This window comes from Phyllobates terribilis, unplaced genomic scaffold (genome assembly GCF_046119375.1).
Source record: "Phyllobates terribilis strain yellow unplaced genomic scaffold, ASM4611937v1 Scaffold_1__5_contigs__length_1240528914, whole genome shotgun sequence".
Classification (NCBI taxonomy): Eukaryota; Metazoa; Chordata; class Amphibia; order Anura; family Dendrobatidae; genus Phyllobates; species Phyllobates terribilis.
Genome location: NW_027362761.1, coordinates 216,123,565 through 216,267,743, shown reverse-complemented (window position 1 = coordinate 216,267,743; position 144,179 = coordinate 216,123,565). Strand labels below are relative to the sequence as shown.

General features: G+C 44.0%; 1 protein-coding gene across 2 annotated transcripts; it reads left to right on the top strand.

Moving 5' to 3' along the window:
* The first annotated feature begins 45,031 nt into the window (after window positions 1–45,031).
* LOC141166366 (protein FAM240B-like) lies at window positions 45,032–111,574 on the top strand. Of its 2 annotated transcripts, XM_073652997.1 has the most exons (4): window positions 45,065–45,185; window positions 78,836–78,935; window positions 100,069–100,217; window positions 108,702–111,574. In XM_073652997.1, the coding sequence occupies exons 3-4, from the start codon at window positions 100,072–100,074 to the stop codon at window positions 108,823–108,825; spliced, it is 270 nt and encodes an 89-aa protein (XP_073509098.1). In that variant the 5' UTR covers window positions 45,065–45,185; window positions 78,836–78,935; window positions 100,069–100,071; the 3' UTR covers window positions 108,826–111,574. The 2 variants fall into 2 exon arrangements, with proteins under 2 accessions (XP_073509088.1, XP_073509098.1); XM_073652987.1 differs by lacking the exon at window positions 78,836–78,935 and having other exon boundaries at window positions 45,032–45,185; window positions 108,702–111,566.
* The last annotated feature ends 32,605 nt before the right edge of the window (window positions 111,575–144,179 follow it).

Below are 144,179 nucleotides of genomic sequence, written 5' to 3'. Positions count from 1 at the left end.
ATACTGTGTATGGAGGGCTGTTGGGGCATCATACAGTGTGAGAGTGGTGGGGATATCATTCTATATATGGGGAGCTGTGGTTGCCATCGTACTGTGTATAGGAATCTGTAGTGGCCTTTATACTGCATATATGGACTGTTTGGTATCATAATGGGGTATCAATATAGGGAAGCACACGGGTATTACTATTATAAGAAATTATGGAGATTATAGTTCTTATAGGGTGGATGATGTGGAGGTTATAGTTCATAAGGGGTGACCGTGTCTTATAATTCATAAAGACGGACAGTATGGAAGCAATATCTTATAGGATAGGACAGTGTGGAGTCCATGTACTATAAGAGGGTCAGTGTGGGAGTCATATTTTGTGCAAGGAGCACAGTGAGGGGCAATTATTAAGGAGCAGATATTTTAATTGAGGAACATTATATTGACACAGTTATTTTTAATAGCACCATGTCAGTATGTGCAGCAGAAAAACAGAGAAGAAGGAATTCTGCAAAGATGAGTTTTGGATGTGAAAATTCATCATGGCAACTGGACCAGATGGAGACAAAAGGGATGATGGCAAAATGTCACCTGTAAGGTGCCTGAATGTAAATGCTTATTCGTGATCTAATGCATCTAATCAATACTGTGGTTCTTGTATGGTCCAAGTCTGATGATGAACAAATACCAGTATCTCCTTACTATAGTAAGATGCGGGTGGATAGGAGAAAATGACTTTTGGATTTACTGGGAGCTGAGATCGGGGACAATTGTAATATTCCTATGCAGTATGGAAAATAGCAAGTGTAAGATCAAAGTCTCTTTAACTGGATGTGCTCTAAACAGGAAAAATGGACCACAATGGCAATAATGCAATAATTCTTTGAATACTTGCAGTCACAGATGGTGGACATCGCGACTTTCATGTACTGATATATTTACTGCTGCTGTTTTCATGTACTGGTGATGGCTCTGATACTGTATTCATGTACTGATGATGGTTCTGATGGTGTATTCATGCACTGATGTTGGTTTTAGTGATGCATTTATGTACTGATGGTAGTTCTGGTGATGTTTTCATGTACTAATGGTGGTTCTGTTAAAGAAACCTGTCACATCCATATCTGAACAGATTGCTGACAATAGTTGTTCCTTTCCTGTCCAGCTGTGTTTTGCTACAGTGATCTGGTATGTAATTAGCTCTTTGAGGGAAGCCATGGGCAGGCCTCCCTTCGCTTTTACTTAGTTGGGCTACACCTGGTCACACTGATCCTTTGCTCCTGTGAGCTTTTTTTTTGTATATCCTGTTGTCTGACCTTGGCTTGTATTTTCACCACTCACTTGCCTTCTGATTTTGTCCCTGATGTGACTTCTTGGTTTTGACCTCACATGATGACTCTTTTTTCCTCTGGTTTGATCCTCCACCAACAGCTCTCCTTGGAAGCAATCCAGTGGACCCGGTTGTAAGACCAGATCCCTGTTCCCCTGTTTAGGGGTTACTTAGGGAAGGCCGGTGTTCCCTAGGAATCTGACAGATGGAGTGTCTTGTGTCAAGTCTATCTGATGTAGCCTTTTTGAGCCTGTTGCCTTTGACAGATGTAACAAATTCATATATTGATGGTGATTCTAGTGATGTTTTCCTGTACTGATGGAGGTTATGGTGATGTATTCCTGTACTTATGGTGGTTCTATTGATGCATTTATATACTGATAGTGGTTCTAGTAATGTTTTCATGTACTCCTGGTGGGTCTGGTGATTTATTCCTTTACTGATAGAGGTTCTGGTGGTATATTAATGTACTGACGGTGGTTCTGGTGCGGTATTCCTGTACTGATGGTTCTGGTGCTATATTCCTTCATAGTATAGGAGACAGTGATTTGTTCCATATACTGCAGTACTCTAGTAGTGCAGGATATAGTATGAGCGATCAGATGAATAATAATGAATGAATACTGTTAACGCAAAACAAAAAAAAAATTACAGAATTGCGTTTTTTAATTGCAGTTTAAATTGCACTGTGAGGAGAGGCACCATTTAAATTTTTGCCTCAGGCAGCAGAAAAACTTGAATTGGCCCTGATTAGTGTGATCAGTGTGACATTTAAGTGGACATCTTGGAGACTTATTGCTTACTATTTCCTAGTTTCGATCTATTGACACTTACTGGCTTTAATATCCATAAAGTATAGATATTGAATGGATAATTAGAATATTTTCCAAAGTCAGTGCAATCTTGATGTTTAAAGGGTTATTTTCATTTGCTTAAATGGGTATTGTCTAATAGTGCTTGTAAATACAGGCAATTTTATAATTTAATGTTTAATAACATTTTCAGCTGTTTTTAAAAATTAATACTTTTTTTTACAGCTCATTGCCTTGGAGACTGACTGCCATTGCTAGATTGTAGAACAGGAACAGTGCTTACAAGCTTTTTTTTATTGAGTTTATATGCACTATTTTGAAGCTGGCCAAAATTTCTGGAATTCACTATTACATTCTAATCTCATACAAACATACAGCTTCTCATAAAGAAAAAAACTTTAGCTCATCCTCAGCAGCGATTCTTATCAAGGACTTCTTATTATAAGTGGTGCATGGACTAAAGGTCCATGTTGGCATATAACAGGAAATATCCAATTTCAATATGGTCACCCAGGATCATGTCCAAAAATTATATTTTGTTTAAAAACAACATATTTTTTTTTATATAATATTAAAAGCATAGTAAAAAAACTATGACTATGAGAAAGAACTTTTCAGTTCAAATTTTTTTACTATTTTTCAACATTTCTTTACTATGTTTTTAATACTATTTAATAAAATATGATGTTTCTAAGCTAAATATTATTTTTGGATGTGATGCTGGATGACCATATTGAAATTGGAAACAGTTAGCTTCTACTGACATATTAGGGCATACTGAAATAAGGATAAGGATAAAGAGTCTCGTGTACTGCATTAAAAAATCTATGAATAGATCATCTAGCTGATTGAATAGGACATAAATTGTGGTTTTGTTATAACAGTACTTATATAAATAAAAGGGGTTTTCCAAGCTTGATCTAAATGAGCAAATACTCTATGGGACTGCAGATTGGCAAATCCTAACTGTGCATTATGCACACTGTCAGGATTCCTCAGGATTCCCCTCCATTTCCAGATCGAGCAGATGGGCACATTATTGCCAGATGGGACTTGTAAACTAGTTGTCACGTATCAATGAGATTCTCATCTGATTCTTTCAATAAAACATTTAGAGAAGCAGGTGAGAATAATCTAGTTAGCATGCAATTGCAATGCATACTGTCAGGATTTGCCAATCTGTAGTCGCATAGAATGACTGCAGATATTTAGCCCAAGACTGGAAAACTCCTTTAATAATATAGTGCAACTCTGAGCAAACGCTATTAATTATCATTCAGAATTTATTAGAAGTATACAAATTGTTACTGTTTACTAAAAAAATATGTAGTGAATGACTATAATTCATTACTAAAGAATTAAACATTTAGCTACTGCAGTCCTGGATTTTTGATGTGGAATTGCATTTGTCAGAACATGAGAACTCTGTAACTCTATGCTCAGTGGGTAAGGCATAATTTGTTCAGTGGAAGCAAGGTTCACCTCTGACAACTCAATTTCTCACCAGATCGGTGCACTGCACAATTTATTAAGGTCCCGAGCCACCAATATTAAAAACAGAAACACTTGCACACAGTCAATCAACTAGCCAGCAGGGGTCGGTGTATCACATAAAACATAGTATTCTGTAGGGAAACTCTTCTTAGCACAATAATTTTATTGTCCCGTTTATATCTGATATTGAAGCATCTAATGCTGTTTTATTGTTTCATTAATGTTGCATTATTGTTACTATTATCAGTATTACACAACTACATTTTAGAACAAGTTATGTGATTAAACTGATCATGTCAGGGAAACTAATTCTTATGGCCCTTCAAAGACAAGGAATAGATAAAATCCACCTTTGAAATAGTAGAAAAAAAATTACAAGATTTTAATTTGTCTATAAGTAGTACACATGAACGGCTTGATTTTAGTATGACTCCTACTTCCTGAAGCTATAAATGCTTTCTAATTATCTGATTTCTTTCAGATGATCATTTCTGAGTGTAGTATTCAAGAGCGTTGCTGATGGATTATTCTCATTAGGATATATTCATTGCGATCACAGTACATTATTCAGTGGTATCCTTCATATATGATGTTCCAGCAATATTTAGCTGTATAACTATGGGTGATAACTAGTGATGAGCAAGCATACTCGCAAGTACTCGGTACTCGCCCGAGCATCTCAGTACTCGAGATGCTCGGAGCTCGCCGAGTACTTGCAAGATGCTCTGGCGGATGCTCGGGTCCTCTCCTTGCATGTTTGGCGCTCTTTAGAGCTTCATCAGGTCTATATCAGACCTGGCGCTGCCGTGCTCGTCAGTCTACTCCACAATCACGCAGTGTAGGGAGAGGTGCTGCTGAGCTAGGGAGAGATTTGCTTGTGTATTAGGTAGTGTAGGGAGATAACAAGTACATTACACATATCCATCTCAACAAACAGTCCTTCTGAGGACTAATCTATCTGCAGAGATATCAGGCAGGCAGTGTATATAGGCAGGCAGGCAGTGTATATAGCAGACTGCAGTGCATATAGCACAAGAGGCTCCATTCCAGTTCTGCCTTCTGTTGCTGTTAGATATTTTTAGACAAAGACCCACATCTTCTCGCCCAACCTTCCTGTCCCAATTCCTAGGGGAATGCAGCACACCACTATTGAACCCAGAGCAGTGTCAAAAGGTTGTTGGTTGGATAGCGGATAATGCTTCCAGTCACTTAGCGACCACCGTGCCGTGCCATGCCGTGAGTCTGGACCGCATATTCCTCACCCTGATACTCCTTCCTCCCACCATGCCGAGTGCCCAGAGACAACTGATCCCACACTTGGACACTCCGAAGAGCTGTTCACTTTTCCATTTATAGATTTGGGCCTCTCGCCCGGTCCACTTGAAGCGGGGTAAGAGGAGATCGCATGTAGCGATGCCCAAATATTTGAGCAGCCACGGTCACATGAAGGCAACGGTGGGAAAGTGTCACAAGAGATGGACGATGATGAGACACAATTGCCAGAAAGTCAGGAGGATGACCAGGGTGCGGATGTTGAAGACGAGGTGGTGGATGATATAGTAACTGACCTGACTAGGCAGGAGGACATGCAGAGCGAGGACAGCAGCACACAGGGAGAGGGAGGCAGAGCACCCCAACAGGCAGGAAGAAGAAGTGTGGTGGCCGCAGATAGAAGGCAGGCAACCGTTTCCCGTAACATCAACATGTAGGAAGTTGCCAGTACAACTGTTAGGTCTTCCTGAGTCTGGTTGTTTTTTAAAGACTCTGTCGATAACCCCAAAAAGGCCATTTGCACCACTTGCCAGGCCAGCATCAGCAGGGGTGGCAAAACGACCAGCCTGACCACCACCAGCATGACAAGGCACATGACAGCAAAGCACCTGACTTTGTGGGCTGAACCCCAGGGTCCAGGAACAATTTCTGCAGGTGGCACGATTGCTTCTTCCTCTGTTGTGCATGCAAGTCAATCCTCTGTCCATGGTGCATGCGAAGATGCCTCCTGCCCTGCAATTGTTGCACACTCTCATGTAGCAGCATCAGAAGTACATCCACGTCCTTGTCCCAGCGCAGCGTTCAGTTGTCCATACCCCATTCCTTGGAACGCAAGCGCAAATACGCAGCCAATGCCCCACGGGCCTCACTACTAAATTCCCACATTTCACGACTGCTTCCGCTAGAAATGTTGCCTTTTAGGCTCGTGGAGACAGAACCATTCCGCAACCTGATGGCGGCCCGTCCCTCGGTACTCTGTCCCCAGTTGCCACTATTTCTCCCAGGGTGCCGTCCCCGCATTACACAAGCACGTGTCCCAAAACATTAGCCATGCCCTCAACAACGCAGTTTCTGGGAAAGTCCACCTAACCACGGACACGTGGACAAGTGCTTGTGGGCAGGGACGGAACATCTCGCTAATGGCACACTGGGATAACATAGTGGAAGCCGGGACCCAGTCGGACCTTGGGACGGAACACGTCCTCCCGACGCGAAGGATTGCGGGCCCTAGGTCATTCAAGGTTGCCCCCACAGTCTACAGCTCCTGCACCTCATCCTCCTCAGCCTCCTCCTCCTCTTCAGCCTCCATCTCCGAAATGACCACATCAGTCACAAGCTGGAAGCACTGCAACACTGCCTCGGCCAAGCGGCAACAGGCTGTGCTGAAGCTAATATGCTTAGGTGACAAACCGCACAATTCTGAAGAGTTGTGGACAGCTCTGAAAGAGCAGGCAGATCTGTGGGTCACACCACTGACCCTACAGCCAGGCATGGTCGTGTGTGACAATGGCCGGAACCTGGTGGCGGCTCTGAGTTGAGGCGAGCTCACACACGTACCATGCCTGGCCCATGTGCTTAACCTCATGGTTTCTCAAATCCTACCCGGAGCTGCCAGATCTGCTTGTTAAAGTGCGCCACCTGGGTGCCCATTTTAGAAAGTCACCTACAGCTTCCGCCGCCCTTGCCGTATTTAAGCAGCGTTTGCAGATTCCGGCTCACAGACTGGTGTATGATGTCCCCACGTGTTGGAACTCTACACTGCAGATGTTGGGAAGGATTTGTGAGCAGAAGAGGGCAGTTGTTGAGTACCAGCATCAACAAGAACGTCAGTTCAGACTCCACACATAAGATCTCAGGAGTGGACATGCATGTCAGACATATGTACCATCCTCCAAAACTTTGAGGACTCCACCAAGAAGGTGAGCGGTGATGACGCCATAATTAGCATCACCATCCCGCTTCTCTGTCTTCTGAAATGCTCTCTGCTCACAATCAAAGAGGATGCATTGCAGGCGGAGCGCGATGAGATGGAGCAAGGAACCATACAGGGTGATTACACACAGCCCAGCCTCATCTTATCCCAACGTGGATTGGATGACAATGAGAAGGAGGAGGAGGAGGAAGAACAGGAGCTAGTTTCATGCGCTATAGATGGTACTACCTGCACAGCTGTCATACCATCTGTTCAGCGTGGATGGTTAGAGGACAGAGAGGGGGAGGAGGAGAGCATGGTCAGTCATCCTCTTGGTGAGGACACAGAAGTCTTGCCTGTTAGCAGTCTGGCACGCATGACTGAGTTTATGTTACGCTGACTTTCCCATGATTATCGCGTTTTCAAAATTTTGGGTGACAGTCATTGCTGGTTGGTGACACTTCTAGACCAACGCTACAAGGAGAACTTTATATCTCTTATTCCTGAGGTGGACAGGTCTACAAAAATCGGGCTGTACCAGAAGGCCCTTGTTGCTGAACTATTAAAAAAATTCCCATCTAAAAACACTGGCGGCATAGGTCACAGTTCGTTGGACAACCAAGGAGTACAGTTGAGAGCGACACAACTTTAATCTAGCAGAGGCAGGGGAACACTGTCAAAGTTCTGGGAGAATTTTCTCAGCCCCTCCCTTCGCACAAGCCCTGAGGCTCGGGGTACTCTCACAAGGAGTGCAAAGTTTGGGAAGATGTTGAGGGAGTACCTTGCCGACCAAACCAACGTCCTCCGTGATTCCTCTGTACCTTATAATTATTGGGTATCCAGGCTGGATACAGGGAATGAACTGGCTCTCTGTGCCTTGGAGGTCCTGACCTGCCCTGCCGCCAGCATTTTATCAGAGCGGGTTTTTAGTGCCGCTGGTGGAATTATAACTGATAAGCGCATCCGCCTGTCAACTGAAAATGCTGACAGGCTGACTCTTATAAAAATGAACAAGGGCTGGATTGGGCCAGATTTCTCAACACCACCAAATAATAGCAGCGTAACATAAACTCAAATCCAGTGTCTTTATTTGGGAGGTGTATTCCCATGCACCTCTTCACAACCACACATGGGTATATGCTTCCTGATTTTGGCTATTTGCTCTTGTCCTCCTCCTTCTCCTCATCCTCATCCTCCACCACCAAATCACCAGGGTGACCGTGGTCCGTGATGTAACACTCACATAATTTTTTAAAGGGTGTTTTATGATGCCTGTAAAAAAAAAAAATTATACAGTATGTTCATGTATACCCTCCAGGGGTAAATGTTTGTCAGCCCATACACTTTGTGCATCGGCATTACTAGTATAGGAGACCCGCTCCTTTCTAATGGGAACATTTTTTTGAGGCCCTCCTCTACGTCTCTTGCAAGGGGCGTTGGAGTGCCTCCCAATTTTTGGCATCCCTTGCATTCACTGCATAGGCAAACACAATGGGAGACCCACTTCCTAATAATGGGAACATTTTTTTTCAGGAGGCCCTCCTCTACGTCTCTTCCAAGAGGCATTGAAGTGCCTCCAAATTTTTGGCAACCCTTGCATTCACTGCATAGGCAAACCCAATGGGAGACCCACTTCCTAATAATGGGAACATTGTTTTCAGGAGGCCCTCTGACCTCCACGTCTCTTCCAAGGGGCATTGGAGTGCCTCCAAATTTTTGAAAACCCTTGCATTCACTGCATAGGCAAACACAATGGGAGACCCACTTCCTAATAATGGGAACATTGTTTTCAGGAGGCCCTCCTCTAAGTCTCTTCAAAGGGGTATCGGTGTGCGTCCAAATTTTCAAATTGGTATTGGGGTGCGTCCAAATTTTGGGCAGCCCTGCCACTCACTGAATATGCAATAACAGTATAGGAGACCCACTCTTTAGTAATGGGAACAATAAAACATAGCCGGCTGATGGTTCTCAAAGAATAGTGAGGGCCGACTGCTGGTCCTTTAAGAATAGTAAAGGCCGCCTGATGGCCCTATAAAAATAGGCTTTGTGACTTTCAGAGACCCTCCTTCATAAATGAAACACAATGTGTCTGATGATATCTTCCACACAGCATGGCCAGATAAGGTTGTAAAATGTTAAAATGACATTTCCTGGTGAATGCATTTGTCATGGTTGTAAGCAATGCAAAAGTGAAAAAACGCATCAAAAACGCTACGTGTGAACATAGCCCAAGGTGTGGAGGAGCATTTTTGTTTTTGGTTATTTATTTTGCTTTATATACAAGTCATTACCCTGGAAAGAATGTTCCTTAACATATTTCCCAGGAAAATCCATTTTGGTTTAGTTTTTATATGTTTTATTGTGAGTCCGTAAAAGTGGCATAATACCTCTGACAACATTGTTGACAGCAGTGACCTGGAAGTCAGAAATGCTTCCAGGTGTCTTCCCCATGCTGTCTGTCCCCATGTCATTTGAGCACTGTTCCCATCAATTTGGGCAATTTTTAGGCCCTCTACAGACTGCTGGGAGGAGCCGCCTGAAAAATGCTCGAGTTTCCCATAGACTTACATTGGGCTCGTTACTCGGGTCAAACACCCGAGTATTCCAATCTGCTGAACCCGAGCATCAAACACCCAAGCATTTTAGTGCTCGCCCATCACTAGTGATAACACAGAATGTTTGTGATGATATTTTTGATATTGAAAATTTGTTTGGGTCTCTTAATCTGAATTTGGGGTTAGTCAGATGTCAGTAATTTTTCTCGTACACAAAAATCAATGAGTTTCATCAGCGCTTTGGATCAGATTTTCATCAGTTTGAACAGTAGGACAGCTTTTACTATCAGAGTTTGATAATTTTTCTCAGATATAGAAAAATGATTTTAACTCAGATCGAAATCTGACTTCTGCGTTATTTTATGTGGACCACTCAGTCTGCAAAAATACACGTACATGTGAGCTGCCATATAGACTATAATAAGCACAAGTTCTATCCTTAAAAAACACAAATAGAACTTGTGTGTTAAAAACTGATATTTGAATGAACCTTCAGACTAAGGGCTGAAAAACTAAAAAGACAAGCTAAAAACTTAATGGGGGTTGTCCACTGCTCAGACAATCCATTCTCAATTGCTATATTTCCCCTAATAAAATAACAGCCTGTACTCACCTCTGGTGATGGCGCCATGTTACTAATGATGGCACTATCTCTCGGGACTTGCGTGATGATGTTATGCCACGTGAGTCCTGCAGCCAACCAGCAGCCACTTCACTCTCAGTTCTTTTGGACTTCTTCCAGGTTTCTGTTTTGTCTGAGGGAAGTGTGAGATAAACATGTTTGTGTTCTGACCTATAGTTCTAGTTTTCTCTAGGGGCAAAGAAAGACAACACATTCATGAAAGACTTGCAAGCATTAATCACAGTGGTCAAGTGGAATTACGCAGCCCACCTTATTAAATGGCCTACTGCATGTTTGCAGTAGTATGAGAATTAATCTTGAAGTCACTAGAAATAAAGGTGTCCAGCTTTTTTCTACTTGATGCTGGCAATTTTATCAACAATTGGTGATATCATATATATCAGGTTCAACGCCATTCTTGCACTGGCATTCAGCTTAAGGGGGTATTCTCAAGTTGTCTCTTGAGCAGCTAAGACTTATGCAGTCTTCTTACTTACTGGTGCTTGGGGTTGGGAAGTGGCATTCCTACTTGAATTACAGATCTGATAGAAGAGCTTTGTCCTGCTACTATAAACACATGGCTCAAGAAAGTGAGATCAGTGATTAGTGGAACTGCTCTAGAAGCTGCTGATGGGGAATGGTGATTTTACTAGACTGATAACAGCTGAGGAACTGAGAGTGAGGGGCAGAAGGTGAGCAGCTAACTGCTGTATAGAAATCAATGGACTGGAGAGAGCTGACATGGATGTTAGGAGTTAATGAATGGCTGCTCTTGCATCGGCCTTGGTGATCCAATCCAATTCTATAGCTCTGATCAAGATAAACAGGCAGAGCACTGATCTCAGCTTATGTTCTTATCTTCAGAGCCACAGACTTACACATTCATGGCCTGCCATTCCATTCAACTTTCCTGGCCTTGGTCTTGTGGCCACAGGAGAACCTGGGAAGAAGAGAAGGCGCACGTTCCCCATACTGGAGATCCTCACAGTGAGACCAACATTGTTTTAAGAATTGTCACTCATCCCGTGGATAGGTGATAATGACGCGCCCCCTGGGCCAAGTGTACACGCGTGTGGGTTACCCGGAGCCGGGTCTCTGGGGGTTGTAATCTCCGTGGCGGCGACCCGGTCCCGTGGCTCAGGGCGGACAAACCAGTGGCAGTCTATTTATGTAGTTTTTATGATTAAATGTCCGACTACGCCAGCCGTGGATTGCGGTCAGGATGAACCGCCGCTGCAGGGCAGACCGCTGAGGCTGGTGTTGTGGGTGCAGCCGAGTGTAGTACAACTCCCCACGGGAGGAGTATAGCCTCAGGGCAGTGTAGAGTGATGATGGTGGTTGTGGTGCGGGGCGTCCCAGTGCTAGTAGTGCTGACGCGGTGAGAAAGCACAGAGACAAGGTGTTGCAGTTCAGGTTCTTTACTCACAGTTCTCATCCAGGTCACTTGTGCACAGATAGGACCGCCTGAGCCGTGCTGCGTCCACCAGGCAGGGGGCTCGATCAACCCCCAGGCAATTCCGGAGTGTGGCACAGGACTCCCTTCTATCCTTTCGTCAGCCGTGCCCCACCAGTGACACTACTTCTGTCCAGCTGCCTCGGGTCTTCTCCTGGGAGGACTGGGTGTCCACTTCCCAGACCCTATGTGGTGTGCCTTCCTAGTAGGTCTAGTGAGGGGTCGCACCAGTAAATGATCACGACCACCGGTTCTTGGTTAAGGATTAGTCACCTCCACCAACTTGGGATCCGGTACCCTGTTCTGCCAACCCGTCACCCGCAATCTCCTGGGTCCTTAGGGTTCCTTCTGCCTTCGTGTCTCTGGGCCTTTCTACACTTTGGGTACTTCTCTTTCTTTGCTCTTCCTTTCTGTTTCTGTTCCCTTCTTTTCCTTTCTGTTCCACTCTTCTGGCTCCGGCCTTCACCCTAGGCCTGCCTCGTGGAGCTGGGCCAAGACTGAGCCACAGCTCCCTGTCAGCCCTCTCTGGCTGAACTCCTTCTCTCACTGCACTGTACTCCACTGAACTGAACTAAGATGGTGCCCACCTCTTATACCTCCCTCTAGTGTGTGAGCTCAGGTGACAAGCAACCAATGGGCTCCTACCTATGCCCAGAAACCGTCCCCTCCTGCTCCAACATCACTGGGTTTTCCTCCCCCCTCCCCACTCCAGCCAGGGACATGTTCTGTCGTGCCTGCATTACTGTACTAATGGGAGCACTGTTGAGCTGTGCCCCAGAAATGGGGTGTGTGTGATGCATGCAGCTAACTGAGTCCCGGTCCACACACCATCCTTACCCAGGAGTGGGATATCACACCTCTGGTTGAGGTGCAATACCTCTGTAGCGACCGAACCCACGGGGCACTACAATAACTCATGTAGATCTAATTATTCTGACATCACTGTTTAGTAGTTAAATGTATCACCCATGGAATAACAATTACATTTTTTTTTTATCATATTTCAGAAGTTCTCTGTAATTCCTCTTGAAAATATGGGAATAAATAGAATTTTACTCTCGTCAATAGAATATGTCCCTACACAGTCTGACACTTTAACATTAGCATGCTGTGTGGAGACGCATTCTTTTAACAATGGGAATAGTAGCATCCGGTTGTCAATGTGTTTGCTTCAAGGAGGAATAACAGAGGAATAGCATAATGATGAGTTACCGGAATTTTTATTTTATATTTCTTAGGCAGCACTGTGTCTTACTGAAAGAGAGATATTTCTGCAAATCTTCCAAATTACAAATCTCTTTAAATGGAACTTGTCAGATCCGATAAGGTTAACCTGCAGATATTGGGTTTTAATTGCAGATTAATAGTGTTATGAAGTTGCCCTGCTGCTGAACTGAATGTGTGGCAACCTGGAGAAAATGAACTTTATTTCTCCCCAGATCTGCTAGCTTTCAGTCATGCAAGCATGCCCGAAGCAATTCCAGTCACTGCTCACATCATTGAGAGTGGCGGCTGTAACCACTCTCCACCACTGATTGACCGCCGGCTCAGCAGTGCATTAATATAAAGCTGTCAGTTAGTGTCAAGGTGTACTTACATCCACCGCTCTCAGTTCTGTGAGCGGTAACTGTAATTGCTCCATTCATGCTTCGATGACTGAAAGCTCCCTGAAGAAATAAAATTCCTTTTCTCCCAGGTGTCGCACTTTCAGTACTGTGGCCGGGCACCTTCATAATGCTATTAATCTGCAGATTAATAGCGTATTTTGACATGACAGGTTCCCTTTAAATTAGATCGTTTGATGTGTGGCACCCTGCTACCCACAGGTACCACAGAACCCAAAAGGGTGCATGGACGGACTTCTCCACCAGAGGCCCTCATTACATAACAGACACCTCCACCCTTCCACCTCATACAACCAGAGGGAGCCCTGTTAGAGATATATATACTGGAGGGTGGAGTTAGGTAGTCAGTGTGTGCTGACACAGAGATCAGTGAAGAAGCAGCATGTGAGCTGCTGTGCTGAGGGCCAGCCAGGGCCTAAAGCACGTGCTGAAGTCTCAGGGCCTAAAGCACGTGCTGAAGCATCAGGGCCTAGAGCATGACCGAGGCAAGGAGAAGAGTGAGAGGAGTTATGGGGGCAGAGGACCATCTTAGGCTCACCCCAGAACACAAGCTGGACACCGGGTCCACGCATACAGGGTCCTCTACGCCCAGTAGGAATAACCGGTATACCAGGAGGATTCTAAACCCCTGGTCAACCTGAAGCTACAATCATTTAAAAAACTAGGAACCATGAAGGCCCCAGTGTCCAGGGATAGTGGTAGCCAGAAGAAAGTTCTTACCACCAAGCATGCAGGTGAGGAGAGGGAAAGAGTACAGAAGCTAGGCCTAGTTTCAGGCTGGTCAGAAGCTTCAGAGAGAGAGGAAAAAACAGATCAGGAGGCCTTATACCCGCTCACTGGGGAGAGTCCAGAAGTGCACCTTTCCTATCAAGTACCCTGGACCGTACCTGCCGTCTAATAATAATAATAATAATAATCTTTATTTATATAGCGCCAACATATTCCGCAGCGCTTAACAATTCACAGGTTCATGTACAACAGTCATAAGTAACATAGCAAAAGATAATACAATAATTACAGCAAAAATAATGACGACCCTGCTCCTAAGAGCTTACAATCTACAATGAGGTGGGGGTGACACAAAGTACAATGGCTTATTTACAAGGATGGTCCAGCCATCTTGAGGGGATGAGGGATAGATAAAGGCTGCATGAGCTTATCACCAGCCAGTATCTGTAGTGCTTTTTGGTTCGGTGGAGACTTATGTTTGAAGAAATAGGGAATGGGCTATAAGAATATAAAAGGACTTTGATTAGGGAACGTGATAGGCCGCCCTAAACAGATGTGTTTTTAGGGAGCGCCTAAAACTGTGTGAGTTGTGGTTCATCCTAATTTCTTGGGGTAGAGCATTCCAAAGAATAGGTGCAGCTCGGGAGAAGTCTTGAAGCCGGGAGTGGGAGGTACGGATTAGTGCGGATGTTAGTCGAAAGTTGCTTGCAGAGCGTAGAAAACGGGTAGGCCGATAAACAGAGATGAGGGAAGAGATGTAGGGGGGTGCCACACTGTGGAGAGCTTTGTGGGTGAGAACAAGCAATTTAAATCGGATCCTATAATTCATGGGCAGCCAGTGCAATGACTGGCACAGAGCAGAAGCATCTGAGTAACGATTAGCCAGATAGATGACCCTGGCTGCAGCATTAAGGATGGACTGGAGGGGGGAATGTCGAGTGAGGGGGAGGCCAATTAACAGAGAGTTACAGTAGTCAAGGCGGGAGTGGATCAGGGCAACAGTGAAGGTTTTTGTTGTTTCCAAGGTGAGAAAGGGGCCGATTCTAGAGATGTTCTTCAGGTGCAAGCGACAAGAGCAGGCAAGAGATTGTATGTGGAAGGTGAAGGAGAGATTGGTGTCAAACACAACGCCCAGGCAACGCGCCTGCTTGCTCGGCATTATTGTGGTGCCACACACGGAGAGAGAGATGTCAGATTTGGAGAGGTGAGTAGACGGCGGGAACAGAAGAAGTTCAGTTTTTGAGAGGTTGAGTTTCAGATAGAGAGAGGACATGATTTTAGAAATTGCGGCCAGACAGTCACTGGTGTTCTGTAGTACAGCGGGGGTAAGGTCAGGGGATGAGGTGTATAGTTGTGTGTCATCAACATAAAGATGATACTGCAAACCAAATTTGCTGATTGTCTGTCCAATTGGGGCTGTGTAGAGAGAGAAGAGAAGAGGGCCAAGGACTGAACCCTGAGGAACCCCAATAGTGAGAGGAAGAGGGGAAGAAGTGGAGCCAGCGAACGATACACTGAAAGAGCGGTCAGATAGGTAGGAGGAGAGCCAGGAGAGAGCAGTGTCCTTTATGCCGATTGAGTGGAGCATAGAGAGTAGGAGTTGGTGGTCAACGGTGTCAAAGCCTGCAGAGAGGTCAAGAAGAATGAGCAAAGAGTGGTCACCATTACGTTTTGCTGTCAGAAGGTCATTGGTTACTTTGATGAGTGCAGTTTTTGTAGAATGTAGAGGGCGGAAGCCGGACTGTGATGGGTCTAGAAGAGAGTGAGTGGAGAGGTAGCTGGTAAGGCGGGAGTAGACCAGGCGCTCCAAGAGTTTAGAGATGAAGGGAAGATTAGAGACTGGTCTGTAGTTGTTTGTGCAGGAAGGGTCAAGAGAGGGCTTTTTTAATAATGGAGTGATGATGGAGTGTTTGAAGGAGGAGGGGAAGATACCAGAAGAGAGGGAGAGGTTGAAGATTTTAGTTAGGTGAGTGGTGACGACTGAAGAAAGAGACTGGAGTAGATGTGAGGGGATGGGGTCAGTGGTGCATGTGGTGGGATGAGAAGAAGAGAGGAGCCTGGAGACTTCGTCTTCTGTGACTGGGTCAAATGTGGAGAGGGATCCAGAGGGGATGTGGGGGGGGATAGGAGTCACGGCACTTTGTGGCTGGGAGCTGATTTCCTGACGGATGGTGTTTATTTTCTCTGTGAAGTAGGAGGCCAGGTCCTCAGCACAAATGTCCGTGGTGGGGGCCTGCGCTTTAGGACTGAGGAGGGAGTGAAAGGTATCGAAGAGTTTTTTTGGGTTGTTGGATAGTGAGCAGATCAGGGTGGTGAAGTAGGTCTGTTTGGCAAGGTGAAGGGCAGAGTTATATGTTTTTAACATAAATTTGTAGTGGATAAAGTTTTCTGGTGTCCGAGTTTTCCTCCATAGGCGTTCGGCATTTCAAGAGCATCGCTGGAGAAATCGGGTTTGCGGTGTGAGCCAGGGCTGTTTTACTCTGTGTTTAGAGGTTCTGAGGGTGAGGGGCGCTAATTGGTCCAGCGTGCTTCTGAGAGTGTCATTGTAGTGGTTTACAGCCAGATCAGGACAGGAAAAGGAGGAGATTGGGGACAGTGATGAGTGAAGGGAGTCTGTAAGTGTATGATGGTTAATGGCTTGTAGATTTCTGAATGTGTGATAGGTAGGAGTGTGCTGGGGCGGGTGAAGATTTGTGAGCGTGAAGGAGAGAAAGTTATGATCAGAGAGGGGAAGAGGGGAGTTATTTAGGTGGGGGATTGAACTAAGCCGGACAAAGACCAGATCAAGGGTGTTTCCATCTTTGTGTGTCTCAGAGGTTGAAAGCTGTGAGAGGCCGAGAGAAGTGGTTAAAGATGGAAGCTGGGATGCGGAAGAGGAGGTGGGGCTGTTTATGGGGATGTTGAAGTCTCCCAGGATAAGGGTTGGTAAATCTGAGGACATGAAGTGTGGCAGCCAGGCAGCAAAGTGGTCAAGGAACTGGGTGGGTGAGCCTGGGGGACGTTATACGACCGCTACTCTGAGGGAGAGGGAATGGAAGAGCCTGATGGTATGTACCTCAAAAGAAGGGAATGAGAGTGATGGTACTGGGGGGATGACCTGGAAGGTGCATTGTGGGGACAGGAGTAAGCCGACTCCACCACCAAGTCTGTTCGCAGGTCTCGGGGAATGGGAAAAATGCAAGCCGCCATGAGAAATAGCGGCAGGGGAGACAGTGTCAGAGTCCTGGATCCAGGCTTCCGAGAGGGCCAGCAGATTGAGAGAGTTGGACAGAAAGTAATTGTGCATGAAAGGAAGCTTGTTGCATACAGACCGTGGATTCCACAGTGCGTAGTTGAAGGAGGGAGATGAAGGAGTACAGCTGATGTTAATTAGGTTAGCAGGGTTTCGATGTGAGGTGGGGGAGAGGTTGAGGTTGGTGGAGGGTGGTCCGGGGTTAGGAGAGATGTCCCCTGAAATGAGTAGTAGCAGTAAAAAGAGAAAGAGCAGATAGTTTTTGGATTTGTGACATGGTTTCTTGTGCAGTACCTTTGGATGGGACAGAGTGAGATTTTTCAGGAAGTTCAAAAGAGCATGGGAGCTGTACATGGGAGAGGGAAGGAGTGAGGGGCAGATATGGATGTGTGGTGCTGGAGGGGGGATGGGGTGGTGAGTGTGTATGAAAAAAGCACATAGAAATAAGGACACAGGAATAAAATACATAGATAGCAAAGAGTACAAAGTGTGAGTTACCTGACTCCTGCCCTGAATGACTGCCATTGAAATGACTGTCAAAGACACTTGTCGAATAGGACACTTTGCTGAATAAGGACACGTGCATGCACCCCACACCACGTGCACCCCTTACAATGCATCTAGATTTATAGGAAGAACTATAGCATCAGGTGAGAGGGATTGTGGGAGCTGCTTGTGACTAAATTGCCAGCTGTTCAGCTCACCAGGGGAGTGGAGGCCTAATCAAAGACCAGTAAAGGTACTGAAGCGAACCCTCTGTGTGCGTGTCTGTTATTCTCCCCTAGCCCGGCTGGGCCACCTCTCACCTGCATCCCTTCCATCAACTCTGCCCCGGGGGTCCGCTCCGCCTGTGGGGAGCAGAAACATCCCAGCTGCCATCCCATCACCCCCGGAGGTCTGCAGCAGCGCCGGTACTCATTACCGGGAACCACAGGTGGCATCACGAGACAAAAACTGTTAACAAACCCCCTTTTAAAGAGTGATTGTTTCAAATTGTAATTACAGGTGAAGCCCCTCAATTAATGGTAAACCTTGTGGTTACCCATGCCTGCTAACACGTCTAATAGTTTGTGCACACCATATGTTTGTGTTGCTTTTTCTCCAGCAAATTTAAGACATAGTTTTTGCAGTAGTTTTCCAAAATCGTGGCAAAAAGGTTGAATTTCTACTAAGATTTCAGAAATTTGTGGCAAAAACGCATGGTGTGAACATACCCTAATAGTAGTAAGTGCAATGACTCTCATAGTGTTGGAGGGGTGTTGGAACGAATGCCATACCTACAGTATATCAAGTCATATAGGGTATTACATGATTAGAAGCTATGATAAAGATCTTGTGATGCAGTTGTTAAGTAGTCATGGACTGTATGGATAAATACACTGGTTTAACTCTGTGGAAAGGCGCCTATATATGATGGCTCCAATGCATTTTGATTAAAGGGGTTGTCCGGTACTTTTAAAAAAATGCCAGTGTGTTTTAATGATAAATTCAACCTTCTTTCTAACACATGTTAAAATATTATTATGCAAATAATATTTTCTCAGATTTTCCCAAATTACCTATATGAATTGCAGTCATTGTAATTTTCCAGTCAAATAACTATTAGAGTACAATTGAAAGATTTTTGTACAAACTGCCTATGATAACAGTATATTTTTTAAAAAATAAAAAACTTAAACTGCACTCAAAATGCATGTTCCAAATTATTATGCACAGCAGAGTTTTCAACCTTTTCATTTTAATAAAGAACAAAAAAATGGTCATTTTTGAAATTATAAGCATTAGCAGGTGATTACAAACTGAAATCAAACAGTTTTCAACTCAAAACTTTATTCTAGGTGATGTTACATTTGCACATAGGACCCCTTGTTCGAAAGGAGCTTCTGAACTCTCTCGTCCATTGAATTTGTCAGGTTTTGGATGGTTTCTGCTTTAATTGTTTTGCATGAGGACAGAATACCCTCCCAGAGCTGTTGCTTAGATGTGAACTGCCTCCCGCCATCATAGACACTCCTTTTGATGATGCTCCAGAGGTTCTCAATGGGGTTGAGGTCAGGGGAGCATGGGGGCCACACCATAAGTTTGTCCCCTTTTATGCCCATAGCAGCCAGAGATGCAGATGTGTTATGTGCAGCATGAGACGGGGCATTATCATGCATGAAATGATCTCGATGGTCCAGATGGAAGGAGTGGAGGATGGCTGGTTGATGGACACCCCATGCAAACACGGCTACGGCGCTAACAAGGAGGAGGTGGAGTAATGTTTTGGGCTGGAATCATGGGGAGAGAGATTGTCGGCCCTTTTAGGATCCCTGAAGGGGTAAAGATGAACTCCATAATGTATGTGGAGTTTCTCAAACAGCACTTCCTTCCATGGTTTAAGAAGAAGAACCATGCATTCCGCAGCAAGATCATTTTCATGCATGATAATGCCCCGTCTCATGCTGCACATAACACATCTGCATCTCTGGCTGCTATGGGCATAAAAGGGGACAAACTTATGGTGTGGCACCCAGGTGCACATACTGTAAAGCTAAGTTCCCACAATGAGTATTTGGGGCCTTTTTAATGCTGCAGCTTCTTACAGTTCCAGTAGAGTGAATGAGATTTACAGAAATGTCATGGCCACTGTGCTTTTTTTTTCTGCTGGGGAAACTGACCTGCGGTGCGTTTTTGAAATCTGCAACATGTCAATTTCTCTTTCCGTAAATATGCGTTTTATTTGTGGATTTTTCCCATATACTTGATTGAGATGAGAAAAATCTGCAAGTAAAAAAAACACATATACGTTTTTATTTTGTTTCCATTGTAGAAATGCACTAAAAACGCATGTCATCCGCACATGAGTTTATCAATAAAGTTATATCAGTGAGAAGTATCCAAAACAAAGTAATTTTATTTAAAACATGACATACTAAAAAGAGAAAAAAACTGCAACTACCAAAATGTGCTGAAAATGCATGTAAAAAAAAACACTTAAAAATTAAATAAAGAAAACTGAACTCAATTAATAAAATTTACCTAATTGGTGCAGAAAATCTATAAAATAAATAAAATCACCAAATGCTGATAGTGAGATTTAGATAAACGATTATACTTTCCTGCGAGATTATGGTTTTTCTTTTCATATTGGAGGTAGGCTGAATCACTCATTACAACATCATGCGGCACAGAGCTCCCTAGTCTCACTGCTCTTACAGTAAAGAATCTCCGTCTGTGATTATGATTAAATCTTCTTTCCTCCAGACGTAGAAGATGCCCCCTTGTCCCCGTCTCAGGCCACAGAGTAAAAAGATCAGTAGAAAGGTCTTTGTACTGTCCCCTCATATACTTGTACATAGTAATAAGATCACCTCTAAGCCTTTGTTTTTCTACAGTAAATAACTCCAAGTGTAATAACCTGTCTTGGTATTGCAGACCCCCCAGTCCTCTAATAACCTTGGTCGCTCTTCTCTGCACCCGCTCTAGTTCAGCCATGTCTTTCTTATACACCGGAGACCAGAACTATGCACAGTATTCTAAGTGTGGTCGCACTAGTGACTTGTATAGAGGTAAAATTATGTTCTCCTCATGAGCATCTATGCCTCTTTTAATGCATCCCATTATTTTATTTGCCTTTGCAGCAGCTGCCTGACACTGGCCACCAAACGTGAGCTTGTCGTCCACCAATACACCCAGGTCTTTTTCAGTGACAGTTTTGCCCAGTGTTTTACAATTAAGCATATAATTATACATTTTATTTACTCTGCCCAAGTGCATTACCTTACATTTATCCCCATTAAAGCTCATTTGCCATTTATCAGCCCAAGCTTCTAGTTTACATAGATCCTCCAGTAATATAAAATTGTCCTCCTCTGTATTGATTACCCTGCCGAGTTTAGTGTCATCTGCAAATATTGAAATATTACTCTGTATGCCCCCTGACTGGTCACTTTCTTTAACTTTGAGTAGACTTGAGTCATGATGGAACAATCGAAAGTGTTTGGTTAGGGTTTTCAGATTTTCAATGTCATCTTCGGTTTTAGATTTATTGACATCTCTTACATGTTCCCTGATACGTATATGGATTTCTCAAGTAGTAAGGCCAATATAGATTTTTTCGCATGGACATTGAGTATGGTAGATCACCCCTTTACACGTACAAGTTAGGTGGTGTCTAATTTCGCATGTTCTAGTAGTGCATTCTGAATTTTTTTGGTTTTAATTATGTTGGGGCAGGCTTTACATCTACCGCATGGAAAAAAAGCCTGTTGTGGTCAGCCAAGTGTTTCTGTTGTTCATTTTGTTGGACTCATAATGACTGTGTACTAAGATCTCCTTAAGATTTTTAGAATGCTGTGCTGAAATTGTTGGATTCAATGGAAAATATTTTTTCAGAATAGGATCAACTTGAAGTATACTCCAATTCTTTTTGACAATGTCAACAAACTCTGACCATTGATTATTATATATATAGTAATTAGTCGTACCTGATTTTTGTTTTGATCAATATCCTTGTTTCTTTGACTTTGGTATAGAAAATCATTTGTGGGAGTATTTTTGTCCCTTAGGTAACCACGATTGATCTGTCTTTGCCTGTATCCCCTGACTTCAAACCTGCTGCGAAGATCCTTGGACTGTTCTTCAAAAGAATTGTTGTCAGCGCAAATTCTTTTGATTCTTAGAAATTGGCCACCCAGAATCCCTTTAATGGTGGAGAATAGGTGGAAAGAATCATAGAATGTTAGAGTTGGAAGGGACCTCCAGGGTCATCATGTCCAATCCCCTGCTCAATGCAGGATTCACAAAATCATCTCAGACAGATGTCTGTCCAGTCTCTGTTTGAAGACGTCTTTTGAAGGGGAACTCACCACCTCTCGTGGCCGCCTGTTCCACTCATTGATCACCCTCACTGTCAAACAGTTTTTTCTAATATCTAAGCTGATATCTTCTCCCTTTCAGTTTTATTCCATTACTTCTCGTATTTCCATGTGCAAATGAGAATGATGATCCCTCTACACTGTGACATCCCTTCAGATATTTGTAGACAGCTATTAAGTCTCCTCTTAGCCTTCCTTTTTGCAAGCTAAACATTCCCAGATCCTTTAACTGTTCCTCGTGGGACATACTTTGCAGTCTGCTCACCATCCTGGTAGCTCTTCTCTGAACTTTCTCCAGTTTTTCAATGTTTTTTTTTTAAATGTGGTGACAAGAACTTGGATACAGTATTCCAGATGAGGCCTGACCAAGGAGGAGTAGAGGGGGATAATTACTTCATGTGATCTAGACTCTATGCTTCTCTTAATACATCCCAGAAATGTGTTTGCCTTTTTTGTTGCTGTATCACACTGTTGACTCACGTGCAGTCTGTGATCTATTAGTATACCCAAGTCTTTTTCACATGTGCTGTTGCTTAGTTCTATTCCTCCCATTCTGTAAATGTAATTTTCATTTTTCTTGCCCAGATGTAGAATCTTTCATTTCTCCCTGTTAAATGCCATTCTATTAGTTGCTGCCCATTGTTCAAGCTTATCTAGATCCTTCTGAATACTTTGTCTGTCTTCTCTAGTGTTCACTATCCCTCCTAGCTTCACATGGAGCAACGATTTGGTAACCATAAGCTTCCTATAGATGTCTGTAGAAAGATCTCCATTTGATAGGGTGTGTAATTTGATATCCAGGAATACCAAATCTCTACCTTTTTTAAAGGTAAGTTTTATATTGAGATTGTTGTCATTTAGTCGTGACATCATTTCATCCAATGCAAAAGACGATCCTTCCCAAGTAAATCACACATCGTCAATATAAGGGCAGCAGGGTGGCTCAGTGGTTAGCACTGCAGCCTTGCAGCGCTGGGGTCCTGGGTTCAAATCCCACCAAGGACAACATTTGCAAGGAGTTTGTATGTTCTCCCCGTGTTTGCATGGGTTTCCTCCGGGTTCTCCGGTTTCCTCCCACACTCCAAAGACATACTGATAGGGAATGTAGATTGTGAGCCCCAATGGGGACAGTGCCCATAATTTCTGTAAATTGTCTGAATTGTAAAGCACTGCGGAATATGTTGGCGCTATATAAATAAAAAGATTATTATTATTATTATTATTATTATAACGCATCCAGTGGTGTATATGTTCCATAACTGGTATCTGATGATTAGAAAACATTTCTCTCTCCCAAGCACCCAGAAATAAGTTCGCATAAGATGGGGCGCATGAGGCCCCCATGGCCGTGCCCTGTAATTGCAAATATACACTGCTCAAAAAAAAAGGGAACACTCAAATAACACATCCTAGATTTGAATGAATGAAATATTCTCATTGCATACTTTGTTCTGTACAAGGTTGAATGTGCTGACAACAAAATCACACAAAAATAATCAATGGAAATCAAATGTATTAACCAATGGAGGCCTGGATTTGGAGTCACCCTCAAAATTAAAGTGGAGAAACACACTACAGGCTGATCCAACTTTGATGTAATGTCCTTAAAACAAGTCAAAATGAGGCTCAGTATTGTGTGTGGCCCCCACGTGACTGTATGACCTCTCTACAATGCCTGGGCATGCTCCAGATGAGGTTGCGGATGATCTCCTGTGGGATCTCCTCCCTGACCTGGACTAAAGCATCTGCCAACTCCTGGACAGTCTGTGGTGCAACGTGACGTTGGTGGATGGAGTGAGACATGATGTCCCAGATGTGCTCAATCGGATTCAGGTCTGGGGAACGGGCGGGCCAATCCATAGCTTTAATGCCTTCATCTTGCAGGAACTGCTGACACACTCCAGCCACATGAGGTCTGGCATTATCCTGCATTAGGAGAAACCCAGGGTCAACTGCACCAGCATATGGTCTCACAATGGGTCTGAGGATCTCATCTCGGTACCTAATGGCAGTCAGGCTACCTCCGGCGAGCACATGGAGGGCTGTGCGGCCCTCCAAAGAAATGCCACTCCACACCATTACTGACCCACTGCCAAACTGGTCATGCTGAAGGATGTTGCAGGCAGCAGATTGCTCTCCAAGGCATCTCCAGACTCTGTCACGTCTGTCACATGTGCTCAGTGTGAACCTGCTTTCATCTGTGAAGAGCACAGGGCGCCAGTGGCAACTTTGCCAATTCTGGTGTTCTGTGGCAAATGCAAAGCGTCCTGCACGGTGTTGGGCTGTGAGTACAACCCTCATCTGTGGACGTCGGGCCCTCATACCACCCTCATGGAGTCAGTTTCTAACCGTTTGTGCAGACACATGGACATTTGTGGCCTGCTGGAGGTCATTTTGCAGGGCTCTGGCAGTGCTCCTCCTGTTCCTCCTTGCTCAAAGGTGGAGGTAGCGGTCCTGCTGCTGGTTGTTGCCCTCCTACGGCCCCCTCCACGTCTCGTGGTGTACTGGCCTGTCTCCTGGTAGCACCTCCAGCCTCTGGACACTACGCTGACAGAGACAGCAAACCTTCTTGCCACAGCTCACATTGATGTGCAATCCTGGATGAGCTTCACTACCTGAGCAACTTCTGTGGGTTGTAGAGTCCGTCTCATGCTACCACGAGTGTGAAAGTACAACCAACATTCAAAACTGACCATAACATCAGCCAGAAAGCATTGGTACTGAGATGTGGTCTGTGGTCCCCATCTGCAGAACCACTCCTTTATTGAGTGGGTCTTGATAATTGCCAATAATTTCCATCTGTCTATTCCATTTGCACAACAGCATGTGAAATTGATTGTCAATCAGTGTTGCTTCCTAAGTGAACAGTTTGATTTCACAGATGTTTGATTTACTTGGAGTTATATTTTGATGTTTAAGTGTTCCCTTTATTTTTTTGAGCAGAGTATTTTATGATTAAAAATGAAACTATTGTGAGTTAGAACAAGCTCAAGAAGATAAAGAGCGAGTTCACCAGTGTCCAATTCGAGGTTACTAGATCTCAAAAACCATGATACAGCAGCCAGACCATCGGTATGTCTGATTGAGGTGTACAGAGATTCAATATCCGCAGTCACCATGACCATGTCCCTTGTAAGAAGCATGTTATCTAATTGTTGCAATGCACAGGTTGAATCTTTGATAAAAAATGGTACAGCTGTTATCAATGGTTTTAAAAAATAATCAATAGTTTCACAAATGAATTCACAAAGGCCTTAATTGCCAGCCACGATAGGTCTTTAGGGTAGATCTAACAAATTCTTATGGATCTTGGGAATTAGGTAGAGCATTGGTAGCCGGACTGTAACTGTAGAGTTCCCTAACTGTATCCATAATTTTTTGGAGTACGATACCTTCTTGATGTGCTTTTTCAAGGATATTTAATAGTTCTATTTGGAATGCAAAGGGTTGGAGGGTAGTTTTTTGTAACAATTAGCATCACTAAGAAGTCTATTTGCTTGTTTTTCATACATGGAAAAATAGAACATCCCGCCAACCCTGCATTTCTCCAAAGCTTTTTTTTCTAATTTATTCAAATTGGATCCATCAGCATTTTTGGATGCAAGTTGTTCTATGTCATCAGACACTAGTTTGATGAAAATGTCGACAGCTGGGCAGATGTTAACAGCAGGAAACTTTTTTGACTTATTGAAAATTTGTGTCGGAAATGCACTTCCCTCCGAAGCGGCAGTACTTTCCTCAGCCAGTGACTCAAGAATGCGCAAGTTTTTTGTTGTTTTTTCAGTGGTGAAAATTTCATCTATATTGGATTTATGGTGCAGTTTCTTTAAAATAAGCTTTCTGGCAAAGACATGATTGTCTTTGGTTGCTAGAAATGGGTCTAGAGAGTGAGATGGGGAGACAGTATCTTTTCTAACATGCTAAGCTGTGTGGTAGTGTAGCGCCGGCGTCCCTGCCCTCTGTTAGGCAGGGACGCTGTTCCCCTCACCTCTCTGCTCCGTGCCCGGCATCCTCCTCCCGCTCTGCTGGCAGCGCGCGCTCCTTCCCGGCCACTGTGCTTAGGGCGCGCGCGCGCTCTCCCTCCCTCTTAAAGGGGCCGCGCGCGCCGTCCTAAGGAGTCCCCGGCCAATGGCCGGAGGACTTCACCATATATAAGGCACCTCCTCCAAAATGGAGGTGCCCGAGCAATGTTGTTGCACTGTTCACTACTCTGCTTCAGCCCTCAGGTCCCGTTGCCAGTTACCTGCCAGTTACCTGCCAGATTCCTGCCTGATTATCTGCTACCTGCCTGCTAGTCTGAGGTCCGACGGTCTGCCTTACTACTCCTGTCAGTCTGTCTAAGGACCAGCCTGCCCGCTCACCTGGGAGCGCACATCAGCCACCTGCCTGCTTGCCCGAGGTCCGACGGTCTGCCTTCCAACTCCTGTCAGTCTGTCTATGGACCAGCTTGCCCGCTCACCTGGGAGCACACACCTGCTACCTGCCTGCTAGTCTACCTGGAGGCTTCGCCGTCACGTGCTGTGACCACCTGCCTGTCCAGTGACTCCTGCTCGCTCACCTGGGAGCGCTCATCTGCTGCCTGTCTGCTAGCCTACCTGGAGGCTCTGCCGTCACGTGCTGTGACCACCCGCCTGTCCAGAGACTTCTGCCCGCTCACCTGGGAGCGCTCATCTGCCGCCTGTCTGTTGGTCTTCCTGGAGGCTCCGCCGTCACATGCTGTGACCACCCGTTCATCCAGAGACTCTCGCCTGCTCACCTGGGAGCTCACGTCTATCATCAGCCGCCACAGGTCGTACCAACCCTTTACCTAGAGACTGCCCCGGTCACTTGCCGTGACCATCTGCCCGTTCATTCAGAGACTGCCCCGGTCACTTGCCGTGACCATCTGCCCGTTCATTCAGAGACTGCCCCGGTCACTTGCCGTGACCATCAGCCCGTTCATCCAGAGACTGCCCCGGTCACTTGCCGTGACCTCCAGCCCGTTCACTCAGAGACTGTCCCGGTCACCTGCTGTGACCTCCTGCCCGTCTTCCCTGGTCGCCACCCGCTCCCTTACAAGGACTGCCCCCTTGTATAGTAGCTCAGAGGTTCCGCCTCCCAGACCCGTTACAGTTTGCTCGGGCCATGGAACCCGGTGGCACCCAAGCTCCCTCGCTCTCGGACCTGTGTCATGAACTGTCCCGTCAAAAGTCCCAACAGGAGTCCATCCTGGGTCACCTGCGGAATGTCAATACTCGCCTGGACACTCTGACTGCTCCACCAGCAACCTCCGCCAGTGCCATGTCTCGCAATCCGGCAGCTCCGCTGCCCACTAATACCATGGTATCCTACCCCGGACCCCGGCTTTCTGCACCTCCTCGCTTCGGAGGCGACTCCGCCCAGGCTCGGGGCTTCATAAATCAGTGCACCCTGCTCTTTGAACTATTGTCCCACCAGTTTAACTCCGACCGGGCCAAAATTGCATTCATCATGTCCCATCTCACCGGGGAGGCCCTGGCCTGGCTAAATCCTCTATGGGAGAGAGGAGACCCCCTGGTGTCCAACTTGCCTGCTTTTCTCACGGCTTTCCGGAAAGTCTTCGACGAACCCGGACGGAAGACCTCATCCGCATCATCACTGCTACGCCTCCGTCAGGGAAGTCTCACCGTGGGCCAATATGCCATACGGTTCCGTACCCTTGCCTCGGAGCTGGCCTGGGATAACGACGCTCTGGTATCCGTCTTCTGGGAGGGTCTGTCCGGCCGTATTAAAGATGAACTTGCCGGTCGGGACATTCCTACCACTCTCGATGACCTAATAACTCTTGCCACCCGGATTGACCTACGGTTCCAGGAGCGTGCCAAAGAGGTCACCCGTGAGAGGAGGTTACCATGTCTAGCTCCTACTTTTCAGAAACCCGTCACTCCCTCCGTCTCTACCCAGGTACACTCTCCTGAGTCTATGCAGGTCGACCAGACCAAGATGGTCAAAACCCATCAGGACTTACGCCGTGCCGAGGGGAGCTGCTTCTACTGTGGCAGTAAGGAGCACCGGATCCGTGCCTGCCCGGAGAGGTCGGGAAACGCCTGTGTCTAGGTTCGCTCAGAGAGGTCAACCTAGACAAGAATAAATCCTCTCCATCTCTGCTGCTGTCAGTCTCAATCGTCTGCGGGGAGAACCGTTATTTCGAACTAGCCCAACTTGACTCTGGAGCAGCCGGGAATCTTATTTCACAGTCCCTGGTAGAGAAATACCGTATCCCCACCAAACCTCTGGCTGTACCCTTGTCTGTTGCTGCCGTGGATGGGGGCCTCTTACCACGCCCCATCCAACTCATCACCGAATCCATTACTCTGCAGGTGGGAATGCTGCATTCTGAGAGTATCTCCTTTCATGTTCTGCCTGAACTCTCTCACGCCCTCTTGCTAGGCCTACCTTGGCTCCAGAGACATGCACCCGTGCTTGACTGGCAGACCGGAGAAGTCCTTCGCTGGGGACAGGACTGCCATAAGACCTGTCTGGTTCACGTCCATCCCGTCCGTCCTTCTCCTACCCCAGCTAATCTACCTGGACTTCCGATTCCTTATTGGTCTTATGCTGATGTCTTTAATAAAAAGGAAGCAGAGACACTACCTCCTCATAGACCATACGACTGCCCTATCGACCTGTTACCTGGTACTACTCCTCCCCGTGGGCGTATTTATCCTTTATCCGCTGCTGAGACCCGGTCGATGTCCGAATATATTGAGGAGAATCTGGCCAGGGGATTCATCCGGAAATCTACCTCCCCGGCGGGAGCAGGCTTCTTTTTCGTCAAAAAGAAGGACGGCTCTCTCCGTCCCTGTATAGACTATAGAGGCCTTAACCAGATCACGGTGAAGAATAAGTACCCCCTTCCGCTCATTCCGGAGTTATTTGATCGTCTGAGGGGGGCTAGAATCTTCACCAAACTGGACCTCCGTGGGGCGTACAACCTGGTTCGTATCCGTCAGGGGGATGAATGGAAGACGGCATTCAACACCCAGGACGGCCACTATGAATATCTGGTAATGCCCTTTGGTCTCTGTAACGCTCCTGCCGTCTTTCAAGAGTTGGTCAATGACATCTTCCGGGACCTTCTCTACTCCTGCGTAGTGGTGTACCTGGACGACATCTTGGTCTTCTCTCCGGATCTCCAGACTCACCGGAGGGACGTTCGTCAGGTCCTGCTCAGGCTCAGGCAGAATCACCTCTTCGCTAAATACGAGAAGTGCCTCTTTGAGCAGACCTCGCTTCCGTTTTTGGGCTACATTATTTCTCAGACCGGCCTACGAATGGATCCAGAGAAACTGTCTGCCATCGAGAAATGGCCTCGACCGGAGGGGTTGAAGGCCATTCAGCGATTCCTGGGCTTCGCCAACTACTACCGCCTCTTCATACCACACTTCTCTTCCCGGACTGCCCCAATTTCCGCGCTCACCCGTAAGAGTACTAATCCCAAAGAGTGGCCGCCCGAAGCAGAGGAGGCCTTTCTTTCCCTAAAACAGGCCTTCTCTTCCGCCCCGGTGCTGCATCGCCCGGACGGCAACAAGCAGTTCTTCCTGGAAGTTGACGCCTCCTCCTCTGGAGCCGGAGCGGTACTTACTCAAAAATCTTCTTCCGGGAGGATGGTAACTTGTGGCTTCTTCTCCAAACTCTTCTCCTCTTCTGAGCGCAACTATTCCATAGGAGACCGAGAGTTATTGGCCATCAAACTGGCATTGGAGGAGTGGCGTTACCTACTCGAGGGGGCTCTTCACCCGGTAATAATTTACACTGACCACAAGAACTTGGCTTACCTCCAGCATGCCCAGAGACTTAACCCGCGCCAAGCCCGGTGGTCCTTGTTTTTTGCTCGCTTTGATTTTGTTCTTCATTTTCGCCCGGCTGACAAAAACGTCAAAGCAGATGCCTTGTCCCGATCCTTTCTGGTGTCCGATCTCGAGGAAGAACCTAAACATATCATCGATCCCGCCAGAGTAATGCAGGTGGCTCCCGTGAGCCTAAATCGTCTCCCTCCCGGTAAGACGTTCGTATCAGTACCTGATCGGGAGAAGATCCTACACTGGGGTCACTCGTCTAAACTAGCTGGCCACGCCGGTCAGAAAAAGACCCTCCAGCTTATTGCCCGGCACTACTGGTGGCCTACCCTGCACAAGGACGTAATAGACTTTGTTTCTGCCTGTGTGTCCTGCGCCCGCAACAAAGTCCCGAGACACCTGCCAGCTGGTCGCCTTCTTCCGCTTCCTGTGCCTGCTGCCCCCTGGCAGCATATTGCTCTGGACTTCATAACTGATCTCCCCGTCTCTGCCGGTTGTACGGTCATTTGGGTGGTCGCTGACCGCTTTTCCAAGATGGCTCACTTTATTCCCCTGCCTGGTCTCCCGTCTGCACCCGAGCTGGCTAAAGACTTTATCCGCCACATCTTCCGTCTTCATGGCCTGCCCCTCCACATCGTGTCGGATCGTGGGGTACAGTTCACCTCACGTTTCTGGAGAGCCACTTGTAAACTGCTAGACGTCACCCTGGACTTCTCTTCCGCTTACCACCCACAGTCCAATGGTCAAGTGGAGCGGATCAATCAGAACCTGACCAGTTACCTCCGGCACTTCGTTAATGCCCATCATTCTGACTGGGTGGATCTCCTACCATGGGCCGAGTTCTCCTATAACAATCACGAGAGCGAATCCTCCTCCAAATCCCCGTTTTTTGTAGTCTTCGGTCAGCATCCTCGGATTCCTTTTCCTGTCTCCACCTCTGTGGACAACCCGGCTGCGGAATCTCTCGTTAGCAAATTTTCCTCCATTTGGGAGAGTACCCGATCCGCACTCCTTCAGTCGTCCGAACGGATGAAAAGACACGCTGACAAAAAACGCCTGGATCCTCCACAATTTCGTCCTGGAGATAACGTCTGGCTCTCATCTAAATATGTCCGACTCAAGATACCTTCTTACAAGTTAGGGCCTCGGTTCATCGGTCCTCTGGAGGTCATCAGTCAGATCAACCCGGTGGCCTATAAATTAAAATTCCCGGCCAACTTACGGATCCCTAACTCCTTCCATGTATCTCTCCTCAAACCTGTGGTACTTAACTCTTTTTCCAAGTCTACAGGTACGCCTCCTGCTCCGGTTTCTGCTGAGGACGAGTTTGAGGTAGAGAACATTCTTGCCACCAAAAGGGTAAGAGGAAAGACCTTTTTTCTAGTAGATTGGAGGGGGTTTGGTCCTGAGGAGAGAACGTGGGAGCCCCGGGAGAACATCCATGCCCCTCTTATCCTAGCTAAATTTCTGTCTGGCCTAAAAAAGGGGGGGCCTAAAGGGGGGGGTACTGTAGCGCCGGCGTCCCTGCCCTCTGCTAGGCAGGGACGCTGTTCCCCTCACCTCTCTGCTCCGTGCCCGGCGTCCTCCTCCCGCTATGCTGGCAGCGCGCGCTCCTTCCCGGCCACTGTGCTTAGGGCGTGCGCGCGCGCTCTCCCTCCCTCTTAAAGGGGCCGCGCGCGCCGTCCTAAGGAGGTGCCCGAGCAATGTTGTTGCACTGTTCACTACTCTGCTTCAGCCCTCAGGTCCCGTTGCCAGTTACCTGCCAGTTACCTGCCAGATTCCTGCCTGATTATCTGCTACCTGCCTGCTAGTCTGAGGTCCGACGGTCTGCCTTACTACTCCTGTCAGTCTGTCTAAGGACCAGCCTGCCCGCTCACCTGGAAGCGCACATCAGCCACCTGCCTGCTTGCCCGAGGTCCGACGGTCTGCCTTCCAACTCCTGTCAGTCTGTCTATGGACCAGCTTGCCCGCTCACCTGGGAGCACACACCTGCTACCTGCCTGTTAGTCTACCTGGAGGCTCCGCCGTCACGTGCTGTGACCACCTGCCTGTCCAGAGACTTCTGCCCGCTCACCTGGGAGCGCTCATCTGCCGCCTGTCTGTTGGTCTTCCTGGAGGCTCCGCCGTCACATGCTGTGACCACCCGTTCATCCAGAGACTCTCGCCTGCTCACCTGGGAGCTCACGTCTATCATCAGCCGCCACAGGTCGTACCAACCCTTTACCTAGAGACTGCCCCGGTCACTTGCCGTGACCATCTGCCCGTTCATCCAGAGACTGCCCCGGTCACTTGCCGTGACCATCAGCCCGTTCATCCAGAGACTGCCCCGGTCACTTGCCGTGACCTCCAGCCCGTTCACTCAGAGACTGTCCCGGTCACCTGCTGTGACCTCCTGCCAATCTTCCCTGGTCGCCACCCGCTCCCTTACAAGGACTGCCCCCTTGTATAGTAGCTCAGAGGTTCCGCCTCCCAGACCCGTTACAGGTAGTAAGAGTGTGAGTTGAGAGGTTGATCACCTTCAATGTATCATCTCTCTGACTCCTATTCCCATTCGTATGCATAGAAGGTTCATATTTTCTTCTTGTGTCAAAGTATCCTGTCCTAGGGCCATTGTAAGGGGGCCCACCATGATCAATGGTAGAGGAAGTACTTCCAGCAGCTGATGAGATTGAACTTGAGGAAACACTTCTAGATAAGGATTGTTTTCTAGAGGTTTTTTTTATATTGCCATCTATAGATCTTGCTAGATTCATAATCTGCTTGATCTCTTGCAATTTTTTTTTTTCATTTTACCTTGGCAAATATTACGCTCCTATTTTTCTAGCTCCTTTTCAATCTCTTTATGACATTTCTCAAGATTTTCTGCTTGAATGTCTTTTTGCATTATTTTTTTAATTTAGTCAATCTCAATATCCAAACCAATTAATAATGAACTATTTTTTTTCAATGATAATTTTAATGAATGACAGGGAACATACATTGTTTTTAACTATTTACTCAATAAAATATTATGTTTTATTACTAAATATGGTGGTCACTTTATGTATCTAGCCAGTAAATTCTGGGGTTGAGATATGTGCTGATATGAAGATAGAAATCTATCCTACTTATTAAAAGAGCAATAAAAAGAACAGGAGCTCTGACCAAGGAGCTATAGAGGGGCCCCACTGGCACTGGTGTAATTAGCAAAGATCAAACAGGTTTCATTAGTGCTAGTGTTCAGCATGTGTTGAGTATTGTACACTATTGACCTTCACAGGAATGCAGTGCGTGCTGTCATGTCAGATTATAAGTGATTGGAGCCAGATGCCTAAATTGTATCTGTCACCAGATTTCACAATAAAAACTGCATACAATAGTAAATAGATTGCTTAGACTTGAGGAGACTGGTGTACTTACTTTGAAAATCAATGGCCTGTATAATACTCATATTATGAAATGCTCTTCTTAATATTAGGCAGGGAAACTTTTACAAAGGATTATACAGCTATTCTAACATTGATTTTTCAAAGTAAGTACACCATCCTCATCAGGTAAAAACACAATAATAACGCATACAGTTTTTATTGTGATATTTGGTGACAGCGACCCTGTTCTCTATTTTGTATAGTGGCGTACTATATCTTCTGCTGTGACACGTGAACGTTTGTTCCCCTCAATCACCAGAGCCCTGATGTGGCTGTTACATTTGCGCTCCCGATAGCTATAGAGCACGGAGCTTGTTTAGAAGCATAAATATCCTGTAACCAATTCTGTTGGGATTTATTCTCATTTTTTTCCCAGCAAAACAGTTAACAGTTTAGTTCATTTTACCAGACAAATAATGCTTTCTCTGTATTTTTGAGCAATTATGTTACTGCCAGAATTGTTTCTTCTGGAAATCATAATCCAAGACAAAAAAAAAAAAAGTTTGAAATGAAATTTTGATTTTTCTGCCAACTTTGACATTGAAGGTGAGCAAAAAAAAAATTCATGTAATAGGCTGCATTCAGAAAACAACTTGGAAAAGCATTTTCACCTGGCCGGCTTCATCAGCTCTTTCAGCATTTCACTAGGTCCTGCCGCAGCAAATGCTGGAGACAATGAAATGATATTTCTATCAGTTTACTTCTCTGACTCACCAGTAGAATTGTAAGTAGCATCAGTCGCTACATAATACAGCATGAAGCTTACTCTGCAGACAACCACAACTAATGTGAATCATTATTGATTACATGTTACAGCTTGTTGAAGAAGATATTTAGTTCCTTGAGCCAGCACGACCTCTGAGTGTTTATAGAACGCTTGGGTCCATAAGCCAATAAGCATTTTAACCTTGAGTATTTGGTGAAGAAATTTCTGCACCATTTCTGCACCTCTTGGCAGAAAAAACGTTGCATAAAATAGACGACTTTTTGCTCCGTTTCTGGTGCAGATTTTTTCCTGCTCATTAGTATGGATTAAATCCACAGCAAAAACGCTGAAAGAATTGACATGCTGCAGATTTAAATCTGCAAGTCACAAATAAGCAACATGTGCATGAGACTTCAGGATTCTCATTCACTTTGTTGATACTAGGAAATCCTTCAAGTTTTGTGACAAATCTGCAACGTGTGCACAGGCCTTAAGGCTAGGTTCCTACAATGAGTATTTGGTGTGTTCTTGATGTGGCAGATTTTCTGCAGCTATCAGGTAAATTAGATTACTTGCGTTTTTTTTATTGTGTTTTGAAATGCATTTTTAATGCGTTTTTATTGAGTTTTTGACTCAATTTTTGCTTCTTTTTAGTATGTCATGTTTTAAATAAAGATGCTTTGTTTTTGATACTTCCTGGTATTCTTTTTTGATAAAACTTTATTGATAGTCATGTGTGGGTTGTATCGGTTTTTAGTGTGCTTCCACTGTCGAAACACATTAAAAACATACAGTACAGACCAAAAGTTTGGACACACCTTCTCATTTAAAGATTTTTCTGTATTTTCATGACTATGAAAACTGTACATTCACACTGAAGGCATCAAAACTATGAATTAACACATGTGGAATTATATACTTAACAAAAAAGTGTGAAACAACTGAAAATATGTCTTATATTCTAGGTTCTTCAAAGTAGCCACCTTTTGCTTTGATGACTGCTTTGCACACTCTTGGCATTCTCTTGATGAGCTTCAAGAGGTAGTCAACAGAAATGGTTTTCACTTCACAGGTGTGCCCTGTCAGGATTAATAAGTGGGATTTCTTGCCTTATAAATGGGGTTGGGACCATCAGTTGTGTAGTGCATTAGTCTGGTGGATACACAGCTGATAGTCCTACTGAATAGACTGTTAGAATTTGTATTATGGCAAGAAAAAAGCAGCTAAGTAAAGAATAACGAGTGGCCATCATTACTTTAAGAAATGAAGTTCAGTCAGTCTGAAAAATTGGGAAAACTTTGAAAGTGTCCCCAAATGCAGTTGCAAAAACCATCAAGCGCTACAAAGAAACTGGCTCACATGAGGACCGCCCCAGGAAAGGAAGACCAAGAGTGACCTCTGCTTCTGAGGATAAGTTTATCCGAGTCACCAGCCTCAGAAATCGCAGGTTAACAGCAGCTCAGATTAGAGACCAGGTCAATGCCACACAGAGTTCTAGCAGCAGACACATCTCTACAACAACTGTTAAGAGGAGACTTTGTGCAGCAGGCCTTCATGGTAAAATAGCTGTTAGGAAACCACTGCTAAGGACAGGCAACAAGCAGAAGAGACTTGTTTGGGCAAAAGAACACAAGGAATGGACATTAGACCAGTGGAAATCTGTGCTTTGGTCTGATGAGTCCAAATTTGAGATCTTTGGTTCCAACCACCATGTCTTTGTGCGACGCAGAAAAGGTGAACGGATAGACTCTACATGCCTGGTTCCCACCATGAAGCATGGAGGAGGAGGTGTGATGGTGTGGGGGTGCTTTGCTGGTGACACTGTTGGGGATTTATTCAAAATTGAAGGCATACTGAACCAGCATGGCTACCACAGCATCTTGCAGCTGCATGCTATTCCATCCGGTTTGCGTTTAGTTGGACCATCATTTTTTTTTCAACAGGACAATGACCCCAAACACACCTCCAGGCTGTGTAAGGGCTATTTGACCAAGAAGGAGAGTGATGGGGTGCTACGCCAGATGACCTGGCCTCCACAGTCACCAGACCTGAACTCAATCGAGATGGTTTTGGGTGAGCTGGACCGCAGAGTGAAGGCAAAAGGGCCAACAAGTGCTAAGCATCTCTGGGAACTCCTTCAAGATTGTTGGAAGACCATTTCCGGAGACTACCTCTTGAAGCTCACCAAGAGAATGCCAAGAGTGTGCAAAGCAGTCATCAAAGCAAAAGGTGGCTACTTTGAAGAACCTAGAATATAAGACATATTTTCAGTTGTTTCACACTTTTTTGTTAAGTATATAATTCCACATGTGTTAATTCATAGTTTTGATGCCTTCAGTGTGAATATACAATTTTCATAGTCATGAAAATACAGAAAAATCTTTAAATGAGAAGGTGTGTCCTAACTTTTGGTCTGTACTGTATATGGGATTTTTACATGCGAATTTCCTGCATGTAATGCAATTAAAAGGTGAAAATTTGCAAATTAAACTCCGCTTACCCACAAGAGATATTGACATATTTTGGTTTTGAAACACACACCGCAGTTCTTTTTATGCTGAAAAAAAGCAAAGTGGGTGTGAGATCTCTAGAGATCCCATCCACGTTGCTGGAACTATAAGACACTGCACTTTTTGCATAGGGAAAATATACAGCATCAAAAACTCACCAAAAACTTTACCGAATATGCTGGGCTAAACTTTTAGGATTTTATTGGAAACTAATAGTCTTGATAAATAAGTAGGGATGAGAAGACCCATGGATGTTCGAGTCCATCGGTTTCAGCCGAACTTTATAAAAAAAGTTTGATTCAGGTACCAGAACGGTACCCAAACTTGATCCCGAACCTGACCGCATTCAAGTGAATTGGGGGCCTGAACATCCAGCTGTTCCCATGCTGTCATCTGTGTGACAGCGTAGGAAACATGGCTCTGACCAGCGGTAACCTTACTGAAGTCACCGCTGGTCACAGCCGCTAGGTATCGCGGTTCTCACGCTGTCACACAGAGGACAGCATGTGAGCCAGCAGCTGTGACCGGCTGTGAAAAGGCTACCGCCAATCAGGCATTGGCTGATTACTACTTTCATCATCATAAGCTTGGTCTATGTCTGAGAGCAGACGTCACTGATGAGAGTATTCACCAGCTGGCTCCTGTGCATAGTAAGAAAAATGTCAGTGAGATATATAATTAGTGCAGTGCATGTGTAGCTTCTTGTATTTAGCTAATAAAGAAATAAAAGAAAAATATAAAGTTGGGTCCCCCTTATTTATATAGTGTTATTAATCTGGGAAAGGGACAATAAACAGAGCTTCCCAGGCTATTAATATCAGCTCCAGCTGTCTGCGTAGCCTTTAATGGCTATTAAAAAGGGGACACTCCCCAAAAAAATGATGTGGGGTGGAACCTGCAAAGGCTAAGCAGACAGCTGTGGGTTGATATTAATAGGCTGGGAAGCGGCCTTGGATATCGACCCCCTCCCACACTAAGAACACCAGCCCTCAGCCGCCCCAGAAATGGTGCATCCATTAGATGCTCCAATTCTGGCTCTTAGCCTCGGCTCTTCCCACTTGCCCTTGTGCATTGGCAAGCGAAGTAATGGTTTTGGAGTTGATGTCAGCTGTGTAATGTCCGCTGACTAAGGTTACCTGAGTTTACAGCCACTGGAGGGCTGGAATGCAGAGTGCCAGACTAGCTTCCGCTCATTAGTCCGGCTGCCCTCATAAAAACCTACCGCTGTGAACTGAGTGATGTCAGTAAGGTCATCTCAGTTCATAGCGGCTTGTTCTCACGCTGCCCAGCACCAACGCCGGAATTGCGGTCGTTCATCAGTCCAGCACTCAAGCTTCCATGAGACCCGGTGGCTCTGACCTCCGACAACCTACCAGAGTTCACAGCCACCGGGTCTCACAGCAACTGTGAGGCCCGGAAACCTTACGGTAGCCTTTAAGAGAGACTTTAAGGTTACTGGAGTTTCCAGCTGCTGGAACACCTGGAGGCTGTGAACTAAGGTTACCTTGGATGTGTATTTTACTGTACTTGTTAATAAATAAATGAAAAAAATGACGAGGGGTCCCCTCTGTTTTTTTATAACCATCCAAGAGAAAGCAGACAGCTGTGAGCTGGTGTTATTATTCTGAGAAGGGGCCCATATCCATAAAGTTTCCCAGCCTATAACAACAGCTCACAGCTGTCAGTGTAGCCTTTACTGGTTGTTAAAAAGGGGGACCCCAAAAAAACTACATGGGTTCTCCCCTATTTTTAATAATCAGCAAAGGCTAAACAGACAGCTGAATGCTGATCTTAATAGGCTGGAAAGGGTCCATGGATATTGGCCCCCTCCCAGACTAATAGCACAAGCCCTCAGCCGCCCTAGAAGTGATGAATCCATTAGATGCACCAATTCTGGCGCTTAGCCTTGGCTCTTTCTGATTGCCCTGGTGCAGTGTCAATCGGGGTAATTGTTTTTAGTATTGATGTCAGCTTTGTAATGTCAGCTGACATTAAGTCCATAGGTGAATAATGGAGAGGTGTCTATCAGACGCCCCCATTACTTACTCAGTAAGTGGAAAGAAAAAAATACACAGGAAAAAACTTTTTTTTAATAAGACTCCCCCACATATTCCCTAGTTTACCCATTTATTAATTAAAAAAAAAATTTGATGTAGTTCCAGTGAGTAATGACCGCAAGAATGAGACTGCAGAGGTTATTCAAGGTATATCTCTCACAGGCAATGACGCTACGTCCTCAAGAAATTACATCGGGTAACCTCTGCAGTCTCTCTCTCGTGGTCCTGGCTCACAGCGATGACATGACCGCGAGAACGAGACTGCGGAGGTTATTCGAGGTAATTTCTCACGGGCAATGACGTTATGCCCGTGAGAAATGACCGCAAGTAACCTCTGCTGTCTCGCACTCACGGTCCTGGCTCACAGCGATGACGTGACTGCAAGAATGAGCCTGCAAAGGTTACTAACTGTCATTTCTCACAGGCGTAACGTCATCGCCTGTGAGAAATGACCTTGAGTAACCTTTGCAGTTTTGTTCTCGTGGTCATGGATTACGGGTGATGACGTTACTGATCACCTGTGAGAAAATAGGTGGACAATGTGGGACCTAGTTGGATGTCGTCGGATCAGCAGAGAAATTTTTTTATTAATAAATGTGTAAACCAGGGAATGTGTGGAGCAGTCATCAGCCCTAAAATATTACCCATATTGCCAATGCACCAGGGTAAGCAGGAAGAGCCAGGTAAAGCACCAGATTTGGAGCATCTACACTGTGTTCCAAATTATTATGCAAATAATATTTTCTCAGATTTTCCCAAATTACCTATATGAATTGCAGTCATTGTAATTTTCCAGTCAAATAACTATTAGAGTACAATTGAAAGATTTTTGTACAAACTGCCTATGATAACAGTATATTTTTAAAAAAATAAAAAACTCAAACTGCACTCAAAATGCATGTTCCAAATTATTATGCACAGCAGAGTTTTCAACCTTTTCCTTTTAATAAAGAACAAAAAAATGGAAATTATAAGCATTAGCAGGTTATTACAAACTGAAATCAAACAGTTTTCAACTCAAAACTTTATTCTAGGTGATGTTACATTTGCACATAGGACCCCTTGTTCGAAAGGAGCTTCTGAACTCTCTCGTCCATTGAATTTGTCAGGTTTTGGATGGTTTCTGCTTCAATTGTTTTGCATGAGGACAGAATACCCTCCCGGAGCTGTTGCTTAGATGTGAACTGCCTCCCGCCATCATAGACACTCCTTTTGATGATGCTCCAGAGGTTCTCAATGAGGTTGAGGTCAGGGGAGCATGGGGGCCACACCATAAGTTTGTCCCCTTTTATGCCCATAGCAGCCAGAGATGCAGATGTGTTATGTGCAGCATGAGACGGGGCATTATCATGCATGAAATGATCTCGATGGTCCAGATGGAAGGAGTGGAGGATGGCTGGTTGATGGACACCCCATGCAAACACGGCTACGGCGCTAACAAGGAGGAGGTGGAGTAATGTTTTGGGCTGGAATCATGGGGAGAGAGATTGTCGGCCCTCTTAGGATCCCTGAAGGGGTAAAGATGAACTCCATAATGTATGTTGAGTTTCTCAAACAGCACTTCCTGCCATGGTTCAAGAAGAAGAACCGTGCATTCCGCAGCAAGATTATTTTCATGCATATCATTGGGGAACATTGCTGCCCTTCTACCATGCGTTTTTAATGCATTTCTGCAGCGTTTCCACAGCTGCAAAAACGCTGCAGAAACGCATTAAAAACGCATCGTGGGCACACAGCCGGTACGGACCCCTGAACTTTACCGTTCGGGATCGCCCATCACTATAATTAAGGTAAAAATGGTGTGCACCAAGGCAGACAGAGATGAGTTGTGAGATGAGTTGAAGTTTTAAGTGACACCATTTACTTTACCATATAATGTACTGAAAAAAAAATGGAGAAAAAAGTAAAATAAAATGAAGGGAAAAGTAATTCCTCATTGTTTTTTGGGTTTTGTTTTTTTTGGTATTCATTGTACTCTAAAATTGACCTGGCAACATTATTTCCCAGGTCAGTACAATTATTGCATTTTTTTTTTTTAATTAAGTGGTGGGAAAAAAATCATAAATAAAAAAAAAATGGCTTGTGTCTTCATTTTCTGCAATATTAATTTATATAGAAAAAATTACATTCTCCTATGAATCTGAGCCACACACAAATGCAAATACCATATGCAAATTACCCTCAGCTCAAACTCTGCTGTGAGCATGATCTGAGTGTCATTTTACTGTCATTCTCTTGCTTGCAAGAATCAGATTACAGGTGCAGAGAAGACTGAGAACTTAATTTCTTTATCTTCTCCATTGTGTGAGTCGGCATATATCTGACTGCACTCGGCTGACATCCGAGTGCAGTCTGATATGTTGCATGTTTAAGAAGCAGTGAAATCCCAGAAGAGCTCTTGCAGGATGTGCTATTAGAGAGGAAAGACTGCCATCTGCTGGCCAGACGAAATCAAGAGGAACCAAATTGGCTGGAAGATTTGCAGGGGGAGAACTTTCTGGTGCTGAACCAGATTAGGTGATGACCAAGAAGAACTTCCTGGATATAAAAGACTTGTGCTTCAGACTGCAGGCAGATTTGGCGCCAAGTAGAAGAGTGGAGTAGACGTGTTGCAGAGACGCCACTGAGTCCAGTGTGAAGGGCCTAAGCGAAAAGCCTGGGTGCCGGCCGCCGCCTAGAAGGGTCCGGATTCCTTGCATGAGAACTCCAAATTCTACTTATGCTGGTGAGAATCAGAATTCGCGCCCTGTGCTGATTGGGCCTCCGAGACAGGCATCGCCTGTCAAGAGCCGAGGTCTAGTCCTCTGTGCTACTTCCAACTTGCACCTATAGTATTGGGGACAGTTGGGATTAGGACTTCAGGTTTGGAGGGGGTACCGGTTGGTGCACAGGAGGCTCAATAGGACTTGGTTGATTACATCCAGAAGAGACTTGCGATCTAGCAGGAAAACTGGTGACCCCCGCTAGGGCCATATAGACAGAAGTAGAACTTAGAAGGTGATACCCACAACTGGGTGCACCACATTTGAGGAAAGAACTTTAATGCTACCCATTGAAAGACTCCCTATTGTTATTTGAAGTTTAATGTTAATTTCCTTTGTTACTAACCCTTAACGCCATTGTTATATACATAAAGTTGTTATATCAATCTTGACTGTTACAGATGCACCTATAGACTTGTATGGGTGCGCACCATCCGATATACACTGACAATCGCAGCATGCAATCATTTTTTTTCTCATACTGACTCACCATGAGAAAAAAAAACGCTAGTTGTCACTTCTCCATAGTATAACATTGGGCCGAGTGTTATCTGATAAAACATGGGCTAGCACTTGTCCGAATTATACACTGGCTACTCGCCAGTGTGAGCGTATCCTAAAAGGGGGTCTGCGGCTGATATAGTGATCATACTGTATTTTGAGGCGCGCTTTCACTTCATCTTCCCCTCTGAGCCCTCTTTGCCACATAATGTCACTAGGTAATTATGGTACCATTTATGCTTTTATGACTATTTGTATTTTTATAGTCATTTCCATAAATACCGGATGTTCTTCAGGACTATTGATAGGTCCATATGGTAACCGCTAGAGTCTACTATGGCTTGGACTCTGATGGCATTCATGCTTTGAATTGCCCATACATTATCTATTTCAAATTTGCATGAGTCCATAATGATTTTCTATCTTCCTCTATATATTATTGGGGCTCCTGCAATTTGACGCCTCTCTAACTTGTTGCATCTATATTTATATTTGTGCATGTGGCCAATGTGAGGGACTACAGTGGGGGGATCACATCTCTTTTCGGGTCTTTTCCACCTCCCGTTTTTTCTGGTTATACCTCTCACCTTAACCACAAGCTTTACATTATACTCTTTAATGTTGTATTGTCATTTTGCATATAATAAACATTTTCGATATTAATATTCTCTCTCTGCCCTGATTCTTTTCATGAGAGTTCTGCCATTATGATCATCTAGTTGAGATACTGGCAAGGGGTTTGTTCTCTTTTCTTTTTAGGTTTAGAATATCAGATTTGTGTTTGTCCTTACCCATCACTCTCATCGATCACCCGGTGCCATGATAGCTGAAAGTACGGAGCTACAACCCCACAGTTCTGTACAACTGTGTAGTGGTCATTCACAAGTACTGCAACTCAGCTCCTAATCAGTTCAATGCGAATGGGCACTAGATTTTAGCTGACCAGCGAGAGTGTTAGACCCCAATCAATGCTGAAGGTGATCAATATCTGAGTACTGGGCAACCCCTTCAAGGGTCCCAAAGCAGTGTCCTCAAAGGTTATGTGCACATGGAGTCTTTTTGTTGAGTTTTCAAACCATAAACTCCAAGGATTTGGAGAGTTTCTGCTCCAAAAACTCCTCAAAAACACTCCATGTGCACATAGCCTAATGATTAAACTGAGTCAATAAGTGTGTGTGCACACTGAGATTTTTTTACTTCAAAAAGCATGAGTTTTCTAATGAAGACTGCTTCAGGAAACTCTCCTTCTTTTGGAAGTATTTGGGCTATGTGCACACGATGTCTTTTTCACATGTTTCCCATGGAACCAGAAAACACTTAAAAGAAAGAACATATGCATTTCTATGTAAGGGTTTGATTAAAAATCGGATTGCATTCCTACCAATTTAATTCTATGCTTGTGTTCTCCATGGAGGTGTTTTTCCTACTCCAATTTTCATGACTTTGAAAATTGTACATTCACACTGAAGGCATCAAAACTATGAATTAACACATGTGGAATTATATACTTAACAAAAAAGTGTGAAGCAACTGAAAATATGTCTTATATTCTAGGTTCTTCAAAGTAGCCACCTTTTGCTTTGATGACTGCTTTGCACACTCTTGGCATTCTCTTGATGAGCTTCAAGAGGTACTCACCGGAAATGGTCTTCCAACCATCTTGAAGGCGTTCCCAGAGATGCTTAAAACTTGTTGGCCTTTTGCCTTCACTCTGCGGTCCAGCTCACCCCAAACCATCTCGATTGGGTTCAAGTCTGGTGACTGTGGAGGCCAGGTCATCTGGCATAGCACCCCATCACTCTCTCTCTTGGTCAAATAGCCCTTACACAGCCTGGAGGTGTGTTTGGGGTCATTGTCCTGTTGAAAAATAAATGATGGTCCAACTAAACGCAAACCGGATGGAATAGCATGCCGCTGCAAGATGCTGTGGTAGCCATGCTGGTTCAGTATGCCTTCAATTTTGAATAAATCCCCAACAGTGTCACCAGCAAAGCACCCCCACACCATCACACCTCCTCCTCCATGCTTCACGGTGGGAACCAGGCATGTAGAGTCCATCCGTTCACCTTTTCTGCGTCGCACAAAGACACGGTGGTTGGAACCAAAGATCTCAAATTTGGACTCATCAGACCAAAGCACAGATTTCCACTGGTCTAATGTCAATTCCTTGTGTTCTTTAGCCCAAACAAGTCTCTTCTGCTTGTTGCCTGTCCTTAGCAGTGGTTTCCAAGCAGCTCTTGCACAAAGTCTCCTCTTAACAAGTTGTTGAAGAGATGTGTCTGCTGCTAGAACTCTGTGTGGCATTGACCTGGTCTCTAATCTGAGCTGCTGTTAACCTGCAATTTCTGAGGCTGGTGACTCGGATAAACTTATCCTCAGAAGCAGAGGTCACTCTTGGTCTTCCTTTCCTGGGGCGGTCCTCATGTGAGCCAGTTTCTTTGTAGCGCTTGATGGTTTTTGCAACTGCACTTGGGGACACATTCAAAGTTTGCCCAATTTTTCGGACTGACTGACCTTCATTTCTTAAAGTAATGATGGCCACTCGTTTTTCTTTACTTAGCTGCTTTTTTCTTGCCATAATACAAATTCTAACAGTCTATTCAGTAGGACTATCAGCTGTGTATCCACCTGACTTCTGCACAACACAACTGATGGTCCCAACCCCATTTATAAGACAAGAAATCCCACTTATTAAACCTGACAGGGCACACCTGTGAAGTGAAAACCATTTCCGGTGACTACCTCTTGAAGCTGATTAAGAGAATGCCAAGAGTGTGCAAAGCAGTCATCAAAGCAAAAGGTGGCTACTTTGAAGAACCTAGAATATAAGACATATTTTCAGTTGTTTCACACTTTTTTGTTAAGTATCTAATTCCACATGTGTTAATTCATAGTTTTGATGCCTTCATTGTGAATGTACAATTTTCAAAGTCATGAAAATACAGAAAAATCTTTAAATGAGAAGATGTGTCCAAACTTTTGGTCTGTACTGTATATAACTTTTCTTAAGCATCAGCACAGTTGGAGGAATCTTCCCAGTGGAATCTCCACCTTTTATCAGACTACTTATACTTGTAAATGGATGGATTCTAGTTATGCGAACATGTTAAAACATTTCTACAAATTATTTGCTTAATATTCACTTTAATAAAAACATTTACTTCGATATCAGTAACAGCTTAATCACTGGGTGATTTACGTCCTTCATATAAGAGCAGGTGACTGTGAAGATTGTCGTCTTGCACTGTCATTTTAACTTTCCGGGGGTGAGGGACTTCTGAAACATTTTGGCCAGCTGTTCAAAAAGGCTGTCAGTCCTGTAACAGCCAGAGGAGGTGTTAGCTGCTCCTGTTCTCAATGAAATTGGACTTGTCTGTGCCTTTAAAATAGTGTCTGTCACTCAAACCGTGCAGACAGAGGTGACACATGAGGTCACTCCCACCTGATCCCTGCGAAGACATATAGCTAGGACACAGGAGGCGCGGGCTCACATCATCCATCCACATCTAGTTCCCAGAGTCCGCAAGGCAAACAGCACAACAGTAAGAACTATGCATTTAGTTTCAAGACTATTACTATTATTTCTTTTTCTCTTACCCTTTCAGTCTATCGTTTCTATATTTAGTGTATATTAATATTGATATATTGGAGCACATGTTGTTGTTCACCCCTTCTCCATGCAATGACATTCTCCCCATATTATAATAAATGTCTTGTGCTCCTATACTGCACTTTCTACTGTAAAAGCAATAAACCTATAATTACTTAAGGTGTAATTTTCCTTCTCAGCCAACATCTGTCATGCAGTCTCCTATGATCTTTATGTTTACATGTTGCTTTAATTAGGTAAAGTCCAATACTTCGATGATGACAAATGAAGTGGCAATTAAATTACGTACGTGCCGCTATTTTACACGGTTGTCTTAATATAGTTGTTGCGTAAAGACATAGTTAATTATCCTAGAATGTTCTTAGACAGTTTCTTTTCTAAAAGTTTTTGCTATGCAGGAAACTAAATAAGTATATGACACTGTCTATTATTAGAGATGAGGGGATCGATCCTCGGAGGATCAAGTTCAAGTGGAATTTCCTGAAATTCGCAGTTTCACATGAATTTGAACACTTTGTGATTCAATTCAAAACTTGCCCGGCACCATTTCCCACACTGCTGAAACACGAGACTAACGTCATTTTGCGTTGCCGCATGAGCTTCCCCATAATGCCCTGCAGCTATGACATCTAGTGGATTATCACACCTTGTACAGTGGTGGTCAGTACCTGTGCCACCACAGATCAGCAGTTCCCAGTGGAGCACAGTTTGTATAGCAGAGTCGTTTTCCATCTCCAGAGTCACTGAGTAAGTCTCTCTCTGTCTTTGGCAAGTGTAAACTGTAATAACCAGTGGAGCCCCCTCTCTCATGTAGAGTGTAAGCTCTTATGATCAGTGGGGTTCTCTCTCACTCTCCTGTAGAGTGTAAGCTCTTGCTATCATCAAGGTTCTTTCTCTCTCACGCTGTTATTGTAAGTGGGGGGTTCTCTCTTTTTCTCACATATAGAGTGTAAGCTTTTAATATCTACAGGGTCTTCTCTCACTCTCTCTACAGTAGAGTGTTATCTCTAATGGTCAGTGGGTTTCTTTCTCTCTTTCCTGTAGCGTGTAAGCTCTTATGGTCAGCGAGGTTCTCTCTCTCATATAAGGTGTATGCTGTCATGCTCAGCGGAGTCCTCTCTCGCTCTTCCCTGGAGAGTGTAAGCTCTTATGGTCAGCGAGGTTCTCTCTCTCTCTTTCTTTCTCCTATAGAGTATAAGCCTTTAAACAGGGTCCTCTCTCTCTCTTCTGTAGAGTAGAATGAAAGCTCTTATGATCACCGGGTCCTCTCTCTCATATAAAGTGTATGCTGTCATGCTCAGCGGAGTCCTCTCTCGCTCTTCCCTGGAGAGTGTAAGCTCTTATGGTCAGCGAGGTTCTCTCTCTCTCTCTTTCTTTCTCCTATAGAGTGTAAGCCTTTAAGCAGGGTCCTCTCTCTCTTCTGTAGAGCAGAGTGAAAGCTCTTATGATCACCGGGTTCTCTCTCTCATATAAGGTGTATGTTGTCATGCTCAGCGGTGTCCTCTCTCTCTCCCCTGGAGAGTGTAAACTCTTATGGTCAGCAGGGTTCTCTCTCTTTCTCCCCTGTGCGCATTTTCCGAGTAATTACCAGCTTTCCAGTATTGATATTTGCACAAATTTTTTCTGTGCAAATTAAATATAAGTCAGCAAATTCAAATGTTAGAAGAGCCACTCATCTCTAATTATTATAAATATTCATACATACCATAACTATTCATATACATCCATAGATGACTGTTACTATAATATGTTGGTGAGAGGATATCACTGTGTTGGTTTGATATGAAAGAACAAGGCCTTCTGCTGATACATACAGTGGATGGCCTAAGCATACAATATAGGTCAATTATTTGCCTCAGTCTTAAATTAGCAATATAGTTTAAAGAGGACCTGTCACAAGGTCAAATCTGACTATCTTCGGTTTTTATTTTTTTCTTGATGTTCCACAAACTATTTTGCTTTTTTGTTTTTTAAAATTCAATATTTGATTAGAGATATGGACCTGTTTAATTAGTGCTAAATTTGATGTGATACTTTTTGTGGTTTTGAGATACAATATCAAGCATTGGTTTACTACCTCAAACCTGAGATAATAAGCGAGTGCCTAAGCTATTATCATAATGTGGATTTGATCTTTTTGGAGCCATAATTAAGCGTCTCGGTTCAGTCTCCTATTCTACTGTATCTGTGGCCACAATAGCAAATAAGGGAGATACTGAGCTAAAGAATAAAAAAGCTGTTTAAAAACTGGGAGCGCTCATAGAGAAAGTCTGGGAGTCCAGCTTCCCCACACATGACGGACTGACCGCTCATTTGGTACGCTCATACTAGAAAAGCTGTCCATCACTGTGTGAAGGTGGAGGAAGCAGAACACGCTGCTTGGATTTTTTATGCCATGTAAAGGTTCATTTTGCTTTCCTAGTTCTGTATACCTGCCAAGGACTAATGACTTAATGTTGCCATCCTGCAATTCAACACTGAGGGGCATATGCCCTAACTATACCAATAGTGACAGATCCATTTTAATGGGGTTATCTACTATTTGCAAATTAATCACCTATCCTTAGGAATAGCCATCAAATCAGACTGGTGGGAGTCTGCTACCTGTCACCCCTTCCAATCAGCTATTTCCAGGACCTACAGTGGACTCAAGTGAAAATTTTTAAGCTTGAAATGTCATTTGAATACATTCTGTATTGTAATTCAAATCTGGAGTCATTCTATGTAACTGCAGACTTGTGAATCCTTACAGCATGCACAAATGCGCGGTCAGGATTCTCCAGCCCTGGGAACACGCAGTCATGACATTGCAGGTATGCGAAGCCGTGCATGTCTAGTCAACACGTGACTGTATGTATGCAAATCGGATACTTGCAGTCACGCTTCCGGTGCCGGCATCAGAGAATCCTGACAGCACGCATTGTGAGGATTCACAAGTCTGCCATCACATAGAGTGACTGCAGACTTGACCTACAAGCTTGGACATTCACTTTAATTACATTATTTTGCTGCCTTCATGGAGAAGTAGGTGCTAAAGTGTACTTTGACAAGTGCATGGAGCCGTACTCCATATCTGGAGTAAGGATCTCCCAGCTATCAGTGCAGGGGTAGTCTGCGAAAGGATGGCAAGAGTTGGGTCTGCAGAGCGCGCTCACTGTGACTGCAGCATGTTCTTGTCTACTACACACTCACTGTGAAGACTCTGCCTCCTCCAAACACCCTGCACTCATATTTAGACGATCCATACTCCAGATATGGAGTACAGATCAATGCACTTGTCAAATCACACTTTAGCACCTATATTCTCATTATTTAAAGCTATTACAAAATGTATTCAAATGATATTCTAACTTAAAAATGAAAAAATAAGTTTAGTGACTCTTTAACCCCTTAAGCCCCGCGGGTGGTTTGCACGTTAATGACCGGGCCAATTTTTACAATTCTGACCACTGTCACTTTATGAGGTAATTACTCTGGAACGCTTCAACGGATCCCCCTGATTCTGAGATTGTTTTTTCGTGACATATTGTACTTCATGATTGTGGAAAAATTTCTTCGATATCACTTGCGTTTATTTGTGAAAAAAATGGAAATTTGGCGAAAATTTTGAAAATTTTGCAATTTTCAAAATTTGAATTTTTAAGCCCTGAAATCAGAGAGATATGTCACACAAAAGAGTTAATAAATAACATTTCCCACATGTCTACTTTACATCAGCACAATTTTGGAACCAAAATTTTTTTTTGTTAGGGAGCTATAAGGGTTAAAAGTTGACCAGCGATTTCTCATTTTTCCAACAAAATTTACAAAACCATTTTTTTAGGGACCACATCACATTTGAAGTCACTTTGAGAGGTCTTTATGACAGAAAATACCCAAAAGTGACACCATTCTAAAAACTGCACCCCTCAAGGTGCTCAAAACCACATTCAAGAACTTTATTAACCCTTCAGGTGCTTCATAGGAATTTTTTGAATGTGGAAGAAAAAAATGAACATTTAACTTTTTTCACAAAAATGTTACTTTACACCCAATTTTTTTTATTTTCACAGGGGTAACAAGAAAAAATGGACCGCAAAATTTGTTGTGCAATTTCCCCTGGGCACGCAGATACCCAATATTTGGGGAAAAAACACTGTTTGGGCGCACTGTAGGGCTCAGAAGGGAAGGAGCGCCATTTGACTTTTTGATTGTAAAATTTGCTTGAATAATTAGCGGACACCATGTTGCGTTTAGAGAGCCCCTGTGTGCCCAAACATTGGAGCTCCCCCACAAGTGACCACATTTTGGAAACTAGACCCCCCAAGGCACCTATCTAGATGCATAGTGAGCAGTTGCAACCCCCAGGTGCTTCACAATTTGATTCGTAAAAATGAAAAAGTGAAAAAAAAAACACTTTTTCATTGTTACGAATCAATTTGTGAAGCACCTGGGGGTTCCAACTGCTCACTATGCATCTAGATAGGTGCCTTGGGGGGTCTAGTTTCCAAAATGGGGTCACTTGTGGGGGAGCTCTAATGTTTGGGCACACAGGGACTCTCTAAATGCAACATGGTATCCGCTAACAAATTGAATGGAAAATCGGCTCAAATTGTTAGCGGACACCACATTGCGTTTGGAGAGCCCCTCTGTGCCCAAACTTTGGAGCTCCCCCACAAGTGACCCCATTTTGGAAACTAGACCCCCCAATGCACCTTTCTAGATGCATAGTGAGCACTTGGAACCCCCAGGTGCTTCACAAATTGATTCGTAATAATGAAAAAGTGGAAAAAAAAACACTTTTTCATTTTTACGAATCAATTTGTGAAGCACCTAGGGGTTCCAAGTGCTCACTATGCATCTAGATAGGTGCCTTGGGGGGTCTAGTTTCCAAAATGTGGTCACTTGTGGGGGAGCTCCAATGTTTGGGCACACAGGGACTCTCTAAATGCAACATGGTATCCGCTAACAAATTGAATGGAAAATCGGCTCAAATTGTTAGCGGACACCACATTGCGTTTGGAGAGCCCCTCTGTGCCCAAACTTTGGAGCTCCCCCACAAGTGACCCCATTTTTGAAACTAGACCCCCCAAGGCACCTATCTAGATGCATAGTGAGCAGTTGCAACCCCCAGGTGCTTCACAAATTGATTCGTAAAAATGAAAAAGTGAAAAAAAAACACTTTTTCATTGTTACGAATCAATTTGTGAAGCACCTGGGGGTTCCAACTGCTCACTATGCATCTAGATAGGTGCCTTGGGGGGTTTTGTTTCCAAAATGGGGTCACTTGTGGGGGAGCTCCAATGTTTGGGCACACAGGGACTCTCCAAATGCAACATGATATCCGCTAACAATTTGAGCCGACAATTTGTTAGCGGATATCATGTTGCATTTGGAGAGTCCCTGTGTGCCTAAACAGTGGAGCTCCCCCACAAGTGTCCCCATTTTGGAAACTATACCCCTCAAGGATTTTATTAAGGTGTATAGTGAACATTTTGAACCCAGAGGTACGGCACAAAATTTGTTTACATTAGGTCATCATATTGAATAAGTTGTCATTATTCTTGAGCGCAAGTGCTCGCTACTTGAGTTTGCATCGGGTACTCAGGTATGCACCATGTACAGCGTGTGCTCGAGTGACATGCTCGAGTCCCTGCTCCGCATGTTTCACGGTTATTAGACACCCAAAAAAAAACATGCGGGGATCGCTCGTGCATGGCAGGCAATCCCCGTAAAGTTTTTTGGCCGCGAAGCATATGGGGCAGAGACTCGAGCATGTCACTCAAATACCCACGATACTCAATGCATACCAGAGCACCCGATGCAAACTCAAGTAGCGAGCACTTGCTCTCAACACTAGTCGCCATATCGTCATCTTTTTTTCTTACTTTTGAAAAAAATCCCAACCTAGGGGACCTTTTTAAATGGTTCTGAAGCCTTTGCAGGTGTTTTTTGTTTATTCTAATTTACTGAGATAATGACTTTTCTGTTTTCATTGGCTGTAAGCCATAATCATCAACATTAACAGAAATAAACACTTGAAAATAAATCACTCTGTTTGTAATGACTCTACATAATATATTAGTTTCACTTTTTGAATTGAAGAACTGAAATAAATTAACTTTTTGAAGATATTCTAATTTAGTGAGAAGCATTTGTATGTTCCCCTTCCTGGCCCCATCCAGGTATATATATCCCTCATCCTGGTATATATGTCCCTTATCCTCAGCCCCATCCTGGTATATGTCCCCCAAAAATAAACAATTATACTCACCTCCCATCTGCTCCCCTGCCACACGGCGACCTCCTCTGAAGCTGGTAGCTGACTTTAGCATGCAAGTGAGGGGAGCGTATGACGTCCCTGCCATGTGCCCCCCAGTCACGTGCACGCCGACGTTAGCTGCTAGCCTCTGATTGGCTGGCAGAGTGTATTGCAGCGCTGCACAGCAATACACTTCAGCTAAATGTGCGTTCGATGACGCACATCCAGTTGAAGTTTGTGCTGGAATCAGTGGCCTTCACCCACATAGGCCCGGTCCTGGTCGTTACACCTCAGAATAATACTATATATAATATAAACATAATAGTATATAATATTATATAATATACTGTAATAATACTATATATAATAGTAACTTTATGAAGCTGTATGAGGGGGCACTCTGGAGTGGTTAGAACATGGTTAATGTCCTGCTACAGCGATCTCCCTCTCCCTCCTTGTCTCAAACCCTAGCACATCACAAGCAGGTGTCAGCAGCAGCCCGAGAAGAGGGAATCACACACTGTGAGGCTAAGTGTCAGTGACTCCCTCCTTCCCCGCAGCATCTCCACATAGATAGGACCAGAGAGCGCATCAACACTAACAGGTTTCAGCATAATCATCTGTAGCATGGAGCAGAGTGGCCCTTGCTTCTGTTAGTGCTGCTGATGCTGCCGTCGGCTCTGTGATGGATTACAGACTTCCATCAGTTCTTCAGGGGCCCCTCCTGCAGCAGTGCTGGGACGAGGCACACTTCTGCCTCACATACATTATATGTCTACCAGTCCCTCACCTGATTTATCTCCAGCTACAGCAGGCACTGCCACATGCGATGCGCAGAAACCGGAGTCACTAGCAGAAGCCGGAGGGGTGGAGCAGGAGCCCTGCGCTGCCCGACCATTTCCAATGAAAGTAGAGGAACAGCGCAGCTCCTCTCTCAATAAGGGGAGCCTGCTGTTTCTCTACAAGTCGGGCCCCAACCTTGCGGGGCCCGGTCGCGGTCGTGACCTCTGCAACCGCATTCGCTATGCCCCTGCCTTTAAGAGTGCACATTTTTCATACTGGCATAAAAAAATCTTTGTCAGCATCACATTGCCCCTTGTAAAAGGAGGTTGTGCAGCCCACATGACATTGTAAGGGGGCGGAACATTCTTATTAGGGATTGTTCTTACCAGTTATGTTTTTGTTGGCTAAGCGACAATCAACTAGTATATATTGTAAATTATTCTTAGTTTACATAGCATCATCATATTCCACTGTACTTTACAGACATTATCATCCCTGTCCCTATTGGGGCTCACAATCTAAATTCCCTATCAGTATATCTTTGGAGTATGGGAGGAAACTGGAGTACCCAAAGGAAACCCACACAAACCATACAAACTCTTTGCAGATGTTGTTCTTAGTGGGATTAGCACTATTGCTTTGCAGCGCTAATGCCCTGGGGTCAACCAGGGCCTTAGTGCTGCAAAGCAATAGTGCTAACCACTGAGCCACTGTGCTGCACTGGGTTTTTGGCCCAAATAGCTGAGCCTGTACGATTGTTCTTAAACGGAGATGGTGATATTCCTTTTTTGAGAATTGAGTTGGAAACCAACCTATCCATCTTGGGCCACGTGTACACGTTGAGTATTTGGTGACTTTTTTTTACATCTGTATTTGTAAGCCAAAACCAGGAGTGGTACTATCAGAGGAAAAGTACAATAGAAACAAGTGCACCACTTCTGCATTTTTCACCCACTCCTGGTGTGTACATGGCCTTTGAGTAGCAGACAGTTTTTGCCACATCTCCGGGGTAGAATTGCATGAAACGCCACAAAATTTGGCATCTTTTGATGTTTTTACACCAATCAGCATTTGAAAGATGCACTAAATTCATTAAGAAACGTACACCTCTTAATGAATTTATCACATCTTATTCCTCCACTCCCTTCACTAAGATTGGCATACAAAATGACTGTCTTAATGAATCAGGGCTTTTGTTTTAGTGATTAACTCAACGTAGCTCAATGGATTTAGGAGACGGCATTGATAAGAAAAACAAAATTCTTCCAGATATACAGGTGCATCTCACTAAATTAGAATATCATCAAAAAGTTAATTTATTTCAGTTCTTCAATACAAAAAGTGAAACTCATATTATATAGAGTCATTACAAGCAGAGTGATCTATTTCAAGTGTTTATTTCTGTTAATGTTGATGATTATGGCTTACAAACAATGAAAACACAAAAGTTATTATCTCAGTAAATTAGAATAGTTTATAACAACAGTTTGAAAAATGTTTTTAAAATCCGAAATGTTGGCCTACTGAAATGTATGTTCAGTAAATACACTCAATGCTTGGTCGGGGCTCCTTTTGCATCAATTACAAAATTGGGCACATTGTAATTTTCCTTACGGTTTTGTGCAGTTGTGCAAGTGGCGTTCAGAACTGGTTCACACATACAATACAGACCAAAAGTTTGGACACACCTTCTCATTTAAAGATTTTTCTGTATTTTCATGACTTTGAAAGTTGTACATTCACACTGAAGGCATCAAAACTATGAATTAACACATGTGGAATTATATACTTAACAAAAAAATGTGAAACAACTGAAAATATGCCTTATATTCTAGGTTCTTCAAAGTAGCCACCTTTTGCTTTGATGACTGCTTTGCACACTCTTGGCATTCTCTTGATGAGCTTCAAGAGGTAGTCACAGGAAATGGTTTTCACTTCACAGTGTGCCCTGTCAGGTTTAATAAGTGGGATTTCGAGCCTTATAAATGGGGTTGAAACCATCAGTTGTGTTGTGCAGAAGTCAGGTGGATACACAGCTGATAGTCCTACTGAATAGGCTGTTAGAATTTGTATTATGGCAATAAAAAAGCAGCTAAGTAAAGAAAAATGAGTGGCCATCATTACTTTAAGAAATGAAAGTCAGTCAGTCCGAAAAATTGGGAAAACTTTGAATGTGTCCCCAAGTGCAGTGGCAAAAGCCATCAAGCGCTACAATGAAACTGGCACACATGAGGACTGCCCCAGGAAAGGAAAACCAAGAGTCACCTCTGCTTCTGAGGATAAGTTTATCCTAGTCACCAGCCTCAGAAATCGCAGGTTAACAGCAGCTCAGATTAGAGACCAGGTCAATGCCACACAGAGTTCTAGCAGCAGACACATCTCTACAATAACTGTTAAGAGGAGACTTTGTGCAGCAGGCCTTCATGGTAAAATAGCTGCTAGGAAACCACTGCTAAGGACAGGCAACAAGCAGAAGAGACTTGTTTGGGCTAAAGAACACAAGGAATGGACATTAGATCAGTAGAAATCTGTGCTTTGGTCTGATGAGTCCAAATTTGAGATCTTTGGTTCCAACCACCGTGTCTTTGTGCGACGCAGAAAAGGTGGACGGATGGACTCTTCATGCCTGGTTCCCACCGTGAAGCATGGAGGAGGAGGTGTGATGGTGTGGGGGTGCTTTGCTGGTGACACTGTTAGGGATTTATTCAAAATTGAAGGCATACTGAACCAGCATGGCTACCACAGCATCTTGCAGTGGGATGCTATTCCATCCGGTTTGCGTTTAGTTGGACCATCATTTATTTTTTAGCAGGACTATGACCCCAAACACACCTCCAGGCTGTGTAAGGGCTATTTGACCAAGAAGGAGACTGATGGGGTGCTAGGCCAGATGACCTGGCCTCCACAGTCACCAGACCTGAACCCAATCGAGATGGTTTGGGGTTAGCTGGACCGCAGAGTGAAGGCAAAAAGGCCAACAAGTGCTAAGCATCTCTGGGAACTCCTTCAAGATTGTTGGAAGACCATTTCCGCTGACTACCTCTTGAAGCTCATCAAGAGAATGCCAAGAGTGTGCAAAGCAGTCATCAATGCAAAAGGTGGCTACTTTGAAGTACCTAGAATATAAGACATATTTTCAGTTGTTTCACACTTTTTTGTTAAGTATGTAATTCCACATGTGTTAATTCATAGTTTTGATGCCTTCAGTGTGAATGTACAATTTTTAAAGTCATGAAAATGCAGAAAAATCTTTAAATGAGAATGTGTGTCCAAACTTTTGGTCTGTACTGTACGTTATAGTTCTATATATCAGTGCACAGTCATCAAAAAATATTCCAGTATTAGGCATACCGTAGAGCGCTGCAATAAAGTTCATAGCAGCTTATTCAATCAATGTTCCAACAAGTGTGACAGGTTTGTGGTATAGATAATACCGAAACTGAAAAATAAGTAAAATGTCAACTCACAATGTCAGCGAGTGACATATCATCCTGCAGAAAACCCTTTGCTATGTCTGACCTGACATTAGCTGCCTGACAATATTTTGCAGTAAGGATATCGTACAGCATTTAGACAAGAGGCAAGTCTGTGCCATTTTCTGCTGCACCAACAAACTGCAAATTTTACCAAGTAAGAAGGGCAAAAATAACAAAGGGGCCGATTCATCAAAATGTTTGTCAGCTTTCTGGAGTAATAAAACAAAAATATTTTAAAAAGTCTCAAAGTTTTTGTGGTATTTGATGTTTCCCTACCAGGTTTAGCCAGCTCTGTCAGAATGGGCTGAGGAGGAACTGCGGCGGGATGGCATGTGGCATCGTCCAGCCATCAAGTCCAATAAAACTGACTGTAGTAACATTTCTGGCGATGCACACAGAAGCACATGCCACAGTGAGGATGCACCAATTCTTTTACTTTTAACGAATTTGGCACATCGTACTCCAGTGAGCCCTTCATTTAGACCGGCGTGATGGCATTCTTCATGAATCCAACCCAAAATGTTATATAACATCAGTGTAAATGCATAAGCCATCTTTATTAATACTTCGGTGTATATAGAATTTCTGTAGAAATGTTGATAACCAATGGTTAAAATTCATTAATGGTTAAAATACATTGTTTTGTATTACATTTCAGCAAGGTATATTACATTTTTCTTAAAGGGGTTGTCCGGTCCAAAATTATAAGTCTGCACTTACTATGTGTGATGGCAGATTTATGAATGTCCCCAGCACGTGCACTGTGTGCTGCGAGAATTCGCTGGTTTCTGAGCTGGGACCGGTGGGTACGTATGCGTTACGCATACGCCCGACTAGTGGGAGCGGTCTCGCTCTCCATACACTTGTATTGAGCGAGGCTGCACCCACTAGTCGGACTCTGCCCAGAAGTATAACGCATACGTACCTACTGGTCCCTGCTCAGAAATCGGCGAATCCCCTGCAGTGCACAGTGCATACGTTGGGGGGATTCATAAGTCTCCGTGTGACTGCAAACTTAGCATTTTGGACTGGACAACCCCTTTAAAGATAACAACTGTTTTATAGTCATTATGGTAATAGCTATCATACTAGAACACATTGATAATAACACATATTGACTCCTTAACCCAAAATTACATACAGTTAGGTCCATATACAGAGAGACAACATTTTTCTAATTTTGGTTCTAGACATTACCACAATGAATTTTAAACAAAACAATTCAGATGCAGTTGAAGTTCAGACTTTCAGCTTTCATTTGAGGGTATCCACATTAAAATTGGATGAAGGGTTTAGGAGTTTCAGCTCCTTAACATGTGCCACCCTGTTTTTAAAGGGACCAAAAGTAATTGGACAATTGACTCCAAGGCTATTTCATGGACAGGTGTGGGCAATCCCTTCGTTATATTATTCTCAATTAAGCAGATAAAAGGCCTGGAGTTGATTTGAGGTGTGGTGCTTGCATTTGGAAGGTTTTGCTGTGAAGTAAACATGCGGTCAAAGGAGCTCTCCATGCAGGTGAAACAAGCCATCCTTAAGCTGCAAAAACAGAAAAAACCCATCCGAGAAATTGCTACAATATTAGGAGTGGCAAAATCTACAGTTTGGTACATCCCGAGAAAGAAAGAAAGCACTGGTGAACTCATCAATGCAAAAAGACATTGGGGCCCACGGAAGACAACCGTGGTGGATGATCGCAGAATAATCTCCATGGTGAAGAGAAACCCCTTCACAATAGCCAACCAAGTGAACAACACTCTCCAGGAGGTAGGCGTATCAATATCCAAATCTACCATAAAGAGAAGACTGCATGAAAGTAAATACAGAGGGTTTACTGCATGGTGCAAGCCACTCATAAGCATCAAGAATAAAAAGGCTAGACTGTACTTTGCTAAAAAACAAAAAAAGCCAGCACAGTTCTGGAAGAACATTCTTTGGACAGATGAAACCAAGATCAACCTCTACCAGAATGATGGAAAGAGAAAAGTATGGCGAAGGCATGGTACAGCTCATGATCCAAAGCATACCACATCATCTGTAAAACACGGCGGAGGCAGTGTGATGGCTTGGGCATGCATGGCTACCAGTGGCACTGGGTCACTAGTGTTTATTGATGATGTGACACAGGACAGAAGCAGCCAAATTAATTCTGATGTATTCAGAGCCATACTGTGTGCTCAGATCCAGCCAAATGCAGCCAAACTGATTGGTTGTCGTTTCATACTACAGATGGACAATGACCCAAAACATAAAGCCAAAGCAAGCCAGGAGTTTATTAAAGCAAAGAAGTGGAATATTCTTGAATGGCCAAGTCAGTCACCTGATCTCAACCCAATTGAGCATGCATTTCACTTGTTAAAGACTAAACTTCAGACAGAAAGGCCCACAAACAAACAGCAACTGAAAATCACCACAGTGAAGGCCTGGCAGAGCATCAAAAAGGAGGAAATACAGCCTCTGGTGATGTCCATGAGTTCAAGACTTCAGGCAGTCATTGCCAACAAAGGGTTTTCAACCAAGTACTAGAAATGAACATTTTATTTACAATTATTTAATCTGTCCAATTACTTTTGGTCCCTTTAAAAACAGGGTGGCATATGTTAAGGAGCTGAAACTCTTAAACCCTTCATCCAATTTTAATGTGGATACCCTCAAATGAAAGCTGAAAGTCTGAACTTCAACTGCATCTGAATTGTTTTGTTTAAAATTCATTGTGGTAATGTCTAGAACTAAAATTAGAAAAATGTGGTCTCTGTCCAAATATATATGGACCTAACTGTACATGTACAGTACAGACCAAAAGTTTGGACACACCTTCTCATTTAAAGATTTTTCTGTATTTTCATGTCTATGAAAAGTGTACATTCACACTGAAGGCATCAAAACTATGAATTAACACATGTGGAATTATATACTTAACAAAAAATTGTGAAACAACTGAAAATATGTCTTATATTCTAGGTTTTTCAAAGTAGCCACCTTTTGCTTTGATGACTGCTTTGCACACTCTTGGCATTCTCTTGGTGAGCTTCAAGAGGTAGTCTCCGGAAATGGTCTTCCAACAATCTTGAAGGAGTTCCCAGAGATGCTTAGCACTTGTTGGCCCTTTTGCCTTCACTCTGCGGTCCAGCTCACCCAAAACCATCTCGATTGAGTTCAGGTCTGGTGACTGTGGAGGCCAGGTCATCTGGCGTAGCACCCCATCACTCTCCTTCTTGGTCAAATAGCCCTTACACAGCCTGGAGGTGTGTTTGGGTTCATTGTCCTGTTGAAAAATAAATGATGGTCCAACTAAACGCAAACCGGATGGAATAGCATGCAGCTGCAAGATGCTGTGGTAGCCATGCTGGTTCAGTATGCCTTCAATTTTGAATAAATCCCCAACAGTGTCACCAGCAAAGCACCCCCACACCATCACACCTCCTCCTCCATGCTTCATGGTGTGAACCAGGCATGTAGAGTCCATCCGTTCACCTTTCCTGCATCGCACATAGACACGGTGGTTGGAACCAAAGATCTCAAATTTGGACTCATCAGACCAAAGCACAGATTTCCACTGGTCTAATGTCCATTCCTTGTGTTCTTTAGCCCAAACAAGTCTTTTCTGCTTGTTGCCTGTCCTTAGCAGTGGTTTCCTAGCAGCTATTTTATCATGAAGGCCTGCTGCACAAAGTCTCATCTTAACAGTTGTTGTAGAGATGTGTCTGCTGCTAGAACTCTGTGTGGCATTAACCTGGTCTCTAATCTGAAATGCTGTTAACCTGTGATTTCTGAGGCTGGTGATTCGGATAAACTTATCCTCAGAAGCAGAGGTGACTTTTGGTCTTCCTTTCCTGGGGTGGTCCTCATGTGAGCTAGTTTCTATGTAGCGCTTGATGGTTTTTGCAACTGCATTTGGGGACACGTTCAAAGTTTTCCCAATTTTTCGCACTTACTGACCTTCATTTCCTAAAGTAATCATGGCACTCGTTTTTCTTTACTCTATATTATGATGCAGAAGACCTATTGACTTCAGTGGGTGCCATGTAATACCACAATTTAGGACTTACCAATTGAGGGTAATAACAGCTGATAGCAAGGGGTCCTGCTTTTCCTTCATAAATCCTATAAACCAAATGAGGAACTTGACATTGCAATCCTGTAAAAAAAAACAAAAAAACATTTAAAGCCGTTAAAATGACCTTTGAATATGACCTATCAAATTGGTTGGGGTCCAGCTCTGAACATACTTGCCGATCAGCTGTTTGAAGGGGGTGTGCCGCCCCAGCAATCGCCCCTTTGTATACTAAGCACAGCTCTTTTAGTAGAAAGTATGCCCGGCATTACATTGCTGATTAATCCCATTCAAGTAATTAGGACAGAACTGTAATACCAGACACAGCTGCTGCTAAAAGTAGGGTGTTGTGCCTGGTAAACAGTGAAGAGAACATATAAACCTGTGCATGCATTATAGTCTTTGTTCATCTCTGTATAAAACTTTCTCCAGTTTTACACTATGGCTTCTTTTTGTACCAGACTTAAATTTAAAGCTGTAAAAGTACAACTAATCTATAGCCATAACTTCATTATCTACAGACTGCGATTTATCCAGACACTGTGTGATGTGTGATCTGAGCTTAATAGACCTCAGAAATGTTACTTCCTTACACAAGTTTAAGAAGGTGATTAGAACACAATTAAACCATTCCTTGTAAATGTGCAGGTTCTTCTTATTACCATTACTTCTAGCATAAAAAGGACGTAAAAACAAGATTGTTTTAAAAGGGTTATCTCAGGATAGATATCGCTGACATAGAGCTAGAAAATGCCATTAGTGACCAATCTGTGCAGAGTCTAAGCACTGTGATCCTGTCTCATTAATTTTCATGAAATATAGTGATATATTAATGAGATACCAATCAGAGGTTTTAATTTATGGATTTTTATGAGCTGGACACACATGGACTGTAAGGCTGGAGTCACACTAGCTCATAAAAAATTGGTCCGATGTTGATCCAGAAAAGTAGGACAAGTGTCATGCAAATACAATGCAATTTTTCGCGCCCAGCATCCGTATGACATCCGTATGCAATGCAATTTTAACATCAGCTTTTACATACAGCAATTCACTATGTCATTTAAAGCTGGTTTACAAACTAATAAAGCAATCTTATATACAGAGATAGAATAAATAGAATAGATGTTCTTTAAATATTTGTTGTCACAAGCCCCCTACATATAATAAACTAGCACCCTTTAGTGCCTTTCATGTGGCACTAAAAGGTGTTTAGCCTTTAACCTATTAAATAAATAATTATTTGGGAAAATGTTGTTGGATCCCCCTTTATTTTTAATAACCAGCTGAGGGAAAGCAGACAGATGGGGGCTCATGTTATTATTCTAGGAAGGGGCCACTATCCATGAATCTTCCCACCCTATTAATATCAGCTCTCAGCTATCTGCTTGCCTTTACTAGTTATTAAAAAGGGGGGACCCCAAAAAAATACATGGGGTCCTCCCTATATTTAATAACCAGCAAAGGCTAAGCAGACAGCAGTGGGCTGATATTAATAGGCTGGTAAGGGGTCATGGATATTGACCCCTTCCCAGACTAATAACACCAACCCTCAGTTGCCCCAGAAATGGCGCATCTAATTCTGGTGCTTTGCCTCGGCCCTTCCCAATTGCCCAGGTGCGTTGACAATCTTGGGTAATGGTTTTGGGGTTGATGCCAGCTGTCGCAGCGTGAGAACCAGCAGTAAGTTCACACGCTGCGAGTGATGATGTCAATAAAGTTACCGCAGTTCATCGGCTGTGAACTGCGATAACCTTACTGACATCAGCGCTCGTCACAACAGCCGGATTCACTTGCTACTCTCAGTGTGTTCTTTTGGCTGTCACCGCTCAGCACAGCCTCCAGATGTAGTGAGTCAGGGATCATCGTGGGACCTCCTTGTTATGGATTTACGGTGGATACTTTGGATTATTTTATTTTATTGGTATTAAATGGCTAAAAGGATCAGGGAGTGCTTTTTACAACTAAAGGACTTTTCTCTGTGTTTATTTCTTTTGACTACAGGGTTAGTAATGGTAGTGTCTTATAGGTGCCTCTCCATTGCTAACCCCCCTTCTTGATGTCAGCAGACATTTCACAGCTGACAACAACCCCAATACCATTATCCTGATTGCCAATGCACCAGGACAATCGGGAAGAGTGGAGGCTAAGCACCAGAATTTGCGCATCTAATGGATGTGCCATTTATGGGGTGGCTGAAGGCTGGTGTTGTTAGTCTGGGAGGGAGCCAATATCCATAGCCCCTTTCCAGTCTATTAATATCAGCCCACAGCTGTCTGTTTAGCCTTTGCTAGTTATTATAAATAGGGGGACCCCAAGTAATTTTTTTTGGGGGGTTCACCCTTTTTAATAACCAGTAAATACAAAGCAGACAGCTGTGAGCTGATATTAGTAGCCTGGGAAGCTCCATGTTTATTGCCTCCTTCCCAGAATAATAACACGAGCCCCCAGCTGTCTGCTTTCCCTCAGCTGGTTATTAAAAATAAGGTGGATTCCACGCCATTTTTTTTCATTTATTTTTGTATTTATTAGCTAAATACATTTACAGTAAACTACACATGCCCTGCACTTAGAAATATGTCAGTGAGATATTTAATATCTGTCTATTTTATCTACATAACTATTCTAGCTATTATATTCTGATGGTTCACGCTGTAAATTTACTTTACTTGGCTGAAGAAATGTCAGGTTTTCCTTGAGATGGGTGCGTAAAAATCTGGCAGCACAAGCATGGTCTGTGTGCCTTGCAATTTATTTTTTCCACCCATTGACTTGCATTGTGCGATCTGATTCTCACAGACAATCGCAGCATGCTGCGATTTTTCTCTGATTCCGAACCAAGCTGAGAAAAAACTCATTGACTTATTTATAGTGTTGAGCCACCCCCGTAGTGTTCGAGTTCGGTTCGGTTCGTCGAACACCCGTGTGTTCGCCGAACTGTTCGTCGAACTGTTCGTCGAACACCTTCGAACACCGTTAAAACCAATGGCAGGCAAACAAAAACACATAGAAACACATAGAAAACACCTTCAAAGGTGTCCAAAAGCTGACAAACTGCTCAGAAGACATAACTAACACATGGAAAAGTGACAAGTACAGATAGTCATGCGAAAATAAAAGAGGTGGAGGAGTAAAAGGAGGGGGAGACACAGATATAGGCATGTCATGCCCTTCTAAAATCCAAAAAGTGAGAAGCCGACACGGCCAGTCCGCTCCTGCCCGTGCCACCTCCGTGTCGCCGGGTTTGTGCCAGAGCCGCGGTGAACCCTGATGGCCAGCCCCCCTCTCCCAATACTGTTGCCTGTCCGCTGGTGGGTCGAGCGAGCCCCCCTGTGGTGGAGGCAGCTCTAAGCTTTTTAATTTAAATTGTCTCTCTAATTTGAATGAATACACTTTAAATCCATTTACAAGGATCTATTGGATGGCAAGTCTCATGCCAGCAGCCGCGTAATTCCAGCTCCAGTAGCGTCCACTAAAGCTGCTGCAGTTAAAAAGCTTTTATAAGGATCGAGCTCGGCTGTCCACGGCAAGGCATCCTACTTCCAGTCCCAGCCCCTATGCCTTGGGGTGCCTCCTGATGCTCTTCACTGAGTATCCCATGGTCCCGAAGCATTTCCTTTGAAAAAATTAAGTGTCTAAACTACAGGTGGTGTAGCTTGCTTAACAGCTGGGATAATCCGCTGACTAGCAGACACTGCTACTAGGCACAAAGTATTTCCTGGGCTAGATGCAGTTAAAAATTTGTAATTAGATACTCTCGTTGGATGCTGAGAAAGCATTCCATAGAGTCTCCTGGCACGCCATATATGATTCTCTTAAAAAGCTTGGGGTAGGGGTCTAGGGGACCCTTTTATAGCCAAAATCACGGCCCTGTATCACAATACGTCACCTAGGCTGAAGATAAATGGAACTGTAGCACCCTGAGGGCTCGGTTACTACAGAGGTATTGCACCTCACCCAGAGGTGTGATATCTCACTCTCAGGTAAGGACGGAGTGTGGATCAGGACCCGACACCTGCATGCATTACACCACATTGCCGTGGGGCAGGGCGACCAATATGCCCCTGAGATGGGCATGACAGTCCCTGTCCCTGGCTGGAGTGGGGGGAGGGAACACTGAGGAAGGGGAACCCTGTAGTGCAGGAGCAGGGAGGAAGCAGTTCCTGGGTGCATTGAGAAGGGAGTATAAAAGGTGGGCACCATCTTAGTTAAGTGCAGAGAAGTCTGAGCAGAAGTGGCAGGGAGCAGGGGCTCTGCATGAGCTCTGCTCCGGAGGCGGGCCTAGTAACAGAGGCCCAGGCCTGGAAGAGGGAGAAGGAAGGAAGAGGAGCGGAGAAGGCTCCAGGAACGAGGAATGAAGGGATCCCAGGGGTGCGGACGGGCGAGTCGCCACCGCACGCCCGAATCCACCTGCGTGGAGGGGTCAGGCCAAAGGGGGAGACCGGTCCCCGAACTAGTGGAGGCAGGAAACGACCCTCAGCTAGAAACCGGAGGCTCTGACATTTTATGTGGCGCAGCCCCTCGCTACACCCGCTAGGAAGGCACCACATAGGGTCAGGGAAACTGGCGCCAAGTTTACCAAGAGGAGGCCCGAGGCAGCCGGACAGAAGTGTTGGTAAGAAAGGCCAGACAAAGGACACACAAAGGGGGTCCTGTGAAGTGCTCCAAAGTTATCTGGGAGTTGTCTGAGCCCCTCACCTGGTGAGCACAGTACGACGTGGGCAGCCGTTACCTGCAGACGTGGTCTGGATAATAAGAACTGTGAGTAAAGGCCCTGAACTGCATCACTGACTCCGTGTCGTTACTGCTGCTGCCCTGCACCATCACCCCCATCCTCCGCATACACTGCCCTGAGGCTATACTCCTCCCGTGGGGAGTTATGCTACGCTCTGCTGCACCCACAACACCAGCCTCAGCGGTCTGCCCTGTAGCGGCGGTTCACTCTGACCGCAATCCACGGGTGGCTTAGTCGGACATTTAAACATCAAAACCACATAAATAGTTCCGCCACTGGTTTGACCGCCCTGAGCCACGGAACCGGGTCGCCGCCACGAAGACTACAACCACCAGCATCCACCAAAAAGGGTCCGGCTCCGGGTGTCCCAAGGCCCAGGGGGTGCGTCAGAACATTTTCATCACCTTTCACAATCACCAATGGGACAAGGCAGTGATGTCCTCTGTCCCCTCTCTTATACATCCTAGTGACGGAGCACCTGCTCTCATCAATTCGCCATAACCCCAATATTAGGTGGATTGAGGTGGGAGGCACCGAGTACAAGTGCTCTCTATTTGCTGATGATGTCCTAGTATATATCACTCAATCACATATATCCATCCATGCTGTTATGGCTGAAATAGATCACTTTGTTACATGGTAAAATTTTAAAATCAATGCAGCGAAGTCTGAGGCCCTCGATGTCTCCCTCCCCAAATCCATATAGGATTCCATCCAGTCCAACTTTCCCTTTGCCTGGCCCTCACAGGGTATCAAATACTTAGGAATTCCTATTCATAGAGACCTCTCCCATCTATGTTATCTTAATTTTGGGCCCTTTATTGAACAACTCCATACAGACCACGGTTGGCAAGTTAGAACTGTAAGATTCACTACGTGAACCACTGGTGTTTTGTGGAAAAGCACATGTACACTGCGTTCCAAATTATTATGCAAAAAGTGTTTAGGAGTGATAAGGGAAGAATTTGTTTGTTTGTCAGTTAAACTCATTGATGGTGATGTGTGTCAGGGCTCTTTATATCACTGTAAGCAATTGCAGACACCTGTGCTAATTAGTTTGGCAGGTGTGTCCAATGAAAGGCAAGACTACTTAAGAAGGCTCTCTCACATTATTAAGCAGCCTACATTTTCTGCCAAAATGGGAAAGAAAAAGGATGTGTCGGCTGCTGAGAAGCAACAAATTGTGGAGTGTTTAGGTCAAGGCATGACTACAATCAACATTGTGCGATGATCAGGATGAAGTGTCTTGGCAATCAAGAAGTATGTAGCTGATTCACAGTACACACGTGTGCGTGCTGATAAGGGCAAATTGAGGACTCTTTCCTACAGGCAATTACGTCAGGTTGAAAGAGCAGCAGCAAAAAAGCCTTGTCATAGCAGCAGACAAGATTTTGAAGCTGCTTGTGCCTCCAACGTCCCCCGAACAACAAGATGCAGGGTCCTTCAGAGGTTTGCAGCTGTGCATGCGCCATCCTGTCGACCTCCTCTATCCACTTCACACAAGCAGAAACGGCTCCAGTGGGCCAAACATTACATGAAGACTGATTTCAAAACTGTTTTGTTCACGGATGAGTGCCGTGCAGCGCTCGATGGTCCAGATGGATGGAGTGGAGGATGGCTGGTTGATGGACACCCCACGCAAACACGGCTACAGCGCCAACAAGGAGGAGGTGGAGTAATGTTTTGGGCTGGAATCATGGGGAGAGAGATTGTCGGCCCCTTTAGGATCCCTGAAGGCGCTAAAGATGAACTCCATAATGTATGTGGATTTTCTCAAACAGCACTTCCTGCCATGGTTCAAGAAGAAGAACCGTGTATTTCACAGCAAGATCATTTTTCTGCATGATAATGCACCATCTCATGCTGCACATAAAACATCTGCATCTCTGGCTGATATGGGCATAAAAGGGGACAAACTTATGGTGTGACCCCCATGCTCCCCTGACCTCTACCCCATTCAGAACCTTTGGAGCATCATTAAAAGGAGTGTCTATGATGGCGGGAGGCAGTTCACATCTAAGCAACAGCTCTGGGAGGGTATTCTGTCCTCATGCAAAACAATTGAAGCAGAAACCATCCAAAACCTGACAAATTCAATGGACGAGAGAGTTCAGAAGCTCCTTTCGAACAAGGGGTCCTATGTGAAAATGTAACATCACCTAGAATAAAGTTTTGAGTTGAAAACTGTTTGATTTCAGTTTCTAACAACCTGCTAATGCTTATAATTTCAAAAATGACCATTTTTTTGGTCTTTATTAAAATGAAAAGGTTGATCGAAAAGTTTGGGGGATCTAAGAGTGTGGCAACCCAGTAGTCATGATTACTTCGAATTCTGACAATATAAGGGTCATGCTGCAGGTAGTGCAGCAAGAAGGCACTTATGTGCCTTGCGCATCTCGGAGCCCCAAAATTATTTTCCGGGCTAGATGCAGCTAAAAATTATTTTTAATTTTAAATCTGGTGAAGCTTTAGTATAGATGGCCTAATAGGATCAGTGCTGCACACTGCTACAAAGCCCAAATTATTTTCCAGTCAAGATACAGATAAACATGATTAGTAATTTGAAAGCTTAAAACGGTTGGTAGGGTGATTTTAACCAATCATCAAGCTTTTACTCTCCCCAGGATGACACAGGGGTAGAAAAGTCGTTTCGGATCCATGATTTGTTCATCTTTATGAACGTGACTCTGTCTACATTATCAGTGGATAGCCGCATGCGCTTATCTGTCAGCACACCACCAGCAGCGCTGAACACACGTTCAGACAGAACGCTGGCTGCGGGGCATGACAAGATCTCCAAGGCGTAAGTGGCTAGCTCCGGCCATTTATCCAGATTGGAAGCCCAAAAAGAGCAAGGGTCCAGGGACACAGTCGTGGCTTCAATGTTTACTTGGAGATACTCCTGTACCATCGTCTCTAGGCGTTGACTATGTGTCAGACTTCTTGTCTCCTGTGGCCTTGCAAAGGATGGGCTAAAAAAGTGGTGAAATGATTCCGCAAAATTGATGTTACCAGCAGATACTGTGGTTCTGTTACGGTTTGAGTGCTGAACACTTGACGGTCCCACGGTTGGCAAGTTGGAACTGTGAGATTCACTACGTGCACCACTGGTATTTTGTGGAAAAGCACATGTAAGATTCTGCAACAGTCTCTGCTGATACGCCTGCATGCGTGCATCCCTTTCTATGGCAGGAATAATTTCAGCAAATTTACTTTTGTACCGGGGATCTAACAGTGTGGCAACCCAGTAGTCAGGATTATTTCTAATTCTCACAATTCGAGGGTCATGTTGCAGGTAGAGCAGCAAGAAGGCACTCATGTGTGTTGCGCATCCAGGAGCACCAAGTCCCTGTTGTGTTGGTGGCGAGGTAACAATCATGCTTCCTTCCTCTGTCCTCTCCCCCCAACCTCGCACAACAGAAATGTGATCAAGGTCTCCCTCATCTGATGAGTCTTCCATCAGTTCGTCCTCCACTTCTTCCTGGGCTCCTGCACCTTCCTCACTAGTTTGGCTGCTACCATGCTCCCTGCTAAAACCATCTCCCCCACCCTCACATGCCTGCCGCCTTGGTGCTGCCGACCGTCTGAACCTTGCAGATGTTAGCCCTTCCGCATACAACTCCTCCTCCTCTACTTCCTCCACCTCCTCTTGTGCCACCACCTGACTCCGAATTCTGTTTAACATGTGCTCCAGCATGTAAATCACTGGAATAGTCATGCTGATAATGGCATCGTCAGCACTAAACATCTTCGTCGCCATTTCAAAACTGTGCAGAAGGGTGCATAGGTCCCTGATCTGAGACCACTCCTCCAGCGTGATTTGCCCCACCTCTGAATCTCGTTGGCCCAGGCTATACGTCAGAACGTATTGCACCAGGGCTTGTCGGTGCTGCCACAGTCGCTGCAACATGTGCAGAGTTGAATTCCACCGGGTAGGCACATCGCATTTTAGCCGGTGAAGTGGCAGGCCCAACGACTTCTGTAGAGATGTAAGTCGCTGAGCTGCGGGATGCGAACGGCGGAAGTGAGCACACAGCGACCGTGCCCTCTGCAGAAGGCCATCTAGTCTGGGATAGTGGGCTAAAAATTGCTGGACAACCAGGTTCAACACGTGAGCCATACAAGGCACGTGTGTGACATTGCCCCGGCGAAGGGCCGCACCCAGGTTTGCAGCATTGTCGCACACGGCCTTCCCTGGTTTCAGGTCCAGTGGAGACAACCATTCATGAAATTGGTTCTCCAGAGCTGACCACAACTCCTCAGCTGTGTGACTCACATTTCCCAGACATTTCAATGTAAAAACCGCCTGATGACGTTGAGCCCTACTGCCAGCATAGTAAGGAGGTGTGCAGGATCCCTTCTGCGCAGTTAGAAAGCTTGTGGCATGACCAGACAGGCTTTGGGTGCAGGTGGAAGACCGAGAGGAGGTTGAGGAGGCAGAAGCAGTGGAGGAACTTTGACATAAAGAGGATTGACGCACAATTCGTGGGGACGGCAAGACTTGGACAGCAGCCCCTTGTCCTGCTGTCACCATAGTTACCCAGTGCCCAGTCAGCGACATGTAACGCCCCTGTCCATGCCTACTCGTCCAAGTGTCTGTGGTGAAATGTACCCTGTCACACACAGAGTTTCTCAAAGAAGCGGTGATGTTATGTGCGACATGCTGGTGGAGCGCAGGCACACCTTTCTTTGAGAAGTAGTGCCGACTGGGCATCTGGTACTGGGGCACTGCGACGGACATAAGGTCTCGAAAATCCTCTGTGTCCACCAGGCGGAAAGGCAGCATTTCTGTAGCCAAGAGCTTGCAGATGGTGAAATTCAACCTCTTAGCTTTCTCATGGCTAGGAGGAAATGGTCTTTTACTTGTCCACATCTGAGGGACCGAGGGCTGGCTATTGTGCTTAGACGGGGTTGATAAGGGTGTCCCCGGCAAACTGCCGGTCTGTGAGGAAGATGCAGGCGGACATGTTAGGTTGCCTTGATCCTAAGGTGGTGCTATCGATGTCGGACAGCGCTCAACACCAGCTTGTGTTACCACCTCCAAAGAAAATGATGACCTGCCAATCACGCTGGCTGTTGCGGGTAAAGAGGTGGCAGGTCTGCGCCCCAAAACAGGTGTGACTGCTGTCCCCCCAGTCACAGAGGATGAAGAGGCCGCGGATGCACAAGATATGGCAGACGGCGGTTGGCCCGGCCGGCTAGGCCGCATTGTAGCACACTGAGCTTCCCACTGCAACTTATGCTTCATGTCCATGTGCCGGTTCATGCATGAAGTACTCAAACTATGTATTTTTTGGCCTCTACTTAGCTTTTGCTGACAAATGTTACAGATAACACGAGTTGGGTCATCTTTATCGATCTGAAAAAATGCCCAGGCTATGCAAGGCTTAGCACCCATGCGACCTGAAGAGCCACCACGACTTGTGGTGAGAGGCAGAGTTGTGTTTGAGGATGCAGTTGTTGACGTGCTTCCAGTACTACGTCTCTGTCCAGGAAGGCGCAACCTGACCTCGTCGTCACTAGCATCTTCCTCCACCTCCTCTGCTGACCTCATCTCTTGGCTGACTGTGGGTTGACAGTAAGTGGGATCTCCGACCTCATCATCATCACCCTGTGCGTTATCACACCCGTCGTCCTCAGAGCCAACCTGTTCCTGCCCTGACAAAAAACTAAAGTTGTCGCTCCAATCAGGTATTTGAGTCTTATCATCGTCTTCCTCATTGTCTCCACCAACAGGAGTTACAGTTTGGGAATGAGGGTCTACATTATGGTCAGAACCTTCTGCGTCTGGTCCTGGATCCGACTCATAAAGATTCTGGGCATCAGTGCAGATCATTTCCTCGTCTGGATTCACAGAAGCGCTGGAGTCGACCTCTGATTACCAGGCTATAGTATGAGTAAACAGCTCTGCAGACTCAACCATCTGTTCTACCTCATACTCAGACGGGCAGCTGGAGATTTAGGAGCTGTGAGGAAGCAAGTGCGATTGGGGTGACACCTTTGAGGACTGGAGTATTTGTGATGTTGAAGTTGATGTGGAGGAGAGCCCACTTAAAGGAGCACTTGATATCCGTTGAAGCACCTGCTGTTTTTGTGCCTCATCTGGAATTTGTAGCGATTGGCGTGGCCGTAAGAAAGGGATCTTATCACATTGTCCGCTAAAAGAAGTAGACATTTTAGTTTGGCTGGAAGATGGTCTTTCTTCTGCAGATGTTACTGTTGCTTTAATACCTACCCCACGGACACAACCTTTTTTCCCCTTCCCAACACGCCTATTCCCCTTTCCACCAGCAGCAGGCCTTTTTCCACTCATTTTGGTGGTTAACTAATTCACAACTCTGGAGTTGTTTGCACAAAAAAACAATGGATGGTAACCGAGCAGAGCTGAGTGGCCAAACTGTGGTATTAGGCCAAAACTATTGGCTGGGTTAGATGCAGAAAAAAATTATTTTGAATTTGCAACCTGATGGAGGTCAGTATAGATGGATTAATAGAACAAGTCCCACACACAGCTAGAAGCCCAATATTTTTTCAGAGGTAGATGCAGGAAAAAAATATATTCAGTTTGCAACCTGATGGAGGTCAGTATAGATGGACTAATACAACAAGTCCCACACACAGCTAGAAGCCCAATATTTTTTCAGAGGTAGATGCAGAAAAAAATATATTCAGTTTGCAACCTGATGGAGGTCAGTATAGATGGACTAATACAACAAGTCCCACACACAGCTAGAAGCCCAAATATTTTTTCAGAGGTACTGTAGATGCAGATAAAAATTAGTTTTAATTTGCAACCTGATGGAGGTCAGTATAGATGGACTAATAGAGAAAGTCCGACACACTACTAGAAGGCCAAATATTTTTTCAGAGCTAGATGCAGAAAAAAATTATATTCAGTTTGCAACCTGATGGAGGTCAGTATAGATGGATTAATAGAACAAGACCCACACACAGCTAGAAGCCCAATATTTTTTCAGAGGTAGATGCAGGAAAAAAATATATTCAGTTTGCAACCTGATGGAGGTCAGTATAGATGGACTAATACAACAAGTCCCACACACAGGTAGAAGCCCAAATATTTTTTCAGAGGTACTGTAGATGCAGATAAAAATTAGTTTTAATTTGCAACCTGATGGAGGTCAGTATAGATGGACTAATAGAATGATGCTATGCCCAAAAGATTTTACTTCACTAGGTGCAGTAAAAAAATTGGTATTCTATACACAGGTGGTATATCTTGCAACACAGATAGGCTACTCCACTGACTAACACACTCTGCAATAGGCCAAAAAGGATTAGCTTTGCTAGATTCAGCCAAATGCTGTGAAAAAAACTTGCACAGCACTGGCACAGACCTGCCTGGCAAAAACTGATAGGAACTGATGTAACCTAGTCCTGAAAAGGACTGCAATCACAACTATTCCCTACTCCCAAGCTATCTGTAGATTTGTGCGAAAATTGTCTTGAAATTAACAAGGTATAGCGCACACAGCAACAGCGGTGCCGTCTACCACGCAGCTGCAGCAGTGAGAAAATGGTGGCGACAGGGAAAATGGCTTGGTCTTATAGGGCAAGGACATGTGACATACACTGCCAATGACACATGCCCTTGCTTGTGTGAAAAAAAGCACTTCGCTCCGTGTGTGCGCTGCTGATAGGCTGACAGATTGCACCTCCCCACTGCAAATGCGGGAAAGAGAAAAAAAAATGGAGATATTCATTATTCCTGCAGAGATCCATCCCCTGCCCCTCCCCCCACCCCGCTGTACACTCAAACTGCGTATTAACATTAATTTTCATCATTACTGAGAAAAAATCCAGTTATGATTTTGGTGCACGAACAGTTATCGAACATAACCTCGAACAGCCGAATTTTTCTCAAATTGTTCGTGTTCGCCGAACGGCTCGAACACCGCCCAAAACAGCTCGAATTTGAGATTGGCGAACAGTTCGAGTAGAACAACGCTCATCTCTACTCATTTACTCACATTGGTCAGAGTGCAATTCGATGTTTTTCTCACATTGCACTCCTCTGATATATACACTATTGTGAATGAGCCCTTATAGAGACATCGACAGAAATAGTGCCTGATTCATAATTTGCTTTTTTATTACATTACTTTTTTTTTGTTGTCTTATGGTATTTGATTACAATAGCAGTCAACACTAGGAAACTTATTACCAATCAGGGTATAAGTAAGGAAAACAGCAGGGTAGACATACTAAAATATATTTTTTAATGTGAAATACTAAAAAGCATCCTGGCTAAACCACAGATTAACAAGAATTGACACAATTCTGGTGCTCTCCTTCTACCTTATCTGATGGATCATGTTACCTGGAATACCTCTCATTAGAACACCACCTGAAATGCGGTGAGACCGTTCCTTTTATTGATTGGTATTTTGTGCCATCCTGTATTTGCATTGGACATAACTATAGGCAGGAAGATTATCTTGCTATTGTCTATCATTCAATTATATTTTGGTGATTTATAAGACATGAGGATGTATATGTTTTATTGTGTCAAATCTTGTTAGTCTGCTGTTTAGCCTGGAGGCTTTTTAGTATTTCACATTAAATGTTATATTTTAGTTTCTCTACCCTGCTGTCATATGTTATTTGTTGCCATTTTTTACTCCAAGTTCTTCAAAATGGTGAACACGGTTCATGAATTTTGTGCAAAGTCAAAAATGTTCTTTATTTTTGGCTTTCACCTTTATGCACTTTTTTGCCCCGAAAGATGCACATTGCGCAAAATGAAGAAATAAATGCAACAAAATAATTGACACACATAAAATCACTCCAGGGAAGAGTACATTTGCTACAAATTTTTAAACTCTTCAAAAAGTGGCAAATGATGAATCAAGCAGAAGCCTCAGGACGCCCTAAATTCCAACCACGATGGTGAACATTTAAAAAATTGCAAGCATACAAAAAATAGAAGTAAAAAATAGTAAAAATGGAAAGATATATCAATATATATATGACACAAACAAAAAAGTCATGCCCCATCAACAGAGCACAGTGGAAGAAAAGCCACTGCTCTGCCAACCTGATGTCAGCAGAAACTACTAATGTGCCGGCAGGAACGGCCTGTGACCACTCTTTGCCAGCAGAGATCGGCACTGGGCACCACAGAAAGGTAGTTACTAGTGTTGAGCGAGTATGTTCTATTAACCCTTTCGGCGAGTATGCTCGGGCCGAGCTCCGAGTATTTACAGCTGCTCGGTGATATGGTTGAATCGCTCCCGTGTGCATGATTTGCAACTGTTTGACAGCTTTATTACATGTGAGGAATGTGTAAGAAATAGACATTCCTCACATGTAATAAAGCTGTCAAACAATTGCAAATCATGCACACGGGAGCGATTTAACCTTATCATCGAGCAGCTGTAACTACTCGGAGCTCGGCCCGAGCATACTCGGACAGAACATACTCGCTCAACCCTAGTAGTTACCAACTATCTGCCTGTTAGTTCTTAGACCTATAGTAACAGTCCCAGATTACCCCTTCAAGTGTCATAGTTTGTTCATGTGTATGTAGTTCCTCCTTAGATTGAACTGTATGATCTCTCAGTTTATGTTCTGTGTCAGTTCTTTACTGTAGTCCTCTATGTTGCGATGATGCAGACAATAATTATTGCGTGTCACAAGAAAAACTGTTCGATCTCCCACAATGTCTGACTGCTGCTTTTTATTGTTTTTAACGAAAACTGGAATCTGCGGCAATATAAAACCCCCTTCGCCCTGATTTTTCTCCTAGCTGTGTGTATTAAACACCATGTCTAAATGGAATTCTGCATATTTATTACTATTAGTAGATTTCTAAATGCTTGCTATAAAATAATGAAAGGTCAGGACATGCATGTTTATATAAATGATCCCGTAAAAAAGATTTGCTCTGCGCAGAATTGCTGAGTGATAAATCTTGGTAAAAATATGTATTGTATTCATTAGTGCCTGCTAGTTTTATAAGAATTATAGTTTCCCAGTGGCAGATGCAAATGGATCAGATGTTAAATCTTACTCCGCGAGTCTAGAAATATCCCTGAGCTGGTAATTAACACTTTGGACTACTGTAAGGGTATCACATAATTCAAGCCACCAAGGACCAGAGTCTGGAATTCATGCTCATTACCACCCAAGAGAAAATGAAGCCAAAGATTACATAATAGGACCGGATGGTTGTTAGCTATTTAACCCTTTACTGCAGCCATGCTAGACAACAGTATCAGCTCTCAGTTATTTTTTGGAACCTATTAAAGTGAAGATCCTTTATGAATTTGGAAACTGAATTGTCAGCAGTTCTCTCATATCCACCGTTCACCCGGAATTTGTGCCTTCGCTTTGCCTTATAGCTAATATAGAAGGGCAGCATTGGAGTATTCAAATGCGTTATGACTTTTTACAGGATTTTGTTATATATTATAGTGGTTGAATAAATGACTTTAATGGCTCCGTTGAGCGGTGTAAGTGCCAGATGTGGGGAACAGATTTGGGTGGGGTGAACTGTAAGAGCGCCGGATGTCAGAACCCCACTTATCTGGTATTGATCAATATCATAGGTTAGGACAACCTCTATAAGGAGACCAAATGCCCAGAGAGTCTTCTTAGTAATGTTCCATGAGAAAAACATGCAAAATAACTCTCTGCTGAATAGAAATAAAATGATTTAGCTAACTTGTAGAGGTTGTTCAACCCTTTAACCCATTATTGCTCTATGAAGTATATATCCGTATGTATCTCAGCACAAAAATGAGTTATCATTATTTATTTTTATAGCGCCAGTTATTCCATGGCACTTTGCTTGTAAAAAGGGGTATACATAGCAAACAACAAGTACAATAGTCTTGAACAAAATTGAGTCGCCAGCTGGTATAGGAGGAGAGAGGACTCTGCCGTGAGGGCTCACAATCTACCAATCTACAAAAACAATATATTTTTTTTTTTCAAACAGCTTATTTATTGTACAAAACTAATATGAGATAAATAAAACTATATAATTCTACTGGCCCACAGTTAACACTAAATTTGTGCAGCACGTGAATAGCATAAAATTTAACACACAAATTAAAAACAGCAGAATTATTTTTTTTTCCCCATGAAGAGTTAATAAAAGTTAGGCAAGAAGTTACGTATACTGCAAAATGGCTCAATGGACAAATACAATTCATTGTACAAAAAAACAAGCCTTCAAACAGCTACGTAGACAAAAAATGGAAATATTACTACTACGAGTAGAATACAATGAGGTAACAAACAAAAACACGAAAAGCTTCATCTTAAAGGCCCAAATGGGTTATTAGTGAAGGGGTTAACAGGCTTTGAAACATAGTTTGAGATATTAACCAAATCTCTTCTAGCTGTTACTGGTGAATTAGTTGTCTTTACTACCTGGAGAGAACCAATTTGCATGTCTTTCCATTGAGTATTGCCAGTAGGACTCCATACATAGGTTGTGTCATCAAGAAGAGATGGCATCACTAAAGCTCCACCATGTCCTAAAATTTTCATTTTTCGACAGACATTTTTCTCTATTTTTTTTCCCACAATGAAGTCATGTTGATTGATAGCCCGCTCCCTGCTGTGATAGGTTGAGCAGGCTGTCAATCAACATGACATCGGTGGTGACACCCACTATAGAGGAAAGAGGAGGAAAGGAGCTGCTCTGTCGATGTGATGTCACTGGAGGTAGGAGAATCACCAGCAGGAGCAGTACGTGGCTATTCTGATCCAGGAAAGATCTTTGCGGGGCAGCACATTTGGGTAGTTAGCAACTACCTGCTGATAAGTGCTTAGCCCCATATGGAACATAAGTCCTTGGATAACTTCGGTAAATTTCATGATTTACACTGATTTTTTTTTTTGACACTGACTGACAATTGTTTTTTTTTTTTTAGGGTACAATTTTTATATGGGATGCTCAATTGTAAAACGTATACGTCATGACCGAGATTATGTACTATGTTCGTTATTGAAGCTCTATGTAACAAATTTAAGAAGGCGTCTTTATTTTATCAGTATTTATAGAAGCAATCTAAATAGACATAACCTATTCAAAGGTAAGCCTTACAGGAATAAATCAAAAACTGAATAAAAAAGCATTAAACAAGACAATCTAATTTAGACACAGGTTTCACTCATCAAGGATATGTGGGTTTTATTTAGTGCTAATATTTCAGCTTAAAGGATTTTAGAGAAAGAAGTAAAGAAAAAAATCATTGCTTAAGAAGAGAAATAATATAGGAGTAAATGCTATAACTGTTCTTGTTTAGGCCAAGTCAGCGGCCGTAAAAATGTCCTGTATATTTACAGTTAAGTGACCAGACAACTGGCGACAAGCATGGAAATGATTTACATGGGACCATTTAATGAGCTCAGGATGCACGACTCCCCAGCTACCATGTCACAGACGGCACATTTCCAGACGTTTTATTCTATACTCTACATTGTAGGTTGTATGCAGTTAGGCTCGGGGATGTGATCTTTTATGGAAACATTCTCAACAACCTTGGCTCAGCGTTTGCTTGCCAGGTCATTAAAAGCACTGGCGGCCCTATTAGTACTGGGTAATGTTGCAGTAGAGGCTGTTAGGAGAAAGGGCATATTGCTTTATATTCACAGCTCTGACGGATACCCAATCAATTTCACAGCCCTTTTGTTTTGCAGTACACAGCCTTTTATATCGTAGAGTCAGGAAAGCAAATTAAATCACACAACATAATCTTTATAATCCGCTATTATATTTCTGATTTTCAGAGCATGAACTCTTAATCAAAACTGGAGCAAGTACGCAGATAGACAATGCATGATAAGGATTTTCCTACTTACATTTCATGATTTATATTATCAGAGCTACTATTAAAGTTAGCTGTGTAGTGTACGCCTACTGTAAGGAAATCTGAATTATCTGCATAGAGCCATGAGACATAAATGCTGACATTACCAAAGTTAGATAGAAGATTAGTGTTGTTCGGCGGCTCTAAAGTGTCGTACAAGTGACATTTCTAAAACTTGCTTAGCTATAAATTTGTCGACGCTTGATAATAATTTAAAGGGACTTAAAAGCTTTGTTTTTCTATTATTTTCCCTGTTTTACTCTCCAGACGTAGATAAGATTGCATGATCATAAAGGAAAACGGTTGTAACTAGTAAGTTGCAGTTATACCTACCATCTATTATTCAAGCCCATCATGTTTGAACATGGAAATTGCCTCGTCAGAGAGAGAGAGCGATTGAACTCTTGTTCACTTATTCAAGCTATTTACATAATTAAATTCTCGGAAGAGCATTGCATGGCCATTAAGTCTCCTTACACCGGCTTGGCACTCTCCATAAGAAGAAAGATTTCCCCTTAGACACCTTGTTTGAGGTATGTCCCAATTCAATAGGTTGATGTGTTAATGACACATTGTGTATGAAACAGCAACATGCATATAGTTAGGTCTATAAAAGAACTTTGAGACAAAAAGACAAAGCGCAGCCTCTGAGTTTGCATAAATTGTGCAGGAGGATGAAAACATGAGCTTATACAGTCTTCTACTGCTAGAAATTCAAAAAATGTATTTTCACCCAAGCAATTTATCACAGGAACTAGAGATCTATCTATTTCCCTATAGCCATATATGCTGAGGTCACTTTGACATTACTAAGCATCCTGCTGCATGTGCAGGGGAGCACTTTGCGGGAATTGTGGAGTGTGTAGAGAGGCGTTATACTGTGCAGGAGCCATGAATGGGCTATCATACTTTGTGGGAACACTAAGCGGCTTTGCTAGGGGTACTAGTTCTGTATAAGTACCCAAAAATAGCTGGTGTGCTTTGGGATGCTCTAAATGCTATAGTACTTGTCTCTTTTAATGCCAAATTGCCCAATCAGATAGAAAGATAAGCACTCATTTGTCAGGATGTGAGAGAAAAGTAAGTAGGCAGTGTGTGGATATTATAAAAGCAGTCATGACTGTAAAAAGGGCCCTGGCCAGTGTTTTTTTTTATATTTTGTTTTATTATATTATTCATTTAATGTTGGGCTTATGAATGAAAATTTAAAGGTATAACATGTTAAAAAGAAGTGCTGAGATGAACTCTTATAGAAAATTTTTTTAGAAAACTCTTATTTACTTAGAGGCATTTACTGAAAGCAATTCCTAGTGCGGCATATTTTATTTTAAGTTTAAAGCGGACATTTAGCTAAGGGGGACATCTAGCAGTACTAGTATCGCTTTGCAATCTATTGTTTGCTAAACACAAGCAATTTAATTTGAAGGACTCTGGTCCATCATCCATTTCAGAATTCTGTTGCTGCTGGAGGATACTTCTACGAACTATCTCCCACTTGCTAAAATCCCTAGTGGGCCTACTTATCAGAAGAGCCGCTGAGAATGTTGTCAGGTAAGCGGTGGTTCGTAGGTCTCCTGTCTGACGACCACAGAACACAGATGTGGCTGCTGACCAGGGTCCTGTGAATTGATCCACACATTTCTGTTTTTTACATTTTTTCCTTATCCTGTTTTGACTTTTACTGTCAAGTACATCCACATTACTTAAAAGTAATTTTATTTAGTGAAAAATGTTCTTGAGTCAGCTTATTATTGTGTTAGTTATATAACGGGTGGGGTGGCAGCCAAGGCTGAGGAGCATTCCCCGCACACTGTCACGCTATAGGAAAATGGTGGTCATAACTGTGTGTGTGTGTTGCTGTTACTTTGGCGATACACCTCTGCAGACCTAGAGTCCAAAAATAAACTTTCCATTACTAAACAACTTGATGAGAAGTATATACATAAGAATGCTGGCACAACACAACATAGTGATCTATTTCAAGTGTTTATTTCTGTTAATGTTGATAATTTTGGCTTACAGCCAATGAAAACACAAAAGTCATTATCTCAGTAAATTAGAATACTTTATTACAACAGCTTGAAAAATGTTTTTAAAATCCAAAATGTTGGCCTACTGAAATGTATGTTCAGTAAATGCACTCAATACTTGGTCGGGGCTCCTTTTGCATCAATTACTGCATCAATGCGGCGTGGCTTGGAGGCGATCAGCCTGTGGCACTGCTGAGGTGTTATGGAAGCCCTGGTTGTTTTGATAGCAGCCTTCAGCTCGTCTGCATTGTTGGGTCTGGTGACTCATCTTCCTCTTGGCAATACCCTATAGATTCTCTATGGGATTAAGGTCAGGCGAGTTTACTGACCAATCAAGCACAGTGATACTGTTGAATTTAAACCAGGTATTGGTACTTTTGGCAGTGTGGACAGGTGCCAAGTCCTGCTCTAAAATTTCCTGGTAGATGGCTGCGCTGACTTTGGTCTTGATAAAACACAGTGGACCTACACCAGCAGATGACATGGCTCCTCAAGCCATCACTGATTGTGGAAACTTCACACTAGACCTCAAGCAGCTTGGATTGTTTGCCTCTCCACTCTTCCTCCAGACTCTGGGACCTTGATTTCCAAATGAAAATTGGAACTCTGGGACCTTGTAGAGTGTGTCAATGACTGCCTTCTGACATCTGTCAAGTCACCAGTCTTCCCCATGATTGGGGAGCATACTGAAACAAACTAAGGTACATTTTTAAACACTTAGGAAGCCTTTGCAGGTATTTTTTGTTAATTATTTTAATTTACTGATTTAATGACTTTTGTGTTTTCATTGGCTGTAAGCCATAATCATTAACATTAACAGAAATAAACACTTGAAATAGAGCACTCTGTTTGTAATGACTCTATATAATATATGAGTTTCATTTTTTTTGTATTGAAGAACTGAAATAAAATAACTTTTTAATGATATTCTAATTTAGTGAGATGCACCTGTATATAACCATAATATCTTCAAGGGGGTGTGGGCAGCTTCACCATTCCTTTACATTTTCACGACTTCAGATTTGAAAGTGTGTTCATCATGAAGGTTGAATTATTACTGGATTATTGTGCATACCTTGGGAGCACTAGTGTTCTAGGTTACAATTTGACCATGTGCATAGTGTTTGCATGTTCCTCTAAGTTTGCACAGGTTTTCTTATGTTACTAGGGTTTCCTTCCACGCTCCAAAAACATACTAATAAGTAAATGAGTGGATCGCTTCCCACAACCCCAGTCCACGGTCCAGCACATTACCTTACTCTTCGTGATCCCAGTCACTTGTGCGCCACAAAGATGACATCACGCCTGTCCGGCAAATCAAACGCTGAGCTCAGGAACCTGGAGGCTTAGGAAACTTGTGTAGCTACTGTCTATGGCCAGAAAGCACTGACCTGGACCGTGAACCAGGGTTGCACAAAGTGATCCACTGCATCTGTAATTCCGTCCGAAACTTTGGAACTACAAGACGCAGCACCTTTATGGTACATTATACGTGGTGGTGTCTCAAATCAAACTTTATATGCTGGAACCACACACAACAGCAGCAACTCTGTAGTTCTTCGCTGTGAGTCATGGCCACTGATTCCACAGAGTGAAAGTGTGCAGGAGCTTGATGCAGTTTTATACCACATAATCAAAAGGGAAACTACAAATTGTGAGTTATTAAATCCACATGGAAACCGTATGCTACAATTTCTCTCACTAATGCTTTACACTGATTGCAGCAATAATAGCATTTACTAACTGTAAACTAATCATTCAGAATCCACCGTATATTTAACTCCACTGCTGTGATGTAGTATCTACCACAACAATAGCATTTATCAACAATATTTATGCATGAGGGATCCACAATAAGTAATATATACATATTGTTTAATACATTTTTATATATCCACCATTTTTATTTTTATTTATTTTTTCCTTGGACTGGATCTAGTTAATATTATTTTATTATATTATTATTATAATTTTATTTATGATATATTTATGCTGTATCTGTGTCATTATATGTTTGCCACATTCTTCATATATTGTCTTATAATAAATCATATGTTCCCAACACTTTGAGAGACTTTTTATCTCCATTTTTCTATAAATGTCTGACAAAAGGCAGTTAGTGTTGCCCCATTTTGTATAATTTAATATTGTATCCTTTATCATGAAATCTGACGTTTGATTGATCAGCAAATGATCTTTTCAAGATGTCCTATAAACATGCTGATCAATCAGAGCCATGCAAATGATCTTATACATTCATCTACAGGATATCCAAACCCTTCATGTTAACACCCGATACAGTGAATTAACTCTAATACATCACTCACAGCCTGTCAGAATGTCAAATAGATTTCATGCTTACTCGATGACTCAATGACAAATGACTGATAAAAAATATGGAATTTATCCAGTTCATTTTCCTAAAGACTGAAAAGATTACAAGTGGTTGTTTCCACTTGAGAATATAGATGCATTGGTTATAGTAACATATGTATATTAGCTGTTCTCATGGTTTTACATAATGAATTATTAGTAAGCGAGATTACTCACTGTATTCAAACACACATACAATATTAATACCCTGGTCCGAGTCCACTTTTGTTCTCCATGGCAGTCAGATTGGGCATCCTGGGCTCCTCTTGCAATCTCTAGACCTTCGCGACTTTGTGACCTTGATAAAAGTGTATGCCGGACCAGAGTAGTGCAAATCTTTTTGCTCATCTCTAAATATTATACATTGTAACTATGATTGAATTTAAAATTCAATAGAGTATATGCTTTACATGGCTGCCAGAAAAAGCTTGGCTGAAAATTGGTAGTTAAAAATCTTTCCACGATGTCCTGCTCCTGGTTACGAGCCTGCTGAAGCAGGAGCAGGCTGGTAACCATGGTAAACATCGGGTTACTAGGGGCACACACGCACCTAGTAACCCGTTGTTTATCATGGTTACCACTCTGCTACAGTGAGCGGGAGGTTACCGCTCACTTTAGCAGGCTCGTAACCATGATAAACAACGGGTTACTAGGTGCGCGAGTGCCCCTAGTAACCCGATGTTTATCATGGTTACCAGCCTGATCGCTGCTCCCGCTGGTCACACACAGCGATGTGTGCTGACCAGCGGGAGGGCAACGACCAAAAAATGGTCCAGGACACTTTTCAGCAATCAGCGACCTCACAGCAGGGGCCTGATCATTACAAAGTGTCACACATAGCGACATCGCTGGTGAGGTCGCTGTTGCATCACCAAAACCGTGACACAGCAGCGATCTCGCTAGCGATCTCTCTATGTGAGACGGGGGCTTTAGAGAAAAGTGGCTTGCTTGCTGCACTTTTTGTCATTAGACCAGCCTCCCAAAACACTCGGCTAACTGTACGTGCAAATGGATTGACACCTGCCTGCTGCTATTCCTGAGCAAGATCTACACTGATGTTGATCCAATCCCATATCTGAGTCCTCTTTAGGAGACTGCCTTGGAACTTGCTGGACTTTCTTTGACACCCTGAAGTCTTCTTCACAGCAATTAAATTCTCTTTGACGATCTTAAAGATCTCAGTCATTTTTGGTTGAAGGGCAAACTTAAAGTCCTTGCCTGTAAAGCCCTTTAATACAAAGTAATGATGACTGCATGTTCTTCCTTGTAGATAACCATAGATAACAGGGGGAGATTATTATTTTAAGCACTGGCTCCTTTTTAAAGCACCCAGTCTGCTGTTATAATTTAATTAGCATGACAAAATGATATCAGCTGCCTTGTCCTCATTAACACTTTCTCCTGACCTAAGTAAAAGATTACTGAAATTTTGTGGCAGGGTTGAGTTGAAATTTTGTGGAAATGGGGCTTAAATATATATTTATAAAAATAGCAGAGCAACTCCTGGCATCTGCATTATACATAATTATAGGTCGCCCCATACACTTAATTATCCACCAAATCCGTCTTCAGGAAATTGGACATACTGTATTTTATTTGCTTAATCTATTGGTTTTGAGATTGTCAAGGATGTCCCTAAAGGGATTTAGGACATATCATTATTAACATATATATCATCATATAAGATGCACAAAACAATTGTCTGGAACTTTAGTAAATATTTTCTGTGTGAGACATACTTTACAAATTCAGTGTTATCCCTAAAACAATAGATTTTCATTGCAGGGAGGAGGTTAAATGTAGCGGGATCTCATTATTTCCATGGGATTGGCAATAGTTTATGTCTACTCATAATCTGTATAGAATTACAACAGCTAATAATTAAGTGTAAACTATCACAATTATTAACAATGACATTTTCCTGCAGGTCACCATGAGCTTCATCACATAAAATAGATTAATCATCCAGTTAGTCCAATTAAGTTATGTACAGCTACAACGACTCTTTTTAATTAGACCCTTCTGCATTTTTTAAAGGTCAGTCCAGGAAAGTAAACATGCACTTTTCAAACATTAGCAATAGAAAATGCTGTAATTTTACAAGCCTTGTTTGACAGTTACAAGACACCCTGACCTTAATGTGACACCCTTGAAATACATCTTCCCTAGACTAGTTAAAAAAAATGCTGCATTTTATTTTACTATTTCTAGCTTGTAAATTTAGCTCCGTCAGCTAGTAAAAGTTTAAAATGGGTCTTCTATGAAACTTTACACATACAGTACCTTGTTACCGTTTTAAGTGCTCCTCTCAAAACATACCTAAAATTTTGTAACAGCAAAGTACTCCATAAATATCCCCTTGTATTATTCTCAGCACCCTGCTACAATAAAAAAAGACCCAGTGCATCACAATAACTGCAATCTGAGCTGCTGTTTACACCTGGCAAATGCTATAGGGAAAACTGATACCAGTCAGTCGCAATGGCTCAAAATGTAGAAGGACTGGATAACTGGAGCTGGAAATGAATGGAAGCAACTTGGTTCAGCACACCAAAGACCCAGAAGCACTCTCTCTCTCTCGTTTTTTACATGAGTTTAAAGGTGATGTCCAGTGGATAAAAATTATTTTAATCTGTTTTTAAAAAAAAATAATAGAACAAGATATTCTCCCACCAATCCACCAGCTTCCTATCCAATGCTCACCTGGTTCCTACAAGTCTCCACTTTCTGGTTCTGTTTGAACACACAGGAAAGCAATTAAAAGGGGTGTCCACTATTTAGATAACCCCTTGCCAAATTCTGCAGTCCTCCATGTAAAATAAAATAAACTTATACTCACCAGTCCCTGCTCATAGGCATCAGCACTTACGTGGCATAATAATGTCACTCGAGAGCCAGCAGCCCCAGCATTGACAACACTGGAACTGCGCCAGTGTGGAATATAAGTATAAAGTTTTTTTATTTTACACAGAACGCTGTAGCATTTAAGAAGGGCTTGTGCAAATAGTAGACAGCCCCTTTAACAGCTTATCATTGTCTGAGTAGCATTTCCTGTGTGTCAAAATGGGGCCAGTTATGACAGTAATGGGAACAGCAGATATCAGTTAGCGATTATTGCTGCTTTTAATTTTTAAGATCGGTATAAACCCTATGCAAATAATGTTTATCCACTGGTCAATCCCATTATTCACACTTCTAAAAGCATATAAAACAATAATCTAGACTCGCGTGATTAAAGGTTTGCTCAACATTTTTCTACCAATACAGACATGGGTTAATAAAATATTTCTTTCACTGGATGTGCTGCCTCACACTCCACATCTGTTGACTGTGGGTGACTGTTGGATCAAGTCCTTAGAGGAGTGCACCCCTTCTTTAAACCCTTCACAATCTTTGACGTACCCACACGTCATGGTCGGGTAGGACTCCCAACCTTTGATGTATGGGCACGTTATGGTGATTGTTCATGGCAGAGGAGCTATGCCTGTGTGATCGCCATCGGGAGCCAGCTGTCACTGCCAAGAGCGGTATCCGCACGGCCTTCAGCTGTTTAACCCCCTAAATGCAGCGATCGATATGGATAGCTGCATTTGTGAGGCCAAGAGAGAGGCCAAGAGAGGGAGGGGGCTTTCTCTCCCTTCTGATTGGCACACCCACGATGGCATCACAAGGGCCCGATCGTTGTCATGGCAACCAGAGGTCATCATGACAACCTCTGGCTCTGCCAGCGATGGTAGACTGCATAGACCGTGCCATGAGCATGGTCTAAAAGGCTTGTGTCAGTGTAACACTGGTGCATTGCAATGCATTATATCAGCAATCAGACAACTAAAAGTTAAAGTCCCATAGAGGGACTAAATAAAAAAGTGAAAAAAGGTAGACAAATTTGTACAAATATTTTAAAAATATATCACAAAAAAAAATGGTATACCAATAAATAGGTATTGTTACGGATCCGGGTGGGGGAACCTCTGTGCTGCGGTGCAAGGAGGGACCAGAGGGGCGTAACTAGGTATCAACTCGGACTGACCAAGGTCGCACGGCGGCTCAATCAACTCCGTGAACCAGGGAAGGACCGAGGAGAGGGACCAGGTGCTACTCTGGACCAGTCCTTGTATGAGAGCAGGTGACTCCCACGGGTCAGAAGGCAGGGACTGACCAGTACAGCAGATGAGCACAGCAGGCAGGCTGACAGGTGATCCGGGAAGACAGACTAGTAGACACCACGGGTAGCTGGAAGGAGCCTCCAGGTAGGCTGCTGGTAGGCACGGCAGGTAACTGGTACGTTCTCCGGGTAGGCAGGCAAGCCTGGCCCATAGACAGACTGGCGGGTTAGGACCGTAAGCAGACCGTTGGGCTGGAGAGTGTACTTGGCAGGCAGACACGGGTAGACAGGCTGGCGGACTGGACTGGCAGTCAGGCTGGCGGACTGGACTGGCAGTCAGGCTGGCGGACTGGACTGGCAGTCAGGCTGGCGGACTGGACTGGTAGTCAGGCTGGCGGACTGGACTGGTAGTCAGGCTAGCAGCGGGACCTGAGGGTCGAAGCAGAGTTTAGCACACAGAGCTACAACCTTGCACAGGCCCCTCCATTTTGGAGGAGGTGCGTTTTATATGAGAGGTCTTCCGGCCATGGGCCGGGGACAGCTTAGGATTGCGCGCGCGGCCCCTTTTAGAGGGAGGGAGCGTGCGCGCCCCCTCAGCACAGTGCCCGGGAAGCTGCACGCGCCAGCAGCAGCAGGAGAGCCGGAAGACACCGGACCGGGAGCACGGCGGTAAGGGGGACGGCGTCTCTGCCTGTCAGGGGGCAGAGACCCCTATACTACAGTACCCCCCCCTTTACGCCCCCTCTTTTTTAGGCCGGAAAGAAATTTTTTAAGGAGAAGCGGGGCGTGGATGTTCTCCCTGGGTTCCCAAGTTCTCTCCTCTGGGCCAAACCCCTTCCAATCCACCATAAAAAAGGTCTTTCCTCTTACCCTCTTGGTGGCCAGAATGTTCTATACCTCAAAGACGTTCTCAGCGGAGACCGGAGCTGGGGAGGTACCTGGATTGTCGGAAAAATAATTAAGAACAACCGGTTTGAGGAGAAATACGTGGAAGGAGTTGGGAATCCGCAAGGTGGCCGGGATTTTCAACTTGTAGGCTACTGGGTTGATTTGCTTGAGAACTTCAAATGGACCGATGAACCGTGGACCCAACTTATAGGAGGGTATTTTGAGACAAATTTGGAGGAGAGCCAAACCTTGTCTCCCGGATGGAATTTAGGTGGGTCCTGACGTCTCTTATCAGCATGTTTCTTCATCTGCTCGGAGGATTAAAGAAGTGCAGATCTAGTGTCCTCCCAAATGGTGGAAAATTCGCTGACCAGGGACTCCCCGGCAGGGTTGATGAAGCGGAGATGGGGAACGGAATCCGGGGATGTTGACCGTAGACCACAAAGAACGGGGACTTGGAAGAAGATTCGCTCTCGTGGTTATTATAGGAGAACTCGGCCCATGGTAGGAGCTCTACCCAATCGGTATGGTGAGCGTTGACGAAGTGCCGGAGGTAGCTGGTAAGGATCTGTTTGATACGTTCCACTTGGCCATTGGACTGCGGATGGTAAGCAGAGGAGAAATCCAGGGTGAGATCCAGCAGCTTACATGTAGCTCTCCAGAAACGCGAAGTAAACTGGTCCCCGCGATCAGACACAATGTAGAAGGGTAGGCCGTGGAGACGAAAGATGTGAAGGATGAAGTCCTTAGCCAGCACAGATGCAGATGGGAGACCAGGCAGAGGGATGAAGTGGGCCATTTTAGAAAAGCGGTCAGCAATCACCCAAATGACAGTACAACCGGCAGAAACATGGAGATCAGTAATAAAGTCCATAGCAACGTGTTGCCACGGGGAAGCAGGTACAGGAAGAGGGAGGAGATGGCCGGCTGGAAGATGTCTGGGAACCTTGTTGCGGACGAACAGGCCGTGACGAAGTCAATCATATCCTTGCGCAGGGTAGGCCACCAGTAATGCCGGGTAATGAGCAGGAAGGTCTTCTTCTGGCCAGCATGGCCGGCTAGTTTAGAAGAATGACCCCAGTGAAGAACCTTCTTACGATCCGGAACCGCTACAAACGTCTTACCGGGTGGGAGACGAGACAGGTCCAAGGGGGCCACATTCATCACTTTGGAGGGATCGATGATATGCATAGGCTCCTCCTCTTCATCAGAAGACAGGAAGGATCGGGACAAGGCGTTGGCTCTAACGTTCTTGTCCGCAGGGCGGTAATGTAGGGTAAAGTTGAAGCAGCCAAAGAACAAAGACCACTGGGCCTGACGCAGATTGAGTCTTTGGGCATTCTGTAGATATGCCAGGTTTCTGTGGTCAGTGTAGATGACCACCGGGTGCAGAGCCCCCTCAAGCAGGTAACGCCACTCCTCCAGTGCCAATTTGATGGCTAGCAGTTCTCGGTCCCCTATGGAGTAGTTGCGCTCGGACGAGGAGAAGAGCTTGGAGAAGAAGCCGCAGGTTACCATTCTCCCAGACGGAGATTTCTGGGTGAGCACCGCTCCGACTCTGGAAGAGGAAGCATCAACCTCCAGAAAAAAACTTTTTGTTGCAATCCGGACGGTGCAGCACTGGGGCAGAAGAGAAGGCTTGTTTTAAGGAGAGAAAGGCCTCCTCTGCTTCGGACGGCAATTCCTTAGGATTTGCTCCCTTACGGGTGAACGCAGAGATGAGAGCAGTCCGGGAAGAGAAATGTGGGATGAAGAGACAGCAATAGTTGGCAAAGCCCAGGAATCGCTGAATCGCCTTCAACCCCTCCGGACAGGCCCACTTTAAGACGGCAGAGACCTTCTCGGGGTCCATCCGTAGACCTGTCTTAGAGATAATATAGCCCAGGAACGGAAGAGAGGTCCGCTCGAAGAGGCATTTCTCAAATTTTGCATATAGATGATTCTGCCTGAGCCAAAGCAGGACCCGACGAACATCCCTCCGGTGTGAGGGAAGATCTGGAGAGAAGACCAAGATGTCGTCCAGGTACACTAACACGCAAGAATATAAGAGGTCACAGAAGATGTCGTTAACTAATTCTTGGAAGACGGCTGGAGCATTACAGAGGCCGAAGGGCATCACACAGTATTCATAGTGGCCGTCCCGGGTATTGAATGCCATCTTCCACTAGTCTCCTTGGCGGATCCGGACCAAGTTATACTCCCCACGAAGATCGAGCTTGGAGAAGATCTTCGCGCCTTTAGGCCATGTGCCCATGTAGCGTTTTTGTAGCTTTTTTACGGCGTTTTTATGGCTGCGAAAATGCCACGAAAACGCTTGTAAAACAGTCTGCCATGCAAATCAATGTGAATTTGGATGTGCTGTGCACATGATGCACTAATTTGCACACCGAATTCGCATTGCGTTGCAAAATGCAGCATGACCATTTCTACCGCGATCACGCTGTAAATTCGCGACCATTGATGAACATTGAAACGCAGCAAACCCGCAGGTATATGTGGATTTGCTGCATTTCAATTAAATTCAATGGCTGCGAATTTGCAGCTTAATCGCGGTGCATGTGGTACCCGGGATGAAGAGGAGACTACAACTCCTCTTCATCCCGGCTACCACGCGGTGAAAAAAAGAAAGAAAAAAGTTAAAAATAAACAAACGTGTATATTCAATTCTCCGGCAGCCCCCAGTCTGCTCCCGGCCACGTCCTCTCTCCTCTGCGTCCCGTGGCATACTGTCAGGACCTGCGGTGACGTCATTTAGTCACCTGATGGTCACACGACCGCTGACGTCGGCGGTCAGGTGATGGTCGCGTGACCATCAGCTGACTAAATGACGTCACCGCAGGTCCTGACAGTACACTGCGGGACGATGAAGAGAGAGGACGCGGCCGGGAGCAGACTGGAGGAGACCGGAGAGGTGAGTATACAGTTTTTTTTTTATTTTTAACGTTTTAATTCTCTTTTTTTACTATAGATGCTGCATTTAAAGCATCAGTTGTTCACACATTATAAATCCATGCCGGTTGCATGGATTTATATTGTGTGACCAACTTGTCAAGCACTTTTCCAAGTGATGCTCAAAATCGCTTGGAAAACTGCTTGAAAAAACGCATGCGAAAACGCATGCAAAAACGGTGAAAAAACGCTTCTCACTGGCAGAAAAAACGCATGTAAATCTGCATGCGTTTTTTTCTGCCAGAGAGAGGCAAAAACGCTATGCATCAAATCTGCTACGTGGGCACATAGCCTTAAGGCGGTCGAACAGCTCAGAGATGAGCGGTAGGGGGTATTTGTTTTTGATAGTAATCTGGTTGAGTCCTCTATAATCGATACAGGGGCGTAGAGAGCTGTCTTTCTTTTTTACGAAGAAGAATCCAGCCGGGGAGGTAGATTTCTGGATGAATCCCCTAGCCAGATTTTCTTCGATGTACTTCGACATAGCCCGGGTTTCGGCAAATGACAACGAGTAAATACGCCCACGGGGTGGAGTGGCACCGGGTACCAGGTCGATAGGGCAATCATATGGCCTATGAGGTGGCAGTGTCTCTGCTTCCTTCTTGTCGAAGACATCTGCATAGGACCAGTAAGGTGCCGGTAGACCAGGTAATTTAGCCGGAGTAGACGGAGGTCGAGCCGGGCGAACCGGGACCAGGCAGGTCTTATGGCAATCCTGCCCCCAACGGAGCACCTCACCAGATTGCCAATTCAGAACGGGTTCATGTCTCTGTAGCCAGGGTAGACCTAGCAAAAGGGAGTGAGAGAGTCCGGAGAGCACATGGAAGGTGATCCTCTCTGAGTGCAGCATTCCCACCTGAAGGGTTACGAGCTCAGTGACGAGCAAGATGGTCACCAGAAGGAGTCTTCCATCCACGGAAGCGACTGCCAATGGTTCAGCCAGAGGTTTGGTAGGAATCTGATACTTCTCTACAAGGGATTGGGAAATGAGATTCCCAGCGGCTCTGAAATCCAGATGGGCGGTTTCAAAGAAGCAGTTCTCTCCATAGGAAATAGAGACAGATAAAGACAAGAATGGAGAGGATTTACTCTTGCCTAGGACGACCTCTCCAAGCGGTCCTAGACACTGGAGTTTCCCGGCTTCACCAGACAGGAACGGATCAGGTGCTCCTTACTACCACAGTAGAAACAGCTCCTCTCGGCATGGCGTGTTTCTTGGCGAGACTTGACCATCTTGTTCTGGTCGATCTGCATGGGTTCGGGCGAGCGTGCCCGGGGAGCAAGATGAGGAAATCTTCTCTCCCGGGTAGTCTCCTTAGCTCGTTCCAGGAAGCGGATGTCAATCCGGGTAGCTAGTGACACCAGATCATCCAAGGTGGTAGGAATGTCCCGGCCGGCTAGCTCGTCCTTGATCTGACTCGCCCCCTGGGCCGTGGGGCACTCGAGACCGGACTTCAGGGCAATGCTGGGAGTAGTAGTGGCGACCCAGTCCCGTGGCTCAGGGTGGTCAGACCAGTGGCAGTCTATGATGTGCTGTAGGTAATGTCCGACTACGCCACCCGTGGATTGCGGTCAGGGCTAACCGCCGCTGCAGTGCAGACCGCTGAGGCTGATGGTGTTTGCAGCTGAGGTAGTGTTACTCCCCATGGGAAGAGTGCAGCCCCAGGGCAGTGTAGAGGATGGTGGGGGTGATGGTGTAGAGAGTCCCAGTGCCGTTAGTGCTGGAGGAGCAAGCAGTACACAGACAACGTACTGCAGTCCAATGTCTTTTACTCACAGTTCATATGCTCCGGGTCACTTCAGCGCCAGCAGTGACCACCCAAGCCGTGCAGTGTCCACCAGGTGAGGGACTCGGTCAACCCCCAGGCACTTCAGGAGTATGATTCAGAGCTCCTTCCTATCCTTCCTTCGGCTGATACCCCGCCAGTGACCAAGCTTTTGTCCTGCTCCCGCGGGTCTATGCGGGCAAACGTGGGCCCCGTTTCCCGCTACCCTATATGGTATGCCTTCCTAGCAAGGTTTAGCAAGGGGTCGCACCAAGTGATGGTCGCGACCTCCGGTTCTTGGCTGAAGATTATTAGCTTCCACCAAATTGGGATCCGGTACCCTCTTCTTGCCTGACCCGTCACCCGATTCACGTTGGTCCTTAGGGTCCCCTCCACCTTCTTGTTCCTGAGCCCTTCTATTTCTTGGCCACTTCTTTCCCTTTCCTGTTCTTTCTCTTCTCCTCCGCTCCTTCTCCTCTCAGGCCCCGGCCTTTTCTCTAGGCCTGCCTCTGAGCAGAGCTCCTACAGAGCCTCTGCTCCCTGTCTTCTCTTCTCTCTGTCCTTCGCTGACTGAACTGACTCACCCTGATCTAAGATGGTGCCCACCTTTTATACCTCCCTCTAGAACATGAGCCCAGGTGACCAGCAACCAATGGGCTCCTACCTACGCTCAGGAACCGTCCCCTTCTGCTCCTACATCACCGGGTTTTCCTCCCCCTCCCCACTCCAGCCAGGGACAGATTCTGTCGTGCCTGCATTACTGTCTAATGGGAGCACCGTTGAGCTGTCCCTCGGAAATGGGGTGTGTGTGCTGCATGCAGCTACCTGAGCCCTGGCCCATACTCCATCCTTACCCGGGAGTGGAATATCACACCTCTGGCAGAGGTGCAATACCTCTGTAGCGACCGATTCCTCGGGGCGCTACAGATCCATCCGGAAAGACCCTCCCAGAAGGTCTACACCAGGGCCTCATCGTTCCAGGCAAGCTCAGAAGCGAGGGTACGGAACTGTATGGCATACTGGCCCATGGTGAGACTCCCTTGGCGGAGTCGGAGTAATGATGAGGCAGTAGAAGTCCTCTGTCTGGGCTCATCGAAGACCTTCCGGATGGCAGTGAGGAAAGCCGGAAGATCGGACACCAGGGGATCCCCTCTCTCCCATAGAGGGATTAGCCATGCCATGATGAACGCCACATTGGCCTGGTCGGAGGGAAACTGATGTGCCAGTAGTTCAAAGTGCAGCGTGCACTGGTTCAGAAAACCCTGACATAAGACGGGGAGGCGCAGAGAGCCGTGGTCCTGAGCTGGATGCCGTGGCACAGGTAGGCAGAGGCTTTGCCAGAGCGGGGGTTGAACGGCTTGAGGCGGACACTGGTGGGACAGGCAGTGTGTCCAGGCAAGAGTTGACAGACCGCAGGTAGGTCAGGATGGTTTCCTGTTGGGATCTCTGATGAGAAACCTCCTGGTACAGGTCAGCAAGCAAAGGAGCCTGGGGGCCACCGAGTTCCATGGCCCGTGCAAACTGTTACGGATCCGGGTGGTGGAACCTCTGTGCTGCGGTGCAAGGAAGGACCAGATAGGCATAACTAGGTATCAACTTGGACTGACCAAGGTCGCACGGCGGCTCAATCAACTCCGTGAAACAGGGAAGGACCGAGCAGAGGGACCAGGTGCTACTCTGGACCAGTCCTTGTATAAGAGCAGGTGACTCCCACGGGTCAGAAGGCAGGGACTGACCGGTATAGCAGATGAGCATGGCAGGCAGGCTGACAGGTGATCCGGGAAGATGGACTAGTAGACACCACGGGTAGCTGGAAGGAGCCTCCAGGTAGGCTGGCTGGTAGGCATGGCAGGTAACTGGTACGTTCTCCGGGTAGGCAGGCAAGCCTGGCCCATAGACAGATTGGCGGGTAAGGACCGTAGGCAGACCGTCGGGCTGGAGAGTGTACTTGGCAGGCAGACACGGGTAGACAGACAGGCGGACTGGACTGGTAGTCAGGCTGGCGGACTGGACTGGTAGTCAGGCTGGCGGACTGGACTGGTAGTCAGGCTGGCGGACTGGACTGGTAGTCAGGCTGGCGGACTGGACTGGAAGTCAGGCTGGCAGGCTGGACTGGCAGTCAGGCTGGCGGACTGGACTGGTAGTCAGGCTAGCAGCGGGACCTGAGGGCTGAAGCAGAGTTTAGCACACAGAGCTACAACCTTGCACGGGCACCTCCATTTTGGAGGAGGTGCCTTTTATATGAGAGGTCCTCCGGCCATTGGCCGGGGACTCCTTAGAACGGCACAGTGCCCGGGAAGCTGCACGCGCCGGCAGCAGCAGGAGAGCCGGAAGACGCCCGGCCGGGAGCGCGGCGGTAAGGGGGACGACGGCTCTCTCTGTCAGGGGGCAGAGACGCTGATGCTACAGGTATATTTATGCAAAAATAAACAAAAAAGTACACATATTTGGTATCACCGCATCCGGAACTACCTGAATTATAAAACTGTCACAATAATTAACCCCTACAGTGAACACCGTAAAAAAAACAATAAATGTGGCAAAAAAATATGCTGCCAAACAAAAAAGGAATAAGACGCGATCAAAGAGTCGAATGGAAATAAAAATGATATCGCTGAAAACATCATCTTGCCCCAAAAAAAATAAGTGGCAATACAGCTTCATCAGTGGAAAAATAAAAAAGCTATAGCTCTCAGAATATAGCAATGTAAGAACAATTCTTTTTTCTATAAAATAATTTTTATTGTGTAAAAGAGGCAAAACTTTAAAAAACTATATAAATGTGGTATCGCTGTAATTGCTGACCCAAAGAATAAAGCTGCCTTAGTAATGTTACCATACGGTGAATGGGGGAAAAAAAACAATTCCTGAATTGCTGGTTTTTGTTCATTCTGCCTTCCAAAAATCGGAATAGGAAACGATCTAAAAATGTTATGTGACTGAAAATTATACCCATAAAACCACCAACGCGTCCCGCAAAAAGCAAGCCATAGCATGACTCTGTCGGCTGAAATATAGAAAAATTATAGCTCTTAAAATATGGCTATGCAAAAACTTTCACCAGGGTTTCCATGTAAATCTCTGAAATGCGTGATTCAGATGTAACCCCCGGTGGAAAATTCCCTATAATGAGGCAGATGGAGACAATGTGGACAAAGCCTGGCCTGTGATTCAGCAGTGTCCATATTTTTAACGTGCATAAAAGCATGGTCGGGCCACAGTTTTGTGCACATGTGAAAAAGACACCACTGAATAGAGGCCAGATGAAGTCCAGAGTAACTTTGCTGCCTCATTAGTGAATGGATCCCTTAGGGGTTTCATCTGAATCACGTCATGCGGAGATTTAGATGGAAACCCCAATGTATTGTAAGTGCTCAGCATAGAGTGCAGGATAAATGTGATCCAAAATGTTATGAAAAATGTTCCCAACAATAGCTTCAACTCAATTCACAAAAAAAAACCTACTCAGGTACATCATCTGTCAACGAAAATATAGAGGGCTTCCACGTTACTGATAGCAGAAAGGCTCTGGAAAACGCTCTTCCTCCCCCCAAAATAAATCTAGCAAATTCTGCACTCCCAAATACAAATGCTCTTCTCCCTTCTGAGTCTTAGTGTGCCTAAACCACATTTAGGATCCACATGTTTGGCATTACTAAAGCAATGAGAGCCCACTTAATTTACGGGGTGCGTTTCTCCAGAAGCATGAGCTGGGCATAATGTACAAGGCAGTACAATGTACGAGCACTACAATGTATGAACACTACAATGGTAGAAATGCAATTTTCACTCAGCAACATCCACTGCTGCTTGATTCTGGAAAATACCCATGGTGTGAAAATCGTCACTACACATGTAGATAAAATCCCAGAAGAGTGTAATTTCCAAAATTGGGTCACTTGAGGGGAGATTCTGCTCTTCTGGCACTTATGGGCTCTGTATATGGAGTTTGCAAACATTTGTACAATAATTTATTCTCCAAAAGTCAAATAGTACTTCATCCCTACCAAGTCTCACCATGTGGCTAAGCAGTACTGTACAGCCACATAAAGGGTATTACCACATTTAGAAGAAATTGCGGGACAAATTTTAGTTCATTTTTACCTATTTAACTGTGTGAAAATGTAAATTATGGGGCTAAAACAAAATTTTTGTGGTAAAAATGTAAATGTTTTTTCTTCACTGCCCAATGGTATAAAATTCTGTGACACACCTGTCTTGTCAATATGATCACTGAACTTTTAGATGACTCCACTGAGAGATGTATTTTGTAAAACGGAGTCAATTATGGAGGGGCTCTGCTTTTCTGTCACCTCAGGGGCTCTTCCAATGTGACATTGCACCCTCAAACCGTTCCAGCAAAATCTGAACTCCAATATGGCACTCCTTCCCTTCTGAGCTTAGCACTGTGCCTCAAAAGTAGTTTCTGACCACATATTAGGTATTGGCGTACTCAGGAGAACTTGCATAACAAATTGTAAGGTCCATTTTCTCCTATTATCCCTTTTTAAAATTAAAAACTTGAAGTAAAAGCAATATTTTAGTGGAAACAATGATAATTTTCCAATGACTCAGCCCAATGTTATACAATTCTGTGACTCGCCTGACGGTTAAAAATGCTCAATACACCTCTAGATGAATTTCTTAAGAAGTGTAGTTTCCAAAATGGTGCCAACTGTGGGGGTTTCTGCTATTTTTGACATGTCAGGGGCTCTTAAAATGTGACATGGCATTCGCAATCTATTCCATCCAAAATTGGGCTTGAGAATTCAATTGACGCTCCTTCCCTTCTGAGCCATGCTGTGTACCTAAACAGTAGTTTTCCACCACATATGGGGTATAGACATACTCAGGAGAAGTTGCACAACAGATTTTTGGGTTCATTTTCTCCTGTTACCCTTGTGAAAAGGAAAAATGTGGAGCTAAAGCAACTTTTTTGTGGGAAAAAATGTTTTTGTTCATTTTCACAATCAACGTTATAAAATCTTGTGAAGCACCTAGGGGTTCAAGGTACTCATAACATCTCTAGATAAGTACTTGAGGTTTGTAGTTTCCAAACTGGGGTCACTTGTGTGGGATTTCTATTATTTAGGAACATCAGGGGCTCTGAAAATGTGACATGGTGTTCACTATCTATTACAGCCAATTTTGCGCTCCAAAAGTTGAATCGTGCTCCTTCCCTTCTGAGCCCTGCCGTGCACCCAAACAGTACTTTTCCACTACATATGGGGTATCAATGTACTCAAGAGAAATTGCACAACAAATTGTATGGTCCGTTTTTACCTGTTAGCCTTTTGAAAATGCAAAATTTGAGGTTAAAGCAATATTTTTCTGGGAAAAAGTAAAATTTTAATTTTTTCCTTCCACATTTCTTTAATTCCGGTGAAGCCCCTAAAGTGTTAATAAACTTCTTGAATGTGGTTTTAAGCACTTTGAGGGGTGTAGCTTTAAAATGATGTCACTTTTGGCTATTTTCTGTCACATAGGCCCTGCAAAGTCATTTCAAATGGCATGTGGTCATTAAAAAAATAGTTTTTGTAAATTTTGCTGGAAAAATGAGAAGTTGCTGATAAACTTTTAAACCTTCTAACTTCTTAACAAAGGAAAAACATGTTTCAAAAATGATGCTGATGTGAAGTAGACATGTGGTAAATGTTATTTATTAATTATTTTGTGTGATATTTTTGTTGATTTGTGTTGATATACCGTATTTTTTGGATTATAAGATGCACTTTTTTCCCCACAAATTTGGGGGGAAAATGGTGGAGTATCATATCTGAATGTAGCTTACCAATGGGGGGGGCGGCTGCGATGGAGTGGGGTTCCAGGAGTCAGGGTCTCTTCTGCAGGAAGGTGGTGGCGGCGGCAGAAGTGGGGCGATGCTGCGGGCCACAGACTTGTGTTCAGCAGTCGGCCATTTTAGCAGGCGGGCATTTTCCTGAAGTCCATCTCAGTAAAATCTATGGGAAGTGCGGGGACTCGGTCAACATTTTCTGAAAGCCCAGAGCCTGCTGCAGCCTCGCACTGCCGATTTTTTTTTTTATATTTTAATAAATAAACGCAATAAAATAAATAATTGCAAATTATATTGACCAAAATTTACCACTATTATGAAGTACATAGTGTCATAAAAAAAACATTCTAAGAATCACTGGGATATGTTAAAGAATTCAAGAATTATAACCTAATAAAGTGACACTGGTCAGAATTGAAAAAAATTGACCTGGTCAGGAAAGTGAAAACAGGCTGGGGATGAAGGGGTTAAAATTGCAAGAGTTGCTGCCTTTCCTTCAAAGGGCTTTTCCCACGAACAAAAGTTAATTTTAATCAATAGATCTTGGAATGATAATAACTTCCACCATTGGATGTGTTTAAATAAAATGTCCCTGTGCGGAGATAATCTTATAAATGTGCCCCTGCTGTGTACTGTGTAATGGCTGTGTCTGACCGTACAGGAACATGGTCTGATCATACCACAGCTCCTGGGCAGGGGAGGAAGCAAAAGAGAATATACAGACATTACAGCAGGGTATCACAGCTGATTATTTATTTGAAGTAAAACATTGTTTAAAAACAGGCAGCAGTGCTGTAATATCTGTATAATCTCTTGCTTCCTCCCTTGCCCAGGAGATGTGGTATGATCAGACCATGTTCCTGTATGGTCAGACACAGCCATTACACAGTACACAGCAGGGGCATATTAATAAGATTATCTCAGCACAGGAACATTTTATTTAAACATCCAATTGTGCAACTTATTATTATTCCAAGATATATTGATTAAAATTAACTTTTGTTCGTGTGAAAACCCCTTTAAGTATTTCTACCTAACACCCTATGTACATACACCGCATGCAGAATTATTAGGCAAATGCGTATTTTGATCACTTTGATACTTTTTATACATATTGTCCTACTCCAAGCTGCATAGGCTTGAGAGCCAACTACCAATTAAATAAATCTGGTGATGTGCATCTCTGTAATGAGGAGGGGTGTTAACTAATGACATCAACACCCTATATAAGGTGTGCTTAATTATTAGGCAACTTCCTTTCCTTTGGCAAAATGGGTCAGAAGAGAGATTTGACGGGCTCTGAAAAGTCCAAAATTGTGAGATGTCTTGCAGAGGGATGCAACAGTCTTGAAATTTCCAAACTTTTGAAGCGCGATCACCGAGCAATCAAGCGTTTCATGGCAAATAGCCAACAGGGTCGCAAGAAGCGTGTTGGCCAAAAAAGACGCAAAATAACTGCCCATGAATTGAGGAAAATCAAGCGTGAAGCTGCCAAGATGTCATTCGCCAACAGTTTTGCCATATTTCAGAGCTGCAACGTTACTGGAGTATCAAAAAGCACAAGGTGTGCGATACTCAGGGACAAGGCAAAGGTAAGGAAGGCTGAAAAACGACCACCTTTTGAACAAGAAACATAAGATAAAACGTCAAGAATGGAACAAGAAATATCTTAAGACTGCTTTTTCAAAGGTTTTATGGACTGATGAAATGAGAGTGACTCTTGATGGGCCAGATGCTGGATCTGTAAAGGGCAGAGAGTTCCACTCCAACACAGACGTCAGCAAGGTGGAGGTGGGGTACTGGTATGTGCTGGTATCATCAAAGATGAACTTGTGGGACCTTTTCGGGTTGAGGATGGAGTGAAGCTCAACTCCCAGACCTACTGCCAGTTTCTCGAAGACAACTTCTTCAAGCAGTGGTACAGGAAGAAGTCGGTATCGTTCAAGAAAAACATGATTTTCATGCAGGACAATGCTCGATCACATGCATCCAACTACTCCACAGCGTGGCTGGCCAGTAAAGGTCTAAAAGAAGAAAAAATAATAACATGGCCCCCTTGTTCACCTGATCTGAACCCCATAGAGAACCTGTGGTCCATCATAAAATGTGAGATCTACAGGGAGGGAAAACAGTACAACTCTCGGAACAGTGTCTGGGAGGCTGTGGTGGCTGCTGCACGCAATGTTGATCGAAAACAGATCAAGCAACTGACAGAATCTATGGATGGAAGGCTGTTGAGTGTCATCATAAAGAAAGGTGGCTATATTCATCACTAATTTTTTTGGTTTTTGTTTTTGCATGTCAGAAATGTTTATTTCTAAATTTTGTGCACTGATATTGGTTTACCTGGTGAAAATAAACAAGTGAGATGGGATTATATTTGTTTTTTATTAAGTTGCCTAATAATTCTGCACAGTAATAGTTACCTGCACAAACAGATATCCTCATAAGACAGCCAAATCTAAACAAAAAAACCACTCCAACTTCGAAAAATATTAAGCTTGGATATTTATGAGTCTTTTGGGTTGATTGAGAACATAGTTGTTGATCAATAATAAAAATAATCCTCTAAAATACAACTTGCCTAATAATTCTGCACACAGTGTAGATTATACTTTATATAATGTTAACTGTATTTACTGTAATAGTCGCTGACAACTCTGCAGCATGTCTACCATGTGTGACCAATAGCAAAAAATTATCTGATGCTGTATGATACTGGATTTATTGTATATAGTGATTCTGGACTAGAAAATTATTTCTTTGTTTTCCATTGTAGAAAATGGAAGCAAAAACTATTTCAAGTCGCAGACAGATTTTGGCCCATGATGCTGATGGTTTGAAAAACTTTTGGGAGAAGAAAATTGAAAAACAGACAGTGGAGCATCAAATTGAGGATGCAAGAAGACATAAGAGTGCACTTTCCAAGTAAGCGTTCAATAATATTTTAATCAATTATAATTATGATTGTCTATTTCCATAAGATCAATTAAAACTTATTAAAGGGTTAATCTCATGTTATTGAATTGGTTTTATTAATTAGTTTTAAAACAAAAAAAATAAGTCAATTGCAAACCTATTTATCTGCTGTCATTCTCCTGCTAGGAGAGCTTTTGACTTTTGTTGTCATTGCCAAGGAGACAGACCACCACAGGGTGGCCAAACGTGCAGTAGGTATATTCAAGGCTGATGTCTGAGGAACTAGCTCCTGAGATACCAGACACTCCTCACCAGCCCATTTATTTCTATAGAGCAGTTTAACAGTGCTGCTTACCTCCTCTCCATGTAAGCTCATAGCCAGGAGTTGCTATGTTCAGCTCAGTGGTTTGTGGATGACTCCAGTCAGTTTTTACAAAATATTTCCTAATAAGAGGTAAAGTATTTCTGTTTATTTCTGTATTTTTTGCTTGATCTACAGACCAAAGTAATCTGAAGTAGATTAGCCACTTGGTACACTTTGCCTGACAACCTAATTGTACAACTGCGGTCACTATGCTGTTTTCCTAGCAAGTTATCTTAAATAATTTAAGGTAAAATGACCACTGTTGTTTCAACAAAGTTTGCATTAATCAATATTAGAAGAAAATATGGCACTCTGAGGGGCGTAGATTAAGAGGGTGGTCCACTAGTTAGACAACCACTTCTTAAATACCCGATTTCCCCAAGAAAATTTGGAAAAGCTCATACTCGCCTCCCACACTGGTGCTGTTCCAGCAATGCTGGTGCCGGGCTTATTTTACTTAGGGGACTGTGGCATTTAAAAAGGGGTTGTGCAAGTAGTCCGTATCTACAGACGATATGTGCTGGTGTTGTCACTAGAAAGTATGAAATATAAAAAACTCTAAGATATTTTATGCAATAAATTTGTTTCTTTCTTTCTCTTATGAGCCACTTTACCTTCTCTCGTCTCATGAATTCGTCATTCAGTTAAAATACATCTAAAATCCAATTTGTCCAAATCAAAAAGTACTGCAAACTCACTGAGGATTGACAGCTGCCGATTAAAGTCTATAGAGAGAGGAAAGAAAGGGGTAGTGCAGTGAGAAAAGCAAATACTTGCGCTACTGCTTCCTAGTAAGTGTTTATATCACACAGATGCTGGTTTCACAGTTATGCAGCTCAGTACTTCTATATAATGTCCTCCGAGCAGCTTTTTTTTGAACATGTGCTACATAGACACAGGAGAGCCGGAATATCTCATGTATCTAAATACAGTGTAGGGGGGGACTTCATAGCAGCTAGTCTCCACCCACTAGCTCAGAAACATCTGAAAATTAGAGATGGTGCATGTGGAGAGAAAACTTGTGAAAATTCAGGATAAAAGTCATGTAATTGCCATAAATGTTATTATCATTTATGTACACATGACAGCTTGTTCTGAAAAGCCACCTAATGACAGGATACCTTTAAACTCAAAGCTTATTTGGCATAGCACTGAGTGCCATCCAAGAGTCAAGATACATTATTAATCCTTTTTTTGGAGTGCATTCGAGAAAGGGCTTATTTCATTTGGGTTGTGTATTATGTGGTGTTACTATGTAAACTACTATGAGGAGTTTTAAATGTAATTTTATGTTTTAGGAAAGATTCTTATTAACATGATTAACATGAATATGTTTTATATTCTATTAACCCTTATTAAAAATTATACTTGAGTTTATTGCTGGCTATGTCACAAAATAAGATTGCTTTGCAAGATATTGAAAATGAGCTTATGTAGCAGTTAAAAAATGTTCAGATGCATACCCCCCGAAGGTATGTGCTCCAACCACATCAGCCAAACAGAAATTGCTCATACGACAAGATTTATGAAATGAAATAACTTCTCATTGATAAAGAAAATTGATTTCCTTGATTGATGACTGAACTTTCTGCCCCGTCTTCTAAGCTGAATGACATTTTTTCCTATATACATATTGATGATGGCAATTAAATGTGCTCCATCTGACATCAAAATTATTATGATACATTTATGACAAATGGAAGTAAAAGTGACTGCTCAGCTGGGGAACATTTTTACTTTCAAATTTCATTCATATTTTTATATTAATCCAAAACCGAGTTACAAAGTTATTCCATGAAATTAGCAAGGGTTAATGTCCTTGTGTTTCACATACATGCTATTGCAAAAAATAATATTTTACACATGCTAATCTATTTAAAGGGTTTGTCTTTTTCAGAAAACCCCTACCCCTAGATTCAGTTAGCTTTAAAAAAAAAAACCTGTGCTTTACTCACCCTGCATGTCACTCGAGCACCCGCGATACTCGGTGCATACCCGAGCACCCGATACAAACTCAAGTAGCGAGCACTTATGCTCAACACTAGTTGCCATATTGTCATCATTTTTTTTCTTTGCATTTGAAAAAATGCCAACACAACCCTAATACAACCCTTACGCTAACCCTAGCACAACCCTAACCCTAGCACAACCCTAACCCTAGCGCAATCCTAACACTAGTGGGTTTTTTTCACACCGCTTCTCGTGCGGTATAAGTTATTAGATGACTTTATTCTTCGGGTTGGTGCAATTACAGCGATACCCGATTCATATTTGTTTTTATGTTTGGCAGCTGTCACACAGAAAAAGAAGTTTTTTTTTACAAAGACAAGTTTTTGCAATAATTTTTCCATATTTCGGTCGACAGAGTCATGTAAGGGCTTTTTTTTCGGGACAAGTTAACATTTTTATTGGTACAATTTTTGGGCACGTGACATTTTTTGATTGCTTTTTATTCCGATTTTTGGGAGGCAGAATAAGCAAAAACCAACAATTCAGGAATTGTTTTTTTTTTTTATGCTGTTTCTCGTGTGGTAAAATTGATATGGCAGCATTATTCTTCAGGTCAGTACATTTACTGCAATACTACATGAATATAGTTTTTTATGTTTTGGAAATTTTACACAATAAAAACTATATTATAGAAAAAAATAATTTTTTTGCATCGCTTTATTCTGAGAGCTATAACTTTTATTTTTTAGCTGATGGAGCTGTAATGTGGCTTGCTTTTTGTGAGACAAGATGACATTTTCAGTGGTACCATTTTTATTTACATTCGTCTTTTTGATCGCGTTTTATTCCATTTTTTGTTTGGTGGTATGATGATAATGCATTGTCTTTTGCTTAGTTTTTTATTTATCTCTTTTACCATGTTCACTAAACGGGTTAACTAGTGGGACAATTTTATAGTTCAGGTTGTTCCGGACGTAGCAGGACCAAATATGTGTACTTTTATTGTTGTTTTTTCTTCATAATAACATTTATTTACAGTTATATGAAAAAGTTTGGGCACCCCTATTAATCTTAAGCTTAATGTTTTATAAAAATTGGTGTTTTTGCAACAGCTATTTCAGTTTGATATATGTAATAACTGTTGGACACAGCAATGTTTCTGCCTTGAAATAAGGTTTATTGTACTAACAGAAAATGTGCAATCTGCATTCAAACAAAATTTGACAGGTGCATAAGTATGGGCACCTCACCAGAAAAGTGACATTAATATTTAGTAGATCCTCCTTTTGCAAAAATACCAGCCTCTAGTCGCTTCCTGTAGCTTTTAATGAGTTCCTGGATCCTGGATGAAGGTATTTTTGACCATTCCTCTTTACAAAACAATTCCAGTTCAGTTAAGTTTGATGGTCGCCGAGCATGGACAGCCCTCTTCAAATGATCCCACAGATGTTCAATGATATTCAGGTCTGGGGACTGGGATGGCCATTCCAGAACATTGTAAATGTTCCTCTGCATGAATGCCTGAGTAGATTTGGAGCGGTGTTTTGGATCATTGTCTTGCTGTAAGATCCATACCCTGGGTAACTTCAACTTTATCACTGATTCTTGAACAGTATTGTCAAGAATCTACTGATACTGAGTGGAATCCATGCGTCCCTCAACTTTAACAAGATTCCCGGTGCCGGCATTGGCCACACAGCCCCAAAGCATGATGGAACCTTCACCAAATTTTACTGTGGGTAGCAAGTGTTTTTCTTAGAATGCTGTGTTTTTTTGCCGCCATGTATAACGCCTTTTTGTATGACCAAACAACTCAATCTTGGTTTCATCAGTCCACAGGACCTTCTTCCAAAAAGAAATTAGCATTTAGTGAACATGGTAAAAAGAACAAAAAACAATTGCAGAATTGCACTTTTTTTGCAATTTCACTGCACTTGGAATTTTTTCCCATATTCCAGTACATTATATAGTAAAATCAATTGTGTTGTTCAAAAGTACAACTCGTGCCGCAAAAAACAAGCCCTCACATGGCCACATTGACAGAAAAAGAAAAAAGTTATGGCACTGGGAAAAAGGGGAGCAAAAAACGAAAGCGCAAGAACAAAAAACAAAATGGCCCTGGGTGAAGGGGTTAATGTGCCAGAATCTCAATATGCAGATATGTTTTTCGGGGTGTTGTCTCTCCTCAGTGCAAAGCATGAGATCTGGTTTGGCTGTACGAGAGGCCTCTGAGTGGGATCTAACGAGGTAACATCTCTCCTTCTGGAGAGTGACATGCCTGACATTCTAGGGTAAGGAGACTTATAGGCCATGCAATGCTCCTCTGGGAAATTAAATGTGCAAATTGAATGAGAAACACTTTTTGTAACACATTTATGCTTTTTCTTATAAATGATGATCCTGAATGTGTGAATGTATGACCTCTCTCTATTATCTATGCATTTCCTAATGGGATATTTCAAAATAGTTTCATAAACCAGACAGCCTCTTCAATCAAGTCCAGTATCAGCTATCTTTATTTTATTTTCTCCTGATATTGTAAAGTGGTTATGGGAAATGAGGAGAGACATTTGCGATTTACAATACTTTATCTAAACTTTTAGTGCCCCTATGTCTTAGTCTATGATTACATGAACATGGCACTGATGTGTGAAAAGACTCTTCGCAAGGCCCTTAACCATTTAGCGGACCATCATAAGTTTCGAATTCTGGGCACCTTTGTACCCTTTTTTGAACCCAACAAAAAAAGAGACCTGAATGTTTCCCAAGCTAAAGAGCAGAAACACATTAAAGAAGTTACTTAATTTCGAAACCCTGTTTAATGCTTAGAAAAACACTTGTTGCTAGACTTCCCTACAGATCATTGTCAATATCTGGGGAGACACAGTATCTGGGGGATACCATTCTAACAAGAGACATTATCCAAAACTAAGAACCTCTTTAAGTTCCAAAAAGGCAGATGTCAGAATCTAAATGTGGTTGTCCTCGGTTCTCTTTGCTCCTCATAAAATAATTATTGACCTTTCTGCTAGTAACATGATGAGCCATAGGACACCATGCTCTTACATTTCTGGCAATCTCCTAAATAGGAGGCTTTCGAAAGGGAAACGAGAAGTGGCAGAGAGTGATAAAGGTTTGGCGGCCTGAGGATCCGGCAATTTATTGCCTTCTAAGCTAAACCAAAATTGTCTAGTAAGCAATTTCCCCCTTGCCTGAAAGCTCTAGGGCCTTTCAATCACACATTAATCACATTAATGTTCACATATTATAAAAGTAATATTATCTCTCCTCAAGCTAAGAGGCATAACCATAAGGAATGTCGCTTAGATCTTAAATTTGAACTAATGGATGACTAAAACACATTTGTAGGATGACTTTACCCCAAGTGAAGGACTCTTTACCATTTTTGATTCCTCCCTTTACCTTTCATATATTAGTCTCACTGTCAGTGTTCTTTTAAGTAAGGCATTCTCCCTCCTGTATTACATTGCATCTTTCCATCTTTTTATCAAACACTCACCTAAATATAGCACATTTCTATCAGAACAAATCTACCGTGTGTGAAAGAAAAGCATCTGTCAGTACTGTTTTATATAGTCCACATGTGTGATATTATTTATAGCGGCACTGGAGGCCATACATGACGGTAGACGGCTTGTGGTTAATAAAGAAAAATGAAAAGGAATTATTTTTGGAGGATGTATAAAGTATGTAAGTGTAAATGCCTCACGTACAGAATATATATCTTACGTTTGTACCAATGTGACCGGTTGACCCATGTTTGTGATCACTTAGTCACAATTTGACCACTTGTGTTCTCACATCTTATCATCATTAGCAAACAAGGGAAACATAGTTAGCTGATGATACATGATATCCATTTGCGCGAGCCTTCTGCAAGCTTCACATGCGGATGATTCTGCTGACAGCTAGTCTTGTAATAGGTAATATGTATCAGTGTTATGATACACTTCAAGCTACAGCCAATTTTCACACATAGGATCCGGTTACCTAATTTATTTAAATGTAAAGCTTGATGACCAGAATTGCTTTTCAATCAACAAGGCTCACGCAGCGCGTTCATTTCATCCATTCTCTCGAAGCTTCGTTTCATAAGAGAGTGTCCACTGTAATTCAATGTCATGCTGCCATGCTTCACCTGAAGAGTACTAATCTGGTAGTTGCTACAAATGAATACAGTACATAAAAGAGACAGCAGTTGTTAAAGAAGCAGTCCCAAAAAATGGTATTTGCTAAACATTTCTAAATACATGTGATGTGTAGTGCAAGGAAAATAAAATACTTATTGATTGCTGTCTTCCTTGATTTCCTGCGCTGCTCTAATCCTCGTCTCACTCACATGATTGAGAAGAAGATTAGAGTGGCACTGGAAATCTGGGAAGACGGCAATCGGTAAGTATTTTATTTCACTTACACTACACAACACTTACACTTAAACAGGTCTAGCAAATTCTTCAAAGTACTTCTTTAAAAGAGTTGTCCACTACTTGGACAACCCCTTCTCATTCCCAATGATTGACCCAATAAAATAAAATGAAAAGTGAGCGGCCAGTCGCAGCTCCCACTACCCCTTGATTACTTATACGTCTGAAGATGGTGACAGTGAAGTCAGCGGTGATTGGGTGCCAGGTTCACATGTCATGACACCAGCATGTGAGCCACAGGATCACAAGTGAAGATACAGCTGAAACGGCACCGGCACGAGAAGTGAGTGTAGGTGTTTTTATTTTATTGGGGCCAAATAAGGAGAATTAGAAGGGATTGTCCTAGTAGTGGACAAACCCTTTAATATTTTGATGGGGTTAGAAATCTAATGAAAATGAACAGAATAGTGAACTGCGACCAATCAGATTCTTTAAGACAACAAAAATTCCTGCTTTTGACACATTCTGGCCTGGCTCTAGAACTGTAAGTGAATCTTGCTACATTATTTTTGTCATATTTATAATTATTATAGTGTATATGTCAATTCAGGTGACTTTTTGGAGTCAGATGGTGTAGCTCCTATGATGTCTCCCATGCACACTTCTCAAAGACATGAGGGATTCATGATCAACTTATTAGTGATGAGCGAGTGTGTTCTGTTAACCCTTTCGGCGAGCATGCATGGGTGCTCGCCGAGTATTTGCGGAGTGCTCAAATGTTATGTTTGAGTCACTGTGTGTGCATGATTTGCGAATGTGAGGAATGTCTAACAAACAGGCATTCCTCACATGTATTAAAGCTGTCAAACAGTCACAAATCATGCACACAGGAGTGATTCAAACATAACATTTGAGCATGCCGAAGATACTCGGAAACCACCCAAGCATGCTCGTAAATCTCAAGAAATGAGCATGCTCTCTTATCACTATCACCTATCTCTATGTAGTACAAGCTCAGAAGTAGTATCAGCATGAAGGATACAGAAATACTGAGCATGGTAGATTTGAATCCAGCTCTGGAGTGGGGTAAACACCAGAAAGCAGCAGCACAGAAGCTCTGCCTCTCTCTCTCACTCTATTACTCATAGACTTTAGCTGGCAGTTGCCTCAGTGAACTTGCAGTCCATCTTGCCTTAAAGGGGTTGTCCGGTCTTAAACTATAAGTCTGATAAAAACTTTGTGTGACTGCAGACTTGTGAATCTGCAGACTGTGAGAATTCTCCGTTGCCGTAAGTATGTGATATGCATACTCCCAGCCACATTCTGACTAGATGGGTGCGGCCTCGCTCAATGCAAGTGTATTGAGCGAGGCTGGAAAAAGTCTAGTCTGCATGTGGCCAGGAGTACTTCAGTTAAATGCTTGCAGTCACATGACCACTGTTCCCGGTGACAGCACCAGCTTATCCACACAGCGCGCCATGCACAGGATGTGAGTATTCACAAGTCTGCCATCACAAATAGTGACTGTAGACTTCTAGTTTAAGACTGGACAATCCCTCTAACATGGATTTTCACAGGTTTTAGAGTGAATGATACATTCAAAAGTCTGGGCAATGAAAAAAGGGACTAAGAGGATAAAAAAATCATCTTTCTCCTATAAGATATATTACGAAGTTTCTTTATATTCGCTTGTACAATTAATTCATGTAAAGTTTTTAAAATAAATGACAAATTATGGAACCTGCAGAGTACACTGCTGCAATGCAAATTGTATATTGTCTTGGTTTATTTCAGATTACGAGAAGAATGGACACAGAGGCTGGAATTCAGACTTAATATGTTACAGTCTCTACAAGATGAACAAAAGAGGCAACTTTACGGCAAAGATCCTGGTGCCAATGCAAATACAGCAGCTTAAACTCATTGAAGACAAGTTCTAATAAGTTGCCACAAAATGTCTCTTTCGCCGGCGCTGACAAATCCCGTTCAAACTTTGTTAATTAATATGCTTAACTGAATCCTACCATGGCAGATATCACAAATGCTGATCGTGTTAATTGGCCTTAGACATAGTATCTAAATATAGAAAAGCTAACTTTTTTGTTAATTATTTTGACATTGTTATTATCAGAATTAATCAGATATTTCACATAGATATCTATTGCAAATACAGACCCAGTTTATAGGACTGAATAAATTATAAACCAAAGCTCCTTCAACATGCATATTTATTAGGTGTGCAATGTCCTTTTGTCATTAACAACCAAATTAAGAAACTCTTGCGTGTGCTGATAGATGAATTTTCAGCTATGAATTAGTTTTGCTTCTAGGTAGGAGAAATGAAGAGTGATGCCTTGGGTCCCGTTGTGCCAGTGTGCCCTGCTACTCTTTGTTCTCTCTTTGTACTGCAGTTGCCTCTGGCACAGAAATGCTATGGGGGTATTATTATACTAAACTATAAACAGGCACAGCATGCCCTGTAACAGGTACTTTCTATTCTTAAAACACTCTACACAAAGTAAATCAATATACATAAAGTACATGAAAATATGACAGCAATTTCTATGAAAAGATCAGGGGTTTACTGGGATTAATATATATTACAATAAAAAAAAAACAATAGAACTAATGACAAATATGATCACTACCATCCCGATATACAGAATCCGGTAATTACTATATTGCATGCACCGCAGGGTGCAATAAGCTTTCGGAATCTCAATATACATTTTATGGAATGCAATAGGATTTGTGTGAAAATGTAAGCATGCTGCTCCCCTCTGTGGCGCTTGTGGTTCACTTGAGTTTTATAGTGGATTGTCCAGCAAAAATTACACATTCTTGGAATATGTGAATGTGAAGCCTTCTAGGATATTATGTATGTTTGTATTGTTTTCTTTTTTTGGAATACTTTATCTTAAATTAATAGTCAATGTACTTGATATTTGCATAAAAAAAACTAATTTTAAAGAGCCGATAAATGTTTTCATTGTATTACACGTGATGATTTTCACAGCTACTTCTATTATAAAAATGTCCATACTCTGCCTGGGCAAATTGTTCATTTGCCCATATAGTTAGTTCTAGAGATGAGCGGAACAATTGGTGGAGAATTGAATTTGAGTCTAATTTTCTGAAATTTCGAGTTTCAAGCAAATTCAAACATATTGAGATTCAATTTGCAGTTTGCAAAAAAACGAAAAACTTGCGCAGTATTATTTCCCACACTGCTGATGCATCAGGAAGTAGGCAAATGTCATTTTGCATTGCAGCATTGGCTTCCTCATGATGCCCTACAGCTATGACACCTTATTGATTATCCTACATTGTACATTGTGTTCAGTACCTGGGCCATCACAGATCAGCGGTTCCCAGTGGAGCACAGTTTGTACAGCTGAGACGTTTTCCATCTTTATCATCACTGAGTAAGTCTCTCTCTCTTCTGTAGTGTGAAAGATCTTGAGGTCAGCTGAGTTCTCTCTATCATGTAGATTGTAAGCTCTTATAGTCAGTGGGGTCCTCTCTCTCTTCTGTATTGGGTAAGATCTTATGGTCAGTGGGGTCCTCTCTCTCTTCTGTAGAGTGTAAGATCATATGGTCAGCAGGGTCCTCTCTCTCTCACCTGTAAAGTGTAAGCTCTTATAGTCAGCGAGGTTCTCACCCCCTTCTTGTATTTTATGAGCAATTACAAGCTTTCCCGAATAGAAATCTGCGCAAATCAAATTTTGTGGAAGAATTCGGCAAAGTCAGTGAATTTCGAAAGATTGTCTCATCTCTACTTAGCTCTGATGCTGTCTATTTAGGCTAAGTGCCCACGTTGTGGAAATGTCTTGCACTGCTTGCGGTAGTGTGAAGGACCTGCGGTGACGTCATTGAGCCATGTGATGGGTCACATGACTCAGTGACGTCATGGCAGGTCCTTCACATCAACACGAACATTGCAAGACACCGTCCCGGAGCAGACAAAACACCGGGAAGACATCGGTAGGTGAGTATAAACTTTATTTTTTAGTTTAAATTCTTTTTTTTACAGTTTTCTATGGTACCCAGGTCTGGATGAGAGTCTCCTCTCCTCCAGACTTGGGTACCATCCGCACTTTAAAACGCATATAATCCGTGAGTACAAATGTACTGACACGGATTATATGCGTCTCAATGCAAGTCAATGGTGGCGATTGCGCTGCGTGTCCGCAAAATTAATGGACATGCTGCGGATTTTTGAGACACATCCTTTTGACCAGGAGAATGGAAATGTCCATTTGCCAATTTATTTCTACACTAGATGGTGGCCTGATTCTAACGCATCGGGTATTCTAGAATATGTATGCGGCCGACCGGGCGCAATCAGCAGAGCGGTGTTTAAATTTGGCGCCAAAATCGCTGATTGGTCGCGGCTGGCGACCGCGACCAATCAACCAAGCGGTGTTTAATTTTGGCGCCAATATCGCTGATTGGTCGCGGCCGGCGGTCACGACCAATCAGCAGAGCAGTGTTTAAATTTGGCGCCAATATCGCTGATTGGTCGCGGTCGGCGGTCACGACCAATCAGCAGAGCAGTGTTTAAATTTGGCGCCAATATCGCTGATTGGTCGCGGCTGGCGGTCACGACCAATCAGCAGAGCGGTGTTTAAATTTGGCGCCAATATCGCTGATTGGTCGCGGCCGGCGGCCGCGACCAATCAGCAAATCGTATTAGTGAGGACCGGGGAGTGGCGCTGCCTGTGCGGGTACTTCCGCTGCGAGCAGCAGAAGTATCCCGACCGGCGGCGCCGCTCCCCGGTCCTCCCTTCACGCTTGCCGTCGGGAGATCAGCGGCCGCTGATCTCCCGACGGTAGCCGCATGGAGGTCAGCGGCACTGCCGGTCGGGGTACTTCTGCTGCGAGCAGCCGGGAGATGACCGGCTAGCGCCGGTCATCTCCCGGCTGCATCGCTGCTGACCTCTGTGCGGCAGATGAGCCGCTAACGGCCGCCATCTTTTTCTGAAATCCCGCGTTGCTCATTGGCCGCGGCCGGACCAATCAGCGATGCGGGATTTCCTGGACAGAAGGACAGACAGACGGGATAAGACGATTATATATATTAGATATACTGAGGTGATATAAGAGGAAGGAAACTCCAGCCTTAACGAAAATATGATGAAGGTTGTTGTATTGGGGGAAATGCAAGTGTTGACTAAGGCAGACATGTTAGGAGTGCTGATCAGTCCTTTTTAATGGTATATTTAGATTAACGCATGTAATTTGGTTTGGTAAATTGATAGTACATTTTCACATGTGCAGTCATGAGAAAAGCTAAGTGCACCCTCTTTGAATTCCTTGGTTCTATGTATCAGTATGAAACAAAAAAAAAAACAGCTAATCCTTAGAAGGTCTTAAAATTAGGTAAATCAACCTCAGATGAGCAACACAAGACTAATCACATGAATCAATAGCTTGTAAAACCACCTTTGCATCAATAACTTAAAGTAAATGTTTTTTGCATGACTTTATTAGTCTCTCACATCGTTTTTGAGAAATGTTGATCCACTCTTCATTACTGTATTGGGTACATTCATTTAGGTTTTTGGACATACATTTATGCTCACTTGCTTTGAGTGCTGACCGCTGGGCGGCGCTCATAGCATCCTGGCAATGACAACCACGGGAGTCTTCCTGCAGACCCCAGGTTGTCATGCCAATCCTTTGGCGACCTGCGGTCACGTGATGCGGGCACCGATGGGCGGGTCTTATGACGTGCTTCCGGTTCGGCCATGTTAAATGCCATTGTCTAAGATTGACAGCGGCATTTAACATGTTAACAGCCGCGGGTGGATCGCGATTCCACCCTCGGCTGTTAGGGGCACATGAGAGCTGGTCAGATGAGCTGTCATATCCCCAGAGAGGTGTGGGCTCATTTCCGGAGCCCGCGTCAAAAGAGGAGACACGCTATGTGCTGTACATATACGGCGCATGTCGTGAAAGAGTTAAACTGCTACTGTAGCATTTGAGTTCTAGGCCACTGCAACACCTTAACTCTTTTCTTTTTTGGCCATTCTGATCTAGATTTGCTTGTTTGGGATAAATGTTCTCTCACTTGACCAGGTCTCGGCTAAGCTTTAGTTTTTGGATAGGTGGCCTCACATGTGGCTGCAAAACAAGCCTGAATCCTCATCCCTCCACCATGCTTGATAGTTGCTGTAAACTTTTTAATCTGATATGCTGTGTTTCCAAATGGCATTGCGGCCAAACATCTCCACTTTGGTCTTGTCTGTCCAAAAGGCATTGTTTCATAAGTCTTTTTCCATGCATGTCTGCTTGGAAACCTTCCAAACAAGTCATAATTTTTCAGCCTTTTTCACTTGTACATTTAACATGCTAACTGAAGCAAGCCTTTAGAGTCTGAGCTGTAGCTCTTTTTCAATTTCTCTGAGCATTGAAAAGTCTGACCTTGGGATGAATTTGCTGGGATATCCATTTCTGGGAAAATTGTCAACTGTGTTGATCGTTTACCAGTTGTGAATAATATTGCTCATTATAGAATGATAGAATTCAAATTGATTAAAAATGGCCTTATACTGCTTCCAAAATTGATAGGCATCAACAACTGCTTCTCTAACTTGGTTCTCCTGCTCCCATGCCACCTCTGCAGACCATGGTCGTAGCCACTGAAATGAGACCTGCAAATAAACTTGTATATAAAACCATAGAATTTGAAGTTGGTGTACTTAGTTTTTCTCATAGCTGTTACTATACATCAGTAAAAAGGAAAGAAGGATGGGAACTGTAGATAAATTGCTTTCAGTTTTTCCTGTGATGTGTATATATCAATATGTATTTGTTAGGTTGGAGTAAACTGAACAAATGGATGTTGAAATATGTCTTTTAAAAGTAAACAGTTTATATTGAGCTTGTACAGTATAGTATAGTGGTAATTGCTTGACTCTTAGCCTTACAAAATAACCTCAGATTTATCCTCCCATTTGGAAATAAAGATATTAGTAAGGGGCTGTTGTAAAATGATGCATTTGTTGGAAAATCAAGAAAAGTAATAATTGCAGTTAAAGGGTATATAATACTGTATATCTGAAAATGCATATTTGCCAACAGTCCTATTTCAGTTGGAGCAATCCCTCAAGTTAATTCTTTAAAGAGGTAAGACTTATACTAAACCAACCCCAAACTGGGCATTTAAGGCAGTCCCATGGTGAGGTTTCAATGCCCCAGATTTAATATTAAAACGTAGATGAGGGATATTAGTTGTTTTGCGTATATTAGTCACTCATTACTGACATTGCTTCAAAAGCTCTTTGTATTATATTAATGTAAAAGTATGTAATTGTACTATGCTACTACTCACTAAACACCAGTGTTTCCATAAGTTGTGAAATGCTACAACTTGCAGCTAGAGAGTGATGACAATACCACATGCAGCCACAGCAACAGAGGATTGAGAAAAGGCTCTTACAAGGCTCTGTAATATATATCAAATAAAATGAAATTTACAGGAAGTCCTAATTTCGGAGCAAAAAAAAATCAGTTTTTTTTTGTTTTCTAAAAAAGCCCCCTTTCTGTTAAATTACAAGATATATAAGAATAAACCAGTTTTTGAAGGATAATGTATACATAAATGTATATTTTGCTGCAGTTATATTGTATTTATGAGTCTTGGGATCTCACCATTAGTACAAAAATCTGCACGTTAAACATTTATTTTTCTGTAATATCATAATGGAATGCAGCAAATTTAACTTCTAAATGTAAAGAGCTTTAAAACACATATTCCTGCAAATCCCAGATTTTTCTGTATTATATTAAATGTGACAAAAAGGAAAGTCTCCTAATTATTTTGGCTATTACTGTTTTTTCTCCAATCATGTGGATAATGTCAGTATTAAATTTTTATCTGTTAATCTATAAAGTGTGCTTAACTCTTTCAAAAGAAATATGAGGTTAGAGTAAAGATACAATATAATGGATCTCTCCACTACAGACATCTACTTGCCATTACATGTTTCCTGTGTTATGAAAAAGAGTTAGGACCAATGCCCAGACTGGTTTTCTCCATTGTCCTAAAATTGTTGTCCCACTTACGCTTGGTGCTTATTCAACAAAACTTGCTGTATATTACAGCTCCTAACTGCAAAATAACCTGCATTCAACTTCAAGAACTATGATTTAGTACTCAACCACTGCAAAATCCATATCCACTTAATCCTATTTATTGTATTCCTAATAGTGTTGAGCGAACATGCTCGACACTGCTCGGTACTCGCCCGAGCATCACGCTACTCGGGATGTTCGGTGAGCACCGAGCATTTCCGGGTTACTCGGGCGGGAGCTCTGGTCTCCGCCCTGCATGTTTGGCGCTCTTTACAGAGCCAATGAACATGCAGGGATAGCCAGCCAGTCACTGTAATGCTGCAGCCATGTTGGTTGTGGGCATTACAGTGATTGGCTGGCCGCACAGCGTCACCTCGAGTATTTAAAATGGGGCGCCGCCATCTTGGACACAGTCGCTCCAGATTAGACAGTGTAGGGACAGCGCTGCTGATTTAGGGAGAGATATAAACTGCGAAATAGTTAGTGTAGGGTCTGTAAAGGCTGCCAGAACAAACAAACAGTCCTTTTCAGGACTAATATCCATCCCAGATACCAGGCAGGCAGGCTGTATAGGAGACACAGTGGTTATACCAGCAAGCGCTGCATTACAGTCCTGTGTGCTCCTGTTGCTGAAATTGCTGGACTTAGCACCAGGTGTCGGGGGACAGGAAAAATCCTTTTTTTTTCATCTAAATCCTCCTTTTTTTTTCCTCCTTCACACTGTACAAATACCCGTCTTATTAACCTTTTGGTGTGTCCCCCCCCCCCCCCCACCCAAAAAAAAGCGTGTCTCAATATAACTGTTGAAAATAGTCTGGTGTAGGCTAGAGAAACAGAAGTGTTGTTTTGCACTTCCACGGTTCAAACCTCTGTATTATCCATTTTGGGCCATTTGTATCTAAAAAAAAGAACAGTTTGAGTGTGTCGCTCACTGTTCAGCCACAAATATCTCTATTTAAAAAGTGTGGTATACCCCAGTAAACAATAACTGTGGTTTTGCCATCCCACGGTAAAAAATCTCTATTATTCAGGTTTTGGTAGTTTTTTCCGTAAAGAAAAACAGTAGTGTCTCCTGACTGTTGTGACACAAAAATATATCTGTTGAAAAAAGTCTTGTGTAGGCCCGACATCCCAGTGTGGTTTCGCAGTTCCACGGGTCAAATCGCTGTACTATCCAGTTTTGGGCCTTTGGTATCTAAAAAAAAAGCCGTTTGAGTGTGTCGCTCAATGTTCAGCCGCAAATATCTCTATTTAAAAAAGTGTGGTATACCCCAGTAAACAATAACTGTGGTTTTGCCATCCCACGGTAAAAAATCTCTATTATTCAGCTTTTGGTAGTTTTTTCCGTAAAGAAAAACAGTAGTGTCTCCTGACTGTTGTGACACAAAAATATATCTGTTGAAAATAGTCTTGTGTAGGCCCGACATCCCAGTGTGGTTTCGCAGTTCCACGGGTCAAATCGCTGTACTATCCAGTTTTGGGCCTTTGGTATCTAAAAAAAGCAGTTTGAGTGTGTCGCTCACTGTTCATAGTAACATAGTAACATAGTTTGTAAAGCCGAATAAAGACTTGCGTCCATCAAGTTCGACCTGTTAGTTCTGTAATTGCTAAAGTTGATCCAGAGGAGAGCAAAAACCCCAAATGATTTGGCCAATCTTCACCTGAGGAAAAATTCCCTCCCGACTCTGAAACCAGCAGTCAGAATAAATCCCTGTATCAACCTACTATTTTATTTTATTTTTAAGTATATGCTGAAATCTGCCTGGTATCTAGAAATGCATCCAGTCCCCGCTTGAACTGGTGTAGTGAATCCGACATTACCGTCTCCTCACTCAGTGAATTCCATATTCTCACTGCTCTTACCATAAAGAACCCCTTCCTATGCTGGTGCTGAAACCTTTTCTCTTCCAGTCTTAGTGAGTGCCCTCTTGTTACCGTAATAACCCTCCTTTTGAACAAATCCCGGGCAAGATCTCTATACTGTCCCCTAACATATTTGTACACATTTATTATGTCCCCCCTCAACCTTCTCTTTTCCAGGCTGAATAGTTCTAGTTTTGCCAACCTCTCTGAGTATTGCAGTCCCTCCATTCCCTTTATTAATTTTGTTGCCCTCCTTTGTACCTTTTCAAGCTCATTTATATCCTTTCTATATATTGGGGCCCATAACTGAGCACAGTATTCCAAGTGTGGTCTGACCAGTGCTTTGTACAGTGGAAGAACAATGTTCTCATCCTTTGCAGCTATACCTCTTCTGATACATCCCATTACCCTGTTTGCCCTTACAGCAGCGGCCTGACTTTGAGCACTCCAATTTAGTTTGCTATCAATCAAGATGCCCAAGTCCTTCTCCATCTCTGAATTCCCCAATGATTTCCCATTCAGTGAGTACTGGTGACTTCCATTTTTCCTTCCCATATGTATGACCTTACATTTCTCCTCGTTAAACCTCATTTGCCATTTAATGCTCCACCTACCCAGCTTATCCAAATCCCTCTATAGGTCTGCACTGTCCTCTTTTGTATTAATTGTTTTACATAACTTTGTGTCATCTGCAAATATTGATATTTTACTATTTATCCCGTTGACTATGTCGTTAATAAAGATATTAAATAACATTGGGCCTAGTACAGACCCCTGTGGTACCCCACTAGTGACGCTTACCCAATCTGAGTATATTCCATTTATAACCACCCTCTGCCTTCTATCCTTTAGCCAGTTAGCTACCCACTTGCAGACATTTTCCCCCAGCCCCATCATTCTCATTTTGTATACCAACCTATTATGTGGCACGCTATCGAACGCTTTTGAGAAGTCGAGATACACGACATCCACTGGTTCCCCCTGATCTACTTGAGAGCTAACCTCCTCGTAGAAGTCAATCAGGTTTGTTTGGCAGGAGCGATTCCTCATGAATCCATGTTGGTTCGGGATTAAAAGATTATTAGCATCAAGATGCTCCGTAATTGCCTCTTTAATGAAGCTTTCAAAAATTTTGCCCACAACGGACGTCAGACTCAACGGCCGATAGTTTCCGGCATCACTTTTCGCTCCCTTTTTGAATATTGGCACTACATTCGCCTGTCGCCAATCAAGTGGTACAGACCCAGTCTCAACAGAGTCCTTAAATATAAGATATAACTGTCTGTCTATCACATTACTTAGTTCCCTTAGTACCCGTGGGTGTATGCCATCAGGTCCTGGTGATTTGTTTATTTTAATGTTACTGAGACGTTTCTGTACCCCAGCTTGGGTTAGATTTGTCATACTTAGTGGAGGATTAAGTTTGTCACTTCTCATTTCTCCTGTTAGTTCGATTTCCTTTGTGAAAGTTGTCGAAAAAAAATTATTTAATAGATTAGCTTTATCCTCATCTTTCTCTATGATTTTGCCTTCCTCACTTTTTATCGGTCCAATATTATCCGATTTAATCCTTTTACTATTTATATACGTAAAGAACAGTTTGGGATTTGATCTACTTTCCCTAGCAATACGTCTCTCTGTTTCCTCCTTCGCTATTTTTATTTGTTTTTTACAGGTTCTCGTTTTTTCCTTGTAACACATTAGTGCCTCCTTACTGTTTTCCTGTTTTAATCTCTTGAATGCCTCTTTTTTGCTATTTAATGCCCCTTTTACGTTCTTGTTCAACCATATTGGTTTCCTCTTATTTCTGGCCCTTTTATTCCCATACGATATATACCTCTCGCACTGAGTATTCAGAATTCTTTTGAAGGTTTCCCATTTACTATTCGTATTCCTTTGATTAAGAACTTTGTCCCAGTCAATAAGTTGAAGGCTTTCTTTCAGCTGATCAAACTTCGCCCCCCTAAAGTTTAATGTTTTTGTTGTTCCCTTATTGATAACCCTACTGAAGGGCATTTTGAAGTCGATAATATTATGGTCGCTATTACCTAGGTGCCCCCCTATCTGTACCTCAGTTATTCTATCAGGCCTATTAGTCAATATTAAGTCCAACACGGCCTTCCCTCTCGTTGGTTCCTGCACTAGTTGGGAGAGATAATTATCCTTAATATTTGTCAAGAACCTTTTTCCTTTCTGAGATCTACAGGTTTCTGTTTCCCAGTCAATATCCGGGTAGTTGAAATCCCCCATTACAATCACTTCATTATGTTTTGCTACTTTGTCTATTTGTCCTAATAGCAGATTCTCATTCTCCTCTGTTATATTTGGTGGCTTATAGCAGACCCCCAGTAATATTTTATTATTATTTTTTGCCCCCTCTATCTCTACCCACATGGACTCGACCCCCTCTTCTCCCTCTCCTATATCTTCCCTTAGTCTGGGTTTTAGACATGACTTTACATATAAGCAGACTCCTCCGCCTTTCCTCTGTTTCCGGTCCCTTCTAAATAAACTATAATCTAATAAATTTACCGCCCAGTCGTAGCTATCGTCTAGCCAAGTCTCTGTTATACCTATGATGTCATACCTCTCCTCCGATATAAGCGCCTGCAGCTCATCCGCCTTATTGGTCAGGCTTCTTGCGTTGGTCAGCATGCAAGATAAAACTTTGGGGTTATTTAGCATCCTATTCTTCTCTAACGATCTAACTGTACTATCCCCACCCCCCTCTCCACCCTCATTATATTCACTTCTCCCCTTCCCCCTTGCTTGCCTCACATCCCACCTATTTCCTTGGTTTCCCCCCGTCTCTAGTTTAAAAACTCCTCCAATCTATTAGCCATCTTCTTCCCCAGCACCGCTGCACCCTCCCCATTGAGGTGCAGCCCGTCCCTACGGTAGAGCCTGTAGCCGACCGCGAAGTCGGCCCAGTTCTCCATGAACCCAAACCCTTCTGCCTTGCACCAACTCTTTAGCCACTTATTCACCTCCCTAACTTCCCGTTGGCGCTCCTGTGTGGCTCGCGGGATTGGTAGTATTTCTGAGAAAACTACCTTGGAGGTCCTTGCCCTAAGCTTCCTACCTAGGTCCCTGAAATCATTTTTAAGGACCCTCCATCTACCACTCACTTTGTCATTGGTGCCGATGTGGACCATGACCGCTGGGTCTTCGCCAGCCCCACCCAGTAACTTGTCAACCCGATCCGCGATGTGCCGGACTCGAGCGCCAGGGAGGCAGCACACCGTTCGGCGATCCCGGTCTTTGTGACAGATTGCCCTGTCTGTCCCCCTAATAATAGAGTCACCCACTACCAGAACCTGTCTTGCCTGCCCTACACTTCCCCCCTCCCCCTCATTACTGGAGCATACACTCCCCCGGCGGTCAGAGGATCTGTCATGCTCCAATAATGCCGGTTCTGAACCAGCCTTCCTATACTTCTTCCCTCTATCCCTCCTAACTGTTATCCAGCTCCCTGCCTGTTCAGCCTGCACTTCCCCTCTATGCTCCACCCCCAGTATTGACCCATTGAGTGTCTGCTCGGTGAGCAGCAAACTCCGTTCCATGTTGTCGATGCTCCTCAGTACCGCTATCTGAGCACTTAGATCCAAAATTTGGGCTTCCAAGTGCACGATATGCTCACATCTCTCGCAGCAGTATGGATCCTCGAGCGGTTGCTCACGGAATGCATACATTGCGCAAGATGTACACTGCACGGCTCCGGCCAAAATGGACGTCATTCTAAATAGGGGATACAGTCAGTATATATATACAAGTACAAAACACAATTATTTATATATAGGTGTATGGACGGGGATCAATTAGGGATGTGCAAGTGTATCAATTAGATATCGGCGGGGGATCAGTTAAGTATCAAGTATGGACGGGGGAATCAGATAAGTAGGTCAGGTGGATTAATTAAGCAAAAAGTAAAGTAAAGAAAGAATGAAATACAGTCAGCAATTCAGTCCTAAGTCCTCCCTTCCAAACTCCCTGAATCCAAAGTCACTGAAAAACAAGTCACACACTTACTTTCGTTCGCACTTACGCTCCGGACACACGCAGCTCGTTCACACTCGCAAACTAAGAGATTTAAAGAATTTTTTTTTTTTTTTTTCTTCCTTTTCCAGCAATGTACCCTTCACCTCAATGCACTTCCAAAGGACTTGATGTCCAACCAGCTGCCCCTTATAAACCCTTAATTATGACCCCTTCCCCTTAATTAACCCCTTGTGAGTAAATCTACACCTCAGGATTTTAGTGCAATGTAGTTAACCCTTAAATACACAGGTAGTAAACTAAGAAACTAAAACTGTAGTGAGAAAATAGGTTTTAAAAAGCCCAATAAATCTAAACAGGTAGAAAAGCACTCAGCAGGTCACATTGCAGCACTCACCGCAATTCACACAGGTATTTTCTGCAGGATTCCCAAATACCTCTTCACTGAAAAACAAGTCACACACTTACTTTCGTTCGCACTTATGCTCCGGACACACGCAGCTCGTTCAGCCGCAAATATCTCTATTTAAAAAAGTGTGGTATACCCCAGTAAACAATAACTGTGGTTTTGCCATCCCACGGTAAAAAATCTCTATTATTCAGCTTTTGGTAGTTTTTTCCGTAAAGAAAAACAGTAGAGTCTCCTGACTGTTGTGACACAAAAATATATCTGTTGAAAATAGTCTTGTGTAGGCCCGACATCCCAGTGTGGTTTCGCAGTTCCACGGGTCAAATCGCTGTACTATCCAGTTTTGGGCCTTTGGTATCTAAAAAAAAAGCAGTTTGAGTGTGTTGCTCACTGTTCAGCCGCAAATATCTCTATTTAAAAAAGTGTGGTATACCCCAGTAAACAATAACTGTGGTTTTGCCATCCCACGGTAAAAAATCTCTATTATTCAGCTTTTGGTAGTTTTTTCCGTAAAGAAAAACAGTAGTGTCTCCTGACTGTTGTGACACAAAAATATATCTGTTGAAAATAGTCTTGTGTAGGCCCGACATCCCAGTGTGGTTTCACAGTTCCACGCGTCAAATCGCTGTACTATCCAGATTTGGGCCTTTGGTATCTAAAAAAAAAAGCAGTTTGAGTGTGTCGCTCACTGTTCAGCCGCAAATATCTCTATTTAAAAAAGTGTGGTATACCCCAGTAAACAATAACTGTGGTTTTCCCATCCCACGGTAAAAAATCTCTACTATTCAGCTTTTGGTAGTTTTTTCCATAAAGAAAAACAGTAGTGTCTCCTGACTGTTGTGACACAAAAATATATCTGTTGAAAAAAGTCTTGTGTAGGCCCTACATCCCAGTGTGGTTTCGCAGTTCCACGGGTCAAATCGCTGTACTATCCAGTTTTGGGCCTTTGGTATCTAAAAAAAAAAGCAGTTTGAGTGTGTCGCTCACTGTTCAGCCGCAAATATCTCTATTTAAAAAAGTGTGGTATACCCCAGTAAACAATAACTGTGGTTTTGCCATCCCACGGTAAAAAATCTCTATTATTCAGCTTTTGGTAGTTTTTTCCGTAAAGAAAAACAGTAGTGTCTCCTGACTGTTGTGACACAAAAATATATCTGTTGAAAATAGTCTTGTGTAGGCCCGACATCCCAGTGTGGTTTCACAGTTCCACGCGTCAAATCACTGTACTATCCAGTTTTGGGCCTTTGGTATCTAAAAAAAAAGCAGTTTGAGTGTGTCGCTCACTGTTCAGCCGCAAATATCTCTATTTAAAAAAGTGTGGTATACCCCAGTAAACAATAACTGTGGTTTTGCCATCCCACGGTAAAAAATCTCTATTATTCAGCTTTTGGTAGTTTTTTCCGTAAAGAAAAACAGTAGTGTCTCCTGACTGTTGTGACACAAAAATATATCTGTTGAAAATAGTCTTGTGTTGGCCCGAAATCCCAGTGTGGTTTCGCAGTTCCATGGGTCAAATCGCTGTACTATCCAGTTTTGGGCCTCTGGTATCTAAAAAAAAGCAGTTTGAGTGTGTCGCTCACAGTTCAGCCACAAATATCTCTATTTAAAAAAGTGTGGTATACCCCAGTAAACAATAACTGTGGTTTTGCCATCCCACGGTAAAAAATCTCTATTATTCAGCTTTTGGTAGTTTTTTCCGTACAGAAAAACAGTAGTGTCTCCTGACTGTTATGACACAAAAATATATCTGTTGAAAATAGTCTTGTGTAGGCCCGACATCCCAGTGTGGTTTCGCAGTTCCACGGGTCAAATCGCTGTACTATCCAGTTTTGGGCCTTTGGTATCTAAAAAAAAAGCAGTTTGAGTGTATCGCTCACTGGTCAGCCGCAAATATCTCTATTTAAAAAAGTGTGGTATACCCCAGTAATCAATAACTGTGGTTTTGCCATCCCACGGTAAAAAATCTCTATTATTCAGCTTTTGGTAGTTTTTTCCGTAAAGAAAAACAGTAGTGTCTCCTGACTGTTGTGACACAAAAATATATCTGTTGAAAATAGTCTTGTGTAGGCCCGACATCCCTGTGTGGTTTCGCAGTTCAACGGGTCAAATCGCTGTACTATCCAGTTTTGGGCCTTTGGTATCTAAAAAAAAAAAGCAGTTTGAGTGTGTCGCTCACTGTTCAGCCGCAAATATCTCTATTTAAAAAAGTGTGGTATACCCCAGTAAACAATAACTGTGGTTTTGCCATCCCACGGTAAAAAATCTCTATTATTCAGCTTTTGGTAGTTTTTTCCGTAAAGAAAAACAGTAGTGTCTCCTGACTGTTGTGACACAAAAATATATCTGTTGAAAATAGTCTTGTGTAGGCCCGACATCCCAGTATGGTTTCGCAGTTCCCCGGGTCAAATCGCTGTACTATCCAATTTTGGGCCTTTGGTATCTAAAAAAAAAGCAGATTGAGTGTGTCGCTCACTGTTCAGCAGCAAATATCTCTATTTAAAAAATTGTGGTATACCCCAGTAAACAATAACTGTGGTTTTGCCATCCCACGGTAAAAAATCTCTATTATTCAGCTTTTGGTAGTTTTTTCCGTAAAGAAAAACAGTAGTGTCTCCTGACTGTTGTGACACAAAAATATATCTGTTGAAAATAGTCTTGTGTAGGCCTGACATCCCAGTGTGGTTTCGCAGTTCCACGGGTCAAATCGCTGTACTATCCAGTTTTGGGCCTTTGGTATCTAAAAAAAAAGCAGATTGAGTGTGTCGCTCACTGTTCAGCCGCAAATATCTCTATTTAAAAAAGTGTGGTACACCCCAGTAAACAATAACTGTGGTTTTCCTCTTCCACGGTTCTAATCTTCTCTTTATTACCCTTTTTCCATTGATAGTGCTAGTGTAAGCTATTTTACTTCATTTACAATGGGCAAGGCGCATGGCAAGGGACGTGGAAGTGGACGTTCTGGTGATGGTTCGTGCAGAGGACGGGGCCGTGGCCAAGGTGAAAATGTGCCACAACCAACAGCCACATCTTCTCGCTCCCACTTCTTGACCGAATTACTAGGGAAGCACAGAACAACACCAGTATTGAGAACTGATCAGTGTGAACAGGTTATTAATTGGATAGCAGATAATACTTCCAGTTACCTGTGAACCACCATCTTCGGTCTGTCTTCCACATGGTCAACTCTTAGTAGCCGTGAGTCTCGACCGCATACTCCTCCTCACCCTGATGCTCCTTCCTCTCATCATGCCGAGTGTCGTCAGACAGCAAGTGATCCCACACTTGGACACTCTGAAGAGCTGTTCACTGGTCCATTTCCATATTTGGGCCCCTCGCCTGATACGCTTGAAGTGGTGGAAGAGGAGATCCCATGTTGCGATGCCCAAATATTTGAACAGCCACGGCCACAGGAAGTCGACGTTGGCAATCTGTCACAAGAGGTGGACGATGACGAGACACAATTGCCAGGACGTGAGGAGGAGGATCGTGGTGCGCAAGTGGAAGAGGAGGAGGTGGTGGATGATCTAGTAACTGACCCAACGTGGAAGGAGGACATGCAGAGTGAGGCCAGCAGCACACAGGGGGAGGGAGGCAGAGTACCCCAACAGGCAGGAAGAAGCAGTGTGGTGGCCGCAGACAGAAGGCAGGCAACCGTTCCCCGTAACACCAACACGAGGGACGTTGCCAGTACAAGCGGTAGGTCTTCCAGAGTCTGGAATTTTTTGAAAGACTCTGCTGATAACCCCAAAAAGGCCATATGTTCCACCTGCCATGCCAGCATCAGCAGGGGTGACAAAACTGCCAGCCTGACCACCACCAGCATGATCAGGCACATGGCAGCAAAGCACCCGACTTTGTGGGGCGGATCCCAGGGTCTACGACCAGTGTCAGCGGGTGTCACCACTGCTTCTTCCACTGTTGTGCGTGCAATAGAACCCCCTGTTGTGTGTGCAAGGCAATCCCCTGTCCATAATGCATGTAAAGATGCCCCCTCCTCTCAGTCCTCACTTGTTATGGCAGTTTCTCAAGAAACAGCATCAACGTCCACGTCCACGTCCCACCGCAGCGTTCAATTGTCCATATCCCAGACCTTTGAATGAAAGCGGAAATTCGCAGCTAACGCCCCACAGGCCACAGTCCTAAATTCGCACATTTCACAACTGCTTGCATTGGAAATGCTGCCTTTTAGGCTGGTGGAGACGGAATCCTTCCGTAATCTTATGGCGGTGGCCGTCCCTCGGTACTCGGTCCCCAGCCGACACTATTTTGCCCGGTGTGCCATCCCCGCACTACACAAGCACGTGTCCCAAAGCATCTGCCGTGCCCTCAACAATGCAGTTACTGGGAGAGTCCACCTGACAACGGACACGTGGACAAGTACTTGTGGCCAGGGATGGTACATCTCTCTGACGGCACACTGGGTAAACATAGTGGAAGCCGGGACCCAGTCGGACCTTGGGACGGAACACATCCTCCCCACACCGAGGATTGCGGGCCCTATGTCAGTCAGAGTTGCCCCCACAGTGTACAGCTCCTGCGCATCCTCCTCCTCCTCCTCATGTTCAGCCTCCATCTCAGATATCACCACATCAGTTACAAGCTGGAAGCATTGCAGTACTGCCTCCGCTAAGCGGCAACAGGCTGTTCTGAAACTCATAAGCTTCGGTGATAAACCTCACACTGCTTGTGAGTTGTGGACAGCTGTGAAAGAGCAGGCAGATCTGTGGCTGAGACCACTGAACCTACATCCCGGCATGGTCGTGTGTGACAATGGCCATAACCTGGTGGCGGCCGAACTGTTCGGCGAACATGCTGGTGATCGACGAACCGAACCCGTACACTACGGGGGTGGCTCAACACTACTTCTGATACAGCCCCATTTTTTTACACCTGTCCACCTCAGGAATAAGAGATATAAAGTTCGTTCGTGAAAGTACGCCGCCTGTCAGCTCATTTTTGCAAGTCGGCTACAGCTTCCGCCGCCCTTGCTGTGTAGCAGCAGCGTTTGCAGCTTCCGGCACACCGACTGGTGTGTGATGTCCCTACACGTTGGAACTCTACCCTCCACATGTTGCAAAGGATTTGTGAGCAGAAGAGAGCAGTTGTAGAGTACCAGCTGCAACAAGGCTGTCGATATTCAGGTCAGACTCCACACATAAGACCTCAGGAGTGGACCTGGATGTCTGACATATGTACCATCCTGACAAACTTTGAGGAGGCCACCAAGATGGTGAGTGGCGATGACGCCATCATTAGTGTCTGCATCCCACTTGTCTGTCTTTTGCAACGCTCTCTGCAGAGAATAAAGAGGAGGCATTGCAGGCAGAGTATGATGAGATGGATCAAGAAGCCGTAGCGGGCGATTACACACAGCCCAGCCTCATCTCATCCCAACGTGCATTGGGGGACAATGAGGGAGAGGAGGATGAGGAGGAGGAAGAACAGGAGCTGCTATCATGCGTTGTAGACGGTAGTACCTGTACAACTGTCATACCGTCGGTTCAGCGTGGGTGGCCTGAGGATAGGGGGGAGGAGGAAGAGGAGGAGGAGAGCATGGTCAGTCGTCATCTTGGTGCGGACACGGAAATCTTGCCCGTTACCAGTCTGGCACGCATGGCTGACTTTATGTTACGCTTCCTTAACCGTGACCCTCGCGTTGTCAAAATGTTGGGTGACAGTCATTACTGGTTGGTGACACTTGTAGACCCCCGCTACATGGAGAACTTTCACTCTCTTATTCCTGAGGTGGAGAGGTATACAAAAATGGGGCAATACAAGAAGGCCCTTGCTGCAGAACTCTTAAAAAAATTCCCATCTGAACAAGCTAGCAGCATAGGTCACAGTTCGTTGCCCAACCAAGCCGTACAGGCGAGAGAGATGCAACTCCAATCCAGCAGAGGCAGGGGAACACTGTCAGCGTTCTGGGACAGTTTTCTGACACCCGCCCAGCTTACAGGCGCTGAGGCGCGGGGTACTCTCACAAGGAGTGGAAAGTTTCAAAAGATGGTGAGGGAGTACCTTGCCGATCGTACCAGTCTCCTCCGTGATTTCTCTGTGCCTTTTAATTATTGGGTATCCAAGCTGGACACTTGGAATGAACTCGCTCTGTACGACTTGGAGGTCCTGGCCTGCCCTGCCGCTAGCGTGTTATCGGAGCGTGTTTTTAGTGCCGCTGGGGGAATTATAACTGATAAGCGCACTCGCCTGTCAACTGACAATGCTGACAAGCTGACCCTTATCAAAATGAACAAGGGCTGGATTGGGCTAGACTTCTCATCACCACCAAATGACAGCAGAGTAACATAAAGTCAAATCCACTGTGTTATTTCGGGAGGTGTATTCACATGCACCGCTTTACACCCACACATGGGTATACGCTTCCTCATTTCAGCTGTTTAATCTTCTTCACCTTATCCTCAGCCTCCACCACCACTATACCACCAGGGTGCCAGCATTGCAAGTTGCTACGTCCGTATAAGCAAATACTATGGGACATCCACTCCCCAATAATGGGACTTATGTTTGTAATATGCTGTACTGCATGGCTCTTGTAAGGGGCATTGCAAGTTGCTCCGTCCTAATTTTTGGCAGCTTTTGCTGGGAAAGCATAAGCAAATACCATGGGACACCCACTTCCCAATAATGGGACTTATATTTGTAATATGCTGTACTGCATGGCTCTTGTAAGGGGCATTGCAAGTTGCTCCGTCCTAATTTTTGGCAACTTTTGCTGGGAAAGCATAAGCAAATACTATGGGAAACCCACTCCCCAATAATGGGACTTATGTTTGTAATATGCTGTACTGCATGGCTCTTGTAAGGGGCATTGCAAGTTGCTCCGTCCTAATTTTTGGCAGCTTTTGCTGGGAAAGCATAAGCAAATACTATGGGACACCCACTCCCCAATAATGGGACTTATGTTTGTAATATGCTGTACTGCATGGCTCTTGTAAGGGGCATTGCAAGTTGCTCCGTCCTAATTTTTGGCAGCTTTTGCTGGGAAAGCATAAGCAAATACTATGGGACACCCACTCCCCAATAATGGGACTTATGTTTGTAATATGCTGTACTGCATGGCTCTTGTAAGGGGCATTGCAAGTTGCTCCGTCCTAATTTTTGGCAGCTTTTGCTGGGAAAGCATAAGCAAATACCATGGGACACCCACTCCCCAATAATGGGACTTATGTTTGTAATATGCTGTACTGCATGGCTCTTGTAAGGGGCATTGCAAGTTGCTCCGTCCTAATTTTTGGCAGCTTTTGCTGGGAAAGCATCAGCAAATACCATGGGACACCCACTCCCCAATAATGGAACTTATGTTTGTAATATGCTGTACTGCATGGCTCTTGTAAGGGGCATTGCAAGTTGCTCCGTCCTAATTTTTGGCAGCTTTTGCTGGGAAAGCATAAGCAAATACCATGGGACACCCACTCCCCAATAATGGGACTTATGTTTGTAATATGCTGTACTGCATGGCTCTTGTAAGGGGCATTGCAAGTTGCTCCGTCCTAATTTTTGGCAGCTTTTGCTGGGAAAGCATAAGCAAATACCATGGGACACCCACTCCCCAATAATGGGACTTATGTTTGTAATATGCTGTACTGTATGGCTCTTGTAAGGGGCATTGCAAGTTGCTCCGTCCTAATTTTTGGCAGCTTTTGCTGGGAAAGCATAAGCAAATACTATGGGACACCCACTCCCCAATAATGGGACTTATGTTTGTAATATGCTGTACTGCATGGCTCTTGTAAGGGGCATTGCAAGTTGCTCCGTCCTAATTTTTGGCAGCTTTTGCTGGGAAAGCATAAGCAAATACAATGGGACACCCACTCCCCAATAATGGGACTTATGTTCGTAATATGCTGTACTGCATGGCTCTTGTAAGGGGCATTGCAAGTTGCTCCGTCCTAATTTTTGGCAGCTTTTGCTGGGAAAGCATAAACAAATACTATGGGACACCCACTCCCCAATAATGAGACTTGTGTTTGTAATATGCTGTACTGCATGGCTCTTGTAAGGGGCATTGCACGTTGCTCCATCCTAATTTTTGGCAGCTTTTGCTGGGAAAGCATGAGCAAATACTACGGGACACCCACTCCCCAATAATGGGACTTATGTTTGTAATATGCTGTACTGCATGGCTCTTGTAAGGGGCATTGCAAGTTGCTCCGTCCTAATTTTTGGCAGCTTTTGCTGGGAAAGCATAAGCAAATATTATGGGACACCCACTCCCCAATAATGGGACTTATGTTTGTAATATGCTGAACTGCATGGCTCTTGTAAGGGGCATTGCATGTTGCTCCGTCCTAATTTTTGGCAGCTTTTTCTGTGAAAGCATAAGCAAATACTATGGGATACCCACTCCCCAATAATGGGACTTATGTTTGTAATATGCTGTACTGCATGGCTCTTGTAAGGGGCATTGCAAGTTGCTCCGTCCTAATTTTTGGCAGCTTTTGCTGGGAAAGCATAAGCAAATACCATGGGACACCCACTCCCCAATAATGGGACTTATGTTTGTAATATGCTGTACTGCATGGCTCTTGTAAGGGGCATTGCAAGTTGCTCCGTCCTAATTTTTGGCAGCTTTTGCTGGGAAAGCATAAGCAAATACCATGGGACACCCACTCCCCAATAATGGGACTTATGTTTGTAATATGCTGTACTGCATGGCTCTTGTAAGGGGCATTGCAAGTTGCTCCGTCCTAATTTTTGGCAGCTTTTGCTGGGAAAGCATAAGCAAATACCATGGGACACCCACTCCCCAATAATGGGACTTATGTTTGTAATATGCTGTACTGCATGGCTCTTGTAAGGGGCATTACAAGTTGCTCCGTCCTAATTTTTGGCAGCTTTTGCTGGGAAAGCATAAGCAAATACTATGGGACACCCACTCCCCAATAATGGGACTTGTGTTTGTAATATGCTGTACTGCATGGCTCTTGTAAGGGGTATTGCAAGTTGCTCCGTCCTAATTTTTGGCAGCTTTTGTTGGGAAAGCATAAGCAAATACCATGGGACACCCACTCCCCAATAATGGGACTTATGTTTGTAATATGCTGTACTGTATGGCTCTTGTAAGGGGCATTGCAAGTTGCTCCGTCCTAATTTTTGGCAGCTTTTGCTGGGAAAGCATAAGCAAATACTATGGGACACCCACTCCCCAATAATGGGACTTATGTTTGTAATATGCTGTACTGCATGGCTCTTGTAAGGGGCATTGCAAGTTGCTCCGTCCTAATTTTTGGCAGCTTTTGCTGGGAAAGCATAAGCAAATACAATGGGACACCCACTCCCCAATAATGGGACTTATGTTCGTAATATGCTGTACTGCATGGCTCTTGTAAGGGGCATTGCAAGTTGCTCCGTCCTAATTTTTGGCAGCTTTTGCTGGGAAAGCATAAACAAATACTATGGGACACCCACTCCCCAATAATGAGACTTGTGTTTGTAATATGCTGTACTGCATGGCTCTTGTAAGGGGCATTGCACGTTGCTCCATCCTAATTTTTGGCAGCTTTTGCTGGGAAAGCATGAGCAAATACTACGGGACACCCACTCCCCAATAATGGGACTTATGTTTGTAATATGCTGTACTGCATGGCTCTTGTAAGGGGCATTGCAAGTTGCTCCGTCCTAATTTTTGGCAGCTTTTGCTGGGAAAGCATAAGCAAATATTATGGGACACCCACTCCCCAATAATGGGACTTATGTTTGTAATATGCTGAACTGCATGGCTCTTGTAAGGGGCATTGCATGTTGCTCCGTCCTAATTTTTGGCAGCTTTTTCTGTGAAAGCATAAGCATATACTATGGGATACCCACTCCCCAATAATGAGACTTATGTTTGTAATATGCTGTACTGCATGGCTCTTGTAAGGGGCATTGCAAGTTGCTCCGTCCTAATTTTTGGCAGCTTTTGCTGGGAAAGCATAAGCAAATACTATGGGACACCCACTCCCCAATAATGGGACTTATGTTTGTAATATGTTGTACTGCATGGCTCTTGTAAGGGGCATTGCAAGTTGCTCCGTCCTAATTTTTGGCAGCTTTTGCTGGGAAAGCATAAGCAAATACCATGGGACACCCACTCCCCAATAATGGGACTTATGTTTGTAATATGCTGTACTGCATGGCTCTTGTAAGGGGCATTGCAAGTTGCTCCGTCCTAATTTTTGGCAGCTTTTGCTGGGAAAGCATAAGCAAATACTATGGGACACCCACTCCCCAATAATGGGACTTATGTTTGTAATATGTTGTACTGCATGGCTCTTGTAAGGGGCATTGCAAGTTGCTCCGTCCTAATTTTTGGCAGCTTTTGCTTGGAAAGCATAAGCAAATACCATGGGACACCCGCTCCCCAATAATGGGACTTTTGTTTGTAATATGCTGTACTGCATGGCTCTTGTAAGGGGCATTGCAAGTTGCTCCGTCCTAATTTTTGGCAACTTTTGCTGGGAAAGCATAAGCAAATACTATGGGACACCCACTCCCCAATAATGGGACTTATGTTTGTAATATGCTGTACTGCATGGCTCTTGTAAGGTTCATTGCAAGTTGCTCCGTCCTAATTTTTGGCAGCTTTTGCTTGGAAAGCATAAGCAAATACCATGGGACACCCACTCCCCAATAATGGGACTTATGTTTGTAATATGCTGTACTGCATGTGACGCGCCCCCTGGGCCATGTGTACACGTGTGTGGGATACCCGGTGCCGGGTCTCTGGGGTCTGTAGTCTCCGTGGCGGTGACCCGGTCCCGTGGTTCAGGCTGGTCAAACTAGTGGCAGTCTTTCTTAGGTTTTGAGGTTAATTGTCCGACTGCGCCACCCGTGGATTGCGGTCAGGGAGTACCACCGCTGCGAGGCAGACCGCTGAGGCTGGTGTTGTGTGCGCAGCATAGAATGGGATCACTCCCCTCGGGAGGAGTATAGCCTCAGGGCAGTGAGTGTGGATGATGGGGGTGATGGTGCACGAGCGCAGCAGGAATGACTCAGAGTCTTTGCAGTGCAGTTCAGGGTCTTTACTGATGATTATAAGGTAGACCCTCCCGGGAGTACTGGCTAGCATAAGAGGCCTGGTCAGTCTGTGAGCAAGCAGGAGTTCCCCTGGCCAGGTGGAGTTGTAGGCCTCCCCGTCTGTCTGCACTGTTCCTGGCTACCTTGCTGTAAGCGGGTAGAAGTAGCCCACGTCCCTGAGTGTACCGTGTAGTGCTCACCCGTATGGCTGGTGACTTGGGGCCTTCTGTTAGCCTCCGCTCCACGACGGCGGTGCTGGTCCCTTGCTTGTGACTGAGCCTCCGGGCTTCTATGGCCAGAGGACCTGAAATCCCCTGCCGGCTGGTTTCTGCTGCTGGATATATAAGTCCTCACAGCTTCGGACTCCTGTGTCCGGTTCCTATTGTCTTCTGCCAGGGCGAGCTCTGCTCAGCTTCCAGCCCCTGGTCTTTAGCTCCTAGCTTCTACAGAGCTCCTTGCTGTTACTTTCCCTTGCTCTCACTCTGACTCTGACTGTTCTCTGACTCACTCAACCCCACCCCAGATCCAGTTTATAAGGGCAGAATTCTCCCCTCCCAGGATTGGGGCAGGAGGATGTTGCATGTTTAAGGAATCCTGACCAGGAAACCTCCCACTTGCTCTCCGACGTAATATCTCTATTACTGTGGTGACCAGACCCCTGGGGTGCCACACATGGCTCTTGTAAGGGGCATTGCAGTTCCTCATAATTTTTGGAAAGCCTTCCATTCACTGCTTAGGCCAACAGTGCACGGGAGACCCAGTTGCTATAAATGGAAAAAAAGGTTTAGTTAACGCCCTCTGACCTCCATGTCATTTCCAAGGGGCATTGGAGTGGCTCGAAATTTTTGGTAGGCATTGCACTCACTGTATGCCCTATAACTGTGTAGCCAAACCGTTCCTTTTGTTACAGAAACATATCCTACAAGACATAACTGGCTGACTGGCCTGATATTGATGTGAATGGTCCCTGTTCCTCCTGCTCTTTCTCCTTTGCCACTACCTCATCCATCATTTATCACCTGAAGCTTTGTTTTAACGGAAGTCATAGAACTTGGATAGTAGCAGGAAAACATCCAGCAATCCTCGGAGGAGGTAGGATATGCGCCAAAACGCTGACCACCTCAGGCCTAGCCGCTACTACATACATGCGCTTGCATTACAACAAAACAAAGCAGATGCTAACTTCTATCATCCTCATCATGCTCCTCACCTTAGCACTCTCAACTCCCCTGATGGAGAAGCCAGGGCCCACCGGAGGAGTCTGATAGTCCGGTGGGCTCGGCCAATGCTACCCTAAAGCAGGCCAGGCTAAGAAAAGTGTGGGAAAGGTTACCGGGACAATTAGGGGTGGCTGGGGACCGAGTATGGACACCCGGCCACCCCCTGGAGGCTGGGGAGCAAGCGGGGACACCCGGCCACCAGGCGGCTGGGGACTGAGTATGGATACCAGGCCGCCGACACAGCCATGGCGTGGTGGCCAGATTCCGCCTCCACATGCCTAAAAGGCCCAATTTAAAGTGCAAGCAAGCAGTATGGTATTGCAGCCTGGGGGTGGGTGGGTGGCAGGCTGCATACTTGCGCTTGCATTGCAAGAAATGGGAGAGGTACAATTGAACACTGCCCTGGGACAAGGACTTGAATGGAGATAGTTGCAAGTCTGCAACGACAGGTGCAAGGTGGGAGGCATCTTCTCATGTACCATGAACAGGGGTTTGGCATGCACACACTACAGCGGAATAGGCTCTCCTTCCCACTAAATGCACTGGGGAGGGCACAGGTAATGTTTTAGTATACGCGCTTAATCTTATGTATAAGGCACACCAGGACAAATATGGGCGGCTGGGGACTGAGTATGGATACCTCGCTGCTGAAGCAGCCATGAGGTAGTGGCCAGCTTTGGCCTCCTCCAAACTAAAAGGCCCCATTTCAAGTGCAAGCTAGCAGTATGGAATTTCAGTCTGGGGGTGGGTGGGTGGCAGGCTGCACACTTACACTTGCATTAAAAGAAAACATAGCAGATGCTAACTTCTGTCATCATCATCATGCTCCTCACCTTGGCACTCTCAACTCCACCGATGGAGAAGTCAGGGCCCACCGGAGGAGTCTGGTTCTCTGGTGGGCTCATCCAATGCTGCCTAAAGCAGGCTGGGCTACGAAAAGTGTGTGGGGGGATGTTCCAAGGAGAAATAGGGGTGGCTGGGGACCGTATATGGACACCCGGCTGCCCCCAGGCGGCTGGGGACCGTGTGTGGACACCCGGCCGCGGGGCGGCTGGGGACCGAGTATGGACACCCGGCCGCCGGGAGGCTGGGGACTGAGTATGGATTCCAGGCCGCCAACACAGCCATGACGTGGTGGCCAGATTCCGCCTCCACATGCCTAAAAGGCCCAATTTCAAGTTCAAGCAACCAAGCAGTATGGTATTGCAGCCTGGGGGTGGGTGGGTGGCAGGCTGCATACTTGAGCTTGTATTGCAAGGAATGGGGGAGGTACAATTGAACACTGCCCTGGGACTAGAACTTGCATGGGGATAGTTGCAAGTCTGCATCTTCTGATGCGGTAAGGATCACTTATGATGGGCACACTTTTAGACAGTGACCTGGGAGTCAGAGATGCTTCCAGGGGTCTTCCCCATGCTGTTCCCTTGTCTTTTCAGCACTTTATGCATGTGTCACACAGCACATGGCCAGATAAGGTTGTAAAATGTTAAAATGACATTTCACGGTGAATGCATTTGTCATAGTTGAAAGCAATACAAAAGTGCAAAAACGCATAAAAAATGCTACTTGTGAACATAGCCGAAGGTGTGGAGGAGTATTTTTGTTTTTGGTCATTTATTTTAACTTATACACAAGTCTTTACCCTGGAAAGGATGTTCCTTAACATATTTCACAGGAAAAAAGTTTCACTTTCGTTTTTGAACGTTTTATTGTGAGCCTGTAAAAGTGGCTTAATACCTCTGACCACGTTGTTGACAGCAGTGACCTGGGGGTCAGAAATGCTTCCTGGGGCGATCCCCATGCTGTCCCCATGTCATTTGAGCACTGTCACTATCGTTTTGGGCACTTGTTAGGCTTTTAAAAGACTGCCGGGGGTGCCACCGCAAAAATGCTCGAGTCTCCTACAGACTAACATTGGGCTCGTTGCTCGGGTCGAGCACCCGAGTATCACGGCGAGCTCGGCCCGAGCTTCGAGCACCCGAGCATTTTAGTGCTCGCTCAACACTAATTCCTAACCATCATACATTTTATAGAATTTAATAAAGAAATTAATGTTGGCCAATGTACATCTATTGTCTACTGACTTCTGCTGTCCAAAGAGTGTAGTATATGGTACCAACTGTACATTTAATTGCCGTTAGTGCCGAGCATTATTGAAATAAATTTCAGAATACCCGGTGTAACAGGCCAAATTAAGCCTGTCCAGATTAAACCTGGGTATAGTTTGGCCCAGGTCAGAGTATACCCTCGGGAATGAACTGTCCTAGGCCAAACTATACCCGGGGAGTAAAATAGCCTAGAGCAAACTATACCCCTCCAAAATACAATATACAGTGCATTGTGAAAGTATTTGGCACCCATTGAACTTTTCTACCTTTTGACACATTTCTGGCTTCAAACATAAAGATATAAAATTCTAATTTTTTAGGGAACAATCAACAACAAGTGGGACACAATCGTGAAGTGGAACGAAATTTATTGCATATTTTAAACTTTATTAACAAATTAAAAACTGAAAAGTGAGGCGTGCAATATTATTCGGCCCCCTTGTGTTAATACTTTGTAGCGCCAACTTTTAGTGTAATTACAGCTGCAAGTCACTTGGGGTATGTCTCTATCAGTTTTGCAAATCGAGAGGCTGAAATTCTTGCCCATTCTTCCTTGCAAAACTGCTCGAGCTCATTGAGGTTGGATGAAGGACATTTGTTTTGTAGTGCCACCTTTTAGTGCGATTACAGCTGCAAGTCACTTGGGGTATGTCTCTATCAGTTTTGCACATCGAGAGGCTGAAATTCTTGCCCATTCTTCCTTGCAAAACAGCTCGAGCTCATTGAGGTTGGATGGAGGACATTTGTGAACAGCAGTTTTCAGCTCTTTCCACAGATTCTCGATTGGATTCAGATCTGGACTTTGACTTAGCCATTCTAACACCTGGATACGTTTATTTTTGAACCATTCCATTGTAGATTTTGCTTTATGTTTGGGATCATTGTCTTGTTGGAAGATAAATCTCCGTCCCAGTCTCAGGTCTTTTGCAGACTCCAACAGGTTTTCTTCCAGAATGGTCCTGTATTTGGCTCCATCCATCTTCCCATCAATTTTAACCATCTTACATGTCCCTGCTGAAGAAAAGCAGGCCCAAACCATGATGCTACCACCACCATGTTTGACAGTGGGGATGGTGTTTTGAGGGTGATGAGCTTTGTTGCTTTTACTCCAAACATATCGTTTTGCATTGTGGCCAAAAAGTTTGATTTTGGTTTCATCTGACTAGAGCACCTTATTCCACATGTTTGGTGTGTCTCCCAGGCTTGTGGCAAACTTCAAACGAGACATTTTATGGATATCTTTGAGAAATGGCTTTCTTCTTGCCACTCTTCCATAAAGGCCAGATTTGTGCAGTGTATGATTGATTGTTGTCCTATTGGCAAACTCTCCCACCTCAGCTGTAGATCTCTGCAGTTCATCCAGAGTGATCATGGGCCTTTTGGCTGCATCTCTGATCAGTCTCCTCCTTGTTAAAGATGAAAGTTTAGAGAGACGGCCGGGTCTTGGTAGATTTGCAGTGGTCTGATACTCCTTCCATTTCAATATGATCACTTGCACAGTGCTCCTTGAGATGTTTAAAACTTGGGAAATCTTTTTGTATCCAAATTCGGCTTTAAACTTCGCCACACCAGTATCTCAGACCTGCCTGGTGTGTTCATTGGTCTTCATGATGCTCTCTGCACTTGAAACAGAACCCTGAGACTATCACAGAGCAGGTGCATTTATACGGAGACTTGATTACACACAGGTGGATTCTATTTATCATTACCAGTCATTTAGGACAACATTGGATCATTCAGAGATCCTCACTGAACTTCTGGAGTGAGTTTGCTGCACTGAAAGTAAAGGGGCCGAATAATATTGCACGCCACACTTTTCAGTTTTGAATTTGTTAAAAAAGTTTAAAATATCCAATAAATTGTGTCCCACTTGTTGTTGATTTTTCCCCAAAAAATTAGAACTTCATGTTTGAATCCAGAAATGTGGCAAAAGGTGTAAAAGTTCAAGGGGGCCAAATACTTTCACAATGCACTGTACCCCTCTATTTTATGAGCTTTTATAAAAGAGATTTTAGATGCCATTTTTTCAGAATGTAAAACTGGCTTACACGTAGTGGGAAGGTATTTATTTTGTTAATCACATGATGAAGATTGATCTTACAATACAATGTGACTGATAACGAATAACAGTCATTACATCTGAGATTACACCATTGTCCATTAAGATAAGTGCTTTTATCATAGAATGCAATTGTAACTTGATCTTATCACTTCACTGGTTTTCTCACCCTGTCTCTGATTGGTTGAAAAGTGTGCAGATCTCTTTCTATCATACTCAGACACACAGCAGCTTTTAATGTGTAACTACTGAGAAGTGCGGTAGGATTCTTTACCTATGAATTGGTGTAGGTAGGAGGGGTTTGGGTTCCTGGAGAACTGGGCCGACTTCTCAGTTGGCTACAGGTTCTACGCTAGGGACGGGCTGCACCTCAATGGGGAGGGGTGCAGCTGTGCTGGGGGAGAAAATGGCTAGAAGGTTGGAGGAGTGTTTAAACTAGGGATAGGGGGGAGGATATTCATTTTATAGGTGGGGAAGATAGTGCAGATAGTGACCTGGGCACAAATAAAGAAATTGGGGGTGGGGTTAGAACAGTCAATACAGTAAGAAGGAATAGAGGTACAGAGAGATACATAAAATGCATGTACACTAATGCCAGAAGCCTCACCAACAAAATGGAGGAATTAGAATTAATTTTGTTGGAAAATAATTATGATAGTGATATCTGAGACATGGCTACTGTAGATGAGAGCCATGACTGGGCAGTTAATTTACAGGGCTATAGTCTATTCAGAAATGACCGTACAAACAAGCAAGGTGGGGGAGGTGTTTATACAGTTGTGCTCAAAAGTTTACATACCCCGGCAGAATTTTTGCTTTCTTGGCCTTGTTTCAGTGAATATGAATGATAACAAAAAACTTTTTCTCCACTAATGGTTATTGGATGGGTGAAGCCATTTATTGTCTAACTACTGTGATTTCTATTTTTAAATCTTAATGACAACCAAAAACATCCAAATGACCCTGATCAAATGTTCACATACCCTGGTGATTTTGGCCTGATAACATGCTCAGAATTTGACACAAATTTGTTTGAATGGCTACTAAAGGTAAGATCCTCACCTGTGACCTGTTTGCTTGTAATCAGTGTGTGTGCATAAAAGCTGAGTGAGTTTCTGGGATCCAGACAGACTCTTGCATCTTTCATCCAGCCATTGACGTTTCTAGATTGTGAGTCATGAGGAAAGCAAAAGAATTGTCAACGGATCTACGGGAAAAGGTAGTTGAACTGTATAACACAGGAAAGGGATACAAAAATATATCCAAGGAATTGATAATGCCAGTCAGCAGCGTTCAAACTGTGATTAACAAATGGAAAATCAGGGACTCTGTAAAAACGAGACCACGGTCAGGTAGACCAACAAAAATTTCGGCCAGGAAAATTGTTCGGGATGCAAAGAAAAACCCACAAATAACATCAGCTGAAATTCAGGACTCTCTGAAAGCTAGCAGTGCGGCTGGTTCAAGATGCATAGTAAGGAGACACTTGAAGAAAAATGGGCTACATGGTCGAGTCGCAGGAAGGAAGCCATTACTGCGCAAATGCCACAAAGTATCAGACAAGCCTCAAAATTTCTGGAACAAGATAATTCTGAGTGATGAGATTAATTGAACATTTTGGCCACAACCATAAACGTTACATTTGGAGAGAGGTCAACAAGGCCTATGATGAAAGGAACAACATTCCTACTGTAAAGCATCGAGGTGGATCGCTGATGTTTTGCGGATGTGTGAGCTACAAAGGCACAGGAAACTTGGTAAAAGTTGAAGGAAAGATGAATGCAGCACTACGGGGGTGTTGAGCCACCCCCGTAGTGTTCGAGTTCGGTTCGGTTCGTCGAACACCCGTGTGTTCGCCGAACTGTTCGTCGAATTGTTCGTCGAACACCTTCGAACACCGTTAAAACCAATGGCAGGCAAATAAAAACACATAGAAAACACCTTCAAAGGTGTCCAAAAGCTGACAAACTGCTCAGAAGACATAACTAACACATGGAAAAGTGACAAGTACATATAGTCATGCGAAAATAAAAGAGGTGGAGGAGTAAAAGGAGGGGGAGACACAGATATAGGCATGTCATGCCCTTCTAAAATCCAAAAAGTGAGAAGCCGACACGGCCAGTCCGCTCCTGCCCGTGCCACCTCCGTGTCGCCGGGTTTGTGCCAGAGCCGCGGTGAACCCTGACGGCCAGCCCCCCTCTCCCAATACTGGTGCCTGTCCGCTGGTGGGTCGAGCGAGCCCCCCTGTGGTGGAGGCAGCTCTAAGCTTTTTAATTTAAATTGTCTCTCTAATTTGAATGAATACACTTTAAATCCATTTACAAGGATCTATTGGAGGGCAAGTCTCATGCCAGCAGCCGCGGTAATTCCAGCTCCAGTAGCGTCCACTAAAGCTGCTGCAGTTAAAAAGCTTTTATAAGGATCGAGCTCGGCTGTCCACCGCAAGGCATCCTACTGCCAGTCCCAGCCCCTATGCCTTGGGGTGCCTCCTGATGCTCTTCACTAAGTATCCCATGGTCCCGAAGCATTTCCTTTGAAAAAATTAAGTGTCTAAACTACAGGTGGTGCAGCTTGCTTAACAGCCGGGATAATCCGCTCACTAGCAGACACTGCTACTAGGCACAAAGTATTTCCTGGGCTAGATGCAGTTAAAAATTTGTAATTAGATACTCTCGTTGGATGCTGAGAAAGCATTCCATAGAGTCTCCTGGCACGCCATATATGATTCTCTTAAAAAGCTTGGGGTAGGGGTCTAGGGGACCCTTTTATAGCCAAAATCACGGCCCTGTATCGCAATACGTCACCTAGGCTGAAGATAAATGGAACTGTAGCACCCTGAGGGCTCGGTTGCTACAGACGTATTGCACCTCACCCAGAGGTGTGATATCTCACTCTCAGGTAAGGATGGAGTGTGGATCAGGACCCGACACCTGCATGCATTACACCACATTGCCGTGGGGCAGGGCGACCAATATGCCCCTGAGATGGGCACGACAGTCCCTGTCCCTGGCTGGAGTGGGGGGAGGGAACACTGAGGAAGGGGAACCCTGTAGTGCAGGAGCAGGGAGGAAGCAGTTCCTGGGTGCATTGAGAAGGGAGTATAAAAGGTGGGCACCATCTTAGTTCAGTGCAGAGAAGTCTGAGCAGAAGTGGCAGGGAGCAGGGGCTCTGCATGAGCTCTGCTCCGGAGGTGGGCCTAGTAACAGAGGCCCAGGCCTGGAAGAGGGAGAAGGAAGGAAGAGGAGCGGAGAAGGCTCCAGGAATGAGGAATGAAGGGATCCCAGGGGTGCGGACGGGCGAGTCGCCACCGCACGCCCGAATCCACCTGCGTGGAGGGGTCAGGCCAAAGGGGGAGACCGGTCCCCGAACTAGTGGAGGCAGGAAACGACCCTCAGCTAGAAACCGGAGGCTCTGACATTTTATGTGGCGCAGCCCCTCGCTACACCCGCTAGGAAGGCACCACATAGGGTCAGGGAAACTGGCGCCAAGTTTACCAAGAGGAGGCCCGAGGCAGCCGGACAGAAGTGTTGGTAAGAAAGGCCAGACAAAGGACACACAAAGGGGGTCCTGTGAAGTGCTCAAAAGTTATCTGGGAGTAGTGTTGAGCCACCCCCGTAGTGTTCGGGTTCGGTTCGGTTCGTCGAACACCGGGATGTTCGAGGAACTGTTCGTCGAACTGTTCGTCGAACACCTTAGAACACCGTCGAACACCGTTAAAACCAATGGCAGGCAAACAAAAACACATAGAAACACATAGAAAACACCTGCAAAGGTGTCCAAAAGCTGACAAACTGCTCAGAAGACACTCTCTTTAAAAAAGCCGGCCGGCAAATTCAGCAGCGGCATACACCGGTACCCGACAATTTAGACAAGAAGGAATAGAGCATCACACATAGATTAGATAGATAGAAACATGTCAGTCACACATATAAGAAGCACAGTGACAGTGTTGGTTACTGCACTTGTCATTTAGTGTAAAGGATTTATTAAAAAAAATATTAGTGTTTTCATGCACCGTCTCTTTAAAAAAGCCGGCCGGCAATTCAGCATCTGTACCCGACAATTTAGAACAGAAAGAATAGAGCTTCACACATAGATTAGATAGATAGAAACATGTCAGTCACATATATAATAAGTACAGTGATAGTGTTGCTTACTGTACTTGTCATTTAGTGTAAAGGATTTATTTAAAAAAATAATAGTGTTTTCATGCACTGTCTCTTTAAAAAAGCCGGCCGGCAATTCAGCAGCGGTACCCGACAATTTAGAACAGAAAGATAGAGCATCACACATAGATTAGATAGATAGAAACATGTCAGTCACATATATATGAAGTACAGTGATAGTGTTGGTTACTGTACTTGTCATTTAGTATTAAAATAAAGGATTTATTATTAAAAAAATTGGCGTGGGGGTCCCCTTAATTTTAGGCTCTAGCGGAGGTTAAGCAGACGGCTGGGGCAGATGTTTGAAGCCTGGGAAGGGGGTAATACCCACGGAGCTTCCCAGGCTACTAATATCAGCCCCCAGCTGAATACATAGCCTTTACTAGCTATTAAAATGGGGGACCCCCCCAAAAAAATGACGTGGGGTCCCCCCTAATTTAATAGCTAGCAAAGGCTAGGCAGACAGCTGGGGGCTGATATTAATAGCCCAGGAAGGGAGCCATGAATATTGGCCCCCTCCCAGGCTAGAAACACCAGCCGTCAACCGCCCCAGAAATGGCGCATTCATAGGATGCGCCAATTCTGGCACTTAGCCTCGCTCTTCCACGCTGCCCTGGTGCGGTGGCAGGGGGTAATAAGGTTGGGGTTGATGTCAGCTTATAATGCCAGCTGACATCAAGCCCAGGTTAGTAATGGAGAGGCGTCTATAAGACACCCCCATTACTAACCCCATAGTCAAAGTTAAAAAAAACACAAACACCCAGAATAAAGTCCTTTAATTGAAATAAAGACACAATCCTTTATTGTTCTAAATTAAACCATACTTACCATCACGCCCATTCCAGCTGAAGCCAACGATCTCCTGCAATAAAAGAAAAATAATAAAGCAACCTCATCCTTACCTTTCCATGGTTCCCACGACAGCTTCAGCTCTGCTACATCGAGATGACAGGCTGGACCGCAGCAGAACGCTGCCATCCAGCCTGTCATCCCGCAGACACTGAGAAGCACAGGCTTGCTTGCGCTGCTCAGCGTCTCTCTGTGACGACATCCAGATGAGCCAAGTTCATGTCCAATGAACTCGGCTCACCTCATGCACGTCACTGACAGCGTGGGAAAATTCTCACGCTGAAGCGGTGATTGCAGGAGAATTTTCCCACGCTGTCAGTGACGTGCAGGAGGTGAGCTGAGTTCATTGGACATGAGCTCACCTCATGCACATCACTGACAGCGTGGGAGAATTCTCCTGCACTCAGCACTTCAGCGTAAGAATTTTCCCACGCTGTCAGTGACGTGCATGAGGTGAGCCGAGTTCATTGGACATGACCTCGGCTCATCTGGATGCCGTCACAGCGAGACAGTGAGGAGCGCAAGCATGCCTGCGCTTCTCAGTGTCTGCGGGATGACAGACTGGATGGCAGCGTTCTGCTGCGGTCCAGCCAGTCATCTCGATGTAGCAGAGCTGAAGCTGTCGTGGGAACCATGGAAAGGTAAGGATGAGGTTGGTTTATTATTTTTCTTTTATTGCAGGAGATCGTTGGCTTCAGCTGGAATGGGTGTGATGGTAAGTATGGTTTAATTTAGAACAATAAAGAATTGTGTCTTTATTTCAATTAAAGGACTTTATTCTGGGTGTTGTGTTTTTTTTAAATACTTTACTAGAAATTCATGGCGGTCATGTCTAATACTGGCGTGACCCCATGAATTTTGGGCTTGGGGCCAGCTGATAATACCAAGCTGGCCCTAACCCCTTTATTACCCAGTGAGCCACCGCACCAGGGCCCTGGATGAGTTGGGTACAGCGCCAGAAGATGGCGCTTCTATGAACGCGCCATTTTCCGGGGTGGCTGCGGACTGCAATTTGTAGCGGGGGGGGCCCAGAAAGCTTGGGCCTCCCTGCGCTGCAGATTCCAGCCCCCAGCTGCCTAGTTGTACCTGGCTGGACACAAAAATAGGGCGAAGCCCCACGTACTTTTTTTTTAATTGTTTCTAGTCGAACACCGCTCATCTCTATCTGGGAGTTGTCTGAGCCCCTCACCTGGTGAGCACAGTACGACGTGGGCAGCCGTTACCTGCAGACGTGGTCTGGATAATAAGAACTGTGAGTAAAGGCCCTGAACTGCATCACTGACTCCGTGTCGTTACTGCTGCTGCCCTGCACCATCACCCCCATCCTCCGCATACACTGCCCTGAGGCTATACTCCTCCCGTGGGGAGTTATGCTACGCTCTGCTGCACCCACAACACCAGCCTCAGTGGTCTGCCCTGTAGCGGCGGTTCACTCTGACCGCAATCCACGGGTGGCGTAGTCGGACATTTAAACATGAAAACCACATAAATAGTTCCGCCACTGGTT

Bases quoted from the DNA above. Each gene is read 5' to 3' on its own strand.
- LOC141166366 (XM_073652997.1), top strand. From the start codon at position 100,072: ATGGAAGCAAAAACTATTTCAAGTCGCAGACAGATTTTGGCCCATGAT. The intron at 100,218-108,701 runs GTAAGCGTTCAA...GGTTTATTTCAG, and splicing joins CATAAGAGTGCACTTTCCAA to ATTACGAGAAGAATGGACAC.